Source organism: Thamnophis sirtalis, unplaced genomic scaffold (genome assembly GCF_051295495.1).
Source record: "Thamnophis sirtalis isolate CommonGarterSnake01/CBP01778 unplaced genomic scaffold, rThaSir2_p1.2 scaffold_1, whole genome shotgun sequence".
NCBI classification, from domain to species: Eukaryota; Metazoa; Chordata; class Lepidosauria; order Squamata; family Natricidae; genus Thamnophis; species Thamnophis sirtalis.
This window is the reverse complement of record NW_028261381.1, coordinates 106,715,378-106,859,556: the sequence shown is the minus strand read 5'-3', so window position 1 is coordinate 106,859,556 and position 144,179 is coordinate 106,715,378. Positions and strand designations below refer to the sequence as shown.

The window sequence follows — 144,179 nt, the reverse complement described above, 5'->3', positions numbered from 1 at the left end:
TTATTGTTTCTATTATTGTTGCAGTCCTTAGCTGAGGCAGCTTTGTGATATTCAACAAATAACTCCAGAAATAAGCCTTTCAGTTGATTTGGGAATAATATTACACTGGACTGATGAAGTGTGTTAAGCAGACTGCTTGATTCTATAACGTATCAGCCCTGTTAATGAATTCCTTTAGGACTTGTGGCAAGACATTTTATTTTCCACATGTTTGTTTGCAAAATGGGGAGAAATGCATTTGTTTTGAAACCTTAGGTGAAGAAAAGAGTTAATTGCATTAACCCAATTTTACCTGTCTTATGGAATAAGAGGGAATAATTTAAAAATCCACAGAGCTATTCCACAGCAAAGGAACAAATCTGTAGAACTGCAAAGTTTGTAAGAATGTGTAAGATTGTACGTAGCTTTGTTAATTACTACAGTACCTAAGGAAAGACAACATTTATAGATCAATGCTACACAGAAGAAAAAGTGGAAACATGGTATTGTCAGCTTGAAGGGAGATTTAAACAGAAAAAGTTACACTTCATAGTTGCCTACAATTTGGCTTTAAATAAATACTCCCTAATCTTTCCCAGCCACCTTGAAAGAGTTATTTCTCTTACGCAAGGCACCAGACAGAGTGAGCATCACCTACGGCAAATGGATTTAATACAATTTAGGATAGAGATAACCAGAATGGGCCACAGCCAAGAAGTTATTTATTGGAGATTGAGCATGGTGTCCTTAAGATTTTAGGACTTTTTCCAAAGACTGAAATATTAGCTTCCCTGGAAATGACTCCCTGGATGGTTTTATTATTCAGGTCCAACCCATATAGTAGATCACTAGAAAGAAAAGCTTCCACCTAGCTGTGGGTACATTTAAAGTGCATGTAGATGTCCCTCTAGTTGTTTTGGATTAAAAAGCCTCTACTTCCTTACATTGGCTGGAGAGTCTGAAAACTGTAGCATAAGCTATCTTTCCCTAATGTTTTGACTACTTAAAGCCGTGATGGCAAACATATGGCATGTGTGCCACAAGTGGCATACAGAGCCATTTCTCATGAGGCGTTGGCCTGTCAGGTCCAGCATGCATGTGCAAGCTGGCAACCTGATTTTTGGCCTTGATTTTCAACCATTTTTTGCCCTCCGGAGGTTTCCCTGGAGGGAACGGATTTCTGGTTTGCGCGTTGGGCTGTTTTTTGCCCGTTTTCCACTAGGTGAAAAACAATAGCAATAGCAATAGCAGTTAGACTTATATACCGCTTCATAGGGCTTTCAGCCCTCTCTAAGCGATTTGCAGAGTCAGCATATTGCCCCCACAGTCTGGGTCCTCATTTCATCCACCTTGGAAGGATGGAAGGCTGAGTCAACCTTGAGCCGGTGAGATGTGAACAGCTGAACTGCAGAACTGCAGTCAGCTGAAGTAGCCTGCAGTGCTGCATTTAACCACTGCGCCACCTTGGCTTTTGAAAAACGTATTGCCCGTTCGGCTGTTTTTCTCCCTCCGGAGGCTTTTCTCTAGAAGGAAAAAAATTGCCCAACAGGAAGCCCGAAAGTCCATTCCTGAACTTCCAGTTTGCGTGTTGGGCTATTTTTCACCTGTTTTCCATTAGGCAAAAAACGTGTTGCCCATTTTGCTGTTTTTCTCCCTCTGGAGGCTTCAGGAGGCAAAAAGGGCAAAAGGGCAAAAAATGGCCCAACACACCTTCCATAAGTCTGGAGCCTTTAGTGAGGCCTTCGCACATGTGCACAGAGGGGGGTGTTTGTACACGCATGCATGGGGGAGCGCATTGCATTATGGGTGTGGGCACGCACACTGGTGACACTCCCCCCCAGGTTCCCCATGCTTTTGGCATGCCTTGACAAAAAGTTTAGCCATCACTGAAGTAAGGAAACTTGTATGAATATGCACTACCAAAGATATTGAACAAGTTAAAAAAAAATATCAGGTAGCTAAACATGAAGAGTTTAGCTTGAAAGGAAGCAAAGACACTATATAGATTTATGAAATAATACTATATCACCCAGATGACTTGGTTATTGGCAGTAGTGAAGGCAAAGGGGATAACTGCCTCTTTCCCACCCTTTAAAAGTCAGGTGGCATAGAGCTCCAATAGGAATAGCCTGGGCGGAAGGCAAGAAGGCACAAATGAGGGAGGAGCCATCACTGTGCTGTTGTTGCTCCACCAGACAGCAACACCAGACTCTTCTGGTTCTAGTTTAATCACAATGAAATAGAACAAGAAGGGGCTGCACCCCTTCTTCTTGTGGTACAAGGAGAACCACCACAATTGACGCGATGACAGGGAAGAAGCAGTCACGTGACTCCCCTTCCTTTCGCCTACATACTTCAATGATGGAAACTGGGAAGGAGGAGGTAGTGTCTGTGCTTTCTCACCACTGGAAAGTCCAGTCTAGGAGGTTTGACTTGGGGCCAAGAGAGTTCCACCTACTTTCCAGTTGGCAAGTGCATATTTAATGTGCAGTAGAATCTAGAATCAGCTGGAGCTGCTTAATGATGAAAAAGATTGTGCGCCTCAGACCTGATTCCTTTCCTCCTATTAATCTTGATCAGATTTGCTAAGAGGAATGTAGCATTCCTTCTTCCTGGTACTTTATGGTATATCACATTATATCAAAAATATAATGTGATCCACAGTGACCATCAAACAAAGAGTATTTGTTTTTTTCCCATTTCACCTGGAGCATGAAACCAGCATTTTATAGTCTTAAACCTTAGACTTTTATGGTCTATTTTATTTGCCCTATATAGAATGGTATTGTTGGCAGATGATAAAATGTGTTATATTGCAGTGTGAGGAACTGAATGAAACGATTAGGTTGTCTAGCGGGGTTGCCAGAATAATGGAAGCAGCATTGGCATCTCTAAATTTATTACAGAATGTCTCTTTTGACTTTCTGTGATCATTATTTTAGAAGAGAGATCTTTCTGCTACCCATAGTAAGATCAAGCTTAGCATTTAGGGCCTGAAATTGGGTCCAGGATGCAAAGATGATACCTTGAAGCATTTTTTGACAGGACCTAAAACTTAACAAGTATCCCACCATTCCTTTTTAAAATGTATCATAGTATAGCTTTCTTTTAGATCAGTGTTTCCCAAACTTGGCAACTTTAAGACTTGTGGACTTCAACTCCCAGAGTTCTCCAGCCAGAAGAGCTAGCTGGAGAATTCTGGGAGTTGAAGTCCACAAGTCTTAAAGTTGCCAAGTTTGGGAACCACTGTTTTAGACGGTACCTGCTGTAAACTCAAAAAATCTCAGCCAAAATCATTTTGTATTCTGATAAGGTCTATCTAAAGGGTACTAATTTAAGGCCACTATAGTGGATTCCTCCTGGATTTATTCTTGTATTGTGTCATGGTCTAAGCAGTTGAGTTTTAAAAAAAAATGCTTTCTTACTTAGTCACTTGGTGTCGTTTTAAGAAATAGGCAACATAGCTTAGAATGTTATATTTCACATCTGTTGACATGAAACAGTAATTAATAACTATATCTGCATAACTAGTTGTCAGTTTTTTGAAATGCAGATGCTTTTTTTCCAGGCTAATCCAATTTTCACAGCTGTCCAGATATAAACGACAATCTGCAGAAATATCTTCAGATTGAAATTTGGCTGTGTATAACGCACTATCAAGGGAAACTACAATCAAGGGAAACTGCAATCTCCTGACTAACAAATAAAAATGATATATAAGGTATTTAACAGTAATGCTGATAAACTTGGAGATTAGAGAAGACTCTAAGAATAGCAAGGAGAGCCAACAAAGTAACCCAGTTTTCATGCATGGCATAAATGAGCAGGCTAGTTTGTATAGATTATGTGAAAATTTAGGTCTCTGAAGAAGTCTATACTGCTAGAAAAGGTGGAAGGAAAGAGAAGGACACCAACATTAGGATAGCTGGGCTCAATTATAGTAGCAGAACAGTTGGAGACAATTCCTCCTGGAGAAAATTTAACTGTGTGGTTGCTAAAAGTCAGCACTTTTGATGGTGCATAATACGTGAATCAATCATTTTGTCTGAAGTTTGCAAGCAACTTTGCCTTTAGAAACCAAGTCAATTGATATAGTAGAAGGGGAATTATCTTTGAAGAAAGAACAATGGTATCATCTGCTAAAAATGGTACTTTTTGTACCATTACAGCATCTGGTTGTCCAGTTTTTTGCAGCCCACAACTATGAGTTCTTGATCCCACAAGGTGTCTAGTGGAACAAAGATTAATAGGAACAAAGTGTGTTTTCCTCTTTAAAAGATCTGAAATTCAGTTGAAATGCGCTACTCATTTAGAGTATAGTCAATCATAAGTAGCTCTTTCCCAGTAGTCGTTGAAATATTTGTTTTCAAGATTCTTGGCCAACTCAGACATATGAAATAATGCTAACTTTTCCCCTCTGGCACAAAATAATGTCAGCACAATTTTTTCTCTAGGTTTTGAACTGAGACTCATGTAATTTTCACTGATCTGCTTATCCCCATGTAGTTCAAACTGCAGGGTGTCTGCTTAGGGAAGCCCAAGGCTAGTCAACTTGGGCTCCTGCCCTTTGGAACATCTTACCCTCTGAGTTAAGAATGGCTCCCACCCACTTTCTTGGAAGAGTCTCAAGACATGGCTCTGTCAGATGGCTGGGGTCCCAATTGGGGAGCATCATACTGGAGGTAGCTAATTAAATAAGATACCCCCCCCCCCATGCATCCAGATGCCCCCTTTTCCATCTTGGGTCAATGATTTTATTCTGTTTGTATTGTGCTTTTATTGCTTACATTTATATTTAATCATTTTCATGTTTTTTGTTATAAGCTGCCTGGAATTGCTTTAAAATGCAAATAAATTTCCAACAAATAAATAAATAAATACATAAATATGGCCAACCTATAGGTAAGAATGTTTTTCAGTCCTGCTCTAGCAGCCATAATATAGACTGTCATAAAAACGCCAAACTATGGAGGAAAAGAATCAAGCAGAACCTGGCTGCCTATATTCTCCCTTTTCTTAGATCAATTTCCTAATTAAGGATACAGTTAGTTTTGTTTTGTTTTGTTTTGTTTTGTTTACAAGCCCAGCTCTACCAAGTTGCTCAGCTCTCTAATAAATAGTTGTCTTTCAACTGGATGTAGACCTTTACTTAAAGCACATTTTATAAGATAAAGGAATGCAGTGTGAAATGCAGTGAAACTTCCTCCAGATTATCACGCCCAGAATTGTTGTGAGATTTCATCAATGGGTGTTTGGGTTTCCTTTGGCACATCTTTTTTTTTTTTTTTTTTTGCAATGGTGTCGCCAACCAGAATATTGGCTTCCCGTTATAAGCAATAGAAAATGTTCTCTCAGTTCTATTTTTCATCTATTGCATTAAAGTCATAATCTTATATATGTTTGCATCATGGGAGCATTCCATTCCGATATACAGAGCATGTATGAAATTATTGAAATATCCAGGAAGGGGCTACAAATTGAGATGACAAGCATTTGTTCATATAGTTGCCAGGAGTCAATGGCATCCAATTCAGTCTGGGGGTAAGATTTTATTATAACTGTCCTTCACAGGATTTGTAGCATTCTCTTTACTTTTTGTACTGAAACAAAGAAAGATTCATTTGTATAATACAACTTCTTAAAACCTCTATCTCTCCTGCTACTTTTCCTTCAATTTTCTTTGTCTGCCTTGCACAGTGTTGATATTGATCTGATAGTATTAGTGGATTTATCTTCTTATCCTGCCTGAAGGAGACTTCCTTGCAATTTAAATGTATATTGCTTTTTGCTTTGGTTTATTTTAAACCATCTCTTGCGAGACATATACTTCCTTCCTTTTGCAATTTTAATTTTTAAAAGATTATGCCATTTCATTTTCTGATCAATATTTTAAAACGAAATCTCCTGCTAGTCAGGAAAACTCAAATCTGAATTTCGACTCTTAACAGTCTGAATGTGTTTCTTTAGGAGCTACTACCTAAGGACTCCTGAGCCCTCCCATTCTTCAGGAGACGGGTCAGGCAAAGGCTCAGAGGGAGGCATGAAGCAAAATATAAGGCTGCAGGCCTCACATTTCGTTGTGAATTTTGTAATTTGTATGACAGTCAGATAGTTAATTTAATTCATAGCACTTCTTTTTTGTTCCACACATCTTTTCTGTCTGCCTCACTAACTGCCTGCTGTTCTTTGTTGAATATTAAACTTGACTCCATGCCTTTGTTTTGGCATCAGTGCAGAAGTGGTTGGTCATTATTTTATTCTGATTCTTTTTGTACATTTCCTAGTCTACTGTTTCTTGCTCTGGTATTCCCCAGTAATTTCTCATCCAAGCGTCAATCAGACCTAGCTCTGCTTAGCTTCAGGGGTGGGATTGAAAAATGTTAGCAACTGGTCCTCTGCCCAGTTGCTGGGTGAGCATGGCCATGGTGGCGTGGCCTACCCAGCCTCCTGCACCATGATGGGGAGGCGTTTTTGCCCTCCCCAGGCTCTGGATGCTTTGCTCGAACCTCCGGGAGGGCAAAAATGGCCTCCCCGACCTCTGGAGGCCAGAAACTTCTGGAACTCCAGGAGACCCGTTTTTCACCCTTCCAGAGCCTCTGTGTGGGTCCTGCACTTATCTGGCATGATGAATGGGCCGCATGGAGGTACTCCTGGGAGGGGAGAGGCAGGGTGGGCGGGGCCAGCCAGTCCTTACAACTACCAGTTCGGCGAACCAGATGTAAAATTAACATCTGGTTCACCCGAACCGGTCCGAACCAGCTGAATCCCACCCATGCTTAGCTTCCAAGACTACAGGAAGTTTGTCAGGTGTTCTCACTTGCCAACAAACAACAACAATGGTTTCATTGAACTTGAAATCAAGTTCCAGTGATCAGTCCCCCAAAATGTACAGTTCACTCCCAGAAACATTTAGAGCCTTTGTCCCTAGAAATGTCTCATCTGGTGACAATTCCCTGTCCAGTAGATTCTTGAAAGCAAAGAGTCCACTGGAATGACTGGGACAAACCTGCAAACTGAAATGTACTACAACAGCACGTGTGTGAGAGTGGGTGAATGCAATCGGTATTTCTAACATCTCTGGAATCTACTTGGGAAAGATCTTTTAGCCATATAAGAGCATTACAGATTATTAATCTTACAGGATTCATAGAAACACTTTCGGACGTTTCCCTTTTCCAGAGAGATTTTGCCAGCCGGAATTTACTTTCTAACTGCCAATCTCACCATTGTGCCATCTTTGTTCCTTCAGAGACACGTAATATGCCATGAATTTTCACCAGTAATAGTTTGTATTTCTTTTTAGCTATTTAACTCTAACATTTAAATAAAAATATTTTAAAAAAAGAGAGAGAGAGGTCGTCTTGACATCTTTTTTTTTTGTAATGTGGCAACCAAAACTGGAAGGAGCAAAGTCTATTTACCACCTTGAGGTATTTGTAAAAATAATAAAGAAAAAAAAAGAAAGACTTTTGCAAGCCTGTAATTTAAGGCAAAACAAATAAGCAATCAATGTCATAAAAATGTCAGTAAGCTTTACGCTGCCCTCATTCAGATTTCCCAAAGCTGTAATCTCAGGTGGTGACAACCAGTGCATGGAAACATCCAAATACTTTATTGCATTTTAATCGGCTGCAATATAGAGATTTCTAGCATGCACTTTTATCTGGTTTGATTTCAAGGGCTCTGAACAAAGAATGAAAGCCGTTATCAATTTTATTGGTAGGTCAATCAAGGAAAGCGTTAATGGCAAATTATACCTCCAGACTAATTAGCGAGAATGACATTATAAAGCAAATGTTTATGAGAGTGCCATTCATTTTTGCTTCAACTGGTTTTTAATTCCTGATCAAACTTTCCATGTTTTCTTTCTAACAAGGAGAACCACAACAGTTGAAGCCAAAAGAATGCAACTTAAGATACTATATAAGCATGTTGGAAACATACACATAGGCAATCAAAAGGGAGTTTAAAGGTTTTTAAGAAAAATAATAAATTGGCTGGAGTGCTGTTCAGAGCTAGTCTGGAATGCAATGGCATAAAATTCTTAGTAATAAATAAATTGAAATAAGTAACTGCCTAGGATAGTTTTAGATGGAAAATGAAAGGAAACATACTTTGCTAGGTTATCAGTAGAAACACCTGCTGATGTTTTTGCAGTCCGTACTCTGGCTGTACAGACAATTCATAAGTTCACATATGACTTCCTAGAATTACATCTAATATCAATTCATTTCCTAACTTGGCATGTTTTTGAGTCCTAACTCAAGTTGATATTTTTTCTTTTTGCAAAAGCCACTTTGACTTTGGTGTAACCCCAGCATTGGAAATCAGAACATGCCTGTGTTTCCAAATTGAATGAAATGGAAAAGATTGAAGATAGCCTTCCATACAGATCCGTTGTATCTTTCTATTTATCCAATTGCATTCTTTACTTAGCTTTAAAATGTCAGTACCGCCTTTCAGGATGGTTTACCAAAGAAGACTTTATCAAATAAAACACAAACTTAATTACATCAAATCTAGTTAAACATCTCTGGGATAATAAAAATTCAATTTGCTTTCCTTTATTAAGATTACTTGGATGCCAAATTAACCAGACTGTGTAGGAAGTGTCTACTAACACACTAAGGAGACACTATCTGTTTTTTCTCCTTTTCCCCAAAATTAGATGACTGGAACCTGTAGGAGAGCCTTCACTGTATTCTTAATATGCCATCTAAATCAAATATTGATGATAGTCATATATGTCCTGAAGCTGAAGAAGAGATGCTGTGGTATAGTAGTTGATTGCCCATCTGTCCCATCACGCCCCTGGCTGTCTATAGAAGGATGACATGCCTCCTGAAGGAACAGATCCACAACTTGGAGAATCCCTTGGAATCACAGGTCCAGCTGGATCAAGTGTTAGAGATCGTGATGAACGTAGGCTTCTGCCAAGCTTAAAATGGTGCATCACTGCAGTCCTTCTTGGAGTAGAAGCCTCTGGCAACATTTAACTCACATCATTATTTCTAGATAGCATTAATATTGTGAACTCTACCTGAGGTGCCCTTGAAAAATATTCTGAAACTGCAATTGATGTAGAACGGAGAGCTAACAGCCTGATGGATGAAAGGGAGTATAGGAATATAGCATCTATTAAATGGGTACAACATCAGCTTCCAATTCAAAGTGCTGATATCAACCTGTGAGCTTGGGCCACATTGTCTTCAGGACATAACCTTCACACCACTGTTCCCTCTAAGATGCGCGGCTGCGCGGCCACGCATGTGGCAAGAAAACCCCACGCAACAGTTTCTAACTGCCGCGCAGTGATTTCTGCCAAAGCAAACGTGGGGAAGTCCTTTGCAGGCGGCTAGAACTGGCCGTCCACAAAGGACCTCCGCAGACTTGTTTTGATGAGCACGGAGCGACTGACGGTAGTTTGTGCCGGCCGTGGCCGCTCAAACTAGCATCAGTTGCCCCTGTGTTCAGCAAAGCAAGCCCGGGGAGGTCCTTGGTGGGCGGCTAATCCTAGCCGCTTGTGCCCGGCGCTGCGGCTGAAGTAACCCCCCAAAGCCCCTGCCGCCACCAGAATATCTGCTGCCTCCTCCTCCTCTAACAGCACTGGATTTGCCGCCCAACAGCGTGGCTGAGATGAAGCCACCAAAGCTCCCGTCAGCAGCACCCCTGCCTCCCCCTCCATGCGGAGCACCTGAGCTGGCCCGCACGTTATCCCTCCCCCTTCCTCCTCTGCCGTGCTTTTGAGGAGCCATGAGGCCACGGGAGCTAGTAGGAAGACGGTGGAGGGGGCGGGAGCAGGAAAAAAGGCCTCCTGGCTTCTGAAAAGCACGGCGGAGGCGGCAGGGGTAACCCAGAGCCCAGCTGAGGTGCTCCGAGAGGAGGGGGAGGCACCGCCGCCGCTGCCATGGGCGGGGGCGCTTGCGGGAGCTTTGGAGGCTTCACCTCTGCTGCAGCGCTGGGCAGCAAATGTGGTGGTCCTCTTGGAGGAGGAGGGGGAGGCGGCAGGAGTTATTCTGGTGGGGGGGGCTCATCGGCATCTTCAGCGGCAGCCCTGCCCCCTGTGAAAAAACCTGAAGATGGAGCAGATCCACGTAGATGACGTCGCCACAACATGACTGGAGGAGGAATTCTGGGAGTTGAAGTCCACAAGTCTTAAGCTGTCAGGTTTGAAGATCCCTGTGTTTTTTTCCCTAAAGAGTTATGGGTGCAAGGATCTTGTAACTTGACAGCTTTAAGACTTGCATGCTTCACTGCCAGATTTTCTGAGCCAACATGACTGGAGGAGGAATTCTGGGAGTTGACGTCCACAAGTCTTAAGCTGTCAGGTTTGAAGACCCCAGAGGTTTTTTTCCTAAAGGGTTAGGGGTGCGAGGGTGTTGTAACAACAGCTTTAAGATTTGCGTGCTTCAAAAGCCAGACTTTCTGAGCCAGCATTTTGGTTGCTAAGCAGGAGCGTTGTTAAGTGATACTGATATTATATAACACTTTTAATTAAGCGGGTACCTTGAATGAACATAACTTTGCGTTTCAAATAATACTGATTTCGTTGTTTAGGTGACATCTGTTAAAAAAATTCAGGTGCTCAGGCATGAAAATATGCCGCTCAAACACTATACTTTTCTGCTCACACTGAAAAAAAATTAGAGGGAACATTGCTTCACACTGATTCTTTCCAGTCTGTTCAGTGTTTTGGTATCTTGCCCCTGGATGTGAAGGAGCCAATTGGGCCAGAAAAACAAACTTGGTTGAAACTAGCCTAGCACTTTGGAACAAGATATGGTTGGTTGGATGGTTGATTCATTTCCACATTTATTTACCGTATAAGACAGCCATTAAGACTTGGCTCTTCCAGCAAGCTTTTGGAAACTGAATATCTGATGCTTTGCACTCTAGTTGAATGTCTGGTTACTGCTTCCATTTAAATTCTTAATTCTAATCTAATCTAATGCGCTGACTTTTTATTTTTGAAAACTGTCTACTGTTTCTACATTTTTGTGTATTATAAATACTGGGAAACAAACATTTAAGATAAAACACTATACACTTTCTTCAATATCTACAGAATGAGATTCCAGTATGGTCTAGCACAGTGTTTCTCAACCTTGGCAACTTGAAGATGTCCGCACTTCAACTCCCAGAATTCCCCAGACAGCGAAGTCCGGACATCTTCAAGTTGCGAAGGTTGAGAAACACTGGTCTAGCAGATGAGGCATGAAGCTAGAAACGGGGAGACTATGAATTCTAGCCCTGCCTTGGAATGAAAGCCAGCTAGGTCAATGGCCTCCAACCTTTTGAGCACCAGGGACCGGTTCTGTGGAAAAAGGTTTTTATGTGTACCAGAGGGGGCATGGTTTCTCATGTGCTGCCTGCATCCCACAGATGGGGCTTTGCTCATTTCCATGGCCCAGTTTCTGGCATGCACTGGGGGTTGGGGACCCCTGAGCTAAGTGACTTGGGGCAGTTACTTTCTCTCAGCCCAACCCACCTCACAGGGGAAAACACGAGGAGGAAGGAATGTTTGCCACTTTCAGTTATTTATAACAAAGGTAGAATAAATAAAAAATAAAAAATAAAAGAAATAAATAATTAAAAAACAGAACAAATAAAAGATAATTTTGTTCAGCTTCATGGAATTGATCAATGGAACATTTTAACTGGTTAATTTTCATGTAAATGTTTTTTTAAAAAAAACAAATCACAATATCGTCACACCATCCTACAAATGATAGTGCTAGATAGCCACATAAGTGGAAGCAAATGTTAAATTTAATAGCCTCAGAGAACTTTGATTCAAGTGTGCTCTGACCTTTTAAGGTTTCAAATTTACCTGCCTGAAAATCAATGGGAGTTTTACAGCTGCCCATTCTGAGAACAGATTCAAAGGCAGCTAGCAGATGTGAGCACAAGATACTTTAGCTTAATAAAGGTTACTTGATCTACTCTGGCCTTAATTGGCTTCCTCTAGCTTTTGGAAAAAAAATCTTAAGCCTCGTACCTTACATAAGGAAGCTTTGGGCACATCCTGCCAATTGTTCCCTTTCAAACACATTCAGACTATTAATGTCTCCATTAAGAGTCTTCCAATGGCACATTTGATCCTTTTCTCTTCAAAAGGTACACCATGCATAAAAGGGAATAACACATACACAGTAATACATTTATAGTGGAAATGTTCTCAGGTTCCTTCATATTGCCTCCACTCTCAACTATTTTCAGCCCTCAGAAACCATAGGTCAGGATTAATTTCATTGTCAAAGCTATATTAATAGAATTTTGCAAGTCTGAATGCACTTCCTCCCTCCCTCACATTATCTTCATGTGAACCAGGAAGAGTCCTGACTGAGACTATTCTCAAGTTAGTTGCTTGATCTGATTCAAGCCTTGCTTAATTGTTCAATGTCTTGGTTACAGCTCTTCCTCCAGTCCTTCAAAACCATTGCATCTATATCAGTGGTGAAATTCAAAAACTTTTACTACCGGTTCTGTGGGCGTGGCTTGGTGGGCGTGGCAGGGGAAGGATACTGCAAAATCCCCATTCCCTCCCCACTCTGGGGCCAGTCAGAGGTGGTATTTGCCGGTTCTCTGAACTACTCAAAATTTCCAATTCTGGTTCTCTAGAACCTGTCAGAACCTGCTGAATTTCACTCCTGATCTCTATCCTCTCTAACTGTTGTTATTTACCCTTAGTCATATCCTACAGCAATGATATCCGAGTAGCTATTTGAATCTGCAGTGGTCCATTCAGTATGGATGATCATATGAAATCAGCTGCTCAGAGTGCAGGTTAGCTATTGTAGACCTGGAATTTATTGGATGAAATGGGAATAAATATTGACAACTTTAGCTATAAGCAATTATGTAGCTATATCCCAATAGTTCACCATACAATTATAAGAAACTTTTTAAATGAAGAAAGAAAGCAACCTATGGAAGCCATCTTCATACCCACATCCTTATGCCAGATCAGTCTAGGTCTACCAGTCTGACTGACAATTTAGTCACTATCTGCAGTGGCCTGGACATCATTCCCCAAATCCATTCCTGACTTCATTCCTGTACATTGAATAGATTACTGACCTGCAAAGGATCTCCAAATTATGTGCAACATTAAATGGCACAATAATGCAACAGAAACAAGCTATAATTTTCAACTCATAAAAGCAATGCACCATTAGTCACCATTATGTAACTGGACCATGTCAATTGCTGAGATTAATGTAGAAAGAAATATCATCTGTATCAACATTGGGACCTGTTTAACTTCTGGAGGAAGAAGATTCAAGAAAATGGCCTTAGATTTCATTTTTAATCTTATTATGGATATACAGATCTAGTTCTGATATTTTTAACTTGGCCAAGAGCACTGAATGAATTCAGGACTAAATAGGGAATTCAGTTAATATTTTTACAGTATTCTAACTACGGTACTATCTTACAAGGCAGTTTTTAGGGACGGAAACCTGAGCCAATAATATAGGAGACATCCAAATGCTGACCAAATGCTCTCCCTGGAGGTAAAGCACTCTCTGTGGCCTTTGTAAGCTTTTCATTCCTTTGCATTTCTTTTCTGCATTTATCTTTAAACAGCTGGTGCTCTATATAGCAGACTGAGGAGAAACTGGGAGAATAGGGTATGATAAAATTAAGTCAGTGATCAGCCAATGGAGAGAGAGGATTAAGAAGGAAGCCAGAATTTTAGGATTAATCAGGTCAAGAGGAAGGTCACCTGAAGTGTAGGAGTGTGCCAAAATTGGGGGGGGCAGGGGGGAATGTCTTGCTCAAAAAAGGCTTAACTGAAGCAAGTCATTTCTCCACAAGCGATTCAGGGGTGGTATACACTTCCCTTCCCTAGCGGTTTGCAAATGTCTGCGCATGCTCAGGGCCTAAAAGGGATGCTGGGCGTGGGTGGGCGGAGTCACCCATGATTTCTGCTACCGGTTTGGGTGATCCGGACAGAACAGGTAGAATAACACCTCCAAAGTGATTTCAATGGGTGGGCAGAAATAGGTACCTTTTGCAGGACTGGAGATCACAAACTTCTCCAAACCAAATTGAGAGTTGTGATGATATTGCAGGGATGGTCAGGGATGAATTCTTCAACCCATCCTTTCATCCTTTTTCATACTTTTAAGGTTAGGAATGCAAGCAGGAAATCCGGTAAAGTGCCCCAGCTCACAAATTCCAAAACATCCTAAATCATCATCAGTCAAGATAACAATCGCTAACTGCTTACGCCAGCCTATGCCAATCAAGAATGTAAATAAATTTCATTTCCCTTAATCTTAGGTATGGTGGCATAGAGATTGTAACAAATAATGTCCTACACATCAAATAGGTACAAGACAAGTGGGTGGGGGGGAGGCACTAATAAAAACTTTTACATTCCCAAATCCAAAATAAAAGTTCAAAGCAGACTGAAATCCAGCTGGTAAATTTACTATTTTAATCTAAAGAACCCTAAAGTCCAATCAAGAGAAGATTTTGCCAAAAACTCACAGTGCATGAAAGACCTGTTACGACTTGTTGCTTCCTCAAAGGCATATTTCATGAGGAATTTCAACTAGTCCTTAATTAATACAATACTAATTTCACATTTTAGTAGCTCTGCTAAAGTCTCTGCTTTGCAAGCAAGGGATATTTCTAATGAGTGGTTACAAAATGCCAGCAGAGACTGGTTTAGATGTTTCCAGTCCTTTCGTTACTACTGCAACGTGCTCTACATGGGGCAGCCCTTGAAGAGCATTCGGAGACTTCAGCTTGTCCAGAATGTAGCCGCGCGAGCGATCGTGGGTGCACCTCGGTTCACCCACGTAACACCTATCCTCCGCGAGCTGCACTGGCTGCCTATTGGTCTCCGGATACGCTTCAAGGCGCTAGTCGTCACTTATAAAGCCCTTCATGGTATTGGACCTGGGTACTTGAGAGACTGCCTGCTGCCAATCACCTCCACTAGACCGATTAGATCCCACAGATTAGGCCTCCTCCGAATTCCATCCGCCGGCCAGTGTCGACTAGCGACTACCCGGAGGAGAGCCTTCTCTGTGGCTTCTCCGACCCTTTGGAACGAATTCCCTGTGGAGATTCGAACCCTCACCACCCTCCAGGCCTTCCGCAAAGCCGTTAAAACCTGGCTGTTCCGACAGGCCTGGGGCTAAAGAGCTGTTGCCCCCGTCTTGAATGGTATGACTGTTGTGTGTTTTTAAATTATGTATTGTTATGTATCGTTCTTATTTTTTTTTGTCTGTACCCCCCCTCTTCCCTGATTTGATTTGTTAGCCGCCCTGAGTCCCCTTTGGGGGAAAAGGGCAGCATATAAATATAATAAATGAATGAATGAATGAAGAAAAAGAAAACATGATAACTTCTTACACTATTAAAGAAAGGTGAAGTTTCAAGTTTTAGTTCAAGTTTAATTTTATTTATAGGCCGCCCAATCCCGGAGGACTCCAGGCGGCTTACAGAGAGGGAAAAGAAAAGAAAATAAAAGAAAATAAAAAGAAAATAGACAAGTTTAAAAAAACAGCATAGATACATTCATTTCAATCGGGACTGGACCTCAACAATGAAGTCAACAGCCCCAGGCCTGCCGGAATAACCAGGTCTTGACAGCTTTTCTGAAGGCCATGAGAGTGGTGAAGAAAGGACAGTTTCTGTTAACACAGACAGGACAATTGCAATACTGGGAAATGAACATGTTGATTCATGAAATGAGCTCCTCTTAATGTTGAGCAAGACTTATTTCCAATTAAACAGATTTAAGATTACAGCCAAAAAAATAATCAGGGAATTCTTAGCTTATATTTCATTTTCAATGCATTAGATTGCAGATAGCTATATCCTTCTGCAAGGTGGGAGAATAGCATTAGCTTATCTTACTAGGTTCATTGATGATGTTTCCCTAATATTAATACACTTTTTTTATTTTGCTGAGGCAGCAGGTATAAAATACCCCAACTGAAAAAAATAGAAACATTCTGATATGTGGCATTCTAATTGCCCTATCAAAATTCCAGTATGCCATCAACATGGGATAGTGCACTTTTCGGCTATTTTTTTTGTCAGAAAATAGCAATAGCACTTAGTCTTATGCTTCACAGTGCTTTCTAGCCCTCTCTAAGTGGCTTACAGAGTCAGGATATTGTCCCAAACAATTTGGGTCCTCATTTTACCCACCTCGGAAGGATGGAAAGATTAGTCAACCTTGAGCCACTGAGAATCGAACTGCGAACTGCTGGCAGCCGGTAGTCAGCAGAATTAGCCTGCCATACTGTATTCTAACCACTGCACCACCACGGCTCAGTGACTACAACACTTGCTTAAACCTTGGTATTGCTTTTGCTAATTGTAAGCTTTCTGACCACTCCAATGTAGAATCCCAGACCCACCCATTCACCTGACATTCCTTAGTCCATTTTGCTGGATTGTCTCATTCATGCTCCATTTGCAATGGCAATATGCTTCCCTCTCATCCGTGCCATGGAAGGAAAAAGCAAAAATTGCATAAAGTGCTATCCTTACAACTTGTCTTTAGTATGTCTTGGCACTGAGGTCAGACAATGCTGATTTCCAGCAGACAAAGAGAAAATGATGAAGGAACATTATTTGAAGGGATTAAAGATCAAGCTTTTTTTAAAAAAAAACCATAATAACATAAATTTATATACGTGGTGGCTTCTGGTAGCAATTAATGGAATTTCTTTTTCATGAGGATTGAATGAGGAGGCTTTTAAGATCTGTTTATAAATGGGGAAAGTTATTTTTTTTTTCTTTTGCTTTATATCTTACAGAAACTGATAATTTGGAATACAAAATGGACTTATCTGACTAAGGATAAAATAGATATGTTACTATTTCTGGTAGCTCTTAATAGACTTTTGCTGATTAGGACTGAATTGTGAGCTTTATATAATTTGATTATTGATATGGGATGAGATGTGGGAAGAAGAGATCTTTTTAAATTAAATATTAGAGAAGGTTTTAAGTTACTGAAATTGTTTATACTTGTCTAGAGGGAAGGGAAAGTCATCATTTACAGTATATCTTTTTTAAAAATCTCTGCACTTGTTTCTTTTTTATATTTTTCTTAAAGTTTGCATTAGTTTTTAATCTTTGTATTTGTAAACTTTAATATTTTTTAAAGAGTTTCATAACTCTTTTTTTCCCTCTGGGACTATAGGTAGTCCTCGCTTAGCGACCAGAATTGGAATTGGCAACTCGGTCTTTAATGATAACAGTCGCTAAGTGAAATTGTTTCTTTGATCTTACTTCAGTTTTGCTTTACAGACTTGCACAGATCATAAATTCAAGGATTGGTCACAAAGTTACTTTTTCAACACCATCATAATTGCAAACAGTCATTAATCAAGCAGTCCCTAAACAAAGAAAGGAGAGGTGGGTGAGTGGGAGTAATTAGTGGATAGACTTTAACATGGATCAAAAGTTGCAGGGAATCAAATAATGTTCAATTTCATTGAAACATTTTAAATGCTTATTATTTTATCTTAGTCTTAAATTTTAAATCTTAAAATTTAACACGTAAAACTAAATTCTAAAAATTTAGACAGACTAAAGTACTAGAATGATTGTTGGTAAACCAAATGAAGCAACAGCATTGAAAAGATTGAAATAGCAAGCTAGATAGGGACCAAGAAGGACAGGTGTCAAAATACTTTACATATGAGCACAGGGATATTTCCCTAGGAAGGTGCTTTACAGATGAGCCCTTGGCCTTCTCTTTATGTGCCCCCTTGTCCCATCATTGATGACAAAGATCAATTGGAAAGGACTCAGTAGATGGCCTTGTAGGGCCAATGCCAGGGTTTAGGCTTTAATTAAAGTATATGTGAGACAAAGAAGTGAAAGAGATGCTTTATTATTTGGAAAGAGCTAATGAGCTTGTTTTTTAACTTTACCAATTTTGCACCTGGAGTACACACTAAACAATACACTAAACTAAATAAGCTACCTGTTTACAACTTGTTTTCCCACTGTGGGATTCCATTTAATATAAATTACTGTAATTATTTCTAAAGGAACATCAATTTAGCATACATGAATTGTTGACAATTTTGGGGTAGACATGAAGGAGGTTCATTAAGGAAGGCATGGGGGATAACTTAAGCCATGACTTTTAATACCAGCAAAAATAGAAATAAATGTTGCTCTGCTAATAGTATGAATTGTAGTAACCTTCCAAGCCAAGGGTCCTGCAGATCATTTGACTTCAAAGTTTAACAACAATTCTAGACAATAGACCTAGAAGAAGTCCTATTAAACTGTAACTGTATCACATAATAATGGAAGCAATAACTCATTTAGGCAGAAAAGAGCAAAAACTGAAGAAATTCCAACATGTATCAGTTCATCCTTGAACAAAAGGAGAGAGAAACCGAGATTCATCTTTGTCTTTCTAGCTCGCAGTATATAATAGAAGGTAGAGCAAAAAAAAACAAAAAACTATGGTTGCTCAATTTTCCATTCTTTGTCTTTGGAATCATGTAGTCAGGCCTCATGGTCCTTTGCTCAACTTGAATGGCATTTCTAACTCATTGGCTCACTCAGGTGTAGTCCTTAAACTGTTAGACTAGGAACAGAAGCTGGATTAAGATCATCATCAGTCTTAAAAGCTCAGTGGATGACTTTAGGATGGTTATTCTCTCTCTGCCAAACATTTCTCATAGGATTGATTTGGTGGGGGGAAATGAAAGGAAGGAATGGTCTCAACCTGAACCTCTGGAGGAAGGCAGTATACAAATCAGTGGTGGGTTTCAAAAATTGTTCGAACCTACTCTGTGGGTGTGGCCTCCTTTGTGGGTGTGGCTTGCCACCCTTGTGACCAGATGGGAGTGGCTTGCCGCCCATGTGACCGGATATGAAGATGCCGACGATACTTGTCAGAACCACCTTAAATTACCTCACACACAGCACTGGCATGCATGATGTAAACTTGTTTTTTAAAAGGCATCTTTGGTTTCCGTTAAAACAACTTCAACACACGCAACGTTCTGATTGCTCCACAAACACAGTAGTCATCCTTACCTTTCACAGAGGCACTGAGTTTTATAAATATGAGCATGATAGTGTAGAATAATCATATCCAAGGACCAGTGGTGGGTTTCAAAAATTTTTGGAACCTCTTCTGTAGGTGTGGCCTGCTTTCCAAGTCCACTGGTGGAACCTCTTCTAACCGGTTTGGTAGATTTGACGAACTGGTTCTACCGAATAGGTGCGAACTGGTAGGAACCCACCTCTGATACAAATCTAACTAAAGAAACAAAATTAAGATATATTTGTTATGGCACTCCTGGGAGCCATAACATAAAGCTCCCAATTCCCTGCTGAAAGAAGGGAATACAGCAATATCCCCAAACAGCACCTTCTCCTTACTTCCATCACAACTAATGCTTGCCTGCAACTACTGAGAGTCCAGATGCTCTGAGCACCATTGGTTGTCACAGGTACTGATGACAAGGGTGACAAAGGGTGGTTTTAAAGTAAACACTGCTATGTTAATCATGGCATCTCCATGGAATACATGGCATCAAAGGAAAAGGTTAGACAGCTCTCACAATTTTTCTTTTTGGGGAAGAAGGAAATAGAGAACCATGAGAGTTAGATTTTGCTGGTCTTTTTTCAACATCCTCTCTTTCTCTTTGGTCTGTTGTTTGGCAAATGATGGATGCCAGGTGCTTGTTGAGAGTCAAGTCCAAATTGATAATTGTAGACTTGAGGTTTGGTCCAAGAGTTAAATTGCTACAACACTATGGCTGTGAAGCAACATAATGCCTGATTCTAAAGAGCCAAGATAGAAATACAAAAATTTATGTCCACAACTAAAATGCTAAACCACCAAGACAAAACATTTTTAAACTTTAAAATAGTGCTATAGATGTTATTTTGGTCCATATTTAGGAGAAACAATTAAGAATTTTAGGATGTCTATTAATAATAATTAACCCTAACAGATAAGAGAGAGTTCTCCAAGTTTCTAGACAAATCTGGGAAATATTGAAGGAGCTCATTTGGATCATTGTGCTTGAATAGATTGGGGACTTATCAGAACGTTACATGGTTATTTATCCACCTGGAACAGCACAGCACTTCACAGCATTGTGAACTGATAATATCAAAGAAGTCTTGAGAATTTCCAGAAAGGACTAATTTTTCCTTAGTCGTCACTTGATGCGAGATAAAAAATGGAAGGTTCAACTGACATTCACATTTTACAAATGTCTAAATTTTACTTGCCAATCATTTTAGTAATGCCTCCCAGGACAATTTTTTCATGGCTTTCATTAATCACATATCTAGATTTATGCAAGAGTTCTCTTAAACCTCACCCTTCCTTAATGCTATGATTTGAGGGGAAAAACAAAACATGCTCAAACTCCAAAAAGCATGTATGAGACATAAATATGATTTTAATGGCTTGTTTGCACATATCATGCTAAACCAGAATGCGGGTCATTTTCTTTTGGTTTGGCACAATGTCCAAAATTGCCTGTTGTGTAACAAAAAAAACCCATAGTTTCTTTCTGGGTATGCTAAGCCAAATACAAACAAGTCTGATTGGGTTTTATTTGCTTGGCTTGTTTTATTTCCGTACTGATTTAAATTATTTGCTATTCACACCCCAGCCAAAGTTCTCTGAGGAGCTTATAGGGAAAACAAACACTTAGCACAAAACATCTAAAGCATAAAGCATAAAAATAATTAAAGTGTAAAAACAGAACATTTTTTAAAAAAAAGAGAAATGCAAAAGTAAATTAACCAGGCAGAGTAAATGACAAGCTTTTTACCAGATAAAGAAAAGCAAATCAAGACAGCATCATTTAAAAAAACCTGGGTGAGAACATTCACAAAATGGAATGACCCAAAATTCAGCCTCTGCCTAAGTTTCTTTCAGCTGGTGTGGTAATCCTGGAAACCACCCTTTAAGATGCTTTGATGGTTAGGCAGATTCACATACATGGAAAACTTCTGTAAGATGGAGGGAACCTTCCACTGTTCAGATTTTCTTGCACTTCTCCAGAAGCATCAACCATGAGACATGCTCAGGAAAGTCAAGATGATCACCACAATAATGTAATCCCAACCCCACTCCTTTTTTACATGCAACATGCATAAAAAGGGACAGGGCTTAAATCATATGGTCATGGCTGTCATACTGACATTTTTGATCCCCATGCAATTTTCTATTAATTCTTCTACTTTTTAAAAAATAAATAAATAAATAAAGTGCTTAAGTTGCCTCTTCAACCAGGGAATTCACAATAAGTTACTGAACACCAAAACAGCAACCAAATATGAACAAAACATCTGTACAATTTTTAGGTAGATCAGTATTTTTCAAAGTTGGCAACATTTAAGTTGTGTGGACTTCAACTCCCAGAATTCTCATGCCAGTTGGAAATTCTGAGAATTAAAACTCACATATCTTAAGATTGCCAACTTTGAAAAACACTGATGTTGCCTATGGCCCAGTGATAATTGTTTATATAAGCCACTATAAAAAAGAAGCACCTCCCATCAACAAAGGTATCTCCAGTATATGTTCAAAAAATCAAGATGGCTGAATATGCAGATTTCCTTAGTCTTAGTACTCACAGCCACTGCAGAAATTAGCACCCTTTCCTTGATATCCTCACAGCCACCCTGTGAGGAAGGTTAAAGTGAGGGGTGATAATGGCACTCTTCAAGACTATGTGGGAATTTGAGCCTGGTTCTATCTGGTCATATTCTGACAACTATATGCTCCTCAGCAGAGATTGTATTCAGCCGGTTCAGACCGGTCCACTCAAACCAGTAGTAGAAATCGCAGGTGGACCTGCCCACCCACCCTGGCTCTATGTTGTCCTATTTAGGCACATTTTCAAGCCGTACGCATGCGTGCAAGCCATGTGCAAGGTCAAAGCGCATGCGCGGAAGGCTGAGGGCATTTGTGGACATGCAACACATTTGCAAACCAGTAGGGAAAGTAAGTGAACACCACCCCTGCTCTTCAACCTCCTCTTCTCTCCCAGTTTAACATTTGGTAAATTATACACCTTTTCTCATCTATGTAGATCCTGAAGAGATTGGTTATTATCTTATGAAATCTTTGAGGTTTCCTAAGGTCTAAAAGATCATAAAAATGCCAAGCCTTCGTTGATTGTTTCATCAAACCTCAGCAGGAGTCCCCTTCCTGCTAAACCTGCAATCTCTCTGGGGATGTTTCATGAAAGATAGCAGAGTCATAAAAGTATGTTAATTGAATTAAAGTGGCATCAAAGGCAAGGAAGAAAGCTGGAGCCTGAATAATTCTCCTTTCACACCTCCCATATGCTAATCGTAAAAACAGCCGTCTTCGCCTTGTTGCAGTGTCCAAACAGGCCAAGCCAGCTTGCACTGAACACATGGAGCTTAGCGACTCCATGCCAAGAATTAAATGCGAGAGCTGCTTGATGAACAAGTCATGAATTGCCCCTATTTAGATGCACAGCTTCACCTCTAGAGGATGTAGCCTATTCTCCAGTGTCTCAGAATCAGTCCTCTGTTTCTAAAAAATGTGATTAACAGCTTGTGTTAAGTACCCTACTTGACCATAATTCGGTTAGCTCTGGGAATCCTAATCACCAGAGTGAAGGAAAACACAGACCTGAATAGAGTCGTTGGTTTCTTTCTCTTCAAATCGCTTTATTATTAAATGAAAATTCCCCGTTTTCATCAATTGTGCAAAACTGTTTCAGTTCTGTTAAGGGAATAATAAGAAAGATCTCTCTCTCCCTCTCTCTCTCTCTCCCTCTCTCTCTCTCTCCAAAATTTTGAATAGACTATGTTAATAGCAAATTTTGTTCTGGAGAATATTAATATTGTTCATTGAAGAAAGGCAAACTGACCTAATTTTCAAGGTAGAAAAACACAGCACTGCTATTTAAAAAATAAATATAGCCTTAGGGAAACAGGAATATCCACTTTATTGGGGGGAAAAGTTAAACAGTCCCTCCCGAGGAACAAATTAAGCATATGTCATGACCTACTTAAATGTGTCATGTTAAAGAAATAGAACTGCTCATTTAAAGAGCCCAGGCCATAGAAACTCAATAAATAACAAACTAAAGGCAAGTTAGTCCTTAAAATCCTCCTAGGGACAACATTTTTGACGGATTCCTCCTTAAGCGCTGCTTAATATGGCTCAGAAGTCAAATTCATATGGACATTTGGGTTTGCTTTTTCTATGTCTAATTGTGCTGTAGAGCAGAAGAAATGACTGTGGGAAAACACAAGCAGACAGCTGAAGCTCCCTTATTTTTTACACACATGTGATGTATACCACACAAGTGAAAAGGGGGCAGGGCTTGGTTGGCCTGCCATTTTGACCCTGTTGCCCCCATTGTAGGTGCCCCTATGGCAGAAGAGGAGAAAACAAGAGAGAAAAACCCATTCAGCTGTTCATCATAAATTGCAATGGCATTTACTATAATGCTTAGTTCATTCCATGCTTCCTTGAGGATTGTTATCATTCTTAATCGTTCATTTGCTTTCAATTTTTTGTGACCCAATAAATATCAGATAAGCCATCTTTTCCTGTCTCTGCAGGAGTGCTTGCAGGGTATTATAAAAAAAATGAAGAAGCCAAGATGGTGGCAACAACAGTGTGATCAAAGCTTTGTCTTTTTTTATATGCACCAAAGTTTCTGCAATGTTTTCCATACTACTTATCAGTTACAGGTAGGACTGTAATATCATCTTATAATATTTTAAGCTGGCGGTCACCAACCACTGGTCCACAGACCACTGGTGGTCCATGAGAAAATTTTGGTGGTCCGTAGAAAAATTATTTGCATTTTTATATTGCACTAAACACTATTAATTTTTAAAAAATTCATATTAGTGATCCACGGGATTTAAAATTATGAATTTAGTGGTCCCTGAGGTCTGAAAGGTTGGCGACCCCTGTTTTAAGCTCTTCTGCTGGCATTTTAACAAGCTTGAAAGGTGGGGTATAAATCTAACAAACCCTCCGGGAGTTAGCAATGTTAGTGATGTCTTCTAGGTCTCATTTATCTTCACTTTCCAGAAAATGTCTGTTTCTAGTTCAGTCATCAAGCCTTTGGACTTATCAATAATCACTATACAATACTTTTGAGACAGGTCTTCCTTATATTTTTGCTCTGGAACTTAGCATTTTTAAAATCTTCTTTGCTCAGTTGGTATTTTCCTTGTCTTTTATCATGCTCATCTTTGTGGAAACAGCTTCCTTGACTTCTTTTATTTTCTTCATTAAACATCTTACCTACCCAATTGATTATTCACCTCAATGCCTTTGCATTACTTTTTGTTGTTGTTTAGTTGCTTAGTTTGTCTGATTCTTCATATTATTTATTTATATATAATTTTGTCTCTTCTCATTCTTCTCTGGAACTTAGCATTTAGTTGGACAAATTTATTTCCTTTTGCCTTCTGCCTTTCTTCAACTATTCCCAATGAATCTAGACACAGATATTTTATATTCCTTTACTTTTTGCACTTCAGCATTTTTTCTTTGCTTCATATTTATTATTATTGTGAATTATAGTGCTTCCCTCAGCTTTGCCCCCCACTGCTAATGTCACAATATTCTCACAAGTCTCGCCCCTGGAGACTGACGACAAAATTTTCCCTTTCTACAATCACTTTGTAGCAAAAGAATATAATTGGGCTACAAAATTACAGTGTCAAGGGCATACTGACCTCCACATCAGTTTTCAATAGGACCTTAGTGCAATGTAGTATTTTGGATTCATTTCCAAATAGATGCTTTAGAATATGCATTAATATGAAAATAACATCTCTGTGACTTTTTAAAAGTAACAATTTTTTTTTCAGAATCCCTTGGCAGCCATGCAAAATGATGCAGCTGCTTTGAATAGTTGCAGACAGATAGTATATTCTCACCTCAAACCACTTCAAAACAACTTATGGCAACTGAGTCTGAGGAGCCGCACAATCCATTAAACCCTAAGAAATCAAACCTTTATATATCCACTCAGAAGTCAGCCATGTCATATTCAATAGAGTTTATTCTCAGACAAATGGATATACCGCCATCGGGTGAATTTTTTTTAAACAGTCATCAGAAATTGTCAGAATTAGACAAGCATGCTGACTATTCTTCTTTTCCTCCAGAAAGGCAATGCAAGTTATAGTAAAACAAATGTTAGCATATGCAGCACCACGTGATCAACAGCTTTGCTTTCTGTGATCCATAACTCTGGAATATGAAATGACATGTCAATAGCCTCTGTTAACTGTGTGTGTTGAATAGTTCTGTTAAAATAATGTGTACTGTTTTCTCCTTACTTTCCCTGAGGACAGCTGCTTCATTAGCACATCATAATGAAAGGTATTAATGAAAAGTAATTTTAAGAAAAAAAAATGCCAGGTTGATCCTTGGAAATATAGAAAAGAGAAGTAATAATTGAAGTTGATATTTGTTTTCCGCATTTATAAAGCTGCACAATTTTGTGATTATACTATGTTTAGAGTTATAAAGTGAAACCTAGAGAAAGATAACATCAGAGTAATTGAATGAAGCAATATAAAAGTTTAATATGTTATTATTATGGTTGGCTACATATGGTAGATAACCAGATGTTTAGACCGGATTTGGCATTTTAATCCATCTATCGAGCACCGTGCTCTTCTCTGCGCACTGGGAAGCCGCGAAAGTGACTGGGGAGTGCCAAGGACCTTCCTGTCTCCGCTGGACTTCGCGCGCTCTTCGCGACTGCAAGACGTCCAGAAGCAGTGGGGGCTGTTGGGCTGGAAGCCCAAACCCCATTAGCCACAATGCCGCTTCTGGACATCTATTGCAGTCGTGAGGAGTGCACGAAGAAGAGTGCGAAGTCCAGTGGAGGCAGGAAGATTCTCGGCACTCCCGGAGAAAAGCGTGAAGCTTCTATGCTTAATTTTATGTTAGGGTTATTAGCATTATATAAACTTGTTTGAGATAGGTGGCCATAGAAATTGGAAAATAAATAAATAAACATTAGGTTTATATCCCTTTCTGATTGGACTCATGTTAAAAATGTCTGCCTTGTTCACAAATGTAACTCTAGGCTCCAGCCAGGTCTGATTTAAAGCAGGGGTGTCTAACTTTGGAAACTTTAAGATGTATGGACTTCAACTCCCAGGAATGCTGCCTGGGAAATTCTAGGAGTTGAAGTCCACCAGTTTTAAAATGCCAAGCTTGGACACCCCTGGTTTAAAGTGACAAAAGGGGGTCAGAGCACAGCAGTGCTTTCAAAGACACTTCCCTGTATTATCTGTGCAATTTGATGAAAATTTCTTTCCCAAGGGGGATTTATAGCTTCCTGAGAAGCTGCTTGAAGTTCACGCAGGAGAGGATAAGCATTTCTCTTGAGAAAGAGCTTTTCCTCACAATGTGGTGGGACAATAATAAATGAAACAGGATTGAGAGACCGCCTGCTGCCAATTACCTCCAATAGACCGATCAGATCCCACAGATTAGGCCTCCTCCGAATTCCATCCGCTGGCCAATGCCGACTGGCGACTACCCGGAGGAGAGCCTTCTCTGTGGCTGCTCCGACCCTCTGGAACGAGCTCCCCATGGAGATTTGAACCCTCACCACCCTCCAGGCCTTCCGCAAAGCCCTTAAAATCTGGCTGTTCCGACAGGCCTGGGGCTAAAGAGTTTTTGCCCCCCTTCTCGAATGGCATGGTTGTTGTGTGTTTTTAAATTTTGTATTGTTATGTCTCGTCTTTTTTATCCCCCTGTCTGTACCTCCTTCCCTGATTGAATTGTGAGCCACCCTGAGTCCCCTTCGGGGAAAAGGGCGGCATATAAATGTAATCAATCAATCAATCAATTTCCAGCAGCTGCCTTGTTTTTTTCCCACCGCATTTTGATGGGCCGCTGTTTTTTCAACCTCCTCCTCTTGTGAAAGCAAAGAAGTCGCCTTGTTTTTAATTTTGGACTGAGACTAAAACTGTGTGGATCCTGATTGGAATATAGGTAGATTCCTTGATTTACGACCATTTGTTTAATGATTGTTTGCTTGCACTGAAAAAAAAGAGGGTGTATAATTTTTCACACTTATGACCATTGCAGAATCCTTGTGGGTTACCTGGTAAAATTCAGACACTTGGCAAGTGGCATGTATTTATGATGGTCATGTTGTCCTTGGGTCATGTGATCACATTTTGCAAGCAAAGTCAATGGAGAAGCCAGATTCACTTAGCAACTTTGGCTAGAAAGGTTGTAAAATGGGGCTAAACCAGGGGTCTTCAAACTATGGCCCGCAGGCAGATACGGCCTGTCAAAGCCATTAATCTGGACTGTGTGGGACCATGAGGCTGCCCCACCAACATTGCCCCACCTACCCCCGCCAGCCCACACCTGCCGTCTGGAGATCGAGGAGGCCAAAAACAGGATGCATGGGTCCGTTTTTGAATGGTAGAGTGGCACTGGAGGCCAAAAATGAGACTCACGGAGACTCCCACCACTTCTAAGCCTGCCAGCCAGGCCACCTTACTTGCTGCCTGGTCGCCTGCCTGCTCCTTGCATCCATCGCATAGGAGAGCTGCTGATTCTGCCTGCTGGTAAGTGACCCGTTTTTTTTTCCCTTTATGCTTTTAATGGTTTTTTAAATTTTTATTTATTGTGTCTAGAATATTTTTTAATGGTTTTATTTGCATGTACTTTGGGAGATTTGTCTTTCTGTAGTGAATTCGCTACAGAAATAAACACAAAATCTCGCAAAGCTGCTTTGCACCAACCTGGCCTGCCCATAGAAAAGCAGCCACTTTGAGACACATAAATTTGTTTTGCTTTTCTATGGGCAGGCCAGGTTAGTGCAAGGCAGCTTTGCCAGATTTTGTGTGTTTCTGTGTGATACCTGGTTGTTTAGGTAATTGTGGTTCCTGGTTCTGTGAGCTTCCTGGCACTGTCCTTTATAATTTCCCACAATGCCTTGATGGTTTTTATTCCAATGGCTTTGTCTTTTCTGTCCTTAGGGTTAGGGAAAAAAAACTGGTTTCATCTGCAGTCTTTTGCGGGGGAAATTGTTAATTTTTTGGTGTTTTTTTGGCACTGTCATAGTTTGTGTGTAGGGGGTGTAATGTCCCGCAGTTATCTACACATTAATAATGATCAAGTACTAATATTTCTTTATACATTTTAGTGACCTTTCCTTATATAATTGGTGTTTTCTTTCATACTTTTAGATTCCTAATTTCTGTTTGTTAGTTAGCAATTGATAAAACAAATCCCACATGAAAAAGTATTTAAAGCCTTCTGGATTTTAATTGTCAATTTATTCATTCCTGCATATTCTAATATTTATTTATTTTCATATCTTTGTTTTTCCACTGTTGTGCAAACACAATTCCAGCAGCTGTTAACATATGTAAAAATAAATATTTATTGAATTCCCTTTGAAATACACAACAAAATATTACAGTTTTTAAATCCATATCTTGCTTTACCATTGCTTCTAACCATAACACCACTAACTCTTGAATAGCTAGTTGGTCTGTCCTAAGTACTGAACCTAATTCATATATTCTTGTTTTTTGAACTGAGGAATAAATTTCAGAAAAAGAAATCTGTATTGCTCTGTGAATCTACCTATGACATTCATTCTTGATCTAACTTCTTAGATGAAAAACTATATCTTTCCTGTTTGTTGGGGGACATCCTTCCTGAAGACTGTACATTGTTGGATGAAAACAGAGGTCCCTCCTGTTACCTGTAGTGTAATCCTCAGCTTACAACCACAATCGAGTCCAATATTGTTTTATTTCTTCTGCCGTTAATATTATTTAACAGAATGAAGAGGCAACAGAGTATGACCGCTAGGACAGTCATCTTTCCTATGTAAGTAGCTGTTTTATTGCTTTGTGTGCTTGTTTCATCCTTAACATAGTAGTGCAAGCAATTAAAGTCTTCCTTTCTGTATCTCTTTGTGCAGGCCATTCATTGGAGCAAGGTGGTCAATGGGTGATTTCAACACACAAAAGGACAGTAATCTTCCTTTTCTATTATTTTGTGTGCTGGTTTCATCCTAATGCAGTGCATGCAATGAAAGAGTTCATTTCTGTATCTCTTCTTTGTGTAGGCCATTCGTTGGAGTCAGTGATATTGAAGACTGACAAGGACAGTCATCTTCCTTCTGTAAGTAGCTCTTTTATTGTTTTGTGCATTTATTTTAATCTTATTTAAGTAGTAAGTACACAAAATAATTTCCTTTTTTATATCTTTTTGTAGATCCATTAGGGCAAAGAATTCAGTGACATCGTCTTGGCCCCTCCCATCCAGTCACATGACTGCCAAGCCACTGCCACCCAGTCACATGGCTGGCAAGCCACTGCCACCCAGTTGCATGGCCAGCAAGCCACTCCCACCCGGTCACATTTCCAGCAAGCCACTCCCACAAAGCAGGCCACACCTACAGAAGAGGTTCCAAAAAACTTTAAAGCCCTCCACTGGTCTGTACAATTTTCTTGCAACAGCTAACTAAGTGGTGCACTGTTTCTTCAGCTTCTTTGTAGAGCAACATTTGTGGTCTATTGCTATCTTATCAGTCCTGGTTTTGTATGCATTTGTTCTGAAAGTTTGGTCTTGTGAAGCCAGATTTAGCTGTGTCTCTTTCTTTCTTTTCTGCTCCTAGCCATTGCTATGCCTTGTTTTATCCTATACCTATTTTTTAATTCACTGGCCATGTAATACTTTGCCTGGTCATGTCTCTTGTCTAGTCTTCATTTGGCCTTTCTTATAGGCCAGTTTGGTTTCTCAATGCAGAAGAAAGTGGCCTGGAGTTTCGGGAGAGAAGACTCCTTTATAAAGAGCAGAGAGACAGCAGAGTTTAGAATGTTGGATGGACCAGAATAGAGCAAGGTTGGACCCTCTCTAGCAATTTACAAAATACTGTATATCTATAGTTATTGCAGATAACTTCTGGCAAGATTCTTTCTGTCTGAAGGTGAACAACAATAAGGAGACTACTCAGAAGTAACTCCATGTATTATTCTTGGTTCTTTGGGCCTAACACTGTCAGTACTCAATTACCCTTCACTGTATTCTAGCTTCAATGCATCTTTTTACTGTCCTCGCAGTGCCCTTTTTTCTTCTTCAGTTGCCTGGTGTACTTGCAACATTCCATGCCCATCTGTTTTCCTTGGTAAATACAATCTGTCAACATTACTGCAAGGAAGAAGGGCACGATTTATTAGCTTTATTTTTCTGGTGTTCCAATCCAGGGCTTTGAGCTCTGTTTGAGTCCAGTCCACTATTCCAGTTGAATACTGTATATAATGATTGGAATTGCCCATGTGTTAATTGCCTTTGTGATATTTCCGCCACTGATCTTAAAACGTTAAGATCTTCTCTGCTTTCATGATGTCCTCCCTTCTAACCTTCTTCTTGATTTGGGTGCACTTGTTGTCAGCCCAGGTATTTATAGTGATCTTCTTCATCCAGACTCTTCATGTTATTTCCATAGGACACCTTGATTCCATTAGTCTTCACTTATTTTACCCTGTGGAAGGTAAGGATGAAACATTTGTTCTGTCCAAATTCTATTGCAATATCTTGGCTATATATATGGACAATGTTGAGCAGTGATTTTTCATACAGCTTAATATTATCCATGTAAAGGTGTGATAGCCAGACAAATGTTTGGTAGCGCTGGCTTGACTTTTCAGTGTTGTTAACAAAGGAATTGGTGCAATAACAAACAGTAGTGGTGATAGTGAGTCTCCTTGAAATATTCCTCTTTGATATTAATCTCTCCCAGTATATTATTATCACTGACCAGCAATTGTTTCTTCCTTTGTGCCATTGATGTTTGCACAAAGCTTCTGAGGTTTCTGCCAACTCCTATTATTTCTAAGCACTTAGTTAGCCAATCATGAGGCAGGGAGTCAAATCCTTCTTATAATCAATCCACACTACATTCAAGTTGGGTCTTCTTTTTCTTGCAGCTTTCCAAAATGATCTTACCAATTAGGAGCTGATCCTTTGTTCCTCTACTGCAGGAGTGTCAAACTCACATCATTACGAGACATATCGGGACTCCCCCCCCCAATCGCTAAACTGGGCGTGAGCATGGCCTGCGCGTGACACACCTGGCTCATGGGCCGGGAGTTTGACAGCCCTGCTCTACTGTTTCCTTTTTGCTGAGAAGGAGCTCGTTTTCAAGTAGATGTTGTTGGACTGCACCAGCTACTACACTAGTTAACAATGTGAAAATTATTGGTAAACAGGTAATTAGGCTGCAGTTGCTTGATGCTCTGCACCCCTTTTGTTGAATTTTGCATTATCTGGTAGGTTTTGCCAGATGTCAACTATTAATCTTCAATTTTATCTCCTTGCAGTATGTTGTTAAACTGGTGGCAATGAGTGGGTGCAGACCAGTCAGATTTTGGAATTCATCTTTACCTGATGCTGACCAATTCTTGCTTTTTCCTTGTTTTTTTCTCCACCACTTCTGCTGTTATTACAAGTTCTTTCATTTCATCTTTTTTATTCTCATCTTCTCCTTTACCCAAGCTGCTTTCCTGCTGTATCCCTTTGGGTAGTCACAAACAGAACTGCATTGTTTCTTGTTTGTCAGGTATTGACTGGTTCACAGAGCTGATGTGGCTGAAACTAAGTAAGGCTAGCTCCCACCCCTTCCCCCTTTATCATTATTTTTTGTTGGCTGGAGTGAAGGGAATTCCTTCCCTGACAAGGGAGAGAAATGGAAAGAAAGATATTTCTCCACATTCTGGGGATGGAGGTATCCATTTAACTTCAAAAATGGATTGAGATATTTTTTTTTGTATTTTTTTCTACATTATTAGGCCTGCCATGTAGCTCTCATACCCATTGACAAAACTTTCTGAGATGCCTTTAAAAGATGGCAGATGATTGGGAATGCTTCTACTGCAGCAATAAAAGTTTCTTGCCAACTATTCTATCATTTCCCCTAATGGATTTTTTTCTGAAAAATGCCAGATTTAGAGCAGGCACTGTCTACCTTCCTGTCAAACACTGCAGGTTCATTTCATTATAAAAAGCCTCATATGGAAGTACACTTGATACGGCCACTACCTTTAAGAAAGCAAGGAGGATTGGGGGTGGGGAGGGGAGAGGGAATGGAAATCTATAGATTCCCTGCAAACTGATATCCTACAAATATGGGATGAAATTTCTTCCTCATAACCACAGAAGAATAAGCGATGCTTACCATAAAGCCCTACAATCCACCACACTGCATATCCGTAGGAGCCAGGGAGAGACGACAAAAGGAGGGACGGGGGGGGGGGGGGCAAGTGATAAAACGTGCTGTTGTGGTGATGCAATGTAAATCCATTCATGCAATGTAAAATCCACGTTTTGTTATTTTGCCATGCTTGTGGATAGGAACAGATGCATACCCAATAGTTCAGTTTGAATTCCATAATGTCAGGTGATTGCCATTGGGTCCTTGCAAAAATTCTTTCTCTGGAACCTGGCACTCTCACAAGATGCAGTAAGATAAGTTACTGTAAATCGCACAACTACAAACAGATGAAGGACTGTTTCTAACCTGGCAAAAATTTGATGATATGCATATGCAAAGTGCCACATTGCAAAACCCGAGCTTCTTTCTCCAACAGTTTGCAAAGGACTTCTTGCCACCTCCTACTAGTTTCTCTTTACAAATGGTTCACTCCATTTTGAGGTTCCTCGTTCCAGCTCCACTTCTCATCGGTAATTTTTGCAAGCATCCTTTAATCAATAGAAAAATAATGACAAAAGGAGGAAACCATGTAGATCCCAGTCATTAAGAAATGGCCTGAGTGGGTTTTTCATAAATAGTACTGGCATTTAAAAAAAAATGTAATTGATATAGACAAGAAAACTTGAGCCAATGTGCAACTTGCAATCAGATAAGAAATGGCCCAAGTGGGTTTTTCATAAATAGTACTGGTAATGTAATTGATATAAGGAAGGAAACTTTAGCCAATGTACAACTTGCAATCAGTAAGTTAGCCTTTTTTCTGCCTCTAAATCTTCACATTGTTGAAAGTGATTCACTCGGCCCTGCAAAGATGAATTGAAGTGATGAACTGAAAGGAAAATTAAACTTTCTCAAAATAGCTTATGCAAAATTACAATTCAGAAGATAAAGACATTTAAAAGAGTGAACAAAGTTTGTACTTCTACTTAAAACTCTGCATTGAAAAATACATTCACAGTATTTTTCACTGTTAGTTCTGCTCATTGGAATATTCAAACTATACTTAAAATACCTTTTTTTACAATCAATCTGAGGGAGATGGGCAGTTAAGAAGTATGAAGTATAAACAAAAATATTCAGAAAATAGTCTTCCTTAATTTGGAATCCTCCAGATGTATCACGTTTACCAACTCCCCATCTTCCTTACCATCATTAGGTGGAAATTATTGTATCAGTAGTCTACTGTAAGTGAAAAGCATGAAATTCATTAAGAAAGAATCATATCCAATACTAATGAAGAGTTTGTAAAAGCTTATGCAAAAGTATAACAAGATCAGCCCAAACACAACATAGATTGTAAAAATTATTACCAGAAAATAACCCCTATTCAATAGACGGAGGGTTTTTCTTCTTCTGGCAATTGATCATACAGTGTTGAAATCAGAGAGCTTACAGTAATTGTACTTAATTTCATGTTGGATTTATAGAATTATAAATCCATAGAATTAGATGAAGTATTTAGGTTATTGAATGGAATCCCATACTCAGGCTCAGAATCCAAATTAAAGCAAATTGTTGTATAATTTTCACCACATCCAGTGTGTGTGTGGGGGAATGCCCCTCTGACTTTAGGAGAAAACAAATTGACATTATATTTGTATCTGTCATTAAATTCAGCCCCTGCTATCCAGTACACTGTGTTGATTGAAAGCAAGACCTGGCTTTCTTTTTTGCTATAAATGAACACTGGAAGATTTCTCTGGAAGAATATTCATATCTCATCCTTTTAAATTTAAATGTTTCAAATGTTCACTTTTGTATTCTTTGCATGATATTATAGCAATCCTCACCTTCCTTTCTGTAACAAATTAACATATATCTTTTGTACCATTTGTGATCTGAATCCCAGTCTGATGTTACAGTTGGACATGGCTTTATTGCATGAAAATGATGTGCACTTTTAACAGCTATTACAAACAGGAGGATGGCATTTGGATGATATATAGTGATGTATAAGAGGTATTATGGATGACATTTTTCTTATACCAAAAGAAGTAAATGCTGGAACTGAAGAGTTAATGAAAATACCAAAGGATGCTGAGCCCAGCATCAAGCACTATTTGATACCTCTCTTCAGTATGTTTAGGGAACACTGTACAATTATACGATTATTTTGGAACAGGAATAGGGCTTTGAGGCCCCGCAGATCTTTTTCAATTAATTCAACTCTAAGGCAATAGAAGTGTAGTCCATAATAATTTGAGAGAACAGAGATTTTCCACAGAAGTTAGTATATAGGCAGGCCAATTTCTAGTGCCTCATTTTTAGTCAGTAAGACATGTCAAAATGATGACTGATTTTAAACATCCTAACTGAATGGCTGGTAAATAATATTAGGAATGGGTTAAAGACTTATAGCAAAGATAGTGGGTTGATCACTATGGAAAACTGGATGCTGGACTGTATCACCTGAACAAATAGGCTCCTTTGCATGTTTGTACCTGGTCCCTGGAGCCAAAAGCAACAATTCTGACTTTCTTTCTCAGTCTCAGGAATATCAGACACAGATACTGAATTCAACAACACAGATCATATTTTCTAATCTAGTTTCACTTTCATTTTTCAAGCAATAAAACACCAATATAGGTCCACAGTGAGTTCTACACGCAGCATTAACATACAGTATTCCCTCAGTCCATTCAACCTGTGGAAATGTAATTTACACAAGAAAAAGGAGAGGACAAGAATAGGGTTGCTTTAAGTTAGCAGAACAGATGATTAGGGCCTTAGACACTGAGAAAACATGAATCTTTGATTGTCACACTTAAGATATTAAACATAAAGAAATCATGGCAACTTCACATGTGAAATATCAAATCAGTTGATATCATTCAGGAAAAATGATTATATTTATGTGGTGAATCTCCAGCTTGGGGGGGGGGGGGAGAAATGAAGAGACTGGTGGCAAGCTTAGATTCATTGCAGGGCAGAAAGTGATGCAGAGCTGATCCTCCCTCCCTCGCCGCCCCCTCCCTCGCCGCCCCCCCCCCCCCAATCTCTGGCTGTTCCCAAGAGAATGCAGTCAATCTGACAAGATTCTTGCAAATAAATTAACAACAATAAAGAAGCAACTTGATCAGCTCATACTGCCATTCTGGTTCCTTGCACCCTGACAATTATTTTTTCATTAGATATGGGGACAAAGTAAAATTCCTCACACCTGGATTTTTTACTTCCTATATCACCTGACTTTGTATGTTGTGATGCATGGACAATCCCTTAATTAGGGATTTAAACACACCCTAATTCTGCTATTATTTTATTGGAATAACATGAAAGAAATAGTTCAATATTCGGAAGAGTGAAGAGCAGTGTTGTCTACCCAAAATCACATATTAAAATGTTTTACATAGGTTTACCCAAGTTTTAATCTATCCGGATGAACTTAGCTGCTTTTACACATACTGATATCTTTGTAATACTCAGCAAAATTTTAACAGCATAGGATAGGCAGATAAAATAAAAGGTACCAGGCTCTGTGGGTTTGGATTAGCTTCAGTGACATCTATTTAAGTCTGCATGCTAGTCATATGTTGGTCATGCAAGCAGCCTAGGAAGTACAACAAAAGATAATTCATTTCTCTTGCCTAAAGGGCCATCCAAATCTGGAGCTGGCATAGACGATGACTTTTTTCACATGCCAAGTTGATTTCCTACAAATGTTGTCTATTTCCTTTCACTTCCATCAAATACCATTCTTTCAAATGCTCTCCTTCCTTCATATCTTGTTCTCAGGTTTGCTGCCACCCCTTTGTTATTAAAGTGACAAATTGTGTTTGAAGAATAAATGTACTCATCTTTTGGGAAGGTTAAAGACTGTATGGTCTTGTGAAATATTCCAGGAACTGCATAAAGATGTGGCAAAAGACAACAATATGGCTGTGTCAAAGCTAGAAGTAGGTTATCTTGGATCTTATTTTTCATAAGATCCATTTTTAAAAAATTAATTGCATACTCTTATCCCTTCTTTCTTAGTCTTAAACTGATGAAATATAATTGCGGTCTAGTGAAAACCGATATCACAGATTAAGGGCAGGAGCTCTATAAAAAGCCTCAAGTGAGGCCTGAATTTCAAAGTCCACACCCATGATTTAAAGTTCAATTAATATAGTAGCGTGGGGTTTTCTCCAGGATTTAACTCTATTCTACCAAGTTATGGGAGAAAAGGGCACTGCCACACATTATGGAGCAGGAAAAAGTTTTTTTTTAATAAAACAAGGCAAGGCAAGAACAACAGTCTGGTTATTTTAGGCCCATGATACATAGAGCCATTTCTGAGGGCACACGTGGCGTTGCCCAGTCAGCTCCAGCATGTATACGCACGCTGGCCAGCTGATTTTCAGCCTTGATTTTCGGCAGTTTTTTGCCCTCTGCAGGCTTCAGATGCCTCCGGAGGGAGAAAAACGGCCCATCAGGCAACCCGGAAATCTGTTCCCGAACTTCTGGTTGGAGTGTTGGACCGTTTTTTCACCCTCCCCAAGCTTCAGGAGGCTTCCCTTCAGAAGGCTTCCCTGACGCCTAGGAAGGGCGAAAAATGGCCCAACGCGCCTCCCGGAAGTCCAGAGGGGGGTTTGTGCATGCATGTATGGGGGGAGAGCATTGAATTATGAGTGTGGGCACATGCATATGACCCCCCACCCCCACCCCATTTTTGGCATGCCTCGACAAAAAGGTTTGCCTTCACTGCTTTAGACAGTACAATGCCTTGTACCAGCCATGTGGAAATAGCTAGATGTTCACACTTTACATATTTATCCTATCTAGGTTTCCTATGGAACAGTTTACTACAACATAAAGAGGGTCTAGCTCTTATATTGGTAGACATATATAAAGATAATTTTTTGGGGGAAAATCCAGCCATTTATTTTTCATGGCTTATACAGGTGAAATTCGAAAAATTAGAATATCATGCAAAAGTTCATTTATTTCAACTTAAAAGGTAAAATAGAAAGCAAGATAGTTCAAGCCGTGATTTGTCATAATTGTGATGATTATGGCTTACAGCTCATGAAAACCCCAAATCCACAATCTCAGAAAATTAAATATTGTGAAAAGGTGCAATACTCTAGGCTCAAAGTGTCCCACTCTAATCAGCTAATTAAGCCATAACACCTGCAAAGGGTTCCGGAGCAACAAACAATGTCAGAACGTCTTACCTGGGCTAAAGAAAAACAGACCTGGTCTGTTGCTCAGTGGTCCAAAGTCCTCTTTTCTGATGAGAGCAACTTTTGCATGTCATTTGGAAACCAAGGACCCAAAGTATGGAGGAAGAATGGAGAGGCACACACTGCAAGATGCTTGAAGTCCAGTGTGAAGTTTCCACAGTCTGTGTTGATTTGGGGAGCCATATCATCAGCTGGTGTTGGTCCAGTGCTTCATTAAGTTCAGGGTCAACACAGCTGTCTACCAAGAGATTGTTGGAGCACTTCATGCTTCATCCGCAGATGAGCTTTATGGGATGCTGACTTCATTTTCCAGCAGGACTTGGCACCTTCCCACACTACGAAAAGCACCAAAACCTGGTTCAATGACCGTGGGATTACTGTGCTTGATTGGCCAGCAAACTCGCTTGACTTGAACTATGGGGCATTGCCAAGAGAATCTATGGGGCATAGAGAATGTATGGGGCATTGCCAAGAGAAAGATGAGAGACATGAAACCGAACAATGCAGAAGAGTTGAAGGCCGTTGTCTTCCATAACACCTCAGCAGTGCCACAGGCTGATAGCTTCCATGCCACGCCGCATTGAGGCAGTAATTGCTGCAAAAGGGGCCCAAACCAAGTACTGAGTACATATGCATGCTTATGCTTTTCAGAGGTCCAATATTGTTCCATGTACAATCCTTGTTTTATTGATTGCATGTAATATTCTAATTTTCTGAGATTGTGGATTTGGGGTTTTCATGAGCTGTAAGCCATAATCATCACAATTATGACAAATCACGGCTTGAACTATCTTGCTTTGCATGTAATGAGTCTATCTCATATATTAGTTTCATCTTTTAAGTTGCACTACTGAAATAAATGAACTTTTGCACAATACTCTAATTTTTTGAGTTTCACCTGTATATTGCTGTTTATGAACACAAGAAAGGATTTTATAAATTCTGCAAGATATTGGTATCTTTTTAAAAATGTAGATGGAACAATTTGTATTCCAATCCTGGCCCGAAGATTACAGAAGTTATCATCAATCACCCATCCTACATAATCTGGCTTTCTTAAAGGGTGCAAAGTTTCTGATTAAATGAAATTATTGGTAGATATTTCAACAGCATAATCTGAGAAATATAAAATGGCCATAATGGTCCTTTTGGTCATGGAAAAAACTCTTCAATGTTGTACAAATTAAATTAACATTTATTGTGAAACTCATCAAGGTTGTTCCTTATCTCTTCTTACAATTTGGAGCTGGAATCATTGGTTTGTCTTATTAGACTCTTTTGTGATATTCAAAGAATGCAGATGGCAGAAATGGAGCTGAAGTTATAGCAAATGGCTTATGCATTTTGGGCCTTTTAAAAATAAACAAAGATTTTTGCCAGATTTCTGGAAACTGTACAGCAATATGATGACTACAGTACAGGATATTCTAGTCTGGAATCTATTGTTTTTAATCATTTAGTTATGTCCGACTCTTGCTGACTTTATAGGCAAGTGCTCCATGCTATCCTTTCAAGCACAGCTTCTTTCAGTTGTTGTATGTTCAACTTTGCGTTAGATTTGATGGAATATATTACAATCAATCTAATATTTTATCAAGATGCAATGTTTCCTAAGGACCCAGGAAACTTTAGGCTTTGTCAATTGCTTTGATTTTATTATTGAATATATATATTCATAGGAAAGCACTCTTCTTGGTAGCTTTGAATATTTCAAATTGTTTAATATAGATGAGCAATTTATTGTTTATTAATCTGATCTTACTAGAAGATTGTTTAAAAATACTTAGCAATTTCTGGGAAGGAGTCAGCGTGAAAATATTGTGAATATCATTGATAGATAGATCATAGAAATGATCTATCTTCTAAGAGAGATGTTGAGGTTACTTCTGCTTAAATTTTGTTAACAAAATGATAAATCAATGATTAACCCCACTCAGTTATAACTTGTATGATTTTTTTTAATTATATGATTTGTCATATTTCTTTATTTCTATATTGTATGTAACAAAATGTTACTGATTATATATGGGCCCATATTTGGCATGTCTGAAATACTGGCCAATACTAGATTCTAAGTGTGTATAGATGTAAATATACAGACACCCAGACACGTGTATATTTGTGTGTGTGTTTTTGTGTGTCTCTCTGTGTGTGTTAGCTTTTTTAATGTATCTACCTATGAGCAGTTAAAAATTGAATAAATAAAATTATACTTGTTAACTTTGTGTGACTTTTCTTTTCATATTTTTAAACTTAATTTAATTTAAAAAATACTGTTTAGGTTTTATTTATTTAGGTTCTAAGATAATAGGAACTGGGTTTTATTTCCAACACTGAGGGTGATCAGACACATTTGGACACTGACGGGAAATAAATTAATATTTGATCTTTGCTTTCATTATAAAATGTCCCTTTGGATAAATTCTTATTTTAAGATACCATTTATATACATTATATAGGCTGAAAATGGGACACATAACCTTAATTGTATTTATACTTAAAAGTTAATTCACCAAATAATTTATTGGACTCTTTAGTGAACGCTTTAAAAAGATTACTTGTTGAACTTTTTCTATTAGAGATGCAATCAATTTTAAGGTATATTATTACATATGCTTTAATCCATGCTATCCTGTCTTTGGCAGCTTCCTATTTGTTGACTATTTTTAGTCTGGTGAACAACCTTGTGGAAGGAAATTAAGATTGAAAATTTGAACATGTTCCTAAATCTTTTTCCAATAAATTGGCACAAATGACCAGGCTCAGAAATTATTTTAGTTTGGAAATATTATGCAAAGACTTAGCTCTTTGGAAAAGGCTTTCATGATGGGAAAAATGAAAGAGAAGAGGGAAATCAGCAGCAAGGCAGATAGACTAAGTTATAGTAGTCATGGGTACATCATTAGAAGGTCTGAAAGACCAGATTATGGACAGATTGTCATGGAGGAAATCTATCTTTGTGGTTGCTAAGAGTTGAGATTGACCTGTTGACACATAATCAATCTATCTACAAAGAATTCCGGATTTACTGTGTTTGGACTGTTCTCAAAAAAATCATAATGTCTTCCTATAGAAAGACAGGTTGAAGAATTGTGTCAACTCTTAAATCTGATTTTCTATTAACTTAGAAGAGTGGATAATGTCATTCTGTGTGATCAAGGTTTCATTTGTTGTTGAATAATGGAGCCATCACAATTTTTTTAACAATCAGTGTTGTGTAATATTAGCTTTTGGTCTTTGTTAACTATTTTATGCTTTTTTAGTTATCTATCAAAGCAAGTCTTTAGAAAGTCTGCATTTTATGTAGAAGTTCAGCCTCAAATAAACAAGCTATGACATTGTATTCTTGTACTTATAATTTTCAGACTATTTAATATAGGTATTGCATTTTAGGAAGCTTTCATTAAGGAAAAGATTTTTGAAATGACATTTGTTACACAATCATTCAGAGGATGATATGCCATTTTGGGCTCCATTAGAGAACTCACTGAAAGGGATTAAGAATCACATATAAATGAACCATCTTTTTGTTATCCACCAGGTCATTGTACTTTTTATATATTTATTGCATAATACTGTGACACTGTACTAGTTGCATAAAATGCACCTGCATCTCTAAAATTATGCTATTTATTGGGAATGTTCTTACAGTTTTTGTAAAAGTTATCTCATTTCAAAGAAATCCACTTTCTATTCTAATATCTGTAGAGAACATTACTTTCTGCAGAGGTAATGTGACTGCTCACAAGAGTAGCTACATTTCTATGCAACAATCTCTATTCATAAACTGACTCTTATGTAAGCAGCTTGCTATATTTCTAAAACTTGAGTTGTCATATGCCCTTTGGAGAGCCAGATAAATCCAGTTATATTTTAAGAGAACCTTTTAATACCCAGAATCAGAAATATTATTTAAATATAATTGCATGCCATGTGGGCATGTTTTTTAACTAATGCTTTTTTAAAAAAGCTATTTTTGGCCTAACTTGCATTTTAAGTTTAAATCAATTTTGAACCTAATTTCATTTACTAGGCCAAGGCAATTCTGTATACTATCTATGTCAAGTAACGTACCATATTTTTTGGACTATAAGATGCACCAGAGTATAAGACGCACCAAGATTTTGAAGAGATAAATCAAAAAAAAAAAAAAAGGTTTTGCCCTCCCCGGCCCCAGGAGCACTCTGCAGGCCTCCCAAACCCTCTGCACGCCCCATTTTTTGTGAAGGCAAAAACAAGCAAAAAATGGCCTGTTTTTCACTCCTTTTTGCCCTCCCCAGCCCCCAGGACCAGTTTGCGGGCCTCCCAAACCCTCTGCGTGTCCATTTTTATGAAAAACGGGGCAGGGTTTTGGGAGGCCAAAAATGCTGTATTCAGTGTATAAGATGCACCCAGATTTTCACCTTCTTTTTGTTTGGGGGAAAAGGTGCATCTTGTACTCCGAAAAATATGGTACTTGAATTAATGGTTTTTGTGTTTCCAGAGCTGGAGGGAGAAGTTTTGGAGAAAAGTACTCGCCTCCTTTTAGATTTTTGCTGAATATTTGTGTATCTTTGCCACTGAATATTAAATTCAGTTTAATGTAGATCATGTAGATCCTATTGATATGCAGTATAAAGGGAATCTGAGTGAACAAATAATAGCAAAGTGAAGAGCTGTGCCAACCTCCCTTGCTCAATCCTTTTTAATTGATAACATCATTTAGGGTTTGGTAAACTCCCAAGGACAGTCTGTGACTCCTTACTAGTAGAATCCCTGACTGGTTGTACTGAGCCAGACTTATCAGTCAGAATGCCTTATTGCCTCTTGAATGGCAGCTGACAATCAGCTATGTTGTCCTCTTTGGCCTCAGAGTCAGAGAAGTCTGGAACACTTCCAAATTGCTGGATGTTTTTACGATTCTCTGGATAATTTTATACTGTGCACTTCAAATAACTGATGAGATCGATAGTGAAACTGCCCAAATGTGGCCATCCTATCTCCATCATGAGATTATGTCTTTCAATCAGTGCAACAGTGGAAGTTAGGAAATAAGTTTCCAGATCTGTTATATCTTTGACTTTTCCACACTGGCAATCCCAGTTGAATTTTTTCTTTTGATGAAATAAACACCAAACTGTACCATTTATCCATTCATTCCCTTTAGTACTACCATTCATATGAAATACTGATAACATTTAGTGGCAAAAAATGCAATAATGAGAACATTTCCATTAGGCCAGGGGTGTCAAACTGAAGGCCTGTGGGCCAGATCCAGGCTGTGGGGTGCTTAGATCTGGCCTGCGAGGCCGCCCTGGAAACAGGGAAGGACCGGCCCACGATGCCTCTGCCAGCGAAAACAGAGCTTGGGAGGGCTGCACACGGGTCATCCCAAGTTCCGTTTTTGCTGGCAGAGGGTTGCAGGATGTTGTCGCAGCCGAAAACAGAGCTCAGTAGCCCATTTTCTCTGGCAGATTGCCCAGGCCACCACAGGTGCCATCAACACAAGTGATGTTGAGCTGTCCATGCCCACCCTGGCCACACCCACTCTGGCCTCCCAAGTCAAACACAACCCTGATGCAGCCCTCAATGAAATAGAGTTTGACACCCTTGCATTAGGCTCTACTTTCCTTATTCCTGAACATTGGATATAACACAGGTAGTCCTCAACTTAACAACCATTTGTTTAGTAATGGGTCAAAGTTACAATGGCACTGAAAAAAAGTGACTTATTACCATTTTTCACACTTACATTCACTGCTGCATTCCCATGGTCACAGGATCAAAATTCGGACACTGGTAACTGGCGTGTATTTATGATGGTTGCAATGTCCTGGAGTCATTTGATTGCTTTTTACAATCTTATAATAAGCAAAGTCAACAGGGAAGCAAGATTCACTTAATAACCATGTTACTAATTGCAGTAATTCACTTAATGACTATGGCAAGACAGGTCATAAAGTGGGGCAAAACTCATTTAGCAATCGAAATTTTGGCTCAGTTGTGGTCATAAATCTAGACTATCTGTATTAACATCACTTAACAACAGCTCTGTATTTGGCCCAGAAACTCTTTGGTCTACAGGCCTCATGATTTTAAAATCTCTAGTCTGCCTTTGGGTATGCCTTGCCTCCCTCCCCCCCCCCCCCCCCACTATTCTTAGCAAAATCTTGCCTGAATTTGAAAACTTGCTGGGAATTTTTGGTGGGGAGGGAGGGGAAAATGTCAATTTGGGTGATACATCACCCAGTGATGAGTTTTGGACTTTTTTCACTGCAAGGGCCAATAGTACTATGATACAATGGGGTGGTTGGTTTTTTGGGGGGGGGGGATTTGAAGTGGAAAACTATATATTTCATAAGCTTTATATGAAAAGTGTTCATGAACTAGATCATAAGGTTATACAGTTATTCAAATGCAATCCATTTTCTGCCATCTTCTCGAGGAAATGCTATTTTTCAATGGAGTGTAGCTAAATAATTTATACATGTAAAAAGCTGACTCCCTGACTTGGAGAGGACCGGTAAACTTCAATGCATATATGAGAGTAAGCCAATAAATTCTTACTACTATCACAAGGAAAATTATGATAAAATGGCCTTCTTTTCAAGTATATAAAAAAGGAAGAAATGTACAAATGGGTGACTCAATTGAAAGGAGATTCACTTCCGAAAAATCTGAGAGATCTGAAAGAAATTCAGTATCAAAGGACCATGACTGCCATTGCAGTCTTAAATGTTAATGCATCTTGGACAAGGCTGGTGAGCGGGGCATGCTGAATGATATGAGGGGCACTCTGATACTGGTATGAGAAAAACTAGTCACTTCTAAATAGAATGACTGGGGGAAAATTGGAAATGTGTGGCTTAAGACTTCAAAATTGAACTGTGTTTTTTTTTTTACGCTGATTTCCTAAAGTGGCTACAATATGCTGATGGGAATGATGTAGCCATTAGACTTAACAATTTTGAGGTCTTCACAACTTGCTATTATAAATATTACAGGAGGGCACATTTTACTAATCACATTCATGAAAGGGAGACTGAATTAATGTTTTCAATTTTGTGCTTGTGCACAAACATCTACCCTCCCCAACCTGCTGTCCTCTTAGCTAGGAGTGGGTTGATTTATAGCCACAACACATCTGGAGGAATTGCTGATATATTCACTAGGATAGGCCACATGGATATCCTTAAACTAAATAGATGTTAGTTCTGAATTAACATGCTGCTTTTAAATTTTTTTCACAATTAAAGTTTATCTCAGAGATGATGTCTCTCCAAGATAAGACTCATCATTGAAATGTGAACAATTACAACACAATCATAACTTTTAACAAAGTGCCAAATTATGTTTCCCAATAATATTTAAAAATATTTACAGAAGATGATAAAAAACAGAATGCTTTTCTGCTAATGGTAATTAAATTTTGTAATTTCATAAACAGGGAAAATGGTATATTTGCTCAAATAAAAATACATTGGAACAGCTGATGCTTCAAAGTGCTCATGTGTTCAAAGAAAATTCTAATATAATGCTAGAAGTGCTTTTCCATTAACGCTTATCATCAGGAGGGGAAATTACACTCAGCTTTTAATCTCTGTAAACTGCATCAAGCAAATGACCCTTTATCCAAGAATCAGAACATTAAAGCACAGACAGCATAGATGTTTGGGGCATTTGAATCCAAAGGAGAGACTGCATTCTGACACTGAACTGGTACCAGAATGATCTAAACTCAAAGTTTAATCTTCAATATTGACAGGCACTTAGAAATAGATATATTTTAATAATCAGTCCCAAACAGTAATTTTTACTATTCCATAGTAATGAACTGTTTTATTTTTCCAATTCATTAGCTAAAACAAATGTCACTTTAGGCCACTGAAGGATATGTGACATTTGGGGTATGTGTGGGCATATTTGGCATTAAAAAAGCATTCTTGATAAGATTGAAAGGGGTGGAAGGATGACTATGTGAAACTGGTAATTGTGGAGGTGCACAATTAAGCTCCCACTGCTCCTTTCTCTCAGACATGAGGAAGATAAAAGGCATGGAGGGGAAAACACATTCAGAGAGGTAGGGAAGCAAACAGATGAAAAGATGGATAAAGATAGAGGGACTAGTACTGTATGTACATATGAAAGCAGTAACAATAATGATATAGAAGAGACAAAGAGAGGTAGGAAAATGTAACTTTTCCCTTCCATACAAATAATTAGAGAAAACAGTTCTATTGATATAAAAAGGAGAGGGAGCACCACCACCCCATCACGCCTACCTCCTGGCCTCCAAGAGTCAACGACGGCAAAGTAAAAACACCAAAAGGAGGAAAATAAGAAAGAAGTAGGAAGGAAGGTAATAATTGAAGGAAAAAGTGATTTAGATAGGAGAGTCCAAGCCAAAGTAATAATTCAGCTGGAGCTCATAGAAAACAATCCTGAACGGGCAGACTGAGGAAAAATTCTGGAGATTAGCAATACCAGGAGGCGTGGCCAAGGAAAAAGTATCCTCAGTCCCTGGGCAACCAGACTGAATTAACCCGTTGCTTGGACTCTCCAAGCGGTGCACAGGAAAAACTTCCAAACACAGCTAGAAGGTTATGAGAACCTACCCATTCCATTACCTCCAGGCATTCTATGTTGGGACTCTTCTCTACTCTCTTTATAGAAGGGCAAGGCAGGTTATATTTACTCAAGAATCCTACTACGTCAATGATGCAGGTGGGAGCTTCACCTGATTTTGGGCAAGATAGGACAATTTTTTTTAAAAAAAAATAGTACATCAGAAATAGAAAATATTTTCTTAATACCATACTTGTAAGAGATGATGCCGGGCCTTGGCTCTTTGCCAAACAAGGAATCAATAGACACAGACAGCCCAGTACTAGTCAAAGATACTAAAATATTCTGTATGAAATAAAATTTCAGAGCTTTCTCAAGAAAAGAATAGAAACATATTCCATTCAACAAAGTCTTCTTAATTTTAAAGTCATATTACTTGTAGCACTCCAACCATTCATTTTTTAATTTATTTTTTGTTATCAAAGACAATGTCCAGAAACAGTACTAAAGAATCAGTTCATGGCATAGTTTTACAAAAATTTCTACCAGACAATTATTGTATAGTTGGATGTATTTTTTAATTAATGATGATGTGAATTAATCAATGAAATTGCTAGCAAAAAATCCTGCAAAGAAATATGTATTCTGATTGTTTAAATCTGTTGGTTGGAGCATGTTGAGTGCAACATAATTCTTGCCCATCAGGAGAACGAGACATGGCTCTTCTAAAATGTCACTGATCTTTCAGAAAGAGGCACCATATTTCATATTCTCCACATACAAAATATGCTCATGTCACTTAAATTACATAATGCAGCAGTGTTAAAAGTCTTATAGTTTATTAATGGCAAAGAAATGAGCCCAAAATCCATATGTGATTCATGGGAGGAACATATTCTCAGAAAGACAAAGAGTATAAAACAATAGTTCCTGTTGAATGTGTATCAGTGTGCATGTGTGCAGTGTGCATATAACAAAGTTCAAACAGTGCCCTATCAAATTGTTCCAAGCTGTGCATCCAGTCTGAACAGTAAAAGGCTTTCATTTTAACCATATGTTAAATTGCAAATTCACATCCTACAAAAGTCAACAATATGGTTGGTTGTAATAGTTCAAAGTAAAAGTTGCTATGAATTATTTTGCTTGCCTTTATTTGTCAGCCTCTTCATATATGGGATACTTGACTGTCTCAATTTTCTCTTTCACTTTATAGGAAGGGTATAAACCTGTTCTCCCTAATTTTCTATTGATGCCTTTGGAATAGCCATCCCAGTGGTTTCCAGCAACACCAATTATATCTCCAGCTTCCATAGGAATTTCATCAGCAGTTCGAGGATGATGAGCATAAATTGCAATCTGGTTGTGGGCATTCTGTCCCCCAAAGTAATAAATATCATCCAAAGAATGAAAATAGGCAGATGCATCAGGATGTAATGTCTGCATGATTTCATAAGCAACTCGACAAACCTAGAAAAATAAAGGAAAAATATTATCAGGTTGGTATTATTTAACATCTGCCAATTGATTAAACATATCCAAAAGAAGTGTATATTATTAGACTTTTCTTCTGTTTATTCTTAAAACATATTCAATAATATAATGAAATGCAACTCTCCTTACTCTTTTACAGGTGGTCCTCGACTTGCAACCATTTATTTAGTGACCTTTTGAAGTCACAACTGCACTAAAAAAGCGAGTAATGACTGTTTTTTATGCCTATGTCTGTCACAGCATCTCCATGGGCACATGGTCAAAATTTGGATGCCTGACAATTGGCATGTATTCATGACATTTGCCATATCTTGGGGTCATGTGATCACCTTTTGCAATATTGTGACAAGCAAAGTCAATGAGGAACCCAGCTTCATTAACAACCATGTTGCTACCTGAACAATTGCAATAATTCACTTAACTGTGGCAAGAAAGGCGGAGCAAAACTCACTTAACTGTTATTTTTAGCAATGGAAATGTTGGGCTCAATTGTGGTTGAGGACTTTCTTACTATATTTTAAAATGTACAAAATCCAAACAATTCCAATCTGAAACAGTCATCTAATGTATCTTCTCTATCAGCTACTATTTTAGGTGATATTGTTTGACCGTTTTCAAACCATTCTACTTGTTAATGATTTGGAGGGTCTGCAAAATATGGTATGAATGCACAAAATACAAAGCATCACTATCACATCTTATTTTTTTAGAAAGTTTGCCTTGTCTTAATCTACCTCTAATTTATTAAGAATAGATGTTTTCCCGCAAATAGTAATGATTACATTTTCAGTGACAACTTAAGTCACAGTACTGTACACTTTATAGGCTATAAGGCTGATTTCTTTAATAATCCTTCAAAACTCTGCTACAACAAAATTAGCACATATCCTTCATTAAACCCTTCGGAGTGTTAATGGAGCCTACAGAATCTTTATCACATGGTTCTATTGGATCAAGTTCAGATTTTGAGTGGATCATTGTCCACTCATTGAAATATGTTTTCCTGTAAATTAAATGAATTATTCTGTCTTGCACTCTGAAATGAGAGAGAACATGTCTTGACATCCTATGTAAATTATTTTCAGATATGTGAAGAGTTCTATCATCTTACATCAACACCTGACCTCAATTTGTTTTCTCATGACTAAACTTCCTTCAATCTTTCTTCATAGGGCTGAGTTCCAATTTCTCCTAATCCTGTTTTAAATAATATAATCTCATTTGTAGTGATTGGGAGGAAAAATAAGACTTCTCATTACAGTGTTGTTAATGGAGCTAATGTCACAATGTATTAGCTGAAATGCATCTTTTCTTTCAGTATTTTACAAAATAAAAGAGCAAGGGCAAATAATACAATATGGATTATGAATTTGGGGGTGCCTTTTAAACCTTCCCATTCTACTTACGTGCTTCTCAACCTCAGAAATTTTAAGATGCAAACAAGTAGTCCTCAATTTACAACCTCAATTGAGGCCAACATTTCTGTTGCTAAGTGAGACATTTGTTAAGTGAATTTTACCCCATTTTACAACCCTTCTTGCTACAATTGTTAAGTGAATCACTGCAGTTGTTAAGTTAGTAACACAATAGTTAAGTAAATCTGCCTTTCCCATTGACTTTGCTTATCAGGTCACAATTGCCAAGCATCCAAATTTTGATCAAGGTGCTCATGGAGATGCTGCAATGGTTGCAAACGTGAAAAGTGATCAAAAGTAACTTTTTTCAGTGCCATTGTAACTTTGAACAGTCACCAAATGACTATTGTAAGCTGATAACTGCCTGTACTGGTTGGGAAAGTGTGGGAATTGTTCATATCTTAAAATTGCTGGTGCTGAGAAACATTGCTCTACATAAAAATGCCTCTTTCCCTAACTCTACTTTGTAATAGATTCTAAGAAGATAATTTTCTTTGGTCTGCTTAAATAACAATTCTAGATGTATCAGGATCATGGGAAAGAGGAAATAGGTTAAAATTCTTCTGATTGCTGTCATCTTTACATCATGCACCTACTCTATTTTAATTGTAAAATTTTACGCTGATCTGAAGTCTACCTCCTACTGTTTGAGGAACCCATGCTGCCAGCCCATCTTTCCCAGTTATGTCTGAGATCACTTTAATTTACACTGTACCACAACACACGAAAACAACATTTGGCTGTTTTTGAGCAGATCCAAACTGTATACCATGTTAAGGTACAGAGCAAGTTTGGTCTACTGGTCAAGTCCACATATCAGACCTTGGGAGACCATGAGTTCTAGGCCTGCCTTATATACAAAACCAGATGGGTAACTTTGGACTAGTCATCCATTCTCAATCCTAGGAAAGAGACAATGGCAAATCACTTCCAAAAAGTCTGGTCAAGAAAACTGCAAGGATTAGTCCAGGCAGTCACCAGGATTCAAAAAGTTAACTTAAAGGCATACATACATACATACATACATACATACATACATACATACATACATACATACATGACACACACACACACACACACACACACACACACACACACACACACCCACTGGTATGATGGAATTTAAAGGCAGGATCCAGAATAGAGGAAGAGATCTGATTGTGCAGTAGGACTTTTCTCACTCTCCGCTTAACTATGCTTGTTTTATTCTGATGCTCGAGAATCAAAGGATTTTCTACTAGGATGTAGCACACTAGTGAGTTTTCACTGTTTCTAATAGCTTATTTAAGCACACATTCCAGAAATAATGCAAAACAACAAACCCATATGCTATTCCTAAGTGAGAGTATTAAGATTTTAAAAGGCAAAAAAAAAGAATCAAGAAATGCATAATTTATGCAGGAAATTAATTGATATTGTGCCAGAGACTGTGATAGATGGGGAACGTCTTCTTGCTATTAAGGAAGTTTTAAATCTATTATATTACAGTTGTTACAATTAATTATTTGTCATTGGGTCTACAGAAAATTGTGAGATTTAGGAAATCAAATATGTATTCTAGCTTTGTTGAAAGAAAAACTAGAAGTCTGGCTAAGCCTTAAACCTCATAAAGAAGCAGACTAAGATTTGGGAAGGTAGGAAGAAAACTCAGAACACAATGAACTAAAGAGCTAGGAACTAAGAGACAAGGGGGCTGAAAGAAAGACAGAATTGAATCAATAGTGCTCAGTCCACCCAAGCAAACAAGATATAAAACCTGCCATCAACTATTTTGGCAATAATACTTCTATAACATTCACAGTGAAGCATTATTTTTCAAAAGATAAAATGTTTAAATAATGTGTTTATAATCAATGAGTAATTTAACTGAAATTTGAATAATAAAAAATTAAAACTGGCATTTCAAAACAGATATATAATTGTCCTGTAAATAAAAAAAATCAGTAGTTGGTGTGATGACTATGCTTCAGAATGTATTCCTTTAAAGAACAAAATCAATGAATTGTTTGGTAATATAGTACAGTTTTATTTAGTGTACTTAAGAGATATCCAGGACTAGTAAACACAATGTTTCTAGCATATCATCATAGTATTCAATAAAGGAAACACTTCTATGTTGTTATCATCTGGCATTGTGTAATACATTTTAAGAGACACATAATACATTAATAAAAACCATGTAAAAATTTAGTACCTCAGATTCAAAAGCAAAAAGTGCTTCATAATTCAAATGTAATACTTGACTGCAGCTCTCTTTACCAGATTCATGGAGTATGCAATCTCAGGGAAATATATATTTGGTTTAAAAAAAAATGTAGCAGGTAGTAACATTCATGGTCTGAAGCATATTTTTGCCCTTGATTCTGAAACATCAATCTAATAATATCTAAAGGCCTCTAAACTAGTAGCCATTAAGGTAAAGGTAAAAGTTCCCCTCGCACGTATGTGCTAGTCGTTCCCGACTTTGGGGACAGTGCTCATCTACGTTTCAAAGTCGAACAGCCAGCGCTGTCTGAAGATGTCTCTGTGGTCATGTGGCCGGCATGACTAAACGCCGAAGGCGCACGAAACACTGTTACCTTCCCACCAAAGATGGTTCCGATTTTTCTACTTGCATTTTTACATGCTTTCGAACTGCTAGGTTGGCAGAAACTGGGACAAGTAATGGGAGCTCACTCCATTATGTGGTACTAGGAATTCAAACCACTGAACTGCCAATCTTTCTGATCAACAAGCGCAGCATCTTAGCCACTGAGTCACCACCAAATTCCATCTAGCAGCCATTACTAATAGCCATTTTGCAGCAATACACAGATATAAAATGCATTAAGAAATATTTCATTTTGTTTGTTTGTCCCAAACTATAGCAAAATAATAGTAATGATGCTAAAATATTAAAACTCTACTTATTCTTTCCAATTTCCATGACTAGTTGGAAAAAGAACTATGTTTTCTTGTTAATGTCTCCACAGAATGTTTAAAATACTGATTTATTGGTAATTCTATTATGTATTACTATTATTAATTTTAAACTATCTCATACACCTCTGGTATTTTTTGTGTGTGTGTGTGTGTGTGTGTGTGTGTGTGTGTGTGTGTGTGTGTGTTTTATAGATTTCTAATTAGCCTCAAGTTTTGGGAAATAAATTAACTTACCTGTGAAGAAAAAGTGCACACAAGGAAGTCTGCCTGAGACAAGAAGTGTATATCCAAAATAACACCCCGCAGAGAGTTTTCAGTATATCGATTATGAAGACCTGCTGACCATGATATGGAATTGTCACTTATGAATTCATAGTTTGGATATCTGAAAAAAAATGCATCACATCATCACACTTTTGTTTTCTTAAGGAAACAGTGTAGTGTCTCTGCACAATTTATTAAGTAAGTCTGAATTCTTGTTCTGAACTGACACAGGCATAATAAGGAAGACCACATAATTTATTGGTACAAATTTTACTAACAAATGGAAAACTACATGTATTTTGTAAGAAGTAAAAACTACTTGTATCTGAAGCTTTTTATAACATCAATCTTGGCAGTCTCTTATACAATCAATCATGGTACCTTTCTGCTGAAAGAGATAACTACAGCTGTATACCATTAATATGCATATTAGATGCTACTTGTCATTTACCAACAAGGAAACAATCTGTACAATAACATGGATGGGGAGAAAAATCCTGAAATTAAATCCAGAAATGGAAAAGCATTTGGTCAACAGGAAAATGGACACAGGCACTGTGTTCATTACAGGTTTGCCCTTTCTCCATAAGGGCACTGGGAAGAAAGCAGACTTCTAAAGTTGAAAACTATGCTTTCTCAACAGGCAAAGATGAATCCCCAAGAAATTGAGTAGAAATATGAAACCCAGTAATTAACAGTCAAACTGCCCAAACTGAACTTATTGTATTGAAAATATCTGAAGATAACTCTCCTCAAATTAAAAGAAAATAGTGTATCCCAATGGCTTCCTTCCAAACAGGAAGTAAAACTGTAACAATGTCCAAATATGGATTAATTGGAAATCGCAGTCAGAGTGTAGCAAATTATTCTCCCAAGTAGTGTAAGAACAGAAAAAGGACAATTCAGCTCTTGATTCAATTTTCTCTCTAGCATTATATACTAATTCCTAATATTTTCCCAGCAATTTTCATCTTAAGTGGCCACAAGCTTTTCTTACATCTGCATCTGGGGAAAAATAGTTTTTTTTTAATCCTTCTTGAGTAAGAATCAGGGCTATAATTCTGATTTTTTTCCTTACAAATTTAATGTGCAATTGAAAATCACTAAGTGATTTACATTGTGATATATCACTTGAAGTTAGAGAGTAATGGGGAACAATGGTTTTATAAGTGTGATTGAGATAGATAGGATTCCAGCAGAAATTAAACATAATGAACTGGATTGAGAAGACAAAGAAACTTTTCATACCAGGGAAGATGTATTCTTGAGGTCCAATCTTCCAGTGGAAAAAAATTACACCATAGGAGCAAGAATACTATGTGGAGGAAATTTTTAATGTAAATAATGATATTTTCTCTACCCTCAATCCTAAACCCCCCCAAAGTTTGGATGATTTCAAATAATGTTGAGATAAATTTACTAAAATTTGGAAAACTCCAAAAACAAGACAGTAACATTGAATAAACCATAATGTTTAATGGATCTGCATCATGTAAAACCACTTTTGCATCAACTGTGAACCAGGATGCCTTACTTGGATTTTGCCTCTTGCAATAGCGAAGGATCATCTGTAGCCAAATAGACTCGCTTTTTGTCAATATGTTTTCTCCGGGAAAGAAGCTGGAAACGTTCTTCAACATGTGCCATGTATTCTTCAATTGGATGAAATGCTGCTTCTGTTCCCACTTTGTCTGTTCTACGGACGTGAATACTGGAAAATAACAGGAAAATTGGCATTTTTCTTAGACAACTCTTATTAATTCAAAACAAAGAGTCTGTGGCAATTCAAGGACCCTCTCCTGTAAGAGTCAGGAGGCCCTAAGCTTTAGAGAAGTGCCAAAAATCTTTCCTTCCCTCAACCAGCAAGATGTGAGTAACAACTCAATCTAGATTACTCCTTTTGACAGAATAAAATTCCATAGACTGTTCTGTGTATGAGTCTGCATGTATCTGCATTTTTTTAAAAAAAAATCCAGGTATCTCAAATGCTCACATTAAGAAAATGCATTTTTTAAATCTCTTAGGATAGTAAAAGTTCATTCTAAGATAAAAAGCAGATGAAAACAATTTAACCTCATTATGTCAGATAGTTTATAACAAATGGAAATATTACAAAGTCAGAAAACTTTTAGCTAAGTAAACTTAAATGAGAAATGTAATTGAAATATGTAAGTTTCAAAAACTCTTTTCTCTCACTGCAATATCAGGACTGAAAACATGAAAACCCCAAATAAAATTGATTAGGTTAGGTTGTAAAGAAAGTATTTATTCATATATAAAAATCATCAATTTGTGAAATCCATTGCTGCAAGATAGCAATAGCAGTAGACTTATATACCGCTTCATAGGCCTTTCAGGCCTCTCTAAGCGGTTTACAGAGTCAGCATATTGCCCCCAACAATCTGGGTCCTCATTTTACCCACCTCGGAAGGATGGAAGGCTGAGTCAACCCTGAGCCGGTGAGATTTGAACCGCTGACCTGCTGATCTAGCAGTAGCCTGCAGTGCTGCATTTAACCACTGCGCCACCTTGGCTCTTGATAGATTAATTGTTATAGCTTATAAGGCTATTTTGAATTATTTTTTTAAAAAACAAATATTTTTAATTTATTTATTAGATGATTAAATTTAGCGAAGTCAAGAAAATTAAAGAAATATTCAATCTAGGGATTATAGACATTTACTTATGAGCTGAAACATAAACCATTCAAATATGCATTTAAATCCCTATGTGATTTATAAAAAATAATGCAATGTCCTTTATTTGATAATGATTAGATCATAAACAACAGCCTAAAGTTCTAAAAAAGGGGCATCAAATAGAAATGTCAAAAATCCAATTCATATCTCTTAAGTGATTAAACTGGCTACATCCTAGATCTGCCAACCAGCATAAATACTGATAAGTAGGTGCTTCCAATAACTAAGATCATATAGTTCTGCTAGTTTGTATACCCTTTCTAAGAAAACCATTTAAAAACAAAGATTAGACACTTGGATGTGGCTGAGAATTATTTCCTAAATAATTTGGAAGGCCAATAATTTATTGCCTATATAAGTGGTAGTCAACCTGGTCCCTACCGCCCACTAGTGGGCGTTCCAGCTTTCATGGTGAGTGGTAGGGGTTTGCTGTAACTGTGCTTTATAAATTTTATAAAGTAAAGTTACTTCCCTACTTTATAAATCACCATTACTGTGGAACCGGTGGGCGGTTAGAAAATTTTACTACTAACAGAGATACAAAAGTGGGTGGTAGGTATAAAAAGGTTGACTACCCCTGGTCTATATTATCAGAAAGCCATAAAATACAACTTTCTTAACTTTTAAACATTTTTTTCTGAACTTATTAAAAGGATCAGTGATTATTAATTATAAAGCTAAATGAAGCCTCCATTGTCAGAAGTATTATACTTCTGAATTAAACATGTTGGGGTGAACAGGGCAGGACCCTCATTCTGTGTAGTGAACTTGAAATTTAAAAAGTGCTTTAAGACTGCTTTCTTTATTCCCAAATAGCATCGATATGAAAAAGAAAATACTGAAATAAGGTAAATTTGAGAGAAATTGTTTTTTCTTAAAAATAAATCCTACTGATTTCAATGGAAATAAATATGAGCGGGTTTATGACACTCTTAATAATATAATAAAACACTTACCCAACAATTGGATGTTTAAAACCAAGTTTTCTTGTAGCTTCTTCTATCTCTTTTTCTAACAAAGGCTGTGGACGAATTAAGTATTTGACAAACTGTGAGACCCACCATACTGGAGGGTCCCCATGGACACGAATTAGTCTATCAGCCAGATCTTCTGGAATCGCCAGTGGCAAATATGGAGGTCGTGGATGTAGACTGTCAACTATGGGCAATTCTATAACTTGAACATTTTTGTCATTCATTTCACCTGGAAAAGATAAGGTTATGATAAAATATTTCAGAAATTTTACCAATTTTATTAAAAATATAGAAAATACATTGTTTTTAAATATAATTTGTAGCTTTCTGACTGAGATTAAATATCCCTTTCAATGATTGTTTTGAACGTAGCTACTGCACAAATTCAAGAGTTACTAATGGACTAAACATAATTTTTACATTAGATATGTCCAACCCACCGTCCTGGACAGCTAGTAATGACCCCCACAAGATAGTAAAATTATTTAAAAATAAAGGAAGTTTGACTGCTATATACATATATATTTTATATGCACCCAAGACAATTCCTCTTCACGCAATATGGCCCAGGCAAGTCAAAAGGTTGGACAACCATACTTTAGATTCATTTGCAAGAAATATCATGGATTGATAAATATATAGAAATTATAGATGAATTTACTGACGTGCTTTTTTCCATTCCCTTTCTGTGTTTCTATCATATATAAAACTTGCTTCAAAGTGCAAAGTGAGAAAACCCAAAGTAGGATTTTACTAAATTAGTATCAAAGACTCAAATAGTTAAATACAGATTTAAAGTAAAAGTTAAATCTCCCTTCCTTCCCCAAAGCATTGACAAAAATGGTTTGTCAATAGTTTTTTCCTCACAATGTTTTGATGTTTTGACTTGGTAATCTAATTTATAGCCCTGGGATTTTCTGCTAGATTCCAATTCAAGAATAATTTAGGTCTGCATCCATTTAGATTTTCAAGATCAATCAAGGTCAGCTGGATACTGCAACTGGTTGTGACCAGGCTTAGAAAATAACTAATAAAATCAATGAGGCTTAAATTAGACAGGATTCACTTGATGTTAGTGCTATTTCACCAGGATTAATCCCATATCCAACTGAATATACCTGCTCTTAAGTAAAGCATCAGTTTAATATTGTAATTTTAATTAAGACACACATGGAAATTCAAAGCACTTTTCAATTCATAAATGCATTTTTTAAAGGAAAAAATCTATGAACAGAACTGTCACAATGAGGAGAGATATAATTCTGAGAAACTGTATTCTCAAACCGTGAACAACTTTTTTGCCTCATTTTCTGAAAAGGGGGAGTTAAGGAATAAAAGAAATACTTCAAACCTTTTATGCTTACAGACACTTTTTCAAACTGAAAGCAATAACTAACCCTTGAGCAGTATGCCAAAAGCTACATTCCAAAAGATAGGCAGGACACAGATATTAACTAAATTTGATAGAATCTAATATAAATTGTAAATTAAATTTGATTAAATAAAATTTAATATTATTTTCTTTGCATTTTCCACTTCTGTCACAGTATAAAGTACACAGTTGAAGGGCCACATCAAAACCTTTTAGCAGCCACAGTTAACTGTAGAGCCTTAGACCAACCATCCATGGCATAGGATGAAATTGATGGACTGTGAGATGAATCTGGTCCTTACCTATTTTCTGTTAATTTACAATTTTCACCAGTTAACTTCAACACCGTGAACAAATATCTCTTTCATTGCATCTTCCTTTGTTTACCTTTCTCCCAAAAGAGACTGAACAGAGGAACAGGGGCTGTTATTAATATATTAAAGGTAAAGGTAAAAGTTCCCCTTTCCAGTCGTATCCAATCCTAGGGGATAGTGCTCATCCTCGTTTCTTAGCTGAGGGAGCCAGCATTATCCAAAGACATTTTCTGTGGTCATTGGCCAGCAAGACTATATGTCATGGTGCCTATTTTTCTACTTGTATTTGCATGCTTTCAACTTCTAGATGGGCAGGAGCTAAGGCAAGTAAGGGGAGCTCACCCCATTGCATAGCATTGGATCTCGAACCCAGACTGTCAGCTTTCTAGCTGACAAGCTCAGCATCTTTAACTGCTGAGCCATTGTGCCCTTGTTGTTGTATTAATATTTAATGTATTAGACATGTCTTTAACCAGCAGAACAATAAAACTAACATTGTCTCAGTGTTAGTAAAGATTAAAAAATGAGGAAGAACGCCTGAGGCATCTATCAATAGATAGGAAACTTTTGAATGGAAGAAGAGTAACCAATTCAATATAATTTGAAGGTAATCTAAACTTATGCATAAAGCCTTGCCAGACTTCCCTAAGCCAATTGGGAATGTTCTAAATGCATCTCGCATTGCCTATTTTTCTCCTTTCACTGTTTAGGCTAAAAAAATTCAAGAATGCTTGAAAAATTAGAAAAGTTGGAACATGTGGAAGATTTCTTCTACAGGAAGATTTTTTTAAAAAGCAGTCAGCTTGACCATTGATTAAATACATAATTTTATCAATTATCTACTCAATTAATATTGACTAATCATCATGAACAAGTATTCAGTTTCTTTTCAAAGAATAATAAAGATTACCATCATTGAATACTAATTTTAAAATGTTCTACTCTCTTGATACTTAAGTGCAATCATTCCATTTATCCTTTTAAACTCCATTTAGATTGCTTTAATAAGACTAATACAGTTTTCTTTCTTGTTGCATATATTAGCTTCTATGTCTTTGTGTTTTTCAATCGGTGAAAACTTGTTGTCTATTTAACAGTGATTCTATTCTTTTATTTGTTTTTACAAAATACTATATCTCCCCTAGCCTTATAGTCAGTATATAGAAACCACCTGTCCAGGGTGCAGTTTTTTTGTTTGTCTCTTGAATTTAGGTCAATCTAGGTCAATGGTTCTCAACCTGTGGGTTGGGACCCCCTTGGGGGTCAAACGACCCGCTCACAGAGATCATTGGAAAACATGTATTTTCAAAAAAATACGGAAAACATCAAATAATTTTATGGTTGGGGGGTCACCCAATATGAGGAACTGTATTAAAGGGTCACGGCATTAGGAAGTTGAGACCCACTGATCTAGGTGGACATGGTTTTAAAAAAAAACCTTAACACCTATACACCACCTTTCCTGACCTTCTGGATCAAGACAGCTGAATATTTAATTGTCATAGTGGGGATTGGATTGTGTGTATTAAGTACAATATACTTTCATTTGGATTTACTCCCAGATAAATACAGAATACATACTGAGATTCAAGCTGAATTCCTTGAAAATACTAAACTGGGAGCTTTTAAACTATTGAATTTTGAACACATATCTGTAGTTTAGCTTGTTAAGAATGCTAAATTAAAGGATGCATAGTCTATGTCACACTAAGTCAGAAACTTTTGCAGATCTGCTGATATTCCTTCAGATATGTTCGTTATGTATCTATCCTTTAGATTATCACCTCTACCAATTTGTTAGAAACAGATACGTAACTGATTGGTCTGTAATTTCCTGGAAGTCCACAAAATCCTTTCTTAAAATTTGGTGTCACATTGCTAACCTTTTATTCTATTGGCTCTGAGCTTGATTTCAATGGCAAGTTTTGCTGTAAGGTCGTGGTTTCACATCTCAGCTGTTTAATAACCCTCTGGTAGATGTGATTAAGGTGTGAATTGTTCTTTATTCTCTTTCAAGATGTGTAAGAACATCTTCTCATTAACTCAATTTGCATTACTTGTTTCATTTTCTTTCCTGAAAATTTCAGTACAGATTCACATATCTGTCATATACTTTTGTAGTAAAGACAGATGCAAAGTTTTCATTAAGACTGTCTGTAATTTCTATATCATTCTTGAGCAATCCTTTCACTCCTTTATTGTCTAATTGCACACCCATTTCCCCAGCTAGTTTTCTACTTCAAATAATTAAAGTTATTGTTCTCCTTTATGGGTTTTTTTTCCTCATATACTCCTCAAATTCATTATTTGCATTTATTATCGTCAGCATAGGTTTTTCCAATCTGTGTTTGTGGATTTAATTGACTTATTTCTTCATTGTGGAATATATTGTAGATTTTAAACTATTCCAAGGTAGAGATATTTGGGGCATGTAGAAATTTACTTTTGTCATCATACCTGAGCACGAATATATCTTCCTTTGTTTACCTTTCTCCCAAAAGAGACTGAACAAATATCCTCTATTATTAAAATACATTTCTCTTGCATTTTTCCCTATTTTATTTCACTACCTCCAGATTATCCTTGATATTTTGATCCAGAAGGAAAGCAGCATACCTGCAAATACTCTCTCTCTCTCTCTCACACACACACACACAAACACACAATATTTCTATTCAGAAATGATATTAACTCCGTCAGTCTCTCCATATCAGCAGGTCTCTGGTGTGCCAACTATATTTATATTTTTATTCACAACCAGTACTCTTAATTCCTCCATTTTGGTTTGGAAACTTTTGGTACTGCCATTGACACTTTAACTACAGAGCGAATGCATTCTTCTTTCCTCATTCCAAATATTTTTCAGATGGATGACAATCCGAAGCAAATTAACGACACATGCCAAGAATAAACATTCAGAGGATGCCCTTTTATTCAAGCATTTTAGTACTCTTGGATAAATATTTTGGCATTTCTTTAATGCTTTCCCATGCTCAAAGCATTTTTCATATCAAAAAAAATTTTTTGGATCAATATATTCCAATAACATAGGAATTATTATTGGTTTTTTTTTAAAACTGATGGAAAAATAATTAAAATCTGCATAGCAATATTTCTGTCCTAAATCTTGATTTCCATTGTGCAAAAATTCACTGGTGCAGAATGCTTTGAAGTAGAATGCACTAAATTCTTTATTTCATTACCTGTGCCTGGTAATTTTAGGATATTCCCATTTTAGAGAGAAAAAAGTACTATTTCAGATATTCATCTGCCAAGTTTATATTTACTATCAGCCAAATATCTACACAGAAATGCTTCTTTATGTGAGTTCTTAATCCATATTTGGGTTCCGAATATGTCTCCAAACATTTCATCTCAACAGACAACATAGTGCAAAATTAAAATTCTACTTAAGAGATGGTCTATTCGACATAGTCAATAGTAATATCAAATATATAAATAATAATAATCATTTTTTAACTTCTGGCATGTATACTTGTGACAATCATATAAATAGGATTTATTAGATATATACATGCTTCTCTACTGACAATCTTCAACCCGGCTAACAATAATATTAGTATGAATATGTTGTCATGGATCACTTAAAATTTGTAATGTTTAAATCATTTACAAGACATCATTCCTTGCTGTGCATATATAAATAATCTTTTTACACTTAGAGCAAACTATCCAAAAATCAAAATTTATAGGAGAATAATCAAAGTTGCAAAACCAACTTTACAAATCATTTCCTTTCTTCCCTTTTCCAGAATATAAAATAAAAATAAGCAATGTGTCCTGACATAAAAATGCTAAAATGCAAAGATATGACAAAATACTTAAGCAGCACTCCTTTTAATTCCACATAAACTGAGTTCTTCAACCTCAAAAGTTTCTTTTTAAAATTGCTACTCAAGAGCAAATAATTTACAGTTGAATGAGAGGTAGAGTCCTGCAAAGTCAATCACTTGTTCCTGGAGGCTGCGTCATCCTGCTTGCCTTACTATCATTCTTTTAAAAAGAGGCCGACTGGTTAGCCAGAGTAGAGTAGAGTAGAGTAGAGTAGAGTAGAGTAGAGTAGAGTAGAGTAGAGTAGAGTAGAGTAGAGTAGAGTAGAGTAGAGTAGAGTAGAGTAGAGTAGAGTAGAGTAGAGTAGAGTAGAGTAGAGTAGAGTAGAGTAGAATACTTTATTGGCCAAGTGTAATTGGATACACAAAGAATTTGTCTTTGGTGCATATGCTCTCAGTGTACATAAAAGAAAAAAAATACATTCATCAAGAATCATGGGATACAACACTTAGTTATAATCATAGGTTACTAAATAAGCAATTAAATCATACTAGGAACAAATAAAACAATATAAATCATAGAGATACAAGCAACAAGGTTATAGTCATAAGTGAGAGGATATAGGTAATAGGAAGGATGAGAAGAATAATAGTAATACAGTCTTAGTAAATAATTTGACAGTGTTGTGGGAATTAGTTATTTAGCAGTGATGGCATCTGGGAAAAACTGTCCTTGTGTCTAGTTTTTCTGGTGTGCATAGTATCAGAAGTTTTTTTCTTTACTGTCTCTAGAATGCCTTGGAAAAGTATAACGGAACTGAAGCGTCAAGAAAATGACAAATTTTATTTTAAATTGTGCATACTGTTTGGCATAGCTCTTAAAATGCTTTTGAAAATGACTATGGAATACAATTTAAATATATGAACAAATTACATAGACAAGATTTGTTCAAGATGTTTTGCAGTGCCCCCAAAAGTCCCTGCAGACCAGCTGATTTTCACTGATTACTACTGATTTTCCAACTATATTCATTTCAAGTTGTTGAAATGTACTTGGTACTTGAACAGGTACTTGATACTTGAACATATACATTTCAAGTACCCTGTACACTGCTTAAAAGGCTTGGGAAGGTGACATTCTGCAACTAGATAAGCCATAGGTAGAAAGAATTGTCAACATTATTTTCCATATGTTACTTTTGCTCTACAGATTAATATTCTTCCCCTGTTTTACATATTATTAGGGACTATCTAAAGTTATTTATTAAGATATACTACTATTACTTTACTTGGCAAAATTAAAAAACAAATGCCATATTCTCAGTTTTAAAAGTGACTACTGTATACATTCTGACATGAATATAAAGTGGTGAAAATGTAACTTTCACTAACAGATAAATATTGCATTTTAACAACATTAACTGTCGCGTCAAATCTCACTATAGAAATGTTAACATGTATTTCAAAACACAGTTATTATACTGGCTGCTTTATCATTAGCGATAATCAATGGAATCATTTTAACACGATTAATAGTACTGTAATTTTCTTTCAAGAAATAATCTGAACGATAAGGCCAAGTACATAGAAAAAAATCATAAAGTTTACTTATTTTGCTGAAAAAGGAAAAAAAGCTATTAAAGAACAAGTACTATTGGCAATTATTTTAACAGAATTTAATCCATTTTTCTCAAAAAATGTAAGATGGTTGAATGGCTTTCTTGAATATTCATGAATGGTTAGTTGCACATAAATAGAAAAACTCCAGGGTCAAGAACAACTCTAAATCCACCTAATTTGGAAATAAAGCTCTTAATTATTTTCACAATGGATAAGTATATAACTTGTTTTGGCCATGTTTTGAAAATATTAAAATAATTACTAATCATAATTAATTAAAGTTTTCCAACAAGGAATGTTCAATTGATTAATATGAAGGTAGACACACAACTTTAATTATATTCTGGTTAACAGAAACAGTTTAGTAACTCTTTATTTAATGTTCCCACTGCAGTTATTACAATTACAAGGTACATCATAAAGAATATAAATACCAAACATTTTATTTGTCTTGGAAGGTGGATTTTCTTTTTCTTTTGCTTTCTATATAACTATTAGAATGAGTCATCTCTTTGCATAGTAACTTTGCACAGAGGAAGTCAACATCTGATAATACATAAAGATCATGGGCCTATTTGGTGTCAAAAAAATGCAGAAATCTCCAACTCTTTGTTTCCATCTACTTGATCATGTCTATTTTTCTCAGCTCATATATGAAAGCCCTAATATCAGCCACACTGATGATTAGGCACAATAAGATCCAACCCTACTTTCTGGTTACCAGCTTTGACACATACTCCTCCACATTTACGAAGAGAAAACACTTTACTGGGAGAGTGTAAGAAAATATTTAGTAATATTCACCTTTAGATATCACTAATGCTGTTTTGCACTAGATATCCACCTATTAGGACAGCCACTTTGCTGGATAACAACTTCAATCTGCTTCAGGCCTGGACGCGAATGGTCCTCTATTGCTCCCCCACAGTGTCATAACATGTTTTACAAATGAACAAAACGGATTCAATCTATCCCATAAAACCTGGTCAATACTCAATAGGATTAGGAATCAACATGGCAGGTGCGGTAGTCTCCTCCATAAATGGGGAAAGCTCTCTCTTCTCCAAAGCAGATAGTGCTGCATATTGTGGAACAGTGCCCTTTGAGTGCATATCAGGGAAACCCCAGACTTTCTGGATGCAATCCCATTATGTATTGACTATATAAACACCTATCCTTGAATTTATAAATACAATAAATAGTTTCATATTTGCTCATTGAGAATGTAATTATGATGTGCTTTTTAATATTTTTGCCACATGCTACATAAATAAATCAGAATAAACTTGGGTACCATATGACAGAACAGGAGTGATTATTTTGTACACACATACAAAGCCTAGCCTCAAAATACATACAGGAATGTGAACATGGTGTGATACTCATAGGAATGGGAGCTCCTCATGATAACATGTCTGCATTTCAGGCAGACTGCAACTGGCTGACACTTATGACTGGTTGTAATATCCTGCCATCATCTATCCATGATTTGCAATTATTTATTTATTAAACAGATATATATGATCATCCAATTCAACACAGATCATTCTGGGTGCTTTGGGTACCAATTGTGGTTGTTAAGTCAAAGACTACCTGCAATAATTAAGGCATCAGACTAGATTGGTTAGAACAGGACTGGTACTTCACAAATTATCATTGGACAAGTTCTCCAACAATATTAAGAAAATTAAGGGAATTTTTTAGGGAAGAGCCGAGGTGGCGCAGTGGTTAAATGCAGCACTGCAGGCTACTGCTAGATCAGCAGTTCAGCGGTTCAAATCTCACCGGCTCAGGGTTGACTCAGCCTTCCATCCTTCCGAGGTGGGTAAAATGAGGACCCAGATTGTTGGGGGCAATATGCTGACTCTCTGTAAAACCACTTAGAGAGGGCTGAAAGCCCTATGAAGCGGTATATAAGTCTACTGCTATTGCTATTGCTATTCTTCAGACTCTGTAACCCACTCTTACTATGGAAAAAATTCTAAGGCATCAGAACTGATTAGCACTACTTACTCTTCTTTAAAATTATTTTGGTACAAAACATGAGCATTGGGATAAGCCAGAATAGTTAAGATCATACAACCATTTGGAAGACTACTTGACTGATAGTCACAAAGTATCTCCTACATGTTTGTGCAAACAGGAAAACCAACCTGGGAAAATTTTGGAAAGGCACAACCTCCTTGACCTTTTGAGGAATGGATTTGGAGGGACAGTTTATTTGCAGAAAAGCAGTCCTCCAAAGAGATAGGAGAAAGACAGCTAATATTCTAGAACAGACATATTATGTCACATAAAAATATTTTTAAGTAAGCTAACATATTCCTCAAAGATACCTTCCTACTTTTTCTAGCAAAAGGAAATATTCTGGATTTGATTTGTACAGTAATTCTCTATTATATTCAATACCCATACAAAATACAAATTAAAAACCAATACTAACACTGTTATTTCAGTATGGAACTTCCTGCATGTGAAACCTTTCCTATGGAGTAGAGCTGCAATCTTTAGAAGCTTGATTTATGAATCAGGATCTCTGTTTCCTGTATGCTGCTCTAAATGAATGGGTAGGGAACAGTTCTATTTATTTTCCATATTTGAAATCTGGCAGCTCCCTCTTCTTTGCCCTGTGACTGATGTTAACCAGGCACAGAAAAACTAAAAAGAGTTATATAAACCCCAATTTCTCATAATGGTACTTGAATTCATTTCTCTTTTGCTAATCTCACACCCTGTTGAAGGCTTGTGTTATCACAATATGGTTGCAGCTTTTTTTGTTCTATGATTGGTATCTTTCTTTCCTTGCTCGATGAAACTATTTTTGTCTCCCAACAGCTATGACCTTTTCCTCAAGGACTCTCAATAGCCTTTTCCTGAGGCATTTGGGTACCATGATAAATAGGTTTATTTCTTCTGTGCATTATAATCCAAGACACAAGAGGGTGGAATGAAGGACTGCTCTAGTTCATCTCAATGCTCATCTCCTCTCTAAGGAACAGGATCATTGAGAATAAAATTGGGAGTCTATAGGAACTGGAAGACTGCTGCAATACATGTATATTTGGAAAATACTGGGTTTTTAAGAACTATGCTGGCCATTGTTTCATATTTCTTCATTTACCATGTTAATGCTTTAGATCATTATTCCATGATTTTAATGTTTACTGAACAGAACACAGCAAGCCTTTAAATTCATTTTCATTAATTTTAACTTCTTAAGTCCTGAGGTTCTTCTGAAATATTGTAACTTTATTCTCCCTGCAGCCCCTCAAATCTGGATGCTTCTATTCTTTATTATTTCCCAGAATCTCTCATTAAATTATCTATTTTTGTTTTCTTATAGGAGCTGAATTACCCAATTCAGTTTTAACTAAATTTTGTTTTCTAATGGGATGCTTATATTAACAACTCAACTAAAACAATTGAATTTTATAGCAAATGCATGCCATAAAATTGTTTTTATGGCAATTGTAAGCTGTGTAGCAATTATTTAAGTCCAACATTAAGCAAAATTTATTACCTGAACTGCTGTCAACTTAGAGGATTCAATGAGATCAACTGTGTATATTTTGTTTCTCTATAAAAATAATGCAAAATATTCCGATTAAAAGTATGATCTTTATTTCTTCCAGCGCTAAATTTAAGGTAGGTGTGTGTGTGTGTGTATGTGTACATACATATAAATGTATGCATATATACACACACACATATGTATGTATGTATGTATGTGTGTGTGTGTGTGTGTGTGTGTGTGTGTGTGTATATGGATGGTCTTATTTCTCTATCTCCAGCACTAAATTTGGGAGTGTTGTGCATGTGTGTACATGTGTGTGTGTGTGTGTGTGTGTGTGTGTGTATATACCGTATATATATATATATATATATATATATATATATATATATATATGTGTGTGTGTGTGTGTGTGTGTGTGTGTGTGTGTGTGTGTGTGTCTGTGTCACAACCCCTGGTAAGTCCCAATTATGGGAGGAAGCTAACTGCTTCCAACATCTGTCAATCGGCTCGTCACAAGAGTCCATCACGACAGAAACCCAATATTTTTACTGTTGCCTTTTTTGTTATATTTGTGTTTTTATTTTATTATTAAAATTATTATTTATTTATTATTTATCCCTTTATTTATTTATCAGCACAAATAAAAACACACATACACACACACACACACACGTACACACATGCACAACACTCCCAAATTTAGTTCTGGAGATAGAGAAATAAGACCATCCAAGGGTAAAGTATGAACCCACAAAAAGTCATGACAATGATATAGGGAATGTTCCCTCTAATTTCTAACAGGTTGTTTGGCGAAAAAATGTTTTGTGCTGCTTTGTCCAAACCAAGTACAAATTTGTGAACCACTGTATAAGCATACAAGTTACAAGTAAATATATTAACAACTTGTTAAAATGTTTACAAATTTTTAAGTATAGAATTGGTTATGTGGCGTGAAGTGTTTTTTGACTTCTAATGGCGACATAAGATGTATATATATACACACACACACATACATACACATACATACATACATACATACATACATACATACACCTATATAATTACCTATATAATTATATCATAAATATAAGGATAACCATGGGTACCAGCTACCTTTACATGTGCTGATGCTTTTCATTTGGTGGATCCTGCAGTCTAATTCAAGGAATGGAACCCAACCTGAAAACAAACCTGAAAACCAGTTCAAGAAAGTACTGTTTCAGAGAAGCAGTATCTTAAAGGTATTGAATTCAAACTGATTTCTTAACAGATGGTTATAAAATACAAATAATCTATTTTCCTTTGATTTGAGGAATATAGAGTTTTCTGGGACTGCTTTCTCCCTTTGTTAACAACAACAACAATAAACAATCTAATTAAAATATAGGCACATTTAGATCTCTATTAAAAATGTATGTTTTGAATTTCATCAATGCAATTGTTTTTTAGTCATCTATCTAGTAATACAGATGATTACCCTCTACTACTTTTCTAATGAAATTCCAAGAAGGGAAGTTAGATCTATTTTGTTTTTACAATGGAACATTAAAAATGAGAACTTTTTGTTTATAGTAATTGCTAATTATATTTAGGTAATTCTGTACTCCTCTTGAATATACAGCATGGCATACAGCATGGACTTATCACTGAAGAAAGGACATGAAGCAGTAATTTCATCAAGTCCCTTTTTCTATGTTCCAGGAAACCTACTAAGCCTCCAGAAAAGAAATTAGGGGTCTAGATTGCTATAGTGGAGTGGGGAGGAGAAATGGTTGGAAACAATAACAGTCTCCCCTAATCAGAAGATCAATTCTAAAGTGTTTGTTACTATTATTCAAACTGTCCCTGCTACTGGTACTGCAAAGGGCACTGAAGACCTGGCTCTTCCACCAAACCTTTGACAAAAGTAATAGAAGCTCCTTTCTTGCTTTTCATTCTCCTCCTGAACAAAATTTATTTCCTTTGTCATTGTTGTTCTTTTGTTTTATACGAATTTTGTAAGGTTTTTTTGTATTCTTTATTTTGAAATAAATAAAAGAACTAGGACTTTGGAATCCTAGTTGATGATCACTTAAACATCAGCCAGCAGTGTGTGGCAGCAGCCAAAAAAGCTAATACAATCGTTGGTTGCATAAACGGAGGCATAGAATCAAAATCATGTGATGTATTAATATCGCTATATAAATTCTTAGTAAGACCAGGTCTGAAATACTGCATCTAGTTTTGGTCACATTGCAAAAAAGATGCTGAGTTTTTTGCGTGCAAAAGAAGAGCAACTAAGAAGATTAAAGGCCTAGAAATAAAAACATATGAAGAATGATATGGCCAGTCTACAGAAAAGAAGCACTAGGGGTTACTTGATAGCAATATTCCAATATTTGAGAGGCTGCCACAAAGAAGAGAGGGTCAACTTATTATTTAAACAACTAAATTTTGTTTTCAATTAAGATGTATTAGAAAGAATCTTCATTTGTATGCATTTTGAACTCTAGCAAACATACCAAATGCTTCTGTTCAATAGTACTAAAAAGAATATTGAAGATTATCCTAAATGCTATTGATAATACAAATAGTTATGTCAAAATATTCAGAGGCATAATACATCTTATCCTCAGATGGCATGAACAAATAATGAAAGCTTCCTAAGTTTATCCAAACTACCAAAATTAGAACAGCAGACTGCACACACTTTTACTTTTATGACATATCTCCATTAGACATTCAATTATATTTAATCACTCCTAACCAAAAGTCATATATAGACCAGTGGTATGTTCCGGATCCCGTTGCAACCGGTACATTGCAATAGGACCCGGTGTCTACCACGTGAATGTGCGCAGTACGTGCACAGCATGCACATGCGTACTTACCGCCCACAACGCTCCAATTGCTTGGCGGAGCATTGCGCAGGCACCTTATGCTCCGTGCGTGAAAGCCCTGATCGGCTCAAATAGAGGTAAGAAGAGCGGGCAAGGGGGTGGGCCCTCCAGAGCACTTTACCGAAATGGTACCTGGTGCTCCCAGCAGGCACCGGTAAGCCTGTACCAGGGCGTACTGGTCATATCCCATCACTGATATAGACTACTGAGATATAATCTATAAATTTTGCAGTACATTTAAACTTTGTCAGTTAGACAGGACATTTATAATGTTATGAAATCATTATCATTATCTTACAATGGCTCCTGTAAGCCAATGGAAGAATACTTGTATATTACATATTGAACACTGGAGGAAGATGAAAAAAAATATAACAGATTCACATGTACAAACATACCGTATATACTCGAGTATAAGCCGAGTTTTTCAGCCCACTTTTTGGGCTGAAAAAAGCCGCCTCGGCTTATACTCGAGTCAGTGCCCGTCCCCGTTTCCTCGCCTGCCCGCCCGCCCGCTCACTCATTCGGTTTCCTTGCCAGCCTGCCCGCTCATTCTTTCCATTTCCTCCCCTGCCTGCCCGCTCGTTCATTCCGTTTCCCCCCCTGCCTGCACACTCGTTCATTCCGTTTCCTAGCCTGCCTGCCCGCTCATTCATTCCGTTTCCCCCCCTGCCTGCACACTCGTTCATTCCGTTTCCTAGCCTGCCTGGCCACTCGTTCATTCCGTTTTCCCCCCCTGCCTGCACACTCGTTCATTCCATTTCCTAGCCTGCCTGGCCACTCGTTCATTCCGTTTCCTAGCCTGCCTGCCTGCTCGTTCATTCCGTTTCCCCCCCCCTGCCTGCACACTCGTTCATTCCGTTTCCTAGCCTGCCTGGCCACTCGTTCATTCCGTTTCCCCCCCTGCCTGCACACTCGTTCATTCCGTTTCCTAGCCTGCCTGGCCACTCGTTCATTCCGTCCCCCCCCTGCCTGCACACTCGTTCATTCCGTTTCCTAGCCTGCCTGCCCGCTCGTTCATTCCGTTTCCCCCCCCCTGCCTGCACACTCGTTCATTCCGTTTCCTAGCCTGCCTGGCCACTCGTTCATTCCGTTCCCCCCCTGCCTGCACACTCGTTCATTCCGTTTCCTAGCCTGCCTGGCCACTGGTTCATTCCGTTTCCTAGCCTGCCTGCCCGCTCGTTCATTCCGTTTCCTAGCCTGCCTGCCTGCTCGTTCATTCCATTTGGAAGGTTATAAGGTATAGTTTAAAATGCTTTGAAATCCCCATTCCCTCCCCACTCCAGGGGAAGGATACTATGAAATCCCCAAATCCTCCCCACTCCAGGGGAAGGATACTATGAAATCCCCAAATCCTCCCCACTCCAGGGGAAGGATACTATGAAATCCCCAAATCCTCCCCACTCCAGGGGTAGGATACTGCAAAATCCCCATTCCCTCCCCACTCCAGGGGAAGGATACTATGAAATCCCCAAATCCTCCCCACTCCAGGGGTAGGATACTATGAAATCCACATTTCCTCCCCACTCCAGGGGTAGGATACTGCAAAATCCCCATTCCCTCCCCACTCCAGGGGAAGGATACTATGAAATCCACATTTCCTCCCCACTCCAGGGGAAGGATACTATGAAATCCCCAAATCCTCCCCACTCCAGGGGTAGGATACTATGAAATCCACATTTCCTCCCCACTCCAGGGGTAGGATACTGCAAAATCCCCATTCCCTCCCCACTCCAGGGGTAGGATACTATGAAATCCCCATTCCCTCCCCACTCCAGGGGTAGGATACTGCAAAATCCCCATTCCCTCCCCACTTCAGGGGTAGGATACTATGAAGACAGCGCTTTGTATGAGTTTTGAAGGATTTTAACTCTTGCGTTTTAGCTTGGTTGCTGAATGAGCTAAGGTTTTTGTACTTTTAAAGTTATTGTTGTTACCATATTGTTTTTATTGACCCTCTTTTCCACTTACAGAGCTAGTTTACTGTTTTTCTTTGAAATAAATATTCAAAAACATTATTGGTATCTATTTTTATTTTTGAAATTTACCGGTAGCTGCTGCATTTCCCACCCTAGGCTTATACTCGAGTCAATAACTTTTCCAGTTTTTTGTGGTAAAATTAGGTGCCTCGGCTTATATTCGGGTCGGCCTATACTCGAGTATATACGGTATGAAAAAGGCTTATCAGATAAAGAATTCAAGGAGGTATACCTCTTTAACTTGGGCCAAAAATGAAAAAAGAGTATTGTGTTCTTTTACAATGACATGTATTGTACATGTGATGAGTTTCCAGTCAATAACAATTTTATTGCATAAGTGACAAGATTAAAAAAATAATTCATTATGCTTAGCCAATCATGACAAACAATTTCAGTCCTTTGGAAAATTCAACTTCTTAGACCAGGGTCTCAAATTTAAGTACTCCAAACAGCCTTTGATAAATGTCTTCATTAAGTCTTGCTTGGGGGATTACTTTTAATTTTGAAAAGGTATTTCCCCATCTCCCAAAATACAAATATGTAAATTTTAGGGAGTACATACAAATCATAGCTTAAATGGAGTCTTCCTAGTAAACTGGGAAAATTGAATACAATAGAAAAATAACAAAATGCTCTCTATTACTCATCTGAACATCTGGTAGATTTATCTACTCAACCAATAAAAGCATGAAAAAATAGACAAATGCCTACACATAACAATAATTATTTTCTCCATTTCTAATTCTTTATTTCAAAATAAAAAATATCTGATACTTTACAACTACAATAAAGAGGTATAATATTTTTTCTCAATGTTCTTTATTACTGACATGGTTGACAAAAAAATCTTTTAGCCTATTATACAAAGAGAAAACTATAATACGTACCTGACCAATGCCCTGTAGTACTTCCTGATCTATCAGTACATGTTTCACTCACTGGCCGAAAAACAGTCTCCCAGCCTCCAGTTGCATAGCGCCAATTTTGAGATTCCAAAATCAGTGTCCTTTCAGTGCCATATGCTATCATGAAGCAATAGACCACATGATGAAGTTGACAACCATAACCACATCCTTTGTTGATATTGCATATTAGTTTCTTGGCTTTGCTACAATCCTTGGGATTCTATGAACAATAAAGGGAAAGTGAAAAAAATATATGTACAAGGAGTTTTTCAAAATAAATATGAGCAAAAATTAACAGATACCATATATTTGCCTGAAAAATGCCACTCTAATCTGTTAGATTGCTTTAAATGCTATTTATTTTCCCTCTGTATTTAGTGCTAGGTTACATGATAAGATAACAAAGAAAAAAAAAGGATTTAGAACTGATTTTTCCCTGCACTGAAGTTGTCTAAAAGACTCAGTTATGTTTAATTTATACAAGACACAGATAGCAGTGCCATTTTGCCCTTTGAATAAATACAGATATTAATAATGTTATCTTTAAAACCTCTTATTTATTACAAACTATTTTTAAAATATAATTTCACAGGAAGCCTTGACATCTGTTATGTATTTGCTTTAGGATATTTTATTCATTTATTATTATTTATATTTTCCTTAAATATGAAAGTATTTAGGATAATCTTTATCTGTGTTCACCTCCAATTCTTATGATGTATTTATGAATTATTACAAAACAAAAACTGGAGATATGAAGATGGTTGGAGTAAAATGCTTAATTACCAATTAAATTATCTGAATTCATCTAAAACCTAAGTGCTTCCTGAATTGTTTTGAGATTTATAGAAAAATGTGAAAAAGATTATTTCACCTGGGAAAGTCACTGTGAAAATCTAAGACAAATATTTCATAAACATTCAGATGAATGCTAAATACTCAGAAATAATTAAACGAAGTTTTCCTTGGTACTAGGAATTCCAGAACCTTCCCAAGAAATGAATAATTTTCATGATGTAATCAAACATCTGATAATAGTGCTCTATAGTGCTTTGAATACAATTAAAAAAGTATTTCTGAGCATTTAGAAACATGAAACAAATCTCTCTTTGCAAACCTTTAAAGCAAATTCATTTTTTCCTAGAAACAAAGTGTTCTGCAATTGGCTGCTTTAGGGTAGCACTGGTAGATGCTACTTCCAAAAAACATCTTCCTGAAACTGAATCCAAAGCACTTTACAACCCTACTTGATGAAATAATATACTCTTTGCCAAAGAAGAATAAGTACGATCTTGTTGTCTTCTATAGAATCTGATATTTGATTAAAGTATACTCATTTTTTGGTTTCCAGATGTTTCCATTCATTCATAAACAACTTTGTATACACAAATTTCTAGAGTTGCTTCAGAACCTTGTAAAATGACATATTTTTAGTTTAAGTAATAATAGAATAAAGGCTTAAGGAATTAGATTAATATACTGATTTTTATTACCTAAAGGACTGGAAATGCAAAAAATTAGTATCCTTTAACCAAATATCAGATTCTATCCAATACAGAAATTGGGCTTCTGGTCACATAATGAGACATCTCCTTTCTCTTCCCTAGCTTCATTTATACCCTGACACCTCTCTGAAGAGTCCCCTGAAACTTTTGAGCAGGAGGAGGTAGGAACAGGGAAATTCATTCCACAACAAAGTATATTATTTTATTTACTGAACGGGATTCTTCTTTCTAAATACTTAAGTTTTGAATACTTGCAGTGTATTATTATATTGTCCTATACAGGTAGTCCTTGACTTATAACAGTTCATTTAGTGACCATTCGAAGTTACAACAGCATTGAAAAAAGTGACTGCTTTTCAGTTATGACCTTTGCAGCATCCCCATGATCATCTGATCAAAATTCAGATGCTTGGCAATTGTTTCATACTTATGACCATTGCAATGGCCCAGGGTCATGTGATCACATCTCAATGGGGAATCCAGGTCACTTAACAATCTTGTTACTAATTTAACAACTGCAGTGATTCATTGAACAACTGTGACAAGAAAAGTCATAAAATGAGATAAAACTCACTTAACAAATTTCTCATTTAGCAACATAAATGGTGGGCTCAATTGTGGTCGTAAGTTGAGGACTACCTGTATAGTCTTTCCCCAGAATTGTTACCTGCAGATAAGTTATTCTCCTCTGCACTAGCTCTGTCAAATCTTTGGCTTCTTTTTCTCGCCAAGCACCTGCTCCATCAGTTTGACTGAGGTAAAACAGATCTGTCATTATTGACCTGTTAAAAAAGAGACTCAAAATCAACCTTTCAGATCATCAAAAAAAAATGGTAAGAAAGTATTTCTTGCCAAACTATTCAAAAGCTGTATCTTAACACAAGAATAAAAATATTTACAACTTTATTGCTATAATATCACAGTTACATTTAAGAGGCAATATTACAATGGATGGTTTGAAGGTTTGAAGGTTTTATTCGACTTGTATGCCGCCCTATTCCCGAGGGACTCAGGGCAGCTAACAAAACCAAGGGAAGGGGGGTGGACAATACAAAAAGGAAAACCACAACAAAAACAAACAACAGTACAAAACAGTCTAAAAGGTCTCAACACGCATACCCATTCGAGTAGGGGATGGGACTCAGCAACCCCAGGCCTGCTGGAACAGCCAGGTCTTGACGGCTTTGCGGAAAGCCTGAAGGGTGGTGAGGGTCCGAATCTCCACGGAGAGATCGTTCCAAAGGGCCGGAGCAGCCACAGAGAAGGCCCTCCTCCGGGTGGTTGCCAGCCGACATTGGCCGGCCGATGGAATTCGGAGGAGGCCTAATCTGTGGGATCTAATGGGTCTTTGGGAGGTAATCGGCAGGAGGCGGTCTCTCAAGTACCCAGGTCCAATACCATGTAGGGCTTTATAAGTGACGACTAGCACCTTGAAGCGTATCCGGAGACCAATAGGTAACCAGTGCAGCTCGTGGAGGATAGGTGTAACGTGGGTGTACCGAGGCACACCCACAATCGCTCTCGCGGCTGCGTTCTGGACCAGCTGAAGTCTCCGAACACTCTTCAAGGGCTGCCCCATGTGGAGCGCATTGCAGTAGTCCAGTCTTGAGGTCACAAGGGCGTGAGGGACTGTTGTGAGAGCCTCCCGGTTCAGGTAGGGACGCAATTGGTGTACCAGGCGAACCTGGGCAAATGCTCCCCTGGTCACAGCCGACAAATGATGATCTAAAGTCAGCTGTGGGTCCAGGAGGACTCCCAAATTGTGAAGCCTATCTGAGGGGCGTATAATTTCACCCCCCAGCCTGAGAGTTGGAGAACATAGCCAATTTTTGGGAGGGAAAAACACAAGCCACTCGGTCTTGTCAGGGTTGAGAGCTAGTTTGTTAATTCCCATCCAGACCCTGACAGCCTCCATGGGGATTCCTTTTTCTATTATACAATCACATTCCCACATTATTTAATTTTTCATCCTAATCATTCCAAAGAATATTCATAATGAATGAATTCTTGATGGGCCATTTGGTGAAATGAGTTACTAGCAACAATACAAAATATGCACATTTCACATATTCAAAATAATGAGAAATATGTAAAGTAAGCAAAATAATAGGAAGATGGTAAAATGATTTCTATATTGTATATGTATTCAGGTTCTTACATAAGATTATTTTTAGTTTTAATTAATTCATGTTCTAGGATAGGGCTTCCCAACTCCCAAGCTACAGACTAGTACTGATCCCTGGCCTGCTAGGAACTAGGCCATGAATGTAGTGCGCGAGAGAGTGAAGCTTCATTTGTGCATGCATGAGATCTAGAATTCACATGAAACCATCCCTCCCCAGTCCATGGTATACATTTTTTCTTGTGAAGCCGGTACCAGTTCCCAGAAAGGTTGCGTACTGCTATTCTAGGATATCAATATTTTATGGCCATAGCTACTATGGCATTATTTTGTGAATAGGTGACTATTTATCCTGACTAGCCGGGTTTGGAAACAGACATTGCAAGGATTACAGGAATGCTACTTCATTGTTGTGGTGCATAATAACAAAATATTAAAATCCATCCAGAATTTCCCCCCTGTCCCTTTATACCAAGCAGAATCAAGTTAGGGTTACAGTATTTTGATGGTTTTGCCTCAAATTCATGTCTTTGAACAGTTCTGGATAGTTTATAAAATGTAATATATACATATATGACAATCTTTAAAAGTAAGATATAAATTAAAAGGAGGAGGAAGAAAAGAAGGATAGATATAAAACACAAAAGGTAAACCAGAAGTATTAAAATGTCTGGAAAATATGTTTTGATCCCTCAAAAATGTAATAGGAGATTTATTTCAACTCCAGTGGCATTTTCCCCATAATATGCACTTTTTACCAGGAAAAAAAGTGCTCTCTGATGTGTAGTATATCTTCAATGGGATTTGAGGGCTTCCAGTGTGTTATTGTTATTCTGATTTATAATTTTGGATCCTTCCCAAAGGTGGAATCTTCACGTTTTCCTACTAAAGTCCTAGCCAACTGACAGCTGCAGATGCATTTAGAAAAGGAAAACCTCACATCTCTAAAACTTTAGTGGTTAAACTGAATCAAAAATCTGGGAATTTTAATGTTTAAAAAAGCAGTTGAATAAGCCAGTCACATGTAACAAGAATTACTGTGTTTAAAAAACAATAAAAACTTGCAACAGATGTACCAAAGGTTTTAAAGAAAATGAAAATCTCTCAGAGGTGACCTACCTTCAGAATCATTACCACAGAAATATTTTTGCTTACTAAATATCGTTACCCTAAGGCAGTGATGGCGAACCTTTTGTGGCTCACATGCCAAACGTGGGTGTGCATGTATACTATTACATAGCCAACATCGTATTATATTATTAAATGTTTACATCAATTCGTCTTACCACCAACTCCCAAAAACAATTAAACAATTGCCTCTTCTGCTCTCCATACACCATATTTGTACCTTATCCATCACTTTCTTCTCCCTGTCTCCTCCTTCTCCCTACGTCCTTTCTTCCCTCTGTCATCCTTCTCTTCTCTACTTCCCCTTCCTCTCTCCTTCTCCTCTCTCCCCTTTCCACTCCTTTCTCTCCTCCTCTCTCCCCCCCTATCCTCTCTCCTATCTCTTCTTCCCTTATCTCTCTCCTCTACTTCACACCCTTCATCTCATTTACTTGGTGTATTTCAGCTTCTGAGCAAGCTCCATTTTATGTTGATGGTATTTATAATTCCTTTTCAATATACATATTTAATTTTAACATATATCTTTCTCCTCCTTTTTTTAAAAAAAGGAAAAAAGTATACATATATAGTAATTGTGATTTTAACACACACATCCAGGCAGTTTTGGGCCGAGATGTAGACCTGGTTACAATTCCCAGCTATTCTCATCATTGTATTTATATAATTATACATCCTTACACGCCCCACATTTGCGATTCTGTCTTTAAATCTCAATAATTTCCCATTGTAAGTATATTTCATGTTCCCTCTCCATTTTTCCATATCACGGCTTAGGTTACCCTTAATTGTCTTTAAATAAAAATTCTTACTGTTCAATGTTCATTACAATTTCCTTAATCTATTATATAGAATAATAAGCGGTACACATCTCACTTTGTTCATCATCTTAGAAGTTCTATATATGTTCATGTTTTGTATATTTAGTTGTCCTTCCATTATCATATTCAATCAATTAGAGACTCAATTTAATTATCATATGTAAAAGTGAATCAAAGACCTCTGAAACGGAAGAGCGGCGGGAACCATCTTGATCTTTTGTAGAGAAAAAAAAACTTTTGTATTTTCCCAATTCTTGATTTTATTTTATTTTTTCCCTTGTTACCTTCCACCTCTCATTGATTATAATTGCTCAAAATATATTAATTGGAACAAATTTGCATATAGTCAAACTCGGGTATGTTTCTCTTCGCCTCCTGCTTTTCTAAGTTCTGATTTATGGCAGTTGATTAATTAAATCTCAAAGACCTCAGTTTTTGTTGCCATGCTGCTGCCCCTACTCTGATTCAGAGGGCAAATCTCCAACCTGCGAGGGACCTGTTGCCTCCCTCTGGGTCTGATGAGAAGTTGCCCCTTCTTCGTCCCCCCTCCAGGCGGGGAGTTTACGATCAAAAAGGATCTCGGAATTGGTTTAGCAGACAGGGTTCATATCAGGCTCTTCAGAACTCAACCCCCACCCCCCGTCTGTTCAGCTGGAGAACTTCCGGTCGAATCAACATTCATTCATTCTTATGGTTTTATTAAGGATTTTACAGAAATAATACTGATATACTTATGGCTGTAAATCAAATAATTGCAATTCAATATATTAATCAATATTATTCCATGATGTGATCATAATTTACTGGACTGAATGGTTTTCTTTCTATATAAAGTATTTCCTTTTTTTCCATTATTTTGGGGAAGGTGTACCTTTTAGGTTCTACTTTTTCTTTTTTGATTAGTAAAGTCATAAAAAAAGTTGGTAGGATCTGAGCCCACAGCTGAGAAGGAGGAAATTCCTGCTCCCAAACTCTTCTTGGACATGGTCCAGAGCAATGGGCTCAACCAGGATCATTCCCCACTCCTGGAGGGAATGACAGGAGGTTTACAACATGGAGTCTGGATTTACCCAGGTGCTTCAGATACCTACCGTAGACACTTCTGGGGTGGCTCTGGCTTCTTCATCTTCAGTAGTGTCTGGTGATATTGCAGATAACTTAAAAGCTGAGGACAAGAAATCTGAATTGACTTTATGCAAAACATTTCAATCTGTGGCTTGGGCGATTAAAGCGGCCTCCTTGGCTTCGTTCTTTAAACGGACAACTCTGCTGTGGCCCAAACAAATGCAAGAGAGGGTTTCACCACAGGACGTTAGATTGCAGCAGGACATAAACAAGTGGATCCGGGCATGCGGTTCTCAGCAGACACTACACTAAATGCGGTTCAATAAACCTCCAGGGCCCTTTCCTCATCAGTTACAGCCAGATGGATGCTTTGGCTTCAAAATTGGCAGGCGGATGACAGGTCCAAGTGGAGACTAGCCACTTCTCCCTATGCAGGTAGCTCTCTATTTGATAAATCCTTGGATCTGATTCTAGTAGAAAATAAGGACAAACATAAGATTTTGCCAACCATGACCAGACGACAGGAGCATTGTCCTTCCCCGTACTTTCGTAGGCTGGCCTTTCGAGTCCCATATAACAACTTCCACTCGCAACAGAGATATTTTCCATCTAGGCAGGATAGGCAATCTGATAGAGTTTCCTTTTGGGATAGGTCCCAATTTCAATCCCAAGGTAAGCTGCCCTTTCGCTGGCTGGGTGGCTGTTCCTTCCACAGAACCAAGTAACTTAATATTCAGTCCTACCATAGGCGGCTGCCTAGACTTGTCCACTGATTTATGGGAAGGCCCAGGCCGCACAGCGCAAGATTCCTGGGGAATCCTTCCAAAGTGGGACAGGGGGTGAATCTCCCAGAGACGAATCCCAGTGAGGGGAATCTCCCTTAGCCCCAGGCAGTGAGGACTTTGGGTTCTCTCCCAACCCTCATAGGGCATCCTTGGGATCTCCTACCCATTCCATGGCTGTGGATTCCCTGGCAGACCTGGATTCAGGGGCTGAAGAGGAGTCCTTAGCTCCCTCAGAATTGGAGCCCCCTCCCCCTCAAGGTCAGGAGTCCTTCCTATCTAGGGCCATGGAGGAGGTGTTAGCTCGCGCCATATCCAAGGGCATTTCCAATGGCATGGTCCAGTTAGCGGCCCAGTTGCCCTCTGTGGCGCCCAAGCCAGCTACCAGCCAGGCCAAGGCCCCCAAGGCCCCTGAAGATAGGGCACCCTCCCCTACCCCAACGGGGCTTAGTGAGGTGTCAGATCAGGAGGAGGCTGAGATAGAGGTTCCGGTTCTGTCTGACGATGAGAACCCTGCCCTGAACAGGCCGCAAGCTCAGGGCTATTTAATCCGGCCATGTTTAGGCCTCTCCTGACCAAGGCCAGGGCAGCAGGCCCCTGAGGCCAAGCCTACATCTGACCCAGTCACGGGTGTAGTCATAGGCCCTCAAGACCCCGGCGCAGGCCTTTTTAAAGAGGTTCCTCCGCCTTTGGACCTTGTGCCTGCCCCTCAGTTATTTTTGGATATCATCCAGCGACAATGGGTTCAGCCGGGGACTATAGCCAATCCCAGTGGGACGGATAGGAAGCTATTTACCATGGAGGCTCCCCTGGAAGAGCTACTCAAGTTCCCCCAGGTGGACGATCCCATTATGGCCCTTACGTCCCCCACCTCCCTTCCAGCGGAATTACTAGAAGGGCTCAAAGCAGAGGACAAGAGGGCGGAATCCGCAGCTCTTAAGACGCACCAGGCCACCGCCTGGGCCATGCACGCTTCCGCCAGCTCCTCTTATTTTGGCAGGGCAGATCTCTTCTGGCTTCGCAAGTTGCGGGCTGGCCTCCCGGCAGGCAACTCCAGGACTAGGCAGGACATCACCAAGATCATTGCCACCGTGGAGTACTCTGCTGATGCGTCCCTGGCGGCTACTAAATTTTCATCCAGGGCGCTGGCCTCGAATGTCACCTCGAGGCGCCTGCTGTGGCTCCGCCACTGGCAGGCCAACATTAAAGCAAAGTGGAAGGTGGCTTCCGCCCCCTTCAAGGGGGGTAAGCTGTTCGGCGAGGCCTTAGATCCCTTTCTAACCGAGACCAAAGACAAGCGTAAGGTGCTCCCTCCGGTCACTAAGAAACATGAATGGAGGGGTCAGCCCTTCCGCAAGAATTCCTTTCAGAATGATATAATTTGTTTGCAAGAAACTCATATCAAATCAACTGATCAAAAATATTGATTAACCCAAAATTTGGTCAACATTTTGTAGCTTCTGCTATGGAAAAGAAAAATGGTATAGTTGTATACTTAAGAAAAGACATCAAAGCTGAATTAATTGAAGCATATCCTTACGGGTCTCTGCCTGTAAGATTGGAATGCTACCTGGACAACATCCTTATCCAGTCGTCCAGGGGGCAGGCCCACACAGACCTGGCCACCACCATCAAGGCCCTGCAGCTTCACAGGTTCTCCGTCAACCTCACTAAGAGCCACCTGAACCCAACCTGCAGGATCCAGCACCTCGGAACGATCATCAATTCCGAGACCTGCCAAGTCTTCCTCACTCAGGAACGAGTCGACAGCATCTGGACCCTGGTGAGGAGCATCCGCTCGACTGGGTCGGCCTCGATCCTCTCTCTCTCACAACTGATGGGGAAACTGGTGTCTTGCATCTCGGTGGTCCCGTGGGTGCGGTTGCACACACGAGAACTGCAATGGTTCCTGCTCCCTCTCCAGAGGAAGGAGGTTAGCAACTCCAGACAGGTGGTACGGGTCCCCCCGAAAGTCCTCCGCTCCCTCCGGTGGTGGCAGACAGATGCCCTTCTCAGAGGCAGTCGCTTCAGGGAGCCGAAGCGGCTGATAATCACCACAGACGCCAGCCTCTTCGGCTGGGGTGCTCATCTGGGGACAGCAGTGGTTCAGGGCAGGTGGTCGCAGGCGGAGCTCGCCCACAACATCAACTGGCTGGAGCTCCGTGCCGCAAGACTCGCCCTGCGCCACTTCCTTGACCAGGTCAGAGGCCGGACGGACAACATCACCGCCAAGGCCTACATCAACCACCAGGGCGGCACGCGGTCTCTGGCGCTGATGTCGGAAGCGGAGGCCCTGGGTCACTGGGCGGAGAGACACCTGGCGTCAATTTGAGCAGACCACATCTCCGCCGTGGACAATGTAACAGCGGACTGGCTCAGCAGAACCACCATCCAGAACTTGGAATGGCGGCTGCACCCGAGACTGTTTTACCAGCTGTCCCAGAGATTCGGCCACCCGGTGGTTGACCTGTTCACCTCGCCGGCCAACGCCCAACTTCCCAGATACTTCACCCGGTTCCATTGCCCCGGGACGGAGGGCACGGACGCTTTAAGATTCCGCTGGCCCCCAGGTCAGATGTAAGCCTTCCCTCCACTTCCTCTGATACCACATGTCATCCGGAAGATTCTGGTGCTTCTCGTCATTCCCCACTGGCCGAGGAGGACTTGGTTCACCGACCTAGTCAGCCTGTCGGTGTCCCGGCCGTGGCCCATACCTCAGGAGCAAATCTCCCTCAGCCAGGGGGTCGTCCAACATCCGGAGCCCCAGTGGCTACAGTTGGCCGTCTGGCACTTGAGGGGAACCTCCTGAGGCTTCATCGCTTCTCCGACAGAGTCATCCAGACGATTCAGGCCTCTAGACGACTGTTCGCGCCGCGCGCCTGGAGCGTCGTTGGGCTCTTTGGAGCCTAGCGCTCCTGTCAGGGGCTCAGAAGGGATCTAGCTGCCTGATCGCCACCCCCCCAAATACTCACTGAACCGGTGATTTTGGGGTAGACCCGACCTAGCAGCAGCCCAAGGTGGTGGCTGGGCTGCGAGCGCCCTAGGGAGCCTGCCTGCACGATGAAGTCAAACAGAAATCCTTGCAGAAGGTAGAAATGCAGGGAAAAAACCTATCTATAACTTAACTAGCAGGTCTAGCAAAAAGGAGCTACAATATCTCTAGCCAAAATTAAGAAAGTGAGGTCCAGCTTGCTGCACAAGGACTGGAGCCCCTGGAAAGACATCCTGTAGGGCGACTGAGTTTTTTAAAACTGAGCCTCTGGAGCAACCAGGAGGCGGAGCTACAACAAAAATCAAACTCAGTTCCTTGGGCAGCAAGCTGAAGTTAACCCGAGCTTGGACACTCCAAGCAGCGCCTAGGAGAATTGAGACACAACATCAATTGGTTGGAGGTTAGGGCAGCTCATCTGGCCCTCCACCATTTTCAACCATTACTGGAGAACCAGCATGTCCTTCTGAAGGACAATGTAGTCACAAAGGGACATGTCAATCAACAGGGAGGGACATACTTCAAAGCCCTCTGGACAGTGGTGGAAAGGCTAGGTCTTTCGGCAGAAAAACATCTTCTGTCCATCAAGGCAGAGCACATCTCGGGAGAAATGAATCATCAGGCAGATTGGCTCAGCAGGGCCATGGTGGACCACACAGAGCAACAGTTACATCCCGAGCTGTTCAGGGAAATTTGCAGGAGATTCAGTTGTCCAGAAGTGGACTTATTTGCAACTCCAACGAACACGCAGCTTCCCAGATTTTTCTCTCAGTTCTCAACTCTAAGTGCAGAAGGGAGCAACGCCCTCCATAGCCAGTGGCCAAGGGATTACTTTATGCACCCCCCTTCCTCTAATACCCAGGATGTTGAGGAAGATAGTGTCAGAGGGACAGAGGTTCTAATGGTGGCTCCGCACTTGGTTTGCAGACTTAGTGGGTCTATCTGTAGCCAATTCCTGGAGGATTTCCCAGCGCCAAGGGATCCTGGTCCATCCTGAGCCACAGTGGCTCCAGTTGACCACCTGGCACTTGAGAGGGATCTCCTGAGGAAAGCTAACCTCCTCCAGGGTGACAGGGGCCATTGAAGCGTCCAGATATCTGTCCACTACTAGGATTTATAATACCACGCAGACTACATTTGTTAGGTGGTGCCAGATTATTCACATAGATCCCATGGTATCCTCCATTCCACAAATTCTGGAGTTTCTCGAGGATGGCCTGGACAGGGGTTTTTCCCACAACACTATTCGTAGGCAGGTGGCGGCGTTGTCTACTGTATTAGTTGATGATGGACAGGAGAGTCTAGCAATTCATCAGATTTTTTTTCTTGTTTTCTCCACAAAAGCTAGGTGCATCTTATACTTTGGAGGGTCTTATACTCCGAAAAATATGATAGATCCAACAAAACAACTCCTAAGAATGCAACTGCCCCCCAAAATATGGAGCTATCAGAATGGAATCAGGACATGACATGCCAGAACTACAGCTAAACTCTTTATATGGGAAATGGCCAAAAGCCCATAATGTGACTGTGCTGCATTGGAACAAATAATAGTACATACAATTTGAGAATCTTTAAGAAATTTCTACAATCTAACAATCTCTTTGAGACTACACTAGAAGCAGTTAGATGGTTAGCTTCCTTAGATATTGATTTGATTTGATTTATTGCATTTCTATGCCACCCTATTCCCAGAGGGACTCAGGGCGGCTCACAAACCAAAGTAAGGGGGGGATACAAACAGGAGGAAAACAACAGAACAAACAACTACAACAATTTAAAACAATCAACAACCACACAATTTGAGCAGGGACGGGAATTCGTCAGCCCCAGGCCTGTCGGAACAGCCAGGTTTTAAGGGCTTTGTGGAAAGCCTGAAGGGTGGTGAGGGTCCGAATCTCCACGGGGAGCTCGTTCCAGAGGGCCAGAGCAGCCACAGAGAAAGCCCTCCTCCGGGTGGTAGCCAATCGGCATTGGCCGGTAGATGGAATTCAGAGGAGGCCTAGTCTGTGGGATCTAATAGGTCTAACTATAACATCTATCCTATTGCAACTCTATGCCACCATATTGTGTTAATTTCATCATGGTTTTACCCTAATTTAATACTTAATCTCATTTATTGTATTGTCCATATGCTTTACATGCATGTATATGGTGATGCTCTATTTAAATTCATGTTTGTGTTTGTGCATATGTGTTTTATTAGTGTTGTATTGTATCAGGGACTGTATGACCTCTGTTGATGCCATATGCTAAATAAGTAAAATAAAATGATGCATTTAAAAAAAAACACCAAATTACACTGAATACTAATTATTCTTTCATAAACAACATTTTACCAAATTGTAGTTGTGATAAGAAGCTCTTTTACTACTATCTAATAAACAGTATCTAATGTATAAAATTTGTTTTCAAAACCACTGCATTCTATATGTTACATTCTGTTAAAATACAAGTTTTTTCATATAAAAGCTATAATATAATAGTTTCACAGTTCATTTCATATTTTCTAATTAATTGATCTATGAAATTTATGTCATAATTTCAATTCCATGGAAGTCAGTGGTCTTGGATTTTGGATACATTCTGAAAATTAGATTACTGGAAATACCGTGGTTGAAAAATATTGCCTTATTAGACACTATTTTGCCCAGTTAAAGATTACAGATATGCGAGTTTTAGTAGCATATAGACAGACAGATGGTAACTCCAAAAAGAATTTTTGTTTGTATGGGCACTAAAATGATTAAAAATGATTCCTTCACTGCTATATCACTTCTCACAATTCTTTGATGGGATTTTAATATTGCATTATTTTTCAACGTAGGCTGGCAAATAATTTTGATTTTGTAGACTATTCAGAGGCTGCTAGGACTTCAAGAAACACTGGTTTATAATGTTACTTGAAACTGTTACTGCAACAAATATTTAATAATAGCTACTAGTACCTTTCATGTTCACCCAAGTCAGATAGAAGTTCATCAATATGTTTATGCAATTCATTTCCTTCCAGGTTTTTTAATTTCTTCAGTTCACTCTGGAGAAAAAACCAAAACTCTTTGACTCCATTTTCAATCCTTCTTCTTAGTATTTCATGGTCTTTTCCAAAGCCCACTAATAAAATAAAGGAAAGTGAACAGCAATTAACATTATTAATTCTCTAAACAGAACACACGTTGTGAAATTGAGTACTCATCTAAATATAAAAAAATGCTCTCCTATACAAACCATCTCCTGTTTGTTGTTTGTAATTTTCCATCTGTTCTTTGGCTTTTATTAGCTGTTCTTCTAAAGCATGTACTCTTCCTGCAGCAGGACCCTGATCAATAGAACCATCTGGTATCCTATAGCAAAAGTAAAAGTGTGTGGAAAAAATTAAATGGACACATACAACTGCATTATTGATAGTTCTGTATGTTAAAAGCTGCAAGAATTAGTACTGCAATTAGGAAATTACCCAATCAATTTTTAAAATATGTAGCCCAATAATAAATTGCAATATGGTAATCATATTGTCACAGGAGTGAGCAATTTGTACATATTATATCCCAGCCTAAATAAAGTTTTGTTTTGTCCAGCACCACATCTAGAGACTTCGGTCTCACTATAAATGGACAAGAAAAGAGAATTATTCATTTAGCACAATAAAATATGAGGAAAGGATACAACTGCCACTCCTTTTTATAATTGTATGCAGGATGAATATCACATACTGAACAATTTAGTTCAATACAAAAGAATGTCATCCTCCCACATTTTGATACAATTTCCAAATTTGCAATATCCAGATATACACATATCACAAGTAACCTCTCTATTGGACAAACTTTCTGTAGACGGTTATGTGCTATGAACCCTGTAGTCCCAAATGCTTCAATTCATTCAATTCTGATTCACATACATTCATAAACTAGAACTTAAGTGTTATATTTGGCTTTATTATTCTTATTTGAAATTTAGTAAGGAAAACTTCCCAGATATTATGAATTAGAAGCTGGAAACTACATTTAGTAGCTGAAACACTCGGCCAAATACATCTATATATAAATACATCTAGAGAAATACATCTCTACATCTAATACATTTATTACCCAAAGTAATAAAACTTCATCTGGGTTAAGGAAAAGGTTGTTCTCATCCATTTAAAATGAAGGAATCAAATTTAATAACCTCCAATCCCTTGAAGCCCTACAACACCTTCTAGAATTAACACCAAAAATGATGTCCTTATCATCATGGGGGTTTGGAATGCTAAAAGTAGGAAGCCAAAAGATAACCGGAATAACAGTTTGGCCTTGGAGTACAAAATGAAAGGGCACAGGCTGATAGAATTTTGTCAAGAGAATATGATGGTCATAGCAAACACTCTTTTCCAACAACCCAAGAGATGACTCTACACGTGAACATCACCAGACAGTCAACACAGAAATCATATTGATTATGTGCTCTGCAGCCAAAAATGGAGAAGCTCTATACAGTCAGTAAAAACAAAACCAGGAGCTGATTGTGGCTTAGATCATGAGTTCTCATTGCAAAATTTAGGCTTAAATTGAAGAAAATAGGGGAAAGCACTAGGTTACTCAGGTATGAACTAAATCATATCCCTGATGAATATACAGAAGAGGTGATAAATAGATTTAAGGAATTAGATCTGATAGACAGAGTGCCTGAAGAACTATGGACGGAGGTTCGCAACATTGTACAAGAGGTAGCTACTAAAACTAAAAGCTTTACAAATAGCTGAGGAAAAAAGGGAAGCAAACGACAAGGGAGAAAGAGAAAGTTACACACAATTGAATGCAGAATTCCATAGAGTAGCTAGAAGAGATAAGAATGCCTTCTTAAATGAACAGTGCAAATAGAAAAAAACAATAGAATAGGGAGGACCAGAGATCTCATCAAGAAAATTGGAGATATAAAGGAAGTGCTTCATGCAAAGATGGGCATGACAAAGTATCAAAATGGCAAGGACCTAACAGAGGCAGAAGAGATTAAGAAGAGGTGGCAAAATTACACAGAAGAACTATACAAGAACGAGTTTACAGTCCCTGATAACCATGATAGAGTGGTCACTGACCTCGAGCCAGACATCCTGGAATGTGAAGTCAAATGGATTTTAGGAAATCTGAGCAACAACAAAACTAGTGGAAGTGACAATATTCCAGATGAGCTATTCAAAATCTTAAAAGACAATGCAGTAAAAGAGCTACACTCAATTTGCCAGCATATTTGAAAAACTCAACAATGGCCACAGGATGGGAAAAGGTCAGTTTACATTCCAATTCCAAAGAAGGGCAATGCCAAAGAATGTTTAAACTACCGCATCATTGGACTCATTTCACATTCTAGCAAAGTTATGCTCAAAATCCTACAAGCTAGGTTCCAGCAGTATGTGGACCGAGAACTACCAGAAGTACAGACATGATTTGGAAGAGGAAAAGAAACTAGAGATCAAATTGCCAACATACACTGAATCATGGAGAAAGCTAGGGAGTTCCAGAAAAAACATCTACTTCTGCTTCATTAACTATGCTAAAGTCTTTGATTGTGTGGATCACAACAAATTGTGGCAAGTTCTTAAAGAGATGGGAATACCAGACCATCTTATTTGCATGACCCCCCCTGCGCTCCCCCCTTGTAGCCTCCCATCGTCCAGTGCGATCCCACAGAGTTGGTCTCCTCAGGGTGCCATCGGCCAGTGTTGGCTAGTGACCCCCAGGGGGACAGCCTTCTCTGTGGGAGTGCCTTCCCTCTGGAATGAGCTGTCCCTGGAGCTTCATATAATCCCCGATCTCCGGTCCTTCCGACGTGCCCTAAAAAGTTGGCCTGGCCTGAACAAAACAAAATAAATTATTGATCATTGTTAATTTTAATTCGAATTTTTTTTTTAAAGTGTCATTGTCAATTTTAACTGGGTTTGGGATATTCTATTTAATGTTTTTTAACTTTTGTATTATGTGTTTCTTTTAATGATGTACGCCGCCCTGAGTCCTTGGGAGAAGGGCGGCATATAAATCTAATAAACTTAAACCTAAACCTCTTGAGAAACCTATATGAGGGTCAAGAAACAACAGTGAGAACTGGACACGGAATCACTACCATATTTTTCGGAGTATAAGACACACCTTTTCCTCCCTAAAAGAGGGTGAAAACTTGGGTGCATCTTATACACTGAATGTAGCCAACCCACCGGCCCCAACCCTTTGGCCTCTGCCTCCCAGCAATTTACCTCCTTGCAGAAAACAGAGGCTTGCAGAGGTTGCAATAGGCTGTAGCAGCGATGGCGAACCTTTTTTGGCTCGCATGCCATGGGGGGAACGGAAGGGGGTCGTGCGCAGGCGTATTGTACCCATAATGCAATGTGCGTTGCACTTGTGCACATAATAGGAGCTTCCCTCCATTTTTCCATGCTTTTTTCACCCTCCCCAGGCTCCAGAGGCTTTATAGGAGCCTGGGGAGGGCGAAAACAGCCTCCCCCCCCCCAGGAGGATTCAGGGACCTTCAGGAGGCCTTCCTGAAGCCTCCGAAGGGCAAAAAACAACCCTCCGAGCAAACCAGAAGTCACTTCCAGTTTGCTCAGAAGCTTCCCTGAAGCCTCCAGAGGACTAAAAACGACCCTACAAGCAATCTGGAAGTCCTGTTTGCTCAGAGTGCCCTTTTTAGTCCTCTGGAGGCTTCAGGGGATCCTCCTGAAGGTCCCTAAAGGCTCTGGAGGGATTAAACTGACCCTCCAAGCAAACCGGAAGTGACTTCCAGTTTGCTCATAGGATCTTTTTTAGTCCTCTGGAGGCTTCAGGGAAGCCTCCTGAAGGTCCCTGAAGCCTCCCGAGGGCTTAAACCGACCCTCCGAGCAAACTGGAAGTCTGTTCCCAAACGTCCTGTTTGCCCATAGGGCTGGGTTTTTTGCGCTCCGGAAGCTTCAGGGAAGCTCCTGAAGTCTCTGAAAGGCCTCTGGGGGGGGGGGGGGGAAGGCTCTTTTCGCCCTACCCAGGCTCTTATAAAGCCTCTGGAGCCTGAGGAGGGTGAAAAATGACTTTAAAAAAGGCTGGATTTAGGTCGCCAGCGCACACATGTGCGCTGACCAGCTGACAGGATAATGCCTCCCGTGCCCTGACAAATGGCTCCGGGTGACACCTGTGGCATGTGTGCCATATATTCCCCATTCCGGGGCTATAGCAATCCCTGCAGCCTGAAACAGCTGATGATCGGGATAAACTGAAAGTAAAATTTGCTGTTTGCTCCACGAGGCAAATTGCTGGGAGGCAGAGGCAGATTTTTTTTCCTTGTGCTAATCAGGCTGTTTGCTGCTCAGTAACTATAAATGCCTGTAGAATGTTCAAATTATTAGACTTATTTTTAAAAAACTGATTTATTATTGTTCTAGACAACTTAACAAAATGAAGAAGCTTTTTAAAATAAATGCTTGCTCTGAAGACGCCCAGTGCTATTGTATCTTCTTTTAAATAGCAGAGAATAACTATACTTCCAGAAAGCACATCAATTTTAACAGCATCTGTATAAGTATAGTCTGAAATGTAACACTACAAACAGTCTATATTGTCTGTGCTGTTTGTTGCAAGGAGGCAAATTGCTAGGAAGAAGATATTTTTCCCTTGTTTTCCTCCCCAAAGCTAGATACATCTTATACTTCGGAGCATCTTATACTCCGAAAAGTGTGGTAGTTGGTTCACAATTGGGAAAGGAGTTCAGCAAGGCTGTATATTGTCACCCTGCCTATTTAACATATGATGAGCATATCATGAGAAAGGCGGGGCTAGAAGAATCACAAGTTGGAATGAAGATTGCCAGGGGAAATATCAACAACCTCAGATATCCAGATGATACCATGGCAGAAAGTGAAGAGGAACTAAAGAGCCTCTTGATCGGGTGAAGGAGAGTACAAAAGTTGGCTTGAAACTCCACATTAAGAAAACTAATGACATCCAGCCTTCTCAATTCCTGGAAAATAGATGGGGAAGAAATGGAGGTAGTGACAGACTTCATTTTCCTGGCCTCCAAGATCATAACAGGTGGGGATTAAAACCAAGAAATTAAAAGATGCTTACTCCTGAGGCAGAAAGTTATGGCAAATCTAGATAGCATATTAAAAGGCAGAGACAGCACTCTGCCAACAAAAGTATGTATAGTCAAGGCTATGGTTTTCCCAGTTACAACGTATGGCTGTGAAAGTTGGACCATAAGGAAGGCTGAGCGCCAAAGAATTGAGGCCTTTGAACTATGATGTTGGAGAAGACTCCTGCAAGTCCCTTGAACTGCAAGGCGATCAAACCGGTCAGTCCTAAAGGAGATCAACCCTGACTGCTCTTTAGAAGGCCAGATCCTGAAGATGAAACTCAAATATTTTGGCCACCTAGTGAGAAGGAAGGAATCACTGGAGAAGAGCCTAATGCTGGGAACGATTGAGGGCAAAAGAAGAAGTGGACGGCAGAGAATGAGGTGGCTGGATGGAATCACTGAAGCAATCAGTGTGAGTCTAAATTTACTCCAGGGGATGGTAGAGGATATGAAGGCCTGGAGGAACATTGTCCATGAGGTTGCGATGGGTCAGACACGACTTCGTCACTAACAACAACAACAATCCCTTGCACCAGGTTGGAATGAAGCAGGCCCATTTTATCAAATGAGAACACTATGAAAATAACCACAATGGGATGCAAGCAGGTAAGATCTATGATATTTTCCTTTAGTTCATTCTAAGCATCGTTAGTTTGGCATAGCAAGCTTAGCAATTTATCACAATCTACTTTCATATTCAGGTTCATAGTCAGCTGAGGCAAGCTGGCAGAATAGAGCAATAGCACAGGTTGTTCAAAAATACCACGAGAAGCTTTTTTTGAGATTTAGTATAGCCCAACAAAAAAATAACAAGCTCTATGGTGTCAAAACCCCCAATTTAATAATAGGTTCAGGAAGGAATATGCAGTTAATCTTCAATGAGCCTCCCCTCCAAGTTGAAATCTGCCTCCATCCTCCTATTCTTCTGTAAGAGTCTGAAGACTTGTCGACCTGGGGACCCAATGGAGGAGTACCACAATGGGAGTGCCTATTATACTGATTAAAAAACCCCACTCCTCCCTGTGCTACCAGCTTCCCTACCCATCCATCTTTATTCTCATATAGTTGTATTCTCATTGTTTTCTTTTTCATTGTTTATTCCAATCTTTCCATGACTTTGCTACTGTTGTATTTATTTTCATTTTTCTATTTTTATAGTTGTAAGCCAACTAGAGTAGCCCTAACAAGATAGGTGGCAAATAAACTTAACAATTTAATAAATAGATAAACAAACAAACAAACAAACAAACAAACACATTTTCTGCATTTTTGATGCAATTTTCTAAACAAAAATATGTGCATTATTATTTTTATAAGTGGAAGATCTGCACAAAACAATATTCAATAGAAACTATTTAAAAGGATGTCTATTAGGTCAGCAGCCCCCAACCTTTGGGGTATCATGGACTAGTTCAGTGGAGACAGGTTTTTCTGTGGACCAGAAGGGGCATGGTTTCACATGGTGCCTGCATCCCGCAGATGAAGCTTTGCAGGTTTGTATGGCCTGGTTGCTGGCATGCCACAGTTGTTGGCATGCCACAGTTGCTGACATGCTCTGTGGCATGCCAACAACCGGGCCGCTGAAACCTGCAAAGTTCCATCTGTGGGTTAGGTTAGGGACCCCTACTTTAGGTAAGCCTGCACACAAATACTTGCATTCTAGAAGAATTACATATAACAGTGCACATATATTTTATTCAATTACCAAAAAAAAATGCAACTAACCTTCGTGCCACATATAATGGCAGATTACAACATACTTAAATTACCATAAAAGCAAAAAAGAATAATAAAAGCTTAAAACACAATACTTAATAATAACATAATTACAGTAAAATATATTTTTTTCCATTCAATTATGTCCAATTCTCAAAGATCGCATGGACAAGTCCCTGTAGTTTTCTTGACAAGATTTCAGAAGTGCCTTCTTCCTAGTACTCAATGAATGTGATTAGCTCAAGGTCAACAACTGACTTCATACCAGGGTGGATTTGATTTAAATCAACTTGATTTAAATCACTATTTAAATCACTAAAGTAAAAAGGCTCGATTTAAATCAACTTGATTTAAATCATAATTTTTAAAGAACAACTGTCATCCCTGTCCCGCAGCAGCTCCTCTTCTGACCCACTGTTGACTCACCGAGTCCCATTCACTTTAATGGGACGGCTGGTGATGCAGCAGTGACACAACAAGGTGAGGAACCTGGCAGGCAGCAGGTGAGTGGATGCCCGCTAACAGGTGCTGCCATGATGGATCTGAAATGACAGGTGCTCTTTAATATTATATTTATTAGCTGCTTAGAATATTTCACTTTCATTTTTACCACTTGCCCTTCCTCCTCATGATTAGAACCTGGTGGTACGGATGTATTTCTCTTCAAACAGTTTGTAGTGTACATAGATTAGCAAAACAATGGGAATATTCTTGAACTTTGTTTTATGATTTATCTCATGGTTACTGTGAAATTGTATGAATGCATCAATGCAGTGCATGTTATTTCAACTTGCAGAACTTGGATTCATTGAATGAGTTTACCAAAATATAAATATTGCATAATATACAGCTGCATGTTACATAACTAAGCTCCATTTCATGCTGAATAAACTAAATTATTACTCTATCTTAAATAGAAACCTATCTTTAGCTATCTTTTTTACTCCAAAAGAATTTTATTAAAATAAATTTGATAAAAAAAATTAAAAATCCAATTTTAATTTAAAAAATCATCATTTCTTTATCCACCCTGCTTCATACCCAAGGCGGGACTAGAAACTCACAATCTTCCAGCTTCTAGCCTGATGCCTTAACCACTACACCAAACTGGCTCTCAGATACACAGAGAAAGGGGAAGGGAAAATGTCACGGCAAGACCAATCCATGCATTGGCTGTTGATCCTACTAGTGGCTGGAAAGGGCTGAACTAAAAGACTGCACTGAGCAGCACAAGAACAAGCATTAAGCACCAACTCTATAGAAGCAGGGGTCTAGGTGCCACATTAGATATAACCCAAGGTTTCAGCATTCCAAGTAATACACTCATAGCAAACAAAACTCCGAGGCAGGTAGACCAGCTTCAGCGTTGACACAAGATACCAAGGGGCCTCAGAGACAGTCCGATACACAGTGGCAGGATTTAAAGTGCAAGCAGGAATACCATACATGTGTATTTATTAATGCATTTATCTTATTAATCAAATTTATATATTGCCCATCTCTCTATCAAAGTAACTGGGTGCTGTACAAGAAAAACTGAATAAAAAAATAAAATAAATAAAGTTAAAAAGATGGAGAGAGCATCCTCAAGCCACCAGCCACCCTAGGGTTGCATCACACTCTTGGGTTCCCATGCTAGTTGAAAGAACCAAGCCTCAACACTCTTCTGGAACACCAGCAGAGTAGGAGCCAACCTCACTGCAAGATGTTCCCTAGGGCAGGGGCAGCAGCTATATAATAATAAATCCAAGTAGCATGAATCACAATCATTCCTCAAGGCTACTCCTGAAAACGTTCTGAAAGGCCATCAGCCAGGGTAATTTTTAATCTATTCCATAATGAGGATGCCATGATGGAAAAGCAAAACCTTGTTTTACCTCACCTCATGTAAGTGAAATGACAAGAAACTTCTTTTGGGTATATTAAGTTGATTCCAAATGGAATAAACAGTTCTGTAAGAACTTACATGTCAAGCCATACAGAACTTTCAATTCAAAACTACCAGTTTGACTTACAGCTGGAAACATTAGCAATCAATGCAGATCCTAGCAGTGGGACATAATATAGATATAATGCTCATAGTGTTGATGCCAATTAACAAGTGAGTTATTGTACTTTTGACTCCAATACAATTTTCTATTGTCTTTAAATGCAGTCCCCAACACTATGGAGCATTGTTAATGAATCATTGTAGTCGGATCCTCCCATTTCAGGATGGGAGAATGGATGTGGGAAAAGACCATCTTCCACCTCCTTATCTAGCAAACCCCTAAAATTCGAATCTTTTCCTTCAAGAGCAATATATCCTCTCCAGGTATCTGCAGCTACCAGAGAGTTGCAAGGAACAAACTGTAATACATTCTGCTTGTGTTCACATTTAGCCTATTTTCTCCCATCCAGACTTCTAAGAGTCTCCAGTACCTGTACAGGATCTCTAGCTATGCCGAGACATTTTAAATTTTTTTAAAGATTAAAAATACAAACTAAGAAGGAAAAGAAAAAAAATCAATGCAAAGTATTTGCTCTATGGACTATGGAGTAAAGAATGGTAGATGCCATTTACTTATGTCAGTTTCAACTTATTTCATTACAAGCAGATATTCTTTGGGAAAAGGTGGAAGGGTTCCCTTACACTTTTTAGCCACAACTGTAAGCAGAGCATAGCTGCCCCCATACCTAAAAATGATAGCATGAAGTTGCTGCACCCTAAAATTAATATCTTTTAAACTCTTCAGTTAGCTCTAAGACCATTGTTAACTATTCCAAATATAGAAAAAAACATCAACATTAAACTATCCATAGCTTCTTTTATTCAAAAAAAGGATCTATATCAGGAAAAAATATTACAGAATATGGGCATAGCTCTAAATGCATAATTGCAGGAGTATTTAATAATGAATTCAGCTTTGTTCTCATGTTTGTATATAGACAATAGAATTCCAGAGTACTTATGTTCTGAGGAAGATTTAAAAAGCTTACCTGAGAGACTCTGCCATTCGTCTTAAATCTTCATTTTGCTGTTTCAATCGTTCAAGTTTTGCTAGTATTTTTGACAGTTCACGGCTAGAGTGATCCGGATGCTCACTGTCTCTTACTAAGTGTCCACCTATGTAAAAGAGCAATGTTCCCCAAGCAAAAAGGATGAGCATAATCCATCGCCAGGAGCCAGTCCATGGCCGCATTTTCAAATGTTTTGTCCACTACAAAATAGTTTTTGTTCACAAACTAAACATTGTAATTCTTCAGTCAATACAAAGATTCCAAGGCTTCAGTGCTATTCATCATCATCTTGTGCTTCTCAAGGCATTTATCCTATAGCAGAATTTCAGAGTAATTATCCAGGATGATGAATATTCCAAGTACTAAGGTCACAAACGTTTTGGCTATGCCTGCAAAAAAGAAACAAAATGTTAATGTTATATTTTAATGACATTTATATTTTTAGAGATCAAATTATTAGATATGGAATTGCAAATCAGTTACTGACATTTATACCACTTCAGCATGTCAACATATTATAACATACTGTAATAATAACACAAACTAAAAAAGAGCGTTCATTCTTCACTAAGGAATATGCTTTATTCCTTAGTCAAATGTAAATAAGAAGAAACCTTCTTATTCTCTAAAGGAAAATATTTGTACCCAGGATTGAAATGAGGGGTCCTTGGTGTTCTCTGAGCTTGGTTGTAGTTGTGGTTGTGATTGTGGTTGTTTTGGAGGATTTTTTGGTTGCAAGAAAACAACCAAGCTCAGAGAGCCCACGAAACCTAATTCAGTAGATTAGAGTAATTCAGTAGAGAAATTCAATTTATATGTCAATAATCATAACTATTAGTTTTTATAGAACTAGATATAAACAAACTCTCTTGAACAAAGACAAACAGTTCTTACGAGCCATGATAGAAAAATACTAGACAAAAATGTCATCAAATCCAAATATATTACCCTACCACTAAAAACAGACGGATATTCAAAAAGACTCCCACTATATTGTATCACTATGCTACAATATATGATCAAAGAGATCTTACACTTCATTATAAATATGGAACTCTGTTGAAAGTTTCAATAAATACTTGCAACATGTCCTTAATACAGCAATTATCTTCATGGCAAAGTCTAGAAGAATAGAAAACATTAATTTTGAGCAACAATATTTCACTGAATGCAAAAACGTGTTAAGTTATTAAAACTGTGCTTATCAAACCATTATAAATAAGAAATAGTTACAGAATATAATAAGAATTATATTGATTTAACCCATCTAAAATACTGCTGAAAGCATGTTAGGTTACATCTGGAAACTTATATTGACAACAATGTCATGAACCTATTGAGGATAATCTCAGTGTAGACTGATTAAGGAAACAGTTTGATACTTGGGAGGTTCAGCCTCAAGTCCCTATTTGACCCTACAAGACTTGTACAGGGACTTCAGGCCAGCCTTCATTTCCCCAGTCCAGCTTTCTCACAAAGTTATTGGCAGAAACAAAATGAACACTGTTCAATGAACCAGAGAGGTCATAAAGGAAGGGCGGGAAAACTATATAACCATTATTGCAGTAATATTACACAATATAGATTAAGACAATGTTGGTGTACATATTTTCCTGATGATTTAAGCTATTACATCATGTATGTCTTGGGCAATTTCATTTTCCTACTAACAGAGCATATAGATTTGTGTCAGGGACCTGAGCTTGGTTAATATTTCACTTGAGATCTTAAAGATAGCATTAAGCTAGATAGATGGTACACCTGATTCAATAAAAGAGCCTCAAATATTAAATTGTGCCATCAAATCTAGCAGAAAACTGCTGAAACAGGTGTCATCCCCTATGGAAACATAGCATGAATCTATAATCTTCTCCCATTCACTTGTATCTTATTACGTTACCTACTATAACACTTTTCCATTACCTCAAAATAATATTCTGCAGACCAAACCCAAGAAAGATTGACCACATCTTTTTAGAATTTTCTTAAAATATGATAACCAAAACTGAACATAGTATTGAAAGCTGGGTTTGACCAATGTAGAATCAAGTTGAATTATTACTTTGGAAATACTTCTATTGAATCAGCGTAAACCTGTATGTGCATTTTGGCAACCACATCACAATGCTACTGGTATTCAATTTGCAATAAACTATTATTCCAAGACCTTTTGCCAAGTCATGTATCCTCCCTATCCAGAACTCTGAATGTGTCTGTTTCATTGCATAAGGTACTGTTATATTCAGACCTTTTTGCTAACTCATCTGGATCATTTTGCCTTTTATTCTATCTTCTCAGATATTAGCTATTCCAACCTGTTTTGTATCATTTCCAAATATGATAAACATTGCCTCTACCTGTTCATCCTACTTACTAATAAAATGTTTTAGTACAACATCCAGAACAGCACCTTGTGGTACTCTATTTGGTATATTGCCACAGATTAATAAAGAATCAATGAAGAGTACTCTTTACAATTTTTCAAGCCACTGTATATCCACTTGTCATGCCATTCAGGTGACATGTGGTCTCTTCCAGCCATTGAGCAGTTTGCCAATTCTCTAAGAGCTCTCAAAAAATAATATAAAATGACTCAGCCAAGCTATCATGAAGTTCTTCATGTACCCTCAATACGGTGCATATAGTCCTGAAGATGTAAACTTGTTTAAAGTAAATAGCATTTTCCCCAACATGCTTTTATCAATCTGAAGCTTCAATCCTGACTGTGCTATTCTTCAGAATGCCACATAATCTCTTGTTGGTGAAAACAGACAAAATAGGATTCAGTAACATCACTTTTTCTTTGTTATCCATTATCTTTTTGCCAACATTATTGAGGCCAGTACACTGTTTCACTTCCTTTCTTTTGTATATTCCTGAAGCTCTTTCTGTTGCCATCAATGAATTAAATTTCCATATAGATGCTTCATTTTTAACATAAGTGATGTTTTAAAATGGTAAGTAGAATTAAAATATGTTAAAATATTTTGTTCGGTCTATCTTATTGAGAAACAACAACACTGAAACTCAGTGTATATTGTCTTACATCTTTTCTTTCATAAGTATATCTTAAATAAATATTTTAAGGAACACAGGAGCTAATCTAACACACAAATTTCATTTTTTTTAAAGGCAACCAGCAATCCAAACAGTAATTCACTGTTGATTTCCAAATTATTTTACATAAAACAGCTGCTCTTCAATGAAATAACTTTCTGAAGTAAAATTTTAAGACTATTGAATAGAGCAATTTCCATCATTGGTTTTAACAACAGTTGGACATTATATTCAACACTTGTGCTAACTGCTAATATATCAAGATCTTTCTTTACTCCAATAGCATCTTTATTCTGTTCCCTATTTTGTGAAAGGATGTATCATGAACAGAGTAGAGGGGTCTGTCTGTGTTGCTGCTGCCAATTTTAACTAGTTTTACAGTGTTTTTTCCAGCCTAATAGTCAGTTCATCTGAGTCTTTTCTTTCATCTATACAAAACATTCCTGAACCTAGATAATTCTTAGTCTGATGATAAAAATTCATATTTTGATAGCTGTAGCCAGGGAAAAGTTACTATCTCATTCCCCCCCCCCTTTTTTTTTGCCACCATGGACTAACATGGCTCTTCTCTTACTGTGGTAAAAGACATAGACGGTTTATCTTCGTTATATCTTTAGCAATTACTATACAGAAAAACTGGAAGATTATTTTGTACAGTTACACAATGGTCTCCAACCTTTCTGGCAACAGAGATAGGTTTTGGAAGAAAAACTGTCATCAAAAGACCAGGGAGGGATTGTTTCACGTGCAACCTAGACCCTGCATGTACCCATATGAAGCTTCCCTCATTTGCATATACCAATACAATACAATACAATACAATACAATACAATACAATACAATACAATACAATACAATACAATACAATACAATACAATAGCAGAGTTGGAAGGAACCATGGAGGTCTTCTAGTCCAACCCCCTGCCTAGGCAGGAAACCCTATACCGTTTCAGACAAACGGCTACCCAACATCTTCTTAAAGACTTCCAGTGTTGCGGCATTCACAACTTCTGGAGGCAAGCTGTTCCACTGATTAATTGTTCTAATTGTCAGGAAATTTCTCCTCAGTTCTAAGTTGCTTTTCTTCTTGATTAGTTTCCACCCATTGCTTCTTGTTCTATCCTCAGGTGCCTTGGAAAATAGTTTGACTCCCTCTTCTTTGTGGCAACCCCTGAGATATTGGAACACTGCTATCATGTCTCCCCTAGTCCTTCTTTCTATTGAACTACACATACCCAGTTCCTGCAACCGTTTTTCATATGTTTTAGTCTCCAGTCCCCTAATCATCTTTGTTGCTCTTCTCTGCACTCTTTCTAGAGTCTCCACATCTTTTCTACATCGTGGTAACCAAAACTGAATGCAGTATTCCAAGTGTGGCCTTACCAAGACATTATAAAGTGGTATTAACACTTCACGTGATCTTGATTCTATCCCTCTGTTTATGCAGCCTAGAACTGTGTTGGCTTTTTTGGCAGCTGCTGCACACTGCTGGCTCATATTTAAATGTTTGTCCACTAGGACTCCAAGATCCCTTTCACAATTATTACTGTTGAACAAGGTACCACCTATACTGTACCTGTACATTTCGTTTTTGTTAATGTAGAACCTTACTCTTTTCACCATTGAATTTCATTTTATTAGATAGTGCCCAATGTTCAAGTTTGTCAAGATCCTTCTGTATCTTTAGCCTATCTTCTGGAGTGTTGGCTATTCCTGCCAGCTTGGTGTCATCTGCAAATTTGATTAGTTCCTTCTTTATTCCCTCATCCAAATAATTGATGAAGATGTTGAAGAGTACTGGGCCCAAAACAGAGCCTTGGGGTATTCCACTGCATACTTCCCTCCATGAAGAGGCAGTTCCATTGAGGACTACACGTTGAGTGCAGTTGATCAGCCAGTTACGAATCCATCTGGTGGTGATGCTGTCTAACCCACATTCTTCTACTTTATCTAGTAGTAGGTTATGGTCTACCTTATCAAATGCCTTACTGAAGTCCAAGTAAACTATATAGACGGCATTCCTCTGGTCCACTAATTTTGTCACATTATCAAAGAATGCAATAAGATTAGTCTGGCATGATCTGTTTTTGACAAACCCATGTTGGCTTTTGGCTATTACTTTGTTTGCTTCTAGGTGTTCGCTAATTCGTTGCTTGATTATCTTTTCCAGAATCTTTCCTGGTATTGAGGTCAGGCTGATAGGTCTGTAGTTTACTGGATCTGTTTTTTTCCCTTTTTCGAAGATGTGAACCACATCAGCTCTTTTCCAGTCCTCTGGTAGTTCCCCGGTGCTCCAGGATCTCTGAAATATATAGTTCAGTGGTTCTGAGATCTCGTCTGCCAGTTCCTTCAGAATCCTGGGGTGTAATCCATCTGGTCCTGGTGATTTGAACTCGTTTAGGGTAGCCAGGTGCTCACTTACCTTTTTCTTCCCTATTTCAACTTGTGTTCCTAATCTGATTTTTGTGGTGCTGTTTTTGATAGGTTGGACTGTTTCACCGCTTTTTGTAAAGACAGATGCAAAACATGAATTAAATAGTTCTGCTTTCTCCCTGTTGCTTGTCACCTTCTTGCCACTTTCTCCCAGCAATGGACCAATTGTTTCTTTAATTTTTTCTTGTTTTCTTGAGCCTTAGCTTTCCACATTTCATCTTTACATGCTCGGGCTATTTGCTGATATTATGCCTTAGTTATGTCCCCCCCTTTCCACTTTTTATACTTATCGTTTTTGTCTTTCAATTTGTCAGAGTTCTTTATGCAGCAATGCTGGTTTCTTTTGGGAGTTGTTATTTTAACCAGTTCCAAGTTAATTTTTGGTCAGCTCTGCCTTCAATACTTTTCAAGTATTGGACATGCATAGCTTTGCTTTTCCAATTGTCAGCTTGCTTCTCAATTACTTCTTTCTTATATTCAGCTTTTGACTTAGTTGTCTTCAGTCGGAAGCTTCACTGATGAGAAGCAAAACATTTTCAAGGGGGAAAAAACAAGAAAGTCCAGTTGCTTTTTGGAAAAGCACCCTTGTGATATTGCTATCTATATTTCTGAGTAAAGTCTTCTTTCTTAATCTGATTTCTCATAACAGTCATGAGCTCATAGCGGGGCAAAATTATACAACTGCTCTGAAAAGTAATATAAATATTCTAGAAGAAAATACAAATTCTTTAAAACTGTTATATATGATATTTATTCTTACTATAAAATACACTACTTCAATTCTGAAACAAAGTTTATAAATGCAAATTACCTTGCTACATTTGAAATAAGTATACTCACATTGGAACCATTTACAGATAATTAATATAGTACATAAATTATAATTAAACTAAGGCCCATTATCCTTAGGATAATCATTACAAAATCTTTTAGAGCATAGTTCAAACATTGTAAAATTAACAAAGTAAATCTTTTATTAATATCAGCTTATATATTAATTGGGATTCATTTAACAGTTTTCCTGCTTGTCCACTTGGGGGCACTGATAGAACACATATAGTGTTCAACATGTCTCCTGTTTATTCTAAGATATGATTCATCAATTTAAACTAATGTCACACAGTCACTTATACAAAGCAACCATTCAAGGAATTCATTCTATTAACCAACAGCAGCTTCCAAGGTACAGACATATTTTCTAACTTTCCCAAGTTAAAAAAAAGACACTGAAACAACTAATCTATTACTTTTTGTTCTTGTTGAACACTGTTTATAGCAAACAGATTCCAGATATGAAAGAAAAAAATTATCACAATATCTTACAGATTTTACAGATTAACAGAGTTAGAAGGGACCTTATAGGTCACCTAGTCCAACCCCCTTCTGCCCGCCCAAGCAGGAGACCTACAACATTTCTGACAGATGGCAGTCCAGTCTCTTCTTGAAAGCTTCCAGTGATGATTTTATCTTCATAAAACAGGTTCAATAATAGCATACCCAGAAATGAAACTTAGCATGCAAAAGAAATAATCTCCAGAATATATCTAATTTTAACTTAAGACACGTCTTTTTCCAAGAATGAAATGAAATGCCCATTAGAAATTTAAATACCTACTCTTAAAATCTTTATCAGATTTCTTGTATAGATGTATACAAGCTTGCACAGCATTTCTTTCATAAACCCAAATGGCCAGGCACCTATTCATATTTTAGAGCCTAAAATTTCTTTATCTGCTTTTTATGTAGATTTTATTTGGTTATAGCAGATTACTGCATGCTAAGGGCACACTGAATGTGAATACAACTTTGACCTCTTCTGGTATAACTCTCAATGCATTGTAACCTTCCAGTGTAACCTTTTCTCCCTTTGCTGTAAGTCATTCTTTGAAAACTGTATCTTTCTCAAGGACGTTTATAATCAGTGTTTGTTACCTCCTCCCCATAAGGCAGGCAGTGGGTCAAACTGTTAAACCAGATTCATAACCAAGCACATACTTGCATTTCAAAGCAAACAATCCAGCATTTCAAAGCAAATATCTAGATATTTCCCTAGATTGTGGTGAAACTTTGAAATTACTTTATCTGTTTTCTTTATCAGTGGTAAAACAATTCCTTTGTCTTTAGCAAATGTCTCTCTACTTTGCTGTATATAAGAAGTGACAACTTTTAGCTGGCAGTCTTCACTTTAGGTGCAGAGTTCAGTGACTCACTGTAGCTTATCAAATTTAATGAAAAAAAAGATGTTGGATCTACTCCAATTTTTGGTTTTCCTTGCAAGAGATTTCTTCCACACCTTTGAACAAACTGTTTTGAAAAAAAATCCAGAATGAAAATGTTTTGAATATGTTCCTTCCTATCAAGGTCCCTAATCACATTTTTACACCCAAATGTTTTACTATGAGAAAATAAAAAAGATTTTCAACATTGTGAAAGAAGTCTTAATTTCTAAATTGACATCTTTTATTACATTTTCATTTTCCTTTATACAATCACTTAAATACTGTGCAGTTAAAAAAAAGAAGCAATAAACAACTCATAACACTTCTATCCTACATACACCCTTCCTTCTACCCCTCCAACTTTCATTTCTCCCTTCCAACAATCCTCTCTTCTACTTCCCCTCCCCCTCAGCCATTCCTTTCTCCCCTTCCCACCATCTCACCCTCCTTACATTCCCTTCTCACTCCCTCTTAATTCCCCCCTCGTGAAAGAAGTCTTAATGACAGTTCCATGTGGAAGGTCAACTTCACTCTTTAGGAGTTCAACACTTCTAAAATGGCAGGATTAAGCCTGGGAACCAGAAACATTGTTAACTGAGTGATGAAACACTCAGTGCAGTACATGGTACAATGGACATCCCTTCTTGAATTCCTTTGCTCAGAATCTTCTTCATAAGGAACTACCGAAGCCCACTCTTGTTTTTATGAAAATTGCTTTGCATGTTTTACATTAGTATCAACATTTTTCATCAGTACCTATGATAATTTACATTAAAGAATCTTGATTTATCAAATTGGAGCATAGACCTATGAATGTCACATAAATTAATTCCTTAATATACATATTAACCCATCCAATAATCCAAAACAAAAGACTGATCTTCTGTTGACCTTGATTTACAAACTCGTTTCTTTTTTAAAGTATAATATGCTAATCTGCTCAATTCAGCAATAAGTAACTGATAAAAATTTTAGATGCCATAATCACAACTAATAAAAATAAAATGTTTACTACATCATCAACTCATATTTGTAAGTACTGTATTTTTCTGAGTATAAGACGCTCCGGAGTATAAGACACTTTAGTTTTTGGGGAGGAAAATAATAATAAGAAAAAATTGTGCCTCTACCTACCAGCATCCATGGTATTCAGTTGACACATGGTAAACAAGGTCAGCCAATGAATAGGCATAGCAACTAAGTCAGCCAATGAGGGCTATTTGGACTCTGAAATTTGTTGTATGAGCAAGGAGACAGGAAGGAGCCTGACTTAGCTAAGAACTGAAAGTGAAACTGCTTGTGTTTTGCTTGTATTTACTGCTACTTTACAAAACCTGCTTTTGGTAATGTATTGTATATTATTATTATTTTGAATCATGCTGAATCAGTTACTGTACTTTCTAAATGTGATTGCTGCTATAAAATCTGACCAGCTAGGTCAGCTTCAGCACTTATTGCAGTCTGATTCAGCATAGCTGATTGGTAGATTGCCAGAATACCCCCCCCCCAATCAGCTTTATTCATTTAATCTAATTAATTGAGTGAGTGAATGAATGAATAAACATTTTTATTAAAATAATCACAAACAACAGGCAATTACAGTCAATGCATACAATAAGGTGTAACTATTGAAGAGGCTCACTACTACTGAAACCCGAATCACAACTATATCTTCAGGACCTTCCTAAAGGGAAGAAATGTAGATGCCAATCTAGATTCCAGGAGAATGATGTTGCAAAGGCAAGGTACTATAGCCAAAAAGGCTCTCTTCCTGGTCCTATTAACTATTCCATATTAGATAGGACTCGCAGAATACTCTCCTGCCAGATCTGATGGGATATGGATAGATTTGGCAAGGGAGAGATGGTCCCTTAAATATCCCATAAATGGGGACCCATTCCAAGTTTTTGAAAGTTATTCAACATAGCAAATCTACAATATAGTTTTCCTATTCTTGCTTTGACCAACATATGTGCTTCCAACCCAAATCATTATTTCATAGATTTCTTTTGCAATGCTGATGATATTATATCTGTCAGCTGACCTATGCCTTGAATGAATCAATTACTAATATAAAATGCAAGTTTGATTAATTGCCATTGTAAGGGATTATTTACAGAATTATTCTACAAATAATTGCTTTTCCTATGCCAATTGATATAACTGGGCTATATGACTTTAGAGGGGTCCAGAAAATTTAAAATATGTTTGCTAAGATATTTGAATTGCATGTTATATTATCCTAGAGAATCAGAACCTATCTAGAACAAGTCAATTCCTGGAAGAATACCATCAGAACTCTAAATTAAGACAATTCTATCTTCATCAGCTTCTTTATCTATGTTATATATCTTAGAAAATGGCTGGAAGGTTATCTAAGCCACAATAACTTTTCTGCAATTATTTTGTTACATAGTCAATGTATTTACACTGCGTGACCACACCAGAATTCATGCTGAGATGTTCCAAACTATATGTCATAAAAACTCTTTTTATAAGACGAGAATACAACTTTCTTAACGATGAGGAGGGAGATGCTACTAGTGGGCTATAGTCAATCCTGATTGGTTCATAGACTGAGAGAAATTGTTGCAGTCACGCCTCAACTCCTTCTGCCCAGTTCCTCTCAGTCTATGGTCCAAATATGCTGGTGTTTTCCTTCGCTGTTCTGAATTTCCTCAGATTTATCTAAAATACAGATTAATTTGGCTAATTCGATTTTTAGACAAAAATTTTATACCAAATTTGAATATTTGTGCTCAGCGCGTGAGGGAGGCGTCGGTAATGTCGCCACCTCACATGGCACCAGTTTGAATCCGCCTGAATCCGGTGAGCTTCTCTTTACAGAATTGATTGTTCCACTGCAGCTTCTTGAGATAAGAGGGAGGCCGGTTTAATTTCCTCTGTGCTGGCTCAAGCGGCTGTGTCCCAAGTAATGGGAGACCCGCGGTTCCTTTTAAACGGTTTTTTTTCCTGACAGTCATTCTCCTTCCCTTTCAGCAAGCCAGCGGCCACCTTCCAAAATGTGATTAAAGAGTCCAGCTGTAGCGCTGGCGTTGTTCTTGTAGGGGGCTCCCTGCAAGCTGCCTGAACGGGGTTTGTTTGTTTTTTTGCCTTCTCACTGGATCTCAAGCGTTTTGGGTAGCCACCCACCGCTGCAAGCCCTATGAAGCGGTATATAAGTCTAATAAATAAATAAATAAATAAATAAATTTCTAGCGAAGCAGGCGGCCGTTATTGAAGGTGGCAGCCATTTTGGATATCTAAAAGATGAACGGTGGCCAATGTAAGTGACACAAGGCGAGACATTTTAAATTGCTCGGCATTGTGATGAACTTTAAAGTAGTTCTTGGGGCCGCATACCAAGTTAAGGGAAGGAAGGATTGTGCAGTAGTCCGCAGGGTGGGCAGTGGCTTCATCCCAAGGAGAACACAATGCGGCCCAAACCTCTGAGGGACCAGTCACTGGTGCAGGGCCCAGATCCACAGCCACTAAACCAGCAGCAGCCAGGAGACCATCCAGGTCCACATTGCGGGACAAGCAACATAGACAAAGGGCGCTAGAGAAACGAGTGGCCCAGTCGGAATGTTTGCTCCAATCGCAACAGGAGCAGTTTGGTGACTATCCTTTCAGGCATCTAGTTCAGTTTCTTCATTGGCCACGTCCCCTCCTAGGGCAAACAGGGCCACCTGGATGGATGTTTCCTCTTCTCCCTCGGTTTCCCCTAGGTCCATTAGGGGTGTAATGGGGGATCCATTAGAGGGTTCATTACAAGATTTCCTCATTCCGCATCCCACATTGGCGCCCTAGACTGACATCCCCAACAGGGAGAATATAGATGAGGACTATGAGGAATATGCAGAATTTGCCTCATAACATCCAAAAGTTGATTGCTTCTGCAATATCTCATGGTATTGCCACAGGAATGAAATTCCAGAATAAAAAGACCGCAGGTCCTAAAAAGCCACTTTCAAGCTGGCCATCCATAGTGGACAAGGGCCCTGAGGCGGTTCTTCAACTTGAAGAAGTCGATGCTCCGGGTTCGCTTTCCTTAGAAAGTGAGGGGTCGGTAACTGGGGAGGAGCCCGCACGCAGGCTGGTAATGTCAGACGATGAGGATTCCACTAAGCAGGACACTCCTTCCTTTGCTGGGCTTTTTCAACCTTCTCTATTCAAACAGTTATTGACCAAAGCAAAATCTACAATTAAGCTGGGCGGCAGCGCTTCTGCTAACCCCCACCCCCGAATCCCTTAAGGATCCAATGCAAACTATGTTTGTCAAAACAGCCCTAGATAAGGAGGAGGTAACGGCTCCCCTGCTGTTTTTAGAAGTAGTCAAAAGTCAGTGGGCCCTCCCTGGCACATTCTCAAACCTGGGGTAAATGATAGGAAGCTTTACAATATGGAAGTCTTTTTCCCAGGCCCTTCAGGTGCCTATGGTTGACATGCTTGTTGCCAGCCTATCCTCCTCAGCAGTGGCAGGAGATGTAGCAGACAAGTTAAAGCCTGAGGATAAGAAAGCAGAATTCATCCTTAGGAAAGGGTTTCAGGCTTCAGTTTGGGCCATTAAGGCAGCGGCCACTGCCTCTCTTTTCAATAGGACAAACCTATTATGGATACAGCAATTGCAGGAGCGCACACCCCCGGAAGACGCCCGCACTATGAAAGATCTTAGCAAGATCATTGTGGCGACCCAGTATTCCGCAGATGATGCTATAGATTCAGTTAAATTTGCCTCTCGAACTTTATCTGCCTCTGTAGCCTCAAGACGTCTCCTGTGGTTGAAAAACTGGCAGGTTGACAATAAGTCAAAGTTTCACGTGACATCAGCACCATATGCAGGCGGAAAACTCTTTGGCGAGTCCTTGGATCCTATTTTGGTGAAAAACAAGGAGTAAAAGAAAGTCTTTCCATCCATGACTAAACGCCAAGTGAACCACCCCACACCATACCGCAGACAGTTCTTCCGGCCCCCTGGCTCTGATTTTCACCAGAACAGGTATTGGGGCCCGGGGGGGGGGGGGGGGCAGGTGCCAATCCAGGAATTTTTTCCAGGACAGGAATAGGGCCCAGAGCAATTTCAAATGGCCTTTCGAGAGGGAGGCGGTTGCCCCTTCCGCAGAGAGAAGTGAGTCGAATCTCACACTTCCCATCGGCGGCTGCCTGAATCATTTTGCATCACAATGGGAACGCATAACTTCAGATGCCTGAGTCCTTTCTTCCATTCAGCAGGGCCTCAGTCTGGAATTCCTCTCCCCCCCCCCCGAATTAACCCTAACCCCTGAATCCGGCTAGGTGTGAGCTGGTTTGGCTGACAATTCAACACTTATTGGAAATTTGAGCCATAGAACCAGTTCCCTTGGTCTGACCAATGTTATGGCAATTGCTTGCAGATAAGAAAGCAGAACTCATTCTTAGGAATCTCCTCAAGGTATTACTGCGCATTCTACTTGCAGTGCTGCCACCACGGCGGTGTGGGCAACTAGAGCACCATTCGAAGATATCTGTAGGGCAGCTTCTTGGCCGTCTCCTACTTCATTTATTTGACACTACAGATTGGACGCTTAAACGTTGGCAGAAGCATCATTTGGCCGTAGAGTGTTGCAGCAAGTAGTGGCTCCATCAGCTGCTACTGATTTGTAATTCTTCCCTCCCTGTGGACGCGATCTTGTGTACGTCCCACTGGTAGTACCTCCCTCTCCTCATCATTGAGAATGATTGTTTGTACTTACCTGAATGTCGATTCTAATGATGAGAGAGGGAGGTGCTACCTTCCCACCCTAAATAGGGTAGCAGCTTGGGGGAGGAGTTGTTTTCCCTTGTTGTGACATTTGATTCACAGGTTTACTCCCTACAACCTCAAGGTACTGGGCAGAAGGAGTAGAGGCGTGGCTGCAACAATTTCTCTCAGTCTATGGACCAATCAGGATTGACGACAGCCCTACTACTATAGGCACTACCCTTTTACCATGGACTTCTCATATCATTTGCCGTAACTTGGATCTACATTCTTGGGACAGAAAACCACCCCTTCCACGGAATCTATAATTGCTCCCAGGTATAATAACGTAGTGATGGGACTTAGGTGATTCTTAGCAAAATTTACTGAGAAGCCAACCCGTTGACTTTTGCCTTTAGTTTCGTAGGCTAAGGAAATAGCTTTCCTTAAGCACCTACCTATCAGGTTAGATGTCACCCGTGCCCCTTGTGTAGATGGTTGGAAGGAAACCAAAAGAGCTTCCAATTTAGGAAAGGAAGCCGTCTGCTTAAGATAAATTCTCAGTGCCCTACGTGTCCCCATTGGGACAAGATGATGAAAATTTTCCTTTTACCTCAATTACAATATAAATGGCACTAGGATCTTGATTGTATTTTTTATTAAAATGTAATATTTCACCTAATACTTTAATTATCATAATGGTTTATCTTACAGGTTGATTAGGTTTACAAAAGGATATATTTCAGAGTTTTACAAATAGTGTGCTACATTTATTACCTTATGACTCATTTTCATCTTCAGTTATCTACCATATATGACTTATGTTCCAATTGATGCTTATGCTTAATTGTGGCATTTCTAAAATTGCAAAATATTTGGTGGACAGTATAGTCATTTGTACTATACAAATGTAATGTACTGTACTATATTGTTACTATAGATATATGATATAAGAATTTTGCATAAAGACAAGCAGTGAAGTGAACACTCATAACTTCCCACCCCCTTCCTGGGAGGTTTTGTTCCTTTATCCCACTTGCCTCTAAGAGTTACAATAACAAAAGCTTTCACTGGTGCCACTGCAAATTTTCAAGATATATAACCAGCAGCAACAAAGTTACTCTTCTGATAAAGTGAAATGTTATCATGTACCCCCAAATCTCATACTCATATATACTATAGTACCTTTGTCAAAGCTCTATTGTTGTGGAGGGCCAAGGAAAAAAATGGAGGAAGGAGGGAAAATGAGTGTGAGAAGAATTCCAATTTGCTAACAATGTTTGAACATGGAAACATGAACATGATATGATCAAGCTGAGAAATACATTTTAATACAGATAATCCTCAGTACTGAAACCGATTTTATACAAGAAATGTACTTCTAATCTGGTTAGCTTTTAGGGCCAAATAAGCTATTTCTTATCTAATGTTTTTCTATTGGTAATGATAAATTGCTGTGTTACCCCCGTATAGGCAGAAGGGGGGAGTGGTGCTCCTGTGAGGGACGTACACAAAATTTGGGGAGTATATGTCAAGTATATATATTTCCAATGTGGTCATTCATAGCGTAGCTAAAGTAAACAGGTACCTATATTGGGCAACAGTGATATAAAAAGATGCCAGAGGCAGTTTAACAGCAATGGCAAAGGCATAAATTCATACAATGCAAGAGAAGGCAATGGAAACTACTCCTGTATTTTTACCAAGATAACCACATGGAGAAAAAATATAAAATGACTGGCGATAAAGTGCTGGCCAATAGAACCCTCAGGTAGAATGGAACTCAATATGCTACTGAAGAAGACCTGAGGCTCTTTTAGAATATTAATAGTGTTTATGACATCTAACTGCTGATGCTGCCATACAGAAAATGAACAGAAAATGAAAATCCAAAGCTGCAAAGACAGAATTACAATAGGAACACAGAACATAAGATGCCTGAACACAGGATAGATGAAATGACTATAAATTGACATATTAGACATTAGCAAATTAAGATGGTCAGGAATCAAACACTTTCAGTTAAAAGATCACACAATTTATTACTCACGACTTGAAAAACAAAGAGGAAATTGTGTTGTTTTTATAGTTTCAAAATGCATTGGAAGAACTTGGTTACAGTGCAATCAATGCTGAATAATAACAATTAGACTTTGTGGGCAATCCTTTATTATGACAATCATTCAGGTTTATGTTCCAAACACTGAAGCAGAAGTGGAGACTTCTAAGATCAAGCTCAATCTGAAATTGACAGAACATGGAAATAAGATGCTGCTTGTGATTGAAGACTGGAATGCCAAAGCTAGAAACATGAAAGAGGAAAATATATCTTATTTTTCGGAGTATAAGACGCAGCAAGGTTTTGAAGAGGATTTTTTTTTAAAAAAAAGTTTTTATACTCTGCAAACTTCCCAAAAACGGCCTGTTTTTCAGAAATATTGGTACTTTTTTTTTTTAAAAAAAAAGCGCATGAATAGCCCTTAGCTTTTAGAGTGTTTGGGGGGGGGGGACGAGTAAAAAAAAGACTGGTTTTTTGCCAAAAAAAGGACATGGATAGCCTTTAGGAAGCTTATAGAATGCTGCTGGAAGCTGGAGGGGCAAAAAAAGAGCTGTTTTTCACCCACTTCTGCCTCCCCCCTAGCCCCAGGAGCTCCCTGAAAGCCTTCTAAAAGCTATCAATGGCCATTTTGGTGAAGGGGATGAAGTTTCGGGAGTTAAAAAATCCTGCATTCAGTGTATGACGCACCCAGATTTTCAGCCTCTTTTTTGAGGAAAAAAGGTCCATCTTATACTCCGAAAAATACGGTAGTTGAATTATATGGGTTAGGAAATTGAAATGAAGCAGGAGAATGAATACTCAATTTCTGCCACTCCAATGATTTCTTCATAGCTAATACTATCTTCAAACAACAAAATGATACTATACATAGACATCACCAGATGGAGTATATAGCAATCAAATTAACTATATTATTGCTGAAAGGTAAGGAGGAACTCAATGAAAGCATCAAAGACATGACCAAATACTGACCTGGAACTTCCCCCTGCCCCACACATGTGCGTGCAACCCCTCCACGTATGTCTCCTGCATACACAGCAGAAACCTGAAAATCAGCTGGCTGGTGACAGGCACACGCAGGCCTGCACGGTGGAGTTGAGCTTGGCGATGGTTCACGTACCCACAGAGAGGGCTCCATGTGCCACCTGTAGTACATGTGCCACAGGTTCGCCATCATCGCTCTAGCATCTAGACACTGTCAATACTAGACAGATTGAAACAAATCAAACAATTCCACTATTATACCTAAATATGTATGTGCTAAGGGTCCTATTTCTTAACATTCAGGGCAATAATTCTACCATATAGATTTTGCCTTATTTTATTTTTTTAAATTTATTTTATGTTTTAAGATGAAGCATTTTTAATCAGTGTCCCAAAACTAACTAAATCTGTTACCATGAACTCTCAAAACTTATGAACTAAGTCAAGAGTTTGTCCTACATGTATTCATGGTAAGTATTTCAAAAATGGCTTCATTCTATATTACTTCATATTTTGTTTATGAAGTAAAAAAGACACAAAAAGAATGAAAGTATGATAGAAAAAAATCTCTGTAAGAATAGATAGCACTAGCCAATTGGAAACTAATTAGAAAATGGAAGGAATGGGGGATAACATAGCTGCCCAAGGTAACTTTGTGCTAGTCTTGATGTTTTCTCCCTGGGGAAGTGATTGCAGATGGCTGTAACTACTTATTAAGTTAAAGTTTGCCACAAATACACACGTATTCACAATCCCCCATAGAGATGGGGATAGAAAAAACAAATTGTTTGTCATAGTTCTTCAAGTATTTTTCCATAATGCAGCAATGTATTTTGCAGAGTTAAGTCATAAAAATGACTTAAAATGAGGCACAAATCAAATACCACACTGACTAGTATCATCTAAACTTGAATTATAACATGTAATTGTGTTCAACCGTTACTATCAGGATGGACTGATTCAAGGGAACCATCATTGCTTAAATCAGAAAGAAAGCATTGTTTTGATTTTTTTATTTCTAACCAAACTTATCATTTTTCTTAAACAAATTTGATCATTAAAATTTAAAAAGGTATGTCTATATCAAATAGTGAATGCTTTGTAGTAATTTTGAATATAATTCTTTCAAATTTAAATAGCATTCATTAGTATTCATTCATTTGTCAGACTGTAACTTCAGTTCATTAGGAATCTTCACTTTATTGTTTCTTCTAAGTTTTCCTCCAATCTTTTGTTTCCTAGTTTGTTTCCCCTAATTCCTGAACTTTATTTGGCTTAACTTGCTATATAAGTATAGAATAACAATCTCAGATCTGTGACTTTAATTAGAAAGTGTAGATTCTACAAATTTTATTTTTTTAAAAAGAGTTTTATTTTGCACTATTTTCATGGGCTAATAAACAGAAATAACTGTCCAGGTTTGATTAATATGTAATCAAGTGAGACTGTGATGATATTGGATGGGGCGCATACAATGCTTTGCGGGTACATCTAAACATCAAAGTCAACTACATATATTTTTAAAATCTGGAATAGCATTGAAACCATCAAATGCAAAAATGATAGAACTCAGATTTATTTCCCCAAGATTGCTACCTGCAGATAAACTGCACCACTGCAGCTCAAAAATTTGACAATTTTTAAAAAGTTTGCTGGTTGAAACCAAGCCATATATTTTAAAATAATGTCAGCAACTGGCAATCACACTATCTGAAATGTTTTATAATAATGTATGTTATAGTTACAATGGTTATAGTCTATATAAATAGAAATGTAAATGTTCGTTTGTTCAAAATCTTAAATCTCTGAAAGTTCTTCACCGATTGCTTTGAAATTTTGACACAATGTTGCATTCGAATATGCGCATTTTTATATACCTACTATTATATAGATGTCACACCTGTGACAGGTAAAAACATGCTTTTTTGAAAACCAGCGCCATCTGTTGGACGTAAAAGCAACACACGCTATACTAAATATTTCACAATTCCATTTCAATGTTTCCGATTGCATTGTTACATTGAATTTTCATAGATTTCAATTTATTTTCATTTTGATTTAATTATTTCGTGTGATATTGTGTTGGAATTGAGCTGTGTCGTTTACCATAGCATTCATTTCGTGAGTATAGTATATTCGGAACAGTTCGGCCTCTGTCCAGCTTCGTCCCAACAGTCCCTTTATATGTGCGGCTGGGTTGCGGCCGTACCCTTTCCCCTTTCTGCCCGTCCTCCAATGAGCTTCGGCCATTACCGCCAAGGGGAGCCAAAGCCCTTCGGCCTCCCCCTTCCCTCTCTCCCCTCCCCTTCTGCCGGGCCTTTGCTGTCTGCAACGGGGTGGCACTTGCGCCATTCCTCGGCTGCCTCTCCCCGCACTTAAGCCGGCCTCCCCCTGCCCAGCCCAGCAGAGGTCCAGGAGGCAGAGGTGGAGTGTCTCCACAGCCCGGCCAGCCGTGCGCGCTCTCCACCCCCCTCACAGCGAGCCAGCTATGGCCTCGCCAAGGCGGCTCCAACGGGGCGGCGGTGGTGTCAGTCGGAGGCGGCAGCTGCAGCGGTGGCATTTCTGGATGGGGCCGCGGACAGCGGGAGCTGCCTCGTGTCCGCGTCGCCAGGGGCGGCTCCTTCTTCCTCCTCCTTCTCAGGGGATGACAGCCGCCTCATCTCGCCGCCGCTGCTGAGAGAAGCTGGGTCAGGGCGGTGGCCGCCTCCTCCTCTTCTCCCCCTCAGCCTGGCTGGGGTGGCACCTGAGGGAGAAGGTGTTGCCGTCAGCATTGGGCCTTCCTCCCGCCAGCCGTAATGCAGCAGCAACAGCAGGCGGAGGTGCAGGAGAGGAAGAAGATGGCGCAGCCCACGGTGCTGCCTTGGTGGGCTGGCAGCAGCAGCAGCCACACCAGCTTTGAGGACTTCCGACCCAGCCTGCTGGCCCATGCGCCCCCGCCCCCCCTGGCCTCCACCACCCCCACCTCGGTCTCCTCCTGTCCTCCCAGGGCGCCTTCACCACAGTCCCTGGTGCTGTTCTTGCAGGGAGGAGGCATCGGGGCTCCAGCGGGCACCCAGTTGAAGAAGAAGAGCAGCTTCCAGATCACCAGCGTGACCATGGTGCAGATCTCGGCCAGCCTCAGCTCCAACAATAGCATCGCCGAAGACACTGAGGACTTCTCCTCCTCTGAGATCCTAGACGTCTCACTCTCCCGGGCCACCGACTTGGGGGTGCCTGAGCACAGCTCCTCTGAGACGCTCAACAACTTCCACGAGGCCAACAGCCCTGGCGCCGTCTCCCACAACCAGCCTTGCCCAGCCCAGCAGCCCTGAGGCCTGATCAACGCCCACCCACCGCCCCACTCTGCCGATGGGGAACACCCCCAGCCTCCCTCCCACGTTGGGGTCCCTCCCATCCCAAGGGGCCCCATCCAGCCCGTTGTACTAGAGGCTGCCCATCACAGGGAGCTAGGAGCTAGGGCCTGCAGGAACATCCTCTGGGGCGGCTCTTGCAGTGGCCACCATGGCTCACTTCCATGCAGGGCCGCCTCTGCCAGGGGACCGTGGCTGGTGCAGCAAGTAGCAGGGCCCACCAGGTGGGCAAGACCCTCACGAACCTTGCCGCTGCTGGCAATGGCATGACCCTGACTGGAAGGAACCACCCTGGGAATGTTTCTTTCTTTGCATGCTGTTGGTAAATGTACTCGGTCCGTCTTTCCAACAATTGAAAATTGTTTCTCACATGGACAATTATATGTTGCGTGTTCTGGAGTCAGCAAACCAGATAATCTCTATATCTGCACAGACAATGGAACAACAAAAAATATTGTATACCCACAAGCATCGTGAAATTAAACATATTAGAAACTTCCACTTTCTCTTTTCTTTCTTTTCCATTTAACCAGACTGGGCCACAGCGATGCGTGGCCGGGTACAGCTAGTTTATAATATAGTATGAAGTTCTAAATAATTTAATAAAGTATAATTAAAGATGTCCCAGAGAAAGCAGTAAAAATTAATCCAGAAAAACAGATTTTGAAAAAGCTGTCAAGATTAACAAATTGTTACTAGAACCTATATTTCCATTTTACTTATATTTATAGCCTGCCAATTCTCTAAGAACAAAAGGCAGTCTATAAAATTCTAAGGATAAAGGAATTAAAGCAGCAATAAAAAGCACTGAAAGAAAACAAAATGGCTTCTGTGTTCTTATCAGAGTATGTTTTTATACCGTTCAGTCAATTGGATAAAATTATTTAGTTTATTACATTTCAACACTTTCCTTGAAGAAGGAAGGAAAGAAAAAATAAACACAGACTCTAAGACATACAATAGCTGTTTTGTTTTTTGCTTGGAACTTCTGTAGTTCTTACTACCATGTAAAGAGTACTTAACTTAAAATGTAGCTCAAAATTGTTTGGTGGAAGCAATGATGCATAAAAATCAATTCATCTTCACAATGGCAAGTGAAGGTCTACCTGCATGATTATAAAGCTGCCTTATGATGATGAACTGCAACAAAGATGTCACCTGTTAATACTGTAGGAATAGATTTTCTCTTGAGTTAGTCCCAAATGTTGGAAAGCTCTTAATTCAGAGTTAAGATTAGTTTTCACTCTCCAAGCATTTGGAAAAAAGAACGCATCATTATAAATAAGATGTTTTAAAATCATATATTTTTGTCTGTGTTATTGCTTATTTGTTATATACAACAGTGATAACTTTTGTGAAAAGTTTTTGAGGGACTCTTCTGAACATAATTTGCAATATTAAAATACAGGCACTCTGGTGCTGCAAACTGATAAATTAAAAGAAGGCCAAGCTAATCCAGTTTGAAAAAGGGACATTTGGGGACTATATACCTGTCTTTTCATCTAAGCCAGGGGTATCAAACTGGCGGCCCATGGGACAGATGAGTCAGACACAGGCCTCACCCACTCCAGGTCCTTGAATGGGAAAAACGTTGTGGAATGTCACTTGATAGCAACATGACGCTGCAAGTTTGACACCTGTGATCTAGGCAAATACTGTTAACAGTCTGTGATAAAAATAGACTATCTTCAATACTAATTCAACTCAACTCTTAACAGAGGTGGTTTTTCATCAACACTTCTGGTTCAACAGAATCTGAAAAAAGCAAATTATTAAATTGAGTCACTATATTTTCAAGATTTTCCCAATTACCGATTAACATCTCAAACCCCATCAGTGACTGTGAAATTAGGATACACTGATTTTTTATCCCAAAGTATATTACTTTAAATTTACTTGGATAGAGCTATATTTGCCACATGTTGCTAATTTACCTAGTTTTGGACATTTTACAATCTGCTTTCACTTCAATAATTTGTTGACATCTATTTATGTGACTATTTCAGTAATCGGGCTAACCAAAAATGATCAATGATTTAAGTTTCCTACGTCTTATTTTACTATTTATTGGAATCTCTCCAGTAAGCCGTTTGATGTTATTCTTTATTATTAATCCATATTTGCTCATCTTTAGGCTTTTTTTGCCTTGAATTTCAAATTTTATTTAGAGTCCATGTGTGGCATGACAGCCTTTTCTAGCAACCTCACAAATAAGCAGCCTGAAACCAAAACTAGGCTATTACCATAAGAAGGAACTGAAAAGTTCTTCTTCATTTCCATACGCAAGATGCTGTTGAGTCACGCAGACAGGACCAAAAGTTTAAGAGAAATCTTGAATTTGGAATTTGAACTTTTAGGTTTAAAAAATATACTTTAAATTCAGTATTCATGACATGCATGTTATATTTGGCAGTATCTATAATTCTTTAATAATGGCGTCCCTCTTTTTGCATTTAACTTAGTTATCATAGCCTTACATTTCTGGATCATTAATTACTAAGTAGAACAAGTGGAGAGAATTTAAAAAATGTTTTAAAAAGCCAAATATAGCCTAATTTCCACTGATGCACCTAAAGAACTCCCCAAAAAGTCTGAATTAAATTTGGATACTACAAATTAAAAATTCAGGTCGCAAATGTATCAAAGGAAGTTTGTTAATGCAGCCAATGAAAACCCAGATAATTTGGACATAGTCAAATGTTTCTTCTGTAATGTATTTTTGATAATCTGTCCTAAATTACTAATTAATGCTTTATGTCTCAAAAGATTTCATTTAGAATATTCTTGAGGTATTCTAAATTAATGACGCATTTTAAAGACTAAATAAAGCAAGTACAAGGATAAAAAATGGTTTCTAATAACAGATTAAGTATTAAATACATACATATCATCAGTGTATTCACTTTCACAGAAAGGAATATGTGAAATGTAAATATGGAAAAGAGATTTTAAGGCAAATAATTAAAATACATGTGATAATAAAGCATAAGAAATTTACTTAAAATTACTTTACACCAAGACCATTCACTACACCTCTCTATACTTTCCTGACATTAAAAATTATCCTTGCTTTTGCCTTTTCCATATACCACTTCACTTTGTTCTTTGAACTTTTTAACTCCCTCTTTTTTCAGAATTTCATCAACTCTATCCAACCATGGTTTTTAGTCTTGCCCTTCCTTTAAACTCATTCATCCTCCCTTCATGTAATTCTTTTCCAATTTGATCTTCATTCTTTCCATATGACCAAACTACATTGTTATATTTCTTTCTGTTCATTTACTTTTGAATTCAACCTATCTTCATTCAGCACCCAAGTTTCTTGACCTTTTATAACACAGTTTTTAAGTACTATAAACCTGCTGGAATGAAACTTAACTAAAATATACTTTTATCACTTCTCCAACTCCTATTTCCACATAACAAAGTGGGCATTGTAGCAGCACATTTTCATACATATCTATTTTACAGCAATATTCATTTTTCATCATAAATATTTGCATATTTTAAATCTATTCATCCATTGTCCCATTTTCCACCAATCCATTAGTCTATAGAACATGTAATTGTCCAGTCCATTTTCAACTACAACGATCTTAGTTTTTAATATATTTTCAGTTTCATATTCCTCACTGTATCACTGAATGTCTAACATTCACTTCAAATCAAGCCAACAACTTATTATCGTCTACATTTAAAAATACTTGTTCATTCACACTCCAAACACTAATGTCATTAACATTACCACAAAATTCCTTATAACCATAAATACATTAAATAATCATAAGGACATGCATCCTTGTCTTATTACCTGTTACATGTTGAACCATTCACTAAGCATTCCATTTGTTCTCGCATGTGCTTTACTTTCCTTATATATTACTCTTATTGCATTCTGGAACTGACCTTCAGCATTATGCAAAGGTTTCTTAATTCAAGTCTATTAATTTTATCAGACACTTTGTTTAAATCAACAAATATACAATGAACTAATTCTTTCTGATTCACATATTTTTCAATAGCTTACCAAAAGATAATACTCTTCCTTCATAGTAAAAAGTAGAACTGCACTTCCCAAATTTTACTCATTGTAAATACCTTTAAATGAGAAATTTATCAAATACCTCCCCGGAACATTTAACAAAGTACTACCTCCTTTCAACTGTTTTGCTACTCTTTCCTGTAAGTGAAAAATAACATTCTTTCAATTATCAGGCACAGATGCAGTCTTCACACACATATTAACCTGGGCACAGTGCCATTCCATAAACAAAGCAGAATTGTATTAACATTTCTCTAGTTACACAATCTATATCTACCATTTTCCCCCCATTCCCAGAACATTTATAACTTCTTTGTCATTAATATTTTTTCTTGGGCACTAATGTTTATAGCACATATTTCCATTCCACTCTTCAAAATATCACTTTAATAAATTATAAAATGCCCCTTCCAATAAGTCCTCAATTCAATTTCATCCCACCTTATATCATAATTTTAACTTTTTAATTCTACTCAGATTTCTGGAGACTCCTTCTTTAACACTCTTCATCCATTCTTCATCAAAACAATATTTCTATCAAACTCACTTATATTTTCTCTGCCTCTTTTAATTTTATCCATTCTTTGCAATCTTGCATGCATGAGGACCAGGGGAGGGGTACAATATTACAAGGGAGTAAGAAAGCAGGAGAGGCACCATGAAGGCAGGGAAGATGTGAGGTGGCGTGCAAAGATAACACAGAGGTTTATGAGGTTGGGGAAATATAATAGGCACAAATAAAGGTGAAGGGTGCACAGGGTGTGAGGGCACGTGCGAGAGGTGTACCATGGGAGTCAGGCAAGGAGTGAGTGGGGTGAGAGATACCAATTGGCTCAGGAGAGCAAGGAGATTGTGTGAGGGTGCCCAAGAGTCATGGCACATTTCAGGGAGGGTGTACAGGGTGGTGTGAGTGGTCAATGCAATATGAATGCAGAGAAGATGATGATGGATGTGTATGTGGGGGAGATTTGCAATCTTGCCTGCTGATCTTCCCACTGATTTTCTGGGGTGCTTGACAAGCAGTTGTAAGTGCAAATCAAAACCTTTTGTCCAGCACTGTCATAATTTGGAACTGTAAATAGTAAGAAAAAAGCAAAGCTGTTCATAGAACATTAACTGTTTGTAAACCAATATACGAGAGAGTAACTGATTCCCCATAAAAAATAAAACTTAAAATTACAGTAATACAGTAATTCAAAATGGAGCAGGGCAGCGTCTGAATCAAGAGAAAATTTATGTCTAGAAGAGTGCACTATTTTATATGTGTAGCAGCATCTTAACGCATATGCATGTTTTCCAGGCCACACAGAGCTGCACACATGATCCTGGGAACAGGTATGTTTGAGTAAGATGTTTTTGACAGGCATGCTATCTATGGCTATAACCACATTTCTTCTTTGGAATTCAAAGCACTGCATAGCCTTAGTGCAAATTTTATTGATTTGTTAAATTTATTGTAAGGTAACTCCGAGCAGCTTACAGGTTATAAAACAAGTAGAAAAATAATTAAAATATTAAAACATTAAAACTATAGATTAAGATTTAGAATAGAATAGAAAATGATTCTGTTCTCCCTAAAAATGAGCAACTAAGTTGAAATACCTGCTTTTCTTCCCCTCAAAACTATTTCTAGATGGTAAGAATTATGGGAGACAAGAAAGTTCATAACATCTACAGAGCAACTGTTATTAAATGGTGTTCAGAACAGAGCATATACTAGTGGCAAGTAACAGCATATTGTATTTTATTATTTAGTTTTCAACTGACTACATTCCAAGGGCTTAAGGTGAAGGATACTAATATATAAGAGCTGGGCAAATAATTTGAAATGCTTTACTGTATGTTACATGAGAATGTAAGTCTCACTCTTCTCTTCAATCATTAAAGCATCCATATCTTTTCCAAGTCTCACACAATTGTGTCAAATGCTGCTTACAGCTATCCTGAATGTGTCATATCATCCTGGGAAGTAAAATACCTGTTCATCTATACATGCACAAACACGAAGACATAGTAATTTCCAAAACAGCCTCATGATCCTTACAAAAGACATAGATACTTTAATAATCTTAATTTAATTTAATTTAATTTAATAATTAAGAGCCAAGGTGGCGCAGTGGTTAAATGCAGCACTGCAGGCTACTGCTAGATCAGCAGGTCAGCGGTTCAAATCTCACCGGCTCAGGGTTGACTCAGCCTTCCATCCTTCCGAGGTGGGTAAAATGAGGACCCAGATTGTTGGGGGCAATATGCTGACTCTCTGTAAACCGCTTAGAGAGGCCTGAAAGGCCTATGAAGCGGTATATAAGTCTACTGCTATTGCTATTGCTAATCTGGTTACAACCATTATTTAGTTAACTGAAGAGAAAGTTTGGTTCATCTACACACTGTAAAGCACCTCTTCAGAATGCTTGTTCTGAATACATAAAAAGTAAAACCAACGTACCAGGAAAAATATGTACCTCTCATTGTTATTTCCTTCTAATACTTAATACTATTCATACTTTTTTCTGTTATTTCCTACTAATACTATCAGTCAGTCATACTAAGTATAATACCTTTCCTTTTAAAGATTATTATGGTTACTGTGGTAGCTGCCTTGTTTTATTATTGATAAGATCAACACAAACTTCTGAAAAAGAAATCCCATTTTCAGATTAATACTTTATCATAGGTTACATACTGGTTAATCCATGTTGCAATAATTCCTGCCAGATGGATTTACTTTATGTCTCCTAAGGATCTGCACAAGATGAAAAAAGGTTTTATTCTGTGATCACTAAATAACTCATACCAAATATTTTCTATGCTCTATGTTCTGACAGAACAAGATTTGAAACATTTTTCATATTCTGTTATAATGAACAAGTTTGAAACAACTCTCTTATTTTTAATTCTACAGTTATCTACAAGCATACAATATATGTAAGTATTCAGAAGATAGTCGGGTAAAGCTCTATCCTAAACTTATAAAAAAACTACTCAAAAGGATTTTTTATAGTGTTTAAATGTTTTTAAAAACTCCATAACTACAATGAGAACAAGTTAGCATGCTTTTTGCAATCTGCATTTCTTGTAGATCTAAGCCCAGCAAAGTTGCATCAACACAGATTCCATTTAACAAATTATCATAGCATGCACACAATGAAATAATGATAAAATTATACTTGTCTGGCTCTTGGCTCAAGTTTCTTTCTAATCCATATGTACAGTATACCTTTTTCCATTTAGTAGTCTTGCTGTAAAAGCTAAAAATATCTACAAGTTTATATGTAACAACTTAAAAAATCAGCAATGTAACACATGCATGGTGCATACATTGGAATTTTGCACAATATGTATAGGAACAACATTACAATTCATGAATTCACACTTATCCATAATTAAGAATTTTAATACATATTTTTTAAAAAAATATTACTGAGCAATCAAGCAGAGATTAGAACTAAAATGGTTCTGAATTCCCAAATTAGTTTTATAATTCCACAATCTGTGAATTTGATAGTTTGACTGGATCTAAGCTAAAATGATAACTTATTTGAGAGAGAATGTTATACTGTTTGTCTGAAAGGAGGCAATGATCCATATCCTCAAGAACTCCCTTTCATTTTTAGAGGTTGTTGAGAAGATGCAAACCAGCAATTATAGACAGAGAGCTTTAAGATAGATTTTCTAGCCTCTTTCCCACTGCAGTTTAGACCTCAGTACAGGACTGAGATTACATTGGTTATTTGGGAGGAAAATGTCTACCCCAAACCAAGCTGAAAGTGTGGTCAAAGTTTTGGCCTGGTGCTAACAGGTTTCTAGGATCTAGTTTGGGAGAAAAAGTGATTAAAACTATGATGTATTTGTAATATTTGGGATTTACCTATTATTGATTGTAGTTCTGTGATTAATTGTATTTTAAACTGAATCATTGGATAGGATTAGCTGCTAAATCTGCGGCCTGAAGAGGCATAAAACCCAAAGAGATTTCTACCTGCAAATGTCAAAATTAGTATCTCATCTTATTTCCATTAGCTGGGATAAGATAGATCTGGCATATAAGGATCATTAAAATAAAATCTTAGACAACAAACCCCAGTTTTCCTCTTAGCAAGGTGTGGAGATACTCAGGAGGCAATGTTTAGAAACAGTGCATTTTGCACTACAATTAGGTTATACATTTTAATGTTGTGGTTGGTACTCTTGGCCCTCCTATGGATGCTTTCCAACACACACACACAAACACACACAAACCCCATGTTCCCTACCACCTGTCACAACATCTGTGCATCCACCTACTCTCTTTACCTAGGATTTCTGCCTTTTCCTCCTTAACATCTTGTACATTTTGGGAATATAATGGCAATTGGACTGTTATGATTGCTATCACTATGTAATAGAGCCTGTTGACATCATACTTTTTAATTTAGCCCATGTAAATTATGTCACTTCTCCTGTCAAAAGAGCACACAAGCAATAATTAAATTTCATGGGCAATACAGGCAAATTACAATCCAGCAGCAGGGAAAAAAGTTCTGAACATGCTTTAATAGGAAAGCTATATGTTTTAAATAAATAAATGGGTTACAATTTGACCCATATACAAACCTACACTCATTCAATCAAATTACTTAAGGCTTTGTTTGGTATCCCAAAATGCATCCCCAAAACAATCTTGAGATTTGAAGCTAATATGCCAAGTATTAAGGCTCAAACCTGAATTAGGTTTCTAATCTCAGGATTTAGAATCACGTTTGACCCCATATGCCTGACTCCTCTGCTGTTGTCAGCTACCAATTTCATTGGCAGTATGTCTGGGTAGCAGAACTTTGCAGTCTTTGCATCTCTCCTGAATATTTACGCTAACTAATCCTGGAGAAGGCCAAATCAATAGTAAAAGAGAAAATCAGGAACATTGATCATCGAAATGTTATCACCAGTACCACTGAAGTCTATTGCTAAATATTAGATAGCCGCACGTCCTCTACTGTGGGATATCTACACAATGTAAATCTAACCAAATATAGATGGGCCTTTCCAGAGCTGGATTTGATCTCCTCCTATCAGCTGTACTGGTGGGAAGATTCCATGGGATACCTTATTTGCAGAGACTTTGCCCTTGTATTCCAGGATGCTAGAAATTCTTGTACATGTCCTTACATAGTGATCTTTTTATGATGTTCCCAAGATATGCTCTGATTTCCCAATGATTGTCAAATATGAGGGCCACACTAATAAATTTTATGTTTATTACTTTTTAAGGGAGGCTAACCCCACATATCAGATGGTCAAATATCTTCACTGAGTTATACAACTGCATAAAACCTAATTAGATGTCATTTAATTGTTCAATTGTTTTTGTTTTCCCAATAACAAATTATTGTGCCAAACTATTTCCATTTTTTACTATAAAGGGTGGTTAAAGATTGTAATAAAGATATTTGATCACATTACTTAGCAATGGCAATCCTAGCCCCACTTGCCATTGTAATCTGAGGACTAATTGTAGTCTGTCACCTGGATTCAATTATTGTCAGGGGATTGCTAGATGTGGTGGCTGCCTTAACTGATTCTCTATCATTCTCATCTCTGCTCTTCAATTACCTCAAACCAGGGATGACAGATTGAATATGGACCTATTTATTGAGTAATACACTTTCCAAATGAGTCTGAAGATTTGGGGGAGGGGGAGATACAATCATAGACATCAGAAGATTTAGATCATCTCCTTTAGTACTGAACTTAGAACAAAACTTCAGAACACTCACAAATATGATTTCAGAATATTTGGCATGCTCAGGTGTTCCAAATGAATAAATGTTGAACAATAAACTAGTATCCTGTCAGAGTTTTGGCAGCATGACTATTATTATGAGATAAACCCAGGAGCAAAACAAGAACACACAGCACACAGAGCCTTTATACATTTAATAGTGGATTATATACAAATATATACAGAACATATGAGTGGAGATAAATTTCTTACCACTCAGCTATGGACACAAGGAGAGAAATAAGATACAAGATGCGAGAGAGAAATGCCCTCTAATGCCTACCTATATAAATACACCTCACCAAAGTCTTAAAGAGTGATACCATATATTGCTGAATCATCCTCATTGCATCAGCTTACAACCTTACATCAGCTGGCGGATATTAAGTCCTCAGTACCTGACATACCCACATGTCATTTTGCAAAAGGTATATTAATTATTTCATTTTAAATTAGGTGATAAGTTTTTATATTATATTGATATTGGGCTTTTTTTAAACATTACAACCAAGGTTGTTTAGCAGATGGTAATAATTCCCCACTTTTTAATGTGGCAGATGGTTATATGGATTACTAATGTGTGCTAGCATTGTGGAGTGAGGAAATGTACATACATTATACAATTTCATGGTTATTTTTTTCTTGGTAAATAATGACTAAAACCTGTCCATTGTTTTCAAGGTTGAATTTTCTAAGTTTTTTTATTATTTGTAATAAATACTGAATTTGTCACATAATTTTATATTTGGCATAAAAGAAATAACAAAGAAAATGAGAGCCTAGAAAAGTACTGTATCTAAAGTAACATTCATTTAAGAACATATTACATAAAGAAAAACTGGGGATTAAATGGCAAACCAAAATTGTAAAGAATTTGGGTTTACCAAGAAGCTTAAGTCCTCTTATCGTCACAAGTTAAACAAAGCCAGTTGGAACTATCTGTGCTTTGTTTACATTCACCTGAAGAATTTAGGTTTGATAGTTTCCTGGTAAATTGGAACCATAAATTATTTTATTGGAATCTTTAAGTTCTTTTACTGGCTTGTTCACAGTAAGTAGCCAAAACTCTATGCACATCTGATGACCTCTACATGTTTCTGATTTCAATTCCAATCAGCTTCAATCATTATGGTTAAAAGGAAGGAACTGTAAAAGCTGTAATCTTGTAATTTACCTTATCCTTGCATAAAGCAAACTAGGCAGAAGTATGAGAGTTGATTTAACTGCTTTGAAGAAAGCGTAAGAACAAATAATTTCAAATATTAAGAAATATTTTAAAATTTATTTAATAGATAAACTGACTAGTAGAAAAGATTATAAGTATGTGTCGACAATAGCAATTAGCAAAGTTAAATAGTAAAACTGCTTTGTTGTAAATGTTGGTAGTAAATTTAGATGCAGAGCAAATCAGGTTTATAAGTTTAGATTTTTGCAGTTGTATGGTACAGTGTATATTATTTTTACTGTAATTGCATATGCCTCATGATGTATATATTGATATATATTTTTTATAATTTTAATTTGTTAATTTTATTAAGGTTGGACTACTTCCATGTGTGGAGCACACTGAAAATAAGATTGATTGTTTAACCATAAGGACTGTGCAACACTTTGGATTTAAAGGCAAAGCAGTGTTACAGGCTATGTAGATACACTCTTGTAGTGCTTATAATGACATATTATAAACAACTCAAGGCCGAGAACATTATAATACTCCTTCCTCTCCTATTTTCCCTACAACACTATGAGATGAGGTGAGCTGAGAAAGAATGACTGGCCAAGCTGGTTTTCATGCCTAAAAAAGGATTAAAATTCAATCTCTCAGTTTCTAAGACAGCAACTTAATCTCAAAGAGCACAAAGCACTCTTCAATTCAACCCTGAGATACAAATATTTTCCTTTATTGGAACTTAACCTCTACACTAAATTAAACTAAACCTACTATCCACAGCTGTAATACAATCCAAGGAATAATATTGTTTAACGAAATATAAATAAAGGGGTTTACTTAACTGAAAAACTAATTAACAGACATTTCTTCAAAGAGAACAAATTGTAAGTTTCCTTAACTAGATACAATTAATTGACTCAGAATTATAGTCAATTCCAAATATTATGGCTTGTTTATCGCATCAGATGATATAAACCAGGTATCTACGTTTTTGGTTTTTTTTAAAAAAAACATGATTAAGACAAACCAGTGGCTTATTGGGATGGGCTAAGTTAGTTATTTTTGAGAATTCAACTTTTATTTTTTAAAAAAATAGTTCAGATTTTTAAAAGCCATTTTCAAAATTTAGATTAGGGATATCCTAGCATTCACTCATGGTAGTAAGATTTGGCAGCAACAGAGTCACTGATTATGTCAATTCTTTTTTACTAATGTCTTCTGTGAGTAATACATTCAATTCGACACTGTACCTCATAATCACTTTTCAAAAACCAAGATGCCAGTACAATAAATATTATATCTCTTTAAAAGAATAGAAAACCAAATTAAGCAAATCATTAGTACAGTGTAAATATGCCACTATGCAAACTCAATAACCTGTCTTTTAATAAACGACTATAAGGAATGCCGAGACCAAAACCCAACTAAATTCAAGACGTTAGCTGAATGAAAATGCATAGGTACAGTATATGTGGTACCTTGCCCAATAGTAGTAACTATGATAGAGATCTTGGAGTCCTAGTGGACAATCACTTAAATATGAGCCAGTAGTGTGCTACAGCTGCCAAAAAATCCAACACAGTTCTAGTCTGCATAGACTGAGGGATAGAATCAAGAACATGTGAAGGGTTAATACCACTTTATAATGCCTTGGGTAAAGCCACACTTGGGATACTGCATTCAGTTTTGGTCGCCATGATGTAAAAAAGATGTTGAGACTAGAAAGAGTGCAGAGAAGAGCAACAAAGATGATTAGGGGACTGGAGGCTAAAAGAACGGTTGCTAGAACTGGGTATGTCTAGTTTAATTAAAAGAAGGACACGATAACAGTGTTCCAATATCTAAGGATCACTACAAAGAAAAGGGGGTCAACCTATTCTCCAAAGCAGGGAAGGACAAGAAGCAATGGGTAGAAACTAATTATGGAGAGAATCAACTTAGAACTAAGGAGAAATTTCCTGGTAGTTAGAAGAATTAAGCAGTGGAACAACTTGCCTCCAGAAGTTGTAAATGATAATCATTTGTCTGGAGTGGAGTACTGTATCCTGCCTAGGCAGAGGGTTGGACTAGAAGACTCCAAGGTCCCTTCCAACTCTGTTATTCTATTCTATTCTAAAATTGAAATAAAACAAGTAATGAGCAATATTAGCCCAGACCTAAAGTTTGGCCTCTCGTTAAGAATCTACTTCTGCATCTTCCAACATGCCAACTGATAACTCTGTTCATAGAACAAACTTAACTATGTGAGGGAGTCAGAAAACTTTAACCTAGTCAAGTGATTCCAGTAGCTAACCATTACAGAGAAATTTTAATTTATAACAGTTCAGGTGGGTTGGGACAAAATTGATTCTCACAGTCAAGTGTGCTCTCCAAACAAGTATCCCTCCGAATTTGAGATTGTCATAGAAACTGTCCTTCCAAATTTGAGATAAAACCGTAGAAAAAAAATCAAAAAAAGAACTTTTGTTAGAAATGCTATCAGTTTTTTACTCCCCTCGCCAACCTGCAGCCACAAGGGGTAATAGAAAAGGAGCGTACAAGAATGGAAATACATAACCACCACCACCCATGCCCCTAGCTCCTATATTACATTGATGCTGATCCTAATCACACCACCATAAATCATTACATTTCCTCCAAAAAGAAATAAAAGTTAACAGAAGGGTAGACAGTGAAATTTTGCCAACCTTCCTTGTGGCGTCGGAAAAATAAATAAATTAATGGCTGCTTTCTAACCCATTGCATTCTTGGAAATCACGTATGAGTCAATTAAACCAGGAAGTGATTTAAATTGCATGTTCAATAGAAAGTAAATTTCACTGTAATCAAGAACCTGAGTCGATTTTGGTCATATAGTCTAAGTTCATGTTATCAAGTTATAAAAGTCTTTTCAATAAAAAGTAGCTTTAAACTGAGAACTTCTGAAAAGAAATTGATAATCATGATGTAGTATTTAATGTCGTTGCCCGTTGGAATGGGATGGGTTAACAAATTCAATGAAATGAATAAATAAAAAAGATTGAGTTCTGAAATATCCAGAATGATCAAACTTGTTATGAATTGTGCAATACACTGTATGCAAGCTCTTTATTTAATAATGCACTTACTGTAATGGGCACTAAATGCAATAATATCAACATTACTGTTCTAAGTTGCATAGGGTTTCTTCCCCATCAAACATTTTTATAACAATATAACACAATCATAAAGCTAGAAAGAAACTTATGTTTTAAAGAGAGAAGCATAAATTTGAATTTTCTTTTGCTTTGGCACTAGCTCCCCCTCCAGACCAACTTAATACTGTAATTACTTTTTTCAGTATACGTAAATACCACAGTAGCCACAAATCCACATTTTCTTCAAATCTTGGGATGATTTCAGTCTCAAAAAAAAATTCTTTAAAAAGAAAATCATTTATATTATCCTTAGCTCTAAAACACTGAAATGTACTCTGACACTCATGTGTGTTCTAATAGTAAACAACTTGTTTTTAAACTGAAGAATTACCTGCTACATTTAATTGTATGTACATTAATAAACTGCCCTGTAATCTTAACTCATTCCTACACTATCAATGGGTACTTTGATCAGTTTATGAAACTTTTTTTTACAGCCTAAGTGGCTATTGACCAATGTTAATAAAAACTCATCACTTTATATATATTTTACTATGTAGCTCAAGCAACAGTCTCCTAAAATAAACACTGTAAGAATTTATTACACTGTATTTTACATTGAACTCGAAACAAAACTTCATCTTACTCCAGTTTAGAAGACTCAAAGGAATGGATGGCATAAATATTCCAAATAACTACATTAAATCTGCAGTCCTATACTATACACACTTACCTGGACATAAATTCCAGAGAAATCAATTATTTATATATATATATATATATATATATATATATATATATATATATATATATATATAAATAAAATATACACACACATACATACATATATATATATATATATATATATATATATATATATATATATATATATATATATATATATATATATATATATATATATACACACACATACATACACACATAATATAATATATATATGCAGAATTTAAATATGAAGTTAAAATAGATTTAAGCATGCATAAACAAAACTGTTATTCAAAGTTAAACCACATCATATACTAAATTAATGGACAACAGTTTCTTCTTGTAAAGTTCTAAGTCCTCTTTTGTCAGCAACTATAATCATGATCTCTAACTACTTCTAATAAATTTAAAATATTATGTTATTTTTATAATTTAATATAATTTTGGAAAGACATGGTAATAGCCTTGAAGGTATACTTCCAAGATTAAAGGCCATCCTTTTAGCTTATGCAAACAAGCTGCTGAAATCTGAATATATATTTAAAACATGGATATATAAGACATAAAATTATTAATTTATAAAAGAAATATCAGTACCTGTTATTAACATTAATAGCCATTAAACAATTTAAATTTAAAAAATATTCCCAGACCAAATCTTACAGATATTAATATAAATAGAATTCTAAACATTTGCAACCTGCTCCTGAAGCATATGCTATATCTATTTGTTTTAGATAATCCCACTGAAAAGAACCACTCCCAAACTATCAATTGGCAAATTTTGTATGTAAATATTTGCAGACTTAAGGCCCAATATGAATTACAGAAAGTGTACAGTTTCATATTTACTTCTGAAGTGCTATGTTCAGATCACTAGACATTAGTGGTTTTGAAAACTTTTCTAGTCAGTGACCCTAAAAAAAGATTTGGCCTTGTAATGTGGTACTTAAGATTTTTCCGATATTTTCATGCCATGATTCCCTCCATTGCAAAAAACAAACAAACCAAGACCAACAAAAAACCCCTTAATCTTGTGTTAAGAATACATAGCAGCAGGTTTTACTGAAAATCAATTCAGTGTGTTAGATTCACTTTGCAGGTAGCACAATTCAAACTCAAAGTAGTAGACAATAAAAGATATCCAAAGACAGATACACGAAGCACAAAAACATCTTAAGAATCAGAACACTGAATAAAATAGATACATCGACAATTAATCTCCATGGATATCGACCAACTCAACGTAGTTTCTTAATAGGAATCACGAAAAAAGAAAATACCGGCATCCAGTTAGACCCCTTTATCCCGTTCTTCTGAACAGTACACATTTCACTTTCGGCCACCCCCTCTCCTCCCGGTGCATTTCCGAATTTAGGATTTCTCTCTCTCTTATTTTATTTTTTTCCCAGGGACGCGAGGAGAGAAGAAATCAGAAAAAGGGGCAAGAACAGCAGCCGCGCAGCTTTTCTTTACAAGGCACTTTTTCGGCATCCCCGGCCTCCCTTCCCATCCCTCCGCCGCGCGCACTTGTCCCCTCCAGACACGCAGCTGGCACACCGGCAGCCGATGGTTTCCGCTTTTTTTTTTTTGCTTTTTTTTTCCTTTGCGGAGCGAACTCTCTCGGGCGCCTCCTGTACGGATTGATGCTTGAAGACTTCGGCTCCCGCCCGGTCTTTTCCTCTAGGGCACCGGGTTCCTCCTGACGCCCAGTGCAGCCGCTTTCCGGGATTCAGCGCCCACATAGCAACCGCAGCGAGTCATCTCCTCTACCTACCTACCTTATCTATCCCTCTCTCTCTCGCTCTCTTTGGCCTCAAGCGTCCTCCTTGCCTTCTTCTCAAGGGAGTCCAGGCCCTGACAACCCTCCTTCCTTCCTTCTCCCTGAGAATCCTGTCCCGGGAGAGCCTGGCAGCCTTGGAGGAGCCTGCATATCCCCTCTCCTGCCCGGCCTTTCGCTGACAAGAGACACCCCACACACACATACACACACAAGCCGGCGCCTTGAATAACCGCTGTTTCTATGCCAGGCCCACCACGAAGAACCGGGTCGAAGCGAGCGAAAGCCGCCTCAGCCCCAAGCGGAGCATCCTCTCAAGTTTCCGAAATCCCCCCCCCCCTTCGATCCTTCACAACGGCCTCGCCTTACCTAAATCCGCGTCGGCAAACTGGCTTTTTTGAGGGGGTCTCCGCGCCGGCCAAAGCTCCCGCAGTGCCGGGGTCTCCGATGGAGGAGAAGCGGGGAGGGAGGCGCGCGAGGGGAGAAGGCGATGGAAGCGGGGGAGGGAATAAGCGAGAGGCGGTGGAGTGGGGGGGGGGGTGGCGAGAAGACGGAAGCAGGAACCCCACCGCCGCTTAAGCAGAGCCGCCAGAAGACTGGAGCCGGGGCGAGACGTTGACAGAACGCGGGCGGAGGGGGGGGGGAGAGAAACGGCGCGCGCAGACACACTCTCCCCGCGCGCCCGAAAGCCTGGCCGATAGGGAAGGAAGTAATCCGTGCTAAGGAACTGTAAAGAAACGAGGGCGCGCGCGAGATGGGCAGGGACGCCAAGGCCTTGGCGCCCGTTGCCTCCAAAAGAGAATAGACCCGAGGGGGCGTGGATTAGATGCGCGTGATGGGAGGGAAGCGACCAATGAAATAAGGGTAGTCTAAAATCTCTATGCAGGAGGAACGTTAGCTTCGCGGCGGCCAAGGAGGCAGTAGCGAGGGGGGAGCGTTGGCAGCACGCATGCGTGTTATAACCCCCGATGTCGTTGCTGGTTTCCCCGGGGGTGCCTGCAACAGCTGGAGGCAACACGTGCGTTCTTGCAAGTGAGCAAAGAGGGCGGGGATCGCGCATCGAACTGCAAGGCACTAGTAGGAAGCGAGTTGTCCGATTCCCCCCCCCTCTCCGGGCGGGCGTGTGAGTTGTGTCTGATACCCTTTGACGGAGTTATCTAACCTCCTTCTAAAACTGGCCAGGTTGACAGCATCTTGCCGGTGGTAACTTCTTGAGTTTCATACAAGGTTTCTCAGCTTTGGCAACTTTTAAGACGGGTGGACTTCAGCTCCCAGAATTAATGAGATCCATATATGCTTATGCTGTGCTTTCTAAGTGGATCTCAATGCAGTGGCAGATTAATCTGGAGAGGTCAGTTTTTCACGGAATCTGGTCCTAACCGTTCAGGAAGTTAACCACCACAGCAACACTTCGAATTGTACTTGAGGTAGATGAAAGTCAGTTGCGGGTGTTTCAGCTGAAATCGTGCTATATTCTCTATAAATAATCCCTTTTAACAATATTTCTTTATTTGTTAAATTTCTTCACCGCTGCCATTCCCTTGACTCTCCCCCGTTTGCAGCAATGGCTTCTGTAGCTAACTATATGCCACATTGCAGAACGGGTGACTTGTTAGTAAATACTGTGTCATTTCCTCTCCAACGGCCAAACCATTATATTCAAATCACATGCTTATTTTTTGCAATACATTTTGTCTGTATTGTATTAAAATACCATATTTGTTATATCCTTCCTGACTGTGAAAACAACGCTCTTCCTTCCTTGTTTTTCGGGGCCCTGACTACTACAGTTCTTCTGAACTGAAGTGTCCAATCCCAGCACATCTTAATTTCTTGATTCCTAAAATATTAGTGCTTGCTTACTGCCAAGATGTCTGTCACTTTGTTGACCTTTTCCCTGTTCATTGTTCTTATGTTTCATGTTCCCACTATAATTATGTCCCTGCATGACAAGATCACAATTAAACATCCCAAAGGCTTTAATGTAACTACATCGTAAACATCATTAGTACTGTAAAAAATCCTCAACTCTTTCTCAGTAGTATGTTGATTGACATCAAGGGATCAAGTTGGAAATCAGTGGACCTTGAGTTCTAGTCCTGCTTTAGCTATGAAAGCCAACTAGGTAACTTTGGGCCAGTCACTCTGTCTCAGTCCAACTCACCTCACTGATTTGTCGTTGTGTGGAAAATAGGTAGAGAAAGGCATACTGGATATGCTCACCAATGTGAATTATTTCTAAAAATAAGGTGGGATATAAATAAATGTCATTCACTTTATCTTACCTATCGATCTGGTCCCAACTACTCAATTGTCTGCAGAGTTGACAAAGTTATAAAGATAGACAAACATGTAATGTTGATTTCTCTCATTTTTTCCAATCTATAATCTGCACTATTTCCATATCTGAGAATTTTATGCAATTTGGACACATTTCTCCTATTAACACACATTATAGATCAATGTTTGCTTAATAGTTGTATTTCTTGTCGCGTTATTTTTCATTGTTTATTGTTCTGTATCTTCTGTTCGTGCACTTTTCTTCCTTTTTATTGTTATAAGCCATCTAGGGTAGCCCCAGAATGAGATAGGAGGCAAATAAATTTAACAAATAAATAAATTAAATAAAGAAATACTTGTGCTAATTCTGTTTTTCCTTTTTCCATAAACATGCTCGATGCATTTTTAAAACCTTTAAAACATAAACAATGAAGGTTAACTGCATTATGGCTCACATTTATTAAGGAAGTGCAAATTTGGGAAGCTAGTATGAGAAAAAAAACAAATAAATATTCTCCCATCCTAGTCCCTCTGTAATGGAATACACACATGACCTTGGGAAAAGGGAAGCAAAGATGCTGCCCAGGAAACAATCAGATAAGAGAGGCAGGAGCCCTCTTGGCTAAGGGTCAGAGAAAGAAATGTAGGGAAACCCCTACCTAATGGATCAAGCTGTTAAATGTGGCAGCAGGAAGTTGTACTTTCTCACTTGCAAGTGTCTAAAAATGGCAGCAGGAAGTTGTGCTTTTTCATTTTAATGTAACTTTAAAATAAAGTAGAATAAGTTTGTTTTGTCATGTTTCCTCTCTGATTTACCTGGAAGGGCTGAGATCACCTGAAATTCCACCAAAATATAATTTATACAGTATATCTTCTGTATGCCCTATCTTCTTTAATATTTTGTTAGAATTTTAGAAGCAGAAAATTAAGGACCACCTTCACCAGCCCTCCTCCCACTCTGAAATTAGATTGCTAGAAATGGGATTGTCTTGATGACGCCTTGGTTTTGAAGTGTCTTCTCAGGGTGGTTTGTGTCATCTCTACTTTATATTCTATTTGGCAACAACCAACTTGTTCTTGGTTTGGTTTTTATTTCCCTGGGCATGTTCCCATCATAGCTAGGTTTTATCCTGATGCTATTTTGTTATTTCAGTTTGTTCTAAATTGATTTAAAATGTTTTCTAGTTCTGGATTTTATTAACAGAAAGACGGAAATAGTGAAAGGTGTTTTCACTGTTAATAGAATAGAAACGGATTAGTTCTAATGAAATACTTTACAGGTTGATTTTGTATGACTTTTCTTATGCATCAATATACAAGTCTGGCAGTCATCTTCTAAACAAATTATTCAGACAATTTGAACCAAAGAAAACAAATGGAACCTGGTAACAGCCATAATACCAACATTACAGGAAAATTTCCTGAGTCTTGGAAATCTATTGTCTCTGATTTCTCTCTGTGGGCTGCCATTTTTAATTTCTTGCCTACTCATGGCTCAGTCCATAAGATACAAAGCTATCCTGTTGTTCAGCCATCAGATATCTCCTCTATATTTGAATGGCACTAAGTAATTTTGTGATAGATCAGAAAAAATATAAAAGTTTATCTTCTGTGCTGATTTTAAAGGTGCTTCTGTGTTTCAGATATTCCAGCAAAAAAATGCCCGTGATGTTTGAGGCACTGTGTATTAATTTAAAACCAAACAGACAAATATATAAAACATGGAAATGAACAAGAGTAATCTAAGCTGCAGGAATCACCTCCTTCAATTACAGTAAAGGCTCTGTGGTGAAATTGTCTCACCCAAGGGAGATAGAGTGCATCTACCTTTAGTTACTATTTATTTTCCCAATGTAAAACTAAGTGATTACATCAATGCCAGGGAGCCAAAGACTGCTTTAAGAGGATAATCAAGTTGTTTGGAAAATAAATTTTGTTATTTCTTCATACTGTATGTATGGGTATCTACAAGGGAAAGAATTCTATGAAAGGCTAAAATGCACTATGTAAAATATTTGTTATAAAGCTGTTATTGAGCACGCGATTTATGTGTAACCTCAAAAAGTAATTCATCATGGAGCTATTGTATATTACCAATATATCAATTAATCTGTAAACTAAGGGCTGGAGCCAATATTAAAATTCAACACTTTCTATTTTACTTACAGAGTTTGCTAACATATAATTAAATCCTTACCGTATAAACAGATTTCTCCTACCATTTCCACAGGTGAAAAATAGTGTACTGAATGAATCTTCCATTTTATTGTATGAATATATTTGTTCTGGGAATTGTTAGGGCTGGATCATTACCTGCAATCTGGTATGAACCAAGTCAAGAACATGAGCAATAGGTTGAATTATCCTGGCTAAGAAAACACTTGACCAAAGGATAAGCATTCTAACCTGTATTACCCCAAAATTGCACAAAGGTATGGAATGACTAACCATAACCATAACCCCGAAACTCTTTGTAGGATGGGTTACTTAGTCAATGGCTACCTTGATTAAGAATATATTTTAAAATGTGTGATTTTCCCCCTTTTGGTACCAATGGGATGACACATTGCACCACAATTGTAACGAAGAATGTGGTGCCATTGATTCGGATAAGATTATTTATTTTAAAATTACAGCATATATAACTTTCCTGTCCTCTTGGTGGTCTGCTCATGATCTGGTTTCACTTTTGATAAAGTATATATAGGCTTCAGAACTATTTCTCAATATTGCTCTTCTGGCATCAATTTATTTAGCTTCAGGCATCTACCTATAAATTTGCTTGTTAAGCATTGAAAGAAGAAAGATTTTAGCTAAGTCAACAGCTTTATTTGATTTACTTTTCTATTTTCTTTTGGCTTAACTCTAGTTTCATTGTTCTATATCTTCTTTATTTTAAGTTAAACCATTTTATGATATCTGGGTTGACACAAAGGCCCATTACATTACATATAAAATTCCAAGAGGCTAATAAAATGAGCATTAAGGCCCATTTCGAGAAGGATGAAAGAAGGAATATTTATCATAAAAGCAACTTGGTATCCAACATGATAAGAAATTAAGAATACAATTAAGAGTACAATGACAATAAAAAATATTAGAGCAACAGTTAGTTATAAATATAGACATATCTAAAAACTTTTAAAGCAGCTGCATATTTCTTTGGGATTGTATAGGAAAACGTGGAGATGCTTTTAAGAGTTGTAAACAGGTGCTAGATTTGTGTGTCTGCTCTAAAACACCCTTTGGCATAGAATCTGAAATGCTAAATTTTCTTTTAAAAAATACATAATAGGGGATAAAGAAACAGTGATTGAAGTTACTCTTATTTTGCTAAAATTGTTCACAAAGATACCCTTAATTATGAAAAGTGAAACTAAGAAGGGAATCTGTTCATCTCCAATTTTTATTAGACTATGCATCCCTTCCTTAAAATAAAGCATCCCTGACTATTGATTATGCTGTTTGGGGCTGATAGGTATTGTAGCCTGGCAGTACAATACCCATAAGCCCATAGATACAAAATAAAGGATCTAGTCTTTACCTGAAATGGTTCTAGATGAAAATTAGGTGCAGGCAACATTCAAAAACAGCAATTATCCATTATATGTTTTTGCTTGGTTTTTTTTAAAGAAACATTAATTTTATGACTCCAGTTAGGGAAATTTAGATAACAGCAGGATGCTTAAAACTTTTATTACCATGTGTTTTTGTATGCAACTCTGTTCTCCTATTTCAGATGGCACTGTGGTGCCTACTTTGAATGCTTATGTCTACATGAAGAGGAAGCATACAGTGTTGATAGCTAGGATGGATGCCAAGAGAAATCACTGGAATCTATGCTATCTAAAACTGTTTTGTAAATGCTTGCACATTCAAGACAAAACTAGTCTTCATAACTATATCTCTGTATAAAGATAACTATATCTTTGCCAAATTGCCATTGTTGCACCTCCTTAATCTTCCTTAGCTTGTGTTAATTCCTCTGTTTACATTTACATCAGGAGCTGGCAACCCTTTTGGCAAACGTGCTGGAAGTGAAGTTCAAAATATATGAAGGAGTTATTCTAGTGTAGATTACTGTAAATAGCATAAACTCTTCCTTGGCATGCTTTGGAGAATTGCTGAGACAAAAAGAGACAAAATTGTGCATAATATTACAACAGCAAGGGCCCAGACTGATTATATGTAATAGCCAGGTCTACAAGAATAATAAATATTGGACCCAAATTCTGTACTAAGTGCAGCCACAAGAAGGGTAGGAAGAATGCTTATCATCATATAATAATAAACATGTTTATTTTTTTACTGTCAGTATCACTGTATCATAAGGTAGACAAAGAATATACAGCAGCACTACAACAGTGCAATTAAAAATAAATAATTAGGCAATTACTGTACAAGGTATAGAAAATCCAACAATCAGATAAATTGGGGGATTCATAAAAGAATAGACTGGCAAATTTCCTTACTACAAAACAGTCACTGCCGATTGGTAAAAAGCTCAAACAGCAGGCAACCTGTATTGATTCTTCTGACAAAAAAGATTAATCCTGCATGTTCAGAACTGCAACTGTCCAATTAGTAATATACTAAGCAGGATGGTGGGGCCTTGATTTCTAATTCCAATAGGCCTCAGCTTACGACCAAAATTGAGACCAGCATTTCTGTTGCTAAGCAAAAAGGTAGTCAAGTGAATTATGCCTGGGTTTGGGGGTTTTTGGCCATGGTTATTAAGCAAATCACTGTAATTCTTAAGTGAATCCAGTTTCCTGCCATTGTCTTAGCTCATCGGAAGCTGGCTGGGAAGGTCGCTGATGGTGAACCTGGGACACTGTAACCATCATAAATGCATGCCAGTTGCCATGCACCCAAATTCTGATCACATTACCGTTGAGATGCTGCAACAGTTCTAAGTATGAGGACTGGTCATAAGTCACTTTTTTCAATGCCGTTAAAATTTTGAGCATTTGCTGAAGGAATGGTTGTAAGTCAATGACTACCTGTGCCATATTTTATCAGCCTATGTAATAAGGAACTGTTGCATGTTTGATCGCTGTCAGTAAAAAATATATTTTCCTCCCCTTCATGTGACTCTATGAAGAACCGATGAAGATTCTATGAAATATGCTAGCATATAAAATAAAAGCAACAAAAACAACAAGTAGGAATACTGTGAACTGCTGAAGCATAGTATCACGTAGGAAGCATAGTATGAAGAGTAGGATAAATAAAATATACTGAGAAGGCCAAGTTCACATGAGCTCTGCATCAGATTAATGCAGCAATCACTTGTAGCCAGGGTGTGTTTTCAAGAGCTGAAAGTACAGAATGGTATATTGGCATTCCTCTGAGTAACAACCCAAGGGTGTGGCTGTGACAGGAAACTCATTGTTTTTTATCATTGAGAGTCGTCATTCTTAACATTTGATTACCTAAACAAGGAAGCAGAATTATTACTGAAAAACAAAAAAAGCAGTGGGGAGCTGAAGCGAAGTCCAACTTCCTACCATCTTCCCCACTGAGTTTCCTTGTGGGACGCACACAGCATTCGAAACATTCTTTCTTTCCTGCCTTTTTTTCTTTCTCCCTCTCTCCACCTCCTCCTGTCCTTCTGCACGCCTGCTCTAGGATTCCTCCTTCCCTAGAATTCTCTTACTTATTTTGCATGTGGAAAGCTTGCAAGGAGAAAATCTGAGAAAGAGCAGGAGTTAACCAGTTTAAGGTCGGCAAGCAGGTAAGTGGCTGCTGCTGAGTGGAACTGGGAGTGAGGGGATACATGAGAGATGCATGGGTTTGGAAGAGAGTGGGGGTGAACTAGAAATGGTGCATGGGTCAGAGAGGGCACAAGGGTAGGTGCCTTAGGTCAGGAAGGGTATCTGGGGACGCACTGCATGGGTCAGGGATTGCATAGAGGGGGCCAGTGTAGGTCAAGAAGGTACCTAAGGATCATGGTACCATAGTATAAGAAGTGACACATTATATGTGGGATACATAGAGGGAAATGCAGAGTGCATGGGGTCACAGGTGTGAAGTTCCTCAGGAATGGAACATGGGAGACATAAGGTAGTTGGAAAGGGTGGGGGGGTGCTTCAGAGTGTGCAAGAAGAGAAAGCATGTGTGGTGTGGTGCATGTCATTGGGGGTGCCCAAGAGGTGCTGCACAGGTCAGGGAAGGCACACTAGGACAGTTTGGGGAAGGCTTGTAGGGGGTGGCATGGGCCAAGATGGATGCATGGGGGTTCCTTTCCTGTCTCTCCCTCCCCTGTCTACCAGCAGGTAAGTGACTGCTGGTAGACAGGGGTGAGGGTGAGGGATGCGAGATTACCTTGGAAATTTATCACAGAACATTAAAAATGAAGATCACATAACCACAGCAGCAGCCCAGCCACAGCCAGTAGCACTAAAGCAGGCACAACCTCCCAAAATTTCATTCCCCTGGGAGCCAAGGATCCCAGGTTTTGAACACATTCTGAAAATTGCCCCATTTGAGACACCTTGGTTCAAAAAATGTTTCTCTATGATACACTGTTTCATCCAGTTAAAGATCATGAAAACAAACATTTAGTGTTTAGTGTATGTAAATTAACGGATTCTCCTAAACTGGTATCATCCAGATGTACTAGTACTCTTAACAGTTCATTTTAGTCATGAAGTTTTAAGAGTTCGATCCCAGGATTCTGAGAGAACTAGTTTGGGAAAGTTCGGATAATCCCATCTAATTTAGCAAGAAAACAAAATGGAAGTTTTCATTGTTATTAACAAACCATGGCACTACTATTGCTTTCTGTGATGCCTACCACCCAGGAACGCACATGCAAACAATCTTGGCTCCAGTCCTAGCCTGAAGATTTGAGTTGGTCCATTATCTAAACATTCTCCATCCATTTCTTCAAACTGATGATCTGGTTCACATCTACACATAGAGAGATTGTAGAGGCTCTTAGTGTAGAGGATGTTTCTCTATTCACTGAAAATGTGAATACTGAAACACACAAAGCCCTGTAGTCCTTAAGCATTCAAATTCTGATGATAGTTCAGCCATTCAGGGTCAGCCCAAAAGATGGCAGCTTAGTCAAAGAATACCGTTGGTACTCTCCTCAGAGCTTTTATGGATAGATAAATAGTAATTGCATAAATAGCTCATTGCTTTACTGCAGACTATGCATGCAGGTTGTAGCCCTTTCACATAATAAAAGGACAGAGCGTTCTGATCACTATGTAACATTCAGGCCATACAACATTTGCTTCAATAGGCACTGAAATATTTTTTTATTATTATTCCTTGAGTCACCTGCTCAGTGACTCTAGCAGTGAGATCATAAAAAGACTTTCCTGTTACCTTGACAAGGAGGTGAATAGTGACACCAGCTTCTTTTAGTGCATGATTATTACCATTCCTTGAGCAGAGTGAGGATTCCAGGATTGTCATCCAGAATCCAGTAGCCATTTTATCCAGCCATGGTGACACGCTGGTCAGAATGCAGTATTGCAGGCTAATTCTGCTGACTGCCGACTGTCAGCATTTCAGCAGTTCAATCCTGACCAGTTCAAGGTTGACTCAGCCTTCCATCCTTCCGAGGTTGGTAAAATGAGGAGCCAAATTGTTGGGAGCAATATGCTCACTCTATAAACTGCTTAGAGGGGACTGTGAAGCACTGTGAAGCAGTATATGGTCTAAGAGTTATTGCTATTGCTATTTTGGAATTTGTTCTGATTTTTGTTCATCTACAGTATTCTCTGATTACAGTTTCAACTGAACAATAAGCAGCAGTTTTCAAAAGGAGTTCTACATGAGTGCATTTTCAAACAGCAGAGTGATGAAATTAAACGCACTGTCCATAAATGTAAAAAAAAAATCAAACCTAAGATGTCTGATTGCAGAACAGGAGATAATAATCCTGAAGTGCCTCCTTCTTTTGGAACTACTTCGAAGCCATTTCCTCCACTAAAACACACTTGTTACATAACCATGGTTGGAATACTTACATATAATCATTTCAGACAAAAAGCTTTCATATATTGCTAGACTGCTACAATTAGTGTTACTCTAATGGAGCCTGTACCAGCCAGGCACCATCCTGTTAAATTGGAAATATAATTCTTAGAATCTCACATCTAAAGGGCTCCAGGTTGATTGAGACTTTCTATGATGAAACCATTTTATAGGAACTTTGAAAATATCTGTGGTTTAAATTTTATTCGGTTTTGCTTATGCATGACCAAAATGGAATTTTTTATAGTAATAAGCACGAGGGTAATTTGCGCATGAGCAAAATGGTGTATATAGTTGTCTTTTTTATTCTTCATAACAACCTGGTGTAATAGACTGCAAGACAATGATGGGCTTGAAATCATCTGGAGGTTTCATTGGTGGAACAAGATAAAACCTTGGTTTTCTCAATAAGGATGGAGATAGTATCATGAATGGGTTAACATGGTTCGTGCTCTGATTGGACTGAGTCTGATTATTAATTAATTTTTGGCCTATATAACCTGCCTTGTGAGTGTCCCCACCCAGTTTTCTGACTCAGTCCATTCTGGGACAATCATATTATCCATTCCTTTCTTCAAAAATTGGTGAATTATTCTGCTGAACTTCATTTTATGTGAGTTTGTGGCTGCAGCCATTATATTAGTGGGTTTATTATCGCCACCCACTGGCCACTGGGACTTATCCCACAGCCCTGTCTCTGTCTCCATAAAGGGCGGCACCTTGCCTTGTAGCCTCTCCGCGGTCTGTGGCACTTTAAATTGACTGAAGGCCTGTCCCGCAACTCCGGCTGCAAGGCTTGTCACGCGCTAGCGCAGGTCGGAACACCTGTCGGATTCAACGACGCATCCCTCGGCGAGGCTGCTCCAGTTACGGCAAGGATCGCAGCACTGACGCAAAGCCACCCAACACTTCTCTTGGATGGCCGAGACCATGCTGAAGGCTGGGACATCAATGGGAGGCTTAGTGCTCTTGAGTGCGAGGTCTGGACATTACAGAGCCAGGGATTGTTAGAAAGAGCACAAACAGGAGGTGTGGTCGCCATTTTGTATTGGGCGGAGCTTCGCTAAAGGAAGCCATTTTGAATTGCTTTATTGCAGTCAGAGCGCGATGGCAGACAGTAATGCTACAGAGATCTCTAGTGAGGCTCTCAAGGCTATGGAAGAGCCTACCCAGGGACTTCTTCTGGTAGGTCAGGCCCCTCGCTCACCAGCCAGGCCTTCATCTACACAGGCAGTCCCGGAGGATAAAGCCAGTAATAAGACCTCTTCTTCCTCATCGCACAGGGGGTCTAAATCTAAGAAGGCAGCCAAGGCCATGACTAGGACCAAACACCTGGAGAAGCAGGGGCATTCACCTAGGCGCACAGAGAAGGGGGAGGTCCCACATTATCACCCCAGCCCATTGCCCCGTGGATGCCCTTTGCTGCCCCTGGCCCAGGGGTCTTCTGTATGTCTTCCCCCCAGTGCCCTTACTAGCCAGGGTGATCTGCAAGACTATCAGTGTGGGAGCAGAGCTCATCCTTCTGGCGCCCTACTGGCCACGACGGCTGTGGTTTGCCGACCTTCGAGCACTATCGGTGGAGAGACCTTGGAAGATTCCAGCAGACAGGGCCATTTTTCGTCAGGGGTCAGTGGAACATCCGGAACCTCAGGGGTTTCAACTGACCGCCTGGCGATTGAGCGGTGCACTCTCCAGGGGGGTGAACTTTCAGCCAGGGTTATAGATACCATTCAGGCGTCAAGAAGACCGTCAACTGTTCGCATCTTCAACGCCACCTGGAAGATTTATTGTAATTGGTGTCAGTCTAAACACATTGTTCCCACTGAGTCCTCCGTCTCCCAAGCCCTGGAATTCCTTCAGGACAGGTTGGAGAAAGGGTTGTCCCCTAACACTGTCAAAAGACAGGTGGCTGCCCTTAGCACTATTCTTACCTGGGGGGGACAGCCCCTATCTCATCATCCACTGGTGAAGAGGCTCCTGAAGGGGGCCACCAATTTTCGGCCTCCAGCAGTGCATCGCTACCCTTCATGGGACCTCATACGGTGGTGGAGGCACTTACCGGGCCTCCATTTGAACCTCTACGGGAGGTTCCCATGAGGATACTTACCTGGAAGGTTGCCTTCTTGGTAGCGATAACATCTGCCAGGAGAATATCAGAGTTACATGCCGTTTCGGTGCGGGATGATTTATGCAGATTTTATCCCGACCGCATA

General features: G+C 38.5%; 1 protein-coding gene across 1 annotated transcript; it reads right to left on the bottom strand.

Annotated features, from left to right (window-relative positions):
• Positions 1-46,759: 46,759 nt before the first annotated feature.
• On the bottom strand, positions 46,760-132,427 carry FUT8 (fucosyltransferase 8). The gene is made up of 10 exons (XM_014069133.2): positions 132,061-132,427; positions 95,257-95,666; positions 85,714-85,829; positions 85,434-85,599; positions 74,249-74,363; positions 72,059-72,296; positions 55,685-55,931; positions 53,564-53,740; positions 52,000-52,150; positions 46,760-47,404 (listed from the first exon to the last, which is right to left on the bottom strand). The coding sequence occupies exons 2-10, from the start codon at positions 95,457-95,459 to the stop codon at positions 47,087-47,089; spliced, it is 1,731 nt and encodes a 576-aa protein (XP_013924608.1). The 5' UTR covers positions 95,460-95,666; positions 132,061-132,427; the 3' UTR covers positions 46,760-47,086.
• Positions 132,428-144,179: the final 11,752 nt, after the last annotated feature.

What these genes read in the sequence shown, in the direction of transcription:
- FUT8 (XM_014069133.2), bottom strand. Translation starts at nt 95,459, where the DNA reads ATGCGGCCATGGACTGGCTCCTGGCGATGGATTATGCTCATCCTTTTT. An exon ending in CGAATGGCAGAGTCTCTCAG is followed by an intron (nt 85,830 to 95,256) that starts GTAAGCTTTTTA and finishes CTTTTGCTATAG; the next exon opens with GATACCAGATGGTTCTATTG. An exon ending in GACTTGGGTGAACATGAAAG is followed by an intron (nt 74,364 to 85,433) that starts GTACTAGTAGCT and finishes CTTTTTTAACAG; the next exon opens with GTCAATAATGACAGATCTGT.